We start from the raw sequence: 117,301 nt of genomic DNA, 5'->3' as shown, positions 1-117,301 counted from the left end.
CACTAACTAATGAAGATGAAAAAATCAAGTACTAGCAGCTTTAGGGTAATTTAAAACAGCTTTAAACTTAACTTTTCTACTGCAGAAAACTCTAAAGGACTACATGTTCCAATTTCACCAAAATGGCTGTTATTCATATGAGGAAAAGCTCCAAGGAAAACCTACATATGGAAGAAAATCCTTAATTGTGTTGCCCTTTTAAAAGTCATGACTACAAACTGTAGTTTATATTTTCAGTGTTGAACATGAAATTGAACACAGACTACAGTAGATATTTCAAAATGACACCAACTCCAGAAAATCAAAGTCAGGTAAGTTTCTTCCACTGCTGTTAATTTCAAAACTTGTCATAAATTTCTAATTTAAGCTCCGTAGGTATGTGGAAAGATAACTAAAAAGCAGTCACAAATAGCAATAAGCCAAGGCTTGTGAAGATCTCACTTTTCAAACTAGTTTTGACCTGTGTGTAAAATAAACACAAAATGTTTGTTACTGTCAGAGAGATTTATATCCAGGTATATTATCCATCGCTTATCAGTAATAGAGACATCCAAGAATTTGTGATAATCCATGACCTTAAAACAGAACCAATGACAACCCTGGCTGTCAGCTGAGAGCCCCACATTCCCACCTGCCCTCGTGATCTGAAAAGGGCCAGCGGGCCTGAAAGCTGGCCCATTTTATCATTTACTGATGGACCACAGTAACTAGATCAATCTTCCAAGGCACGCTAAGACCAATCCTATCTGATCTGGGCTTTATATCAGGAATGCTGCACCCCAGCTTCCGCAGAATAGTTAGACTAGGATTTTTCAGAAAGAAATGGAAATGAAACAGCTGATTACAGAGAGGGAAAAAAAAATAGTGTTGGTCCAGGGCCAGCCCATACAGGCTCTGTAACTGCTAATTAACATCTTGGCTGCGGTCCAGACTGTTGTGTGTAGTTACTGCAGCGTGAACCACAGCTCACATGGTTCACAAAGGCAGGAGCAGCTTTTTGCCATGGTTGGAGATTCCTGGCAGCCTTCACGGTTTGTAGCAAACAGGCTGGGACTCAGCAATTCTGTCCGACTGCTGTCATATGAAAAAGTTCAAAGGTCTAATGGGCCAAGGAGACGGGATTACAGAACACTTTTAAAAAGAAAAATTGCACGCAACTGATCATCTTCAGACTTCAAAAGAGATCCTGTTACTTGTACTGGTGAATTCTCAGAGAGAGTCACATTTTACAAAAGTTTTCCCTTCTCTTTCCAATTTTTCTAGCTAAGTAGTGGGAGAGGGCTAAAGTTTAATGAGAATTGATTGGTACTAATCTACCAGAAAAATGCACTTTGCCATATTCACTAAGAACTCTCCACATGTCCTAAGATGTCATATTTACGTATCAATGCCCTCTCCTTTCCTGGAAATCCTGGGAAAACCTATTTTTCATTGCATTTGGAAGGACTCTGCAGCTCTGTACTGTGACTTCTGCATTTTATGTGAGTTTGTGCACACATACAACGGTCTCATCATACATTTATCCACATAATAAGATAGCATTATGATACTATCTTGCAGTAGATAAAGTAAATTAAGGAAACTGTTAGGAAGTACTCGCCTAATGTAAATCTGAAAAGCTCTGCTGAAGTGAGTAGAGCCGTGGTTGTACATTCCAGCTTAAGATCTCTCTCTACAGCTCTGGGACAACAGGCATTTGGACAACTAGCCTACCACTAGTATTAAAACCAAAGTGGACTGAATCCCCCCACACCCCATAGGTTTCCCAATTTCCTTTGTCTGGCAGGGCAGTATCTGCCCTGCCTTTGCATGGTATCGTTGCTGTGAGTCATCGCCAGCTTCCTGCTCTCTCAGATGCCTCAGCCACCACTTCAACATTTAATCACAATGTGATGTGGAAATACGTGCAGGGTATCTGGGGCACGTAACAGGGTCTATCAGCCCAGATTGCAAGCAAAGCCGTTTCGAATATTACAAAACTCATAATGATCACCAAGTGAAAAAGCAGCCATTTGCAGCAAAATCTGTCTGGTTACTACAAATGCAGGCATCTTGTCTGCAACTATATAGGAACATATGGTGAACGAGTGCTTACACCATTAGAGGGTGCCGGAGTCCGCACGATACCGATCTTCATTGCAGGCCAGCCAGTTCTGTAGCTGCTCGTTCTCCAAAGGGACAGACAGCGCTCTGATACGGGACTCTGTGGTGGTGACTACAGAAAGATAAGTCATAAGAAAGTTTTCAAGGAAAAATCATAAGCTGCTTGTGTCACATTTAGAGCCTTGCTCAAATATTGTTTGAAATATTTTCCCCTCAACTCTTCTCTTCAGATAACCCAGAGAGATCAGAAATCTTAAACACATTTGTGCTACAGGTTTAGGTAAAAAGTCACATGAAGTGCTATAAATGCGACGTTCCCTATTTTCGAATTCTTCATTTTGCACCTTAAATAGCCTCCTTTTAATAGGACAGTTAATACATACCATTCCTTATCTTTTAAGGGCAAAATACCAAAACAGATTTAATTCCAGATACTTACAACAAACCTGTCTTCCCCATCCTCCTTCCTCCCCTGAAATTATCAAGTGAACCCTAAACTTTTATCACAGACATTTACTATTTGACACCGCAATGACTAAATCTCTGCATTTTTCCAGTATATGGAGTCCTTGCCCTGTGTGGCACCCTCAGAAGAAGGAAAGGGAGGCTGGGGACAAACCCTGGGTACGGACCTGTTGTACAGCAGCTCCAGCAATGCCAAGAGCACGGTGTGCTGCTGCTGCTGCTTTGGTGCTACGCAAACCTTGGACTTCAAAATGGGCGTGCACGTAATAGTTGCAGCACAGGTAATTTCACAAGGAGAATACAAATAAAAGAAAAGCTTCCTTTCTGGTGGCTTAAATCAGTTAAGTGTCGGTGCAGTTCTCAAAACCAAACCAGAAGCATTTCCCAAGCCAAATGGCTTCACCAGTCCTCAGCCATGATGCACGCTGAGCAAGCTCCTGACATTTCTTCATGGCTTCTTACAACGTGTTGGCCCAGACGATCCAGCCAGGAGCCCTACAAATCAGAGCCCAGTTCTGTTCCAGGATGTGCAGACAGAAATGGGAACAATGTCATTGAACCTCCAACACAAGTACAGTCCTTTTGATCCTTGATTCTTACGTTGACCCAGTTCATACATGAGTACTGTAGCAGGATACCAGTTTCTGGCTTCTTAAATAGCTGTATTTTATGGTGTTTGTTTTATTTTTTCATTTATATCTTTTTCAGTCAATCCTGGTATCTATTTTCCCTCTCACTGATGAGCTTTGAAACCAGATAAACACACTTGTAGCCAGTTAATTATTTCCTTAACTTTTAAAAGAAAATATTGTGAAGTTTTGGGTCTTCTGAAAGCAGTGAAGCTTTGGCAAAACATTATTATTATTATTATTATTTTTTAACTTAAATCAACACCATCTTTCAAGAATGAGATACAGGCAATGTGTAAACTCACCAGGTTTTGCAAATTGATTGTTTTGCAGATCTTTGGCCAGACACGATTTCAGACCTGCACAGCAGTGCTGACTGTAGGCAGGCAGCATACGCCATGCGTAATGTTTTAATTTCCTGGTAGCAGCAATTCTTACAGGCACAATAGCAGGTTTGTTTGTTTTTTCTTCTTCATCAGGTCTTTTATTAACATTCTGTTAGATCTCTTGACTGCACCTGGCCTGTTGGTGACTGAGCATAATGGCATCTTTGCCCTGGGCTCTTGGAGACAGTGCATATGGATAGGAAAGGCAACAGATAATATGGATGCAAATTTCAAATTACTACTTTTGTCCCTGGGGCAGTTAAAAAGGACAACTCTCAAGTAAATAAGGAGAATAGCACAACTGTGTTTTTAGTTCATACTGAAGGTATAGACTTGAGTACAGTATTCATGGGCCTTGCAGTATTTTCCTTTGCAAAATACAGAATACAAATTTATTTTGGTCTGGGGTAACTACTTTCCTGATGAAAGCTTAGTCTGGGGGAAGATCATCAAGAGCACCATGTTTACCAGTCAAGGCTTAAAGAAGAGCCAGTCACTTGCACAGGATCGAGATGCCAGAAATCCAGCAATGTGGATTTCAAGTCTGATGACCTGATGAGCGCACATTAATGATCACTGGCACAGAACACACTGTTTTGGACTAATCACTGCAAGGAACTGTCTATAATGAATTGAAAGGGAGGCATTTTTAACACTCAAGTCAATGTTCTCTAGTCTACAGAACTAGTTACATGAAAAAGCAATTATCTTTTTCTATTTATGTTATTTTGTCTTACTGCACTTTTTTTTTTCCTCTTCCTCCCTCTCCCCTTTTCATGGTTTCATACTGATAAAACACCTAGATATACCACAGAACTGATCTGGTGTGACCCCAGCAGCACACTGGTATTCAACCTATGAAAGTAAAGCACAACATGAACCTCTGAGCTCGAAAGATTTATCAGGTTTTACTATTCCTGAGATAGAGCTCTCTTGAGCAGTAACGTACATACTTGCCTAGCTAGCTGCCTCACATCTTCCACTGCATTCAACTACATGATAAATGCCAGTGCTGTAGAAACCTCTCAAACATACTGCTACCTCCTCCACAAACTGCCGAGAGAGGCTTTGTAAGAAAAATGAGCTTCATTTTTAGGTATTTTTTAAAAATCAGTACCATAATTACTGACTTGATGTGTTTTCTTACTCTTTTCTCCATTAATGCATACCCATCTCCTGGAGGAGGCTCCAGCCTCATTTGCATCTGATGTTTCTTCCCAGCTTCAGAACGTGTGTCAGTCTGGCAACCAGTTTGAAGACAGAATTAATTAAATTAGATTAGTAGAATGAATTCCATAATACCCCGGGAAGTCTGATATTTGTAATCAGCTATGTAGCTATTGCTAGGATACCGGAATTGCTTTTTTTTTTTTTTTTTTTTTTTGGAAAAAGGTCTACTAAAAAGCTTGCCTTTCTAAAACTACAATTCCAAGGTATACAGAAGTTTAGTTGGTTCTAGAAGCAATTTTGTGGTGCTTTCATTTAAGTAATATATTAACTATATTAACTCCTGATTCAGAAAATGCATGAAAAAATCCATAAGCATCTACTAATACACCTATCAGATAATTCCTAAAACAAAACATAACATAGCTTATGAATGTTCAATTCCACGAGCTTTTTCCTCATCTACAAGCAGCATATGCATAGAAAGCATTGCAGACACACAGAAGACAAAAACCATCCATTAAGTACCTTAGGATTAGTCTGCATGCCAGGCAGCAACAGATCATCCTCTACAATACAACAAATATACAACATGGAACTACAAAGGACTCAGTGATGAAGTTTGTGCCACCTTAACTAGATTGACTGGAAAGGGTCAAATTTCTGATTCCACCCTCAAGTTCTTTTCTCAGTTTCCTACCTGTAGCCCCATAGAAAATACTGAAGAGTTCTAACTCCCTCTGCGGAGCTCAACTGCAATTACTTCTCGAAGTCTTTTTCCTCCTTAATTGTCATTTATCCAAGTTATAATTACTTAATCCTTTAATCTCTTTCCAAAGTCAATCAATCATGAGCTCTTCCCTACTGTTTCACTTTTCACAACGCTCAGCCACCTCAGCAGTAACAGACATACTCCAGCAACGACTGCGATGCGTGCAGGGCATCATTTTCTGGCAGTAGCCACCCAGAGGCACCTCTTCCCAAATGTCCTTAGCATACTCTAGTTCACTGCACTGCTCTTCGGCTCTTTCTCTACACAGTATTCTACCAGACAATTAATTTTATTTATGTTATGAAGATAATGTCCATTTTCTTTATTATGTTGCCTTCAATTCCAGTGTACATCTCCTTCACTTTGATTATCTGGATAAAGACTTGGTGGTGGAGAAGCTATGGGTATAGAGACGTCTATAGCTGATGAAATATCGTCGAAGCAATCAGAAGGAAAGACCACGTTATCTACATTGTTTTATTCCTGTTTTTTCAACTGGCAAAGTGCTGGTGAAAGTCTGCTTGCACTGCAGCTCATTTTCAAACTCAGGTCTTAATTCCTAGCAGAGACTATTTCTCTCCTCTACACTGGCATACAACCCAAAGTTACAAAGTCTTGTTAGACATTGGAACAGGCTGCCCAGGGAAGTGGTGGAGTCACCATCCCTGGAAGTCTTTAAAAGACGTTTAGATGTAGAGCTTAGGGATATGGTTTAGTGGGGACTGTTAGCGTTAGGTCAGAGGTTGGACTCGATGATCTTGAGGTCTCTTCCAACCTAGAAATTCTGTGATTCTGTGAAAGTAGCTTCAGCCCAAAGTTACAGCAACTTCTGTTCACTGGGACACAACTGAGTCCTGCTGCAGCTTTACGAAAGCAATAAAGCTGTATCAGGGTCAAATGACCTCTTCACCCTATCATTAATCTCCAAATCTATTCCATCTAAAAACAGGACATGAGAAAATACCTACAATTACCACCTTCTGTCTTCAGCGTACAAAAAACAAGTGTAGCAGTTAAGCCTGCTGTTGACCGTCCAAATCATTTTTCTCTTGCCTTATGCAAGCTCTGCCTAGTCTCAATTCTGACTGCTACGGATGTAATGGATGTTGTGAATTATGGCTGATGACCCTGAGAAAAATGCAATTTATTGTCAATTGTCCATTATAATCTGTGGGAAAAACAAAATAATTTTCTTGAAATGCTGTGTGAAAAACAAGTTTTGGCCCAAATTTTTCGGAACATAACATAACCACTAGATTCACTCTTCTCTTGTAATGCCGATGAGCCCCAGGAGTGCTTATAAATATTGGCAGACTGAAGTAGGCAGTATTTTGCCAGTTTTTTCCTGTTGAATTATAGTTAGTGTTTTTAACATAGTGATACATAACAACGCCCTTAATGCTATTCCTTGGAACTTCGTCCTGAAATTGTGTTTCAACTCCCTTCAATCCTAGGACACGAAGATCAGCTAGCACTGTTGCTGCCAAATAGTTAATGAACTTGCTGATAGACCCTGAGAAGGGGGGTCTGCATTTCAAACAGCTGCACTTCAACTGCAGCAGCAGGAAGAAAACTCATTTTTGCACTTCCAAGTCTTAATCACTTTTGTTCCATGTATATCAATGAGATTGACTTAAAAGTAGCATTCAAGGTGTCCTGTTTCTGAAATTCTTACCAAAACAGTTTCTGTGTCTCTATCCGGCTCTATTCAGACTGAGATGAATGTGCAAGAAGACAGCTGAAACACACTGTAGACAAATCCTCCTGAGACTTCACAGGAGGCTAAGAGCCTGTTGCTTTTCTTTCAATAATTAGCTCATACTCAGTTGATTATTATGTTGAGATCTAAAATTTCATTTCATCTCAATTGGTATTTGCCTCTATCTGGACACTCTCTAGATTAATGCTGTCACATTATTTCAACAAAAGTCTTGCGAATGAAGAAATGAAATGCAAGCAGGGACACAGAGCTCATTCGTCATCATGGCTATGTTAATCAGAAACTCTGCAGTCTTCCCAGTAATGCAGTTTGGGTTATATTTGTCAAATCTGTTCCTGTAGTATCTATGGAAAGTTTGCTTCTTTACAGTTTCTGCTAGGAAACCAACAGATTTAGGAATGCTTCTAGAGAACCAAATACAGAGTCAGTGGCTACGCTGCACCAGGGATGACATATATATCACCAGTGCATTGAGCATAAGTTTGTGAGATGCTAAATGCTGTGGAAATGGCACAATACCATAACAGACTGAAGCATCAAACCTGGCTGGATCCGTAGCACGTTGAATCACGAGTTGTATGTTTTAAAGTATCAGACTTCTCAGGGTTGCTGTTTTGCTCGGGACAACAGCCCACACATGGAATATTATCCTGTTTTTCAACCTTCTAGTTTGGTTGAAGTTATTTCTCCTAACAAAACCTTTTCATCCCAAATTGAAACCATGGCTAGCGCGGCCTTCTGAACCACTAATGAGATGTGGCTGTGGGAATCCTCAAGACCAGTAAGTTTGAATCTTGAAAGGTATTTGTGTTTATGTAGTGGAAATATGAGAAAGCATATTTTGACTAATGGTATCACCCTAGAGGGAAACATACTTGTTATAAATATGTTCCATTGCAATTGCTGGAAATCTAACAAGATTGCCATAAACAGGACTTACATCAATGTTTCTGCTTGACCTTTCTGGGAGAATAAAAGTACCTTCTGGGAATGCAAAACAAATGAATTTTTTGGAAACAAAATGAGTAACACAGCCCTTCCTCTTTATAAAATGGAGCCCCGCTATAGCTGCTGCTGCTTAGTAACAGTTCCTCAAAATGATTCATAAAAGCACCAGATGTAAAGGTGCACACGTGTGTTTAACTCCAGGCTCTGATGCGAAACTCAGAAACACTCATGCTGTGGGTATGAGAATTTCAGATTTTAGATGAATAGCATTTTCGAAATGAAAACCATATCCTTCTAGACATGGATAAGCTATGCAATCAACTCCCCTGACATTCTTGTTTCTGCCAGTTGATGTGCTGTTGGAACTGCAATAGCTGTTGCACAGCATTTCCTGGTGCTTCCCTAAAACAGCTAGATTATGCCTTCGATAGCTCTCTTCTACATTTTCCCCTTAGGAGAATATCTTGTCTAGGACAGAAAATCGGCTGGAAATAATGTGATGAAAACCCAGAATTTTTGGGAAATTAGTTAACCTACAAAAATACTATCAGCACCACTGAAGCTGGGTATATTTAATAGGACTAGAAGGGTACTGAGACACTTCATGCTAATAATACTTAGTCCTTCTGTCCATAATTAAATATTATAGCCTGAACCCATAGCTGCTCAAGCTGCTGAGGGAAGAAACGTGAATTCCTCAATGCAACATCCTCTTCATAAAGGATCTTTAAAAGAGAATAAATAATTTAAAGCCAGTTAGAATTTCTGATGCACTTAGTGCCCAGCAAACACCAAAACTGCACCACGTTTCTCTTATATGATTCTATGATTCTTGCAGAGCCCAATAAGGCGAAGTGAGCAGTTCCCCACACGGCTTGCAAGCCCTCCTGAGCAGACCTCTGCTTGGCAAGGCAGGCTTAAACCCAGCCAGGAGCCCTGCCAGCAACAGCACAGACCCAGCGTATTTCTACGTTGGCTCTTCTCCGGTGGCCTCTGCCAACTGGCTCCTGAACCGTGGCGGAGCTCAGAGCGAACTCCTTTGCTTAACCCCCTGCCACAACCCGGCAGAGACCAAAGGCTGGCTCCCAGCCTCTCCACGAGAAGATCTCACCTTTCTCAAAAAGCCCTGGAACTAGAGAGTGTGGATTGCACAGCAGCACTCGTGCAAGTGTTAGCAAATACACGCTGTCCGGCTTTTCAGAAGACATCAGTAGATAGAGTTATTCCCACTCACCCCATCCTACACTTTTCCTCTCCTGCCTCTCTCTCCACACACCCACGTGTTAAAATTAAGTGGGTCTTAACAGATCCGTAAGTGGGATATACCCAAGTGTTTCCAATTTACCCTCAGTGAACTTGAATGAAAAACATTTGAAAATGAAATTCTGGGTGAAATCTTACAGCCTTGCTACAGCATATGGAGCTAATTTCAAATAGCACTTTGATAATGTCATGATCTGTTAGAAAGTGTTCACCTTATACTGAAGATATTATAAACTCGGTTGCATCACTCAGTATATGTTCATCTTATGATCCATAAGAAAGCTATTTAGTGGATTGTGAAATACGAACTTTGGCCAGGGCTAATTTAGAAAGCTCGGTGTACTGTGGATGGTGGAGCTCGTTTTTTCTGTGAGCTCCGTATTATTCAACTGTTCACAGCTAGTAAATTCACATCTAATAAGCTGCAAAAGTTATCGGATGAAACCCAGCCTATTGTAATCCCCACATGAAGCAAATAACTGCTGAAAAATTAGTTCCAGCATGTGTAACATATTTTCGCAAACAGCATCTGATAAAGGAATTGGCTTTATTAACAACTAACTTAAAACTCACACAATGGAGAAAATGCAAAATCTGTTCTATCTCTACAGGCCACAGCATTTCTCAAATGCTTACCAGGAAAGAAGAGGGCTTAACTGGCAACAAAAGCATGTACAGACCACATCTCCCAGCGGGCACATAGCTTGGCATGGGCAACGCGGCGGTAGAACAACGGTGGAGTAGAAGGGATTTAGTAGAAGGGATTTGCAGGACATGAAACACAGGCGAAAAGGTGCTGGTGCTAATGAAAGCCTTGCTGTAGGGCTGCTGTAAGAGGCATTGACAATGCCGAGGAGGCCATATTCATAAGTTTAGCCAAACTGTTCCTTTCTCTGGATTTAGGAATAATAGGTTTACAGCTCGCTTCTCGAGACAAGGGCCAGAGATTCCTACTGCAAGTCCAACTACCTCCAGGTTCTCCCGAACCCCAACAGGCAGTACAATAACCCAGAGCTGTGCCAGCAACTGGGGCAAGTGGCAATGTAAGCACAAATATGTGCTTATCTGAGGCTTTCCCCTCTGCCTCTCTGGGGACAAAGAGGGTGGTGTGCAGCAGATTCGTGCTCCCCAGACTATCCCCAATTTGCAGGCAGCTCTTCAGAGCCTCTTGACCCCATGTACAACAAACACGGGGTGGCAGAGCCTACAGATCCTTGGATTCTCCCTAGAACAGGGAGCTTTCAGACACTGTAAACTGGGATATCAGAAGCACTGCCTTGAATCTGAAACAACTCTCAGAAGTCAACTTCTTTGCTACAGACTAAAATTAGGTCCACTGCTGAATTTTAGAAACCTGTTTGCCGTGTAATACTCGAGACAACACCTGAAGTCCTGAGTGTGACAGCAACGCTACTGTGGTTTCCCTTCAGCAAGTTTCCAACAAATTAATGAGCAAACAGTAACAACTGGGAGGTTCCAATATGATGCACCAGAAAGGATGCTCAGGCACAGATCTAATAGAAACCAGCCTATTCAGAACAGGAAGCTCAAGCAGTTTTTTGGGCCTGAAGTGTTACAGAAATACCTGCTGCTGGCAGTGATTGCTCCAAGCACTGAGGAGCCCACTGACCAGTTGCACTGAAAGGCTCTGGGTGCATGAGAGCTAACATCAGAACAAGAACTAAACTGTAACCACAAATCTCATTCTCTAAGGGCTGAGTCCTGGGAACCTCACTCACTTTTTGCTCTTGAATTCACAAACGCCCACTGCCATTAGAGACAGCTGAAATAAGAATTAAGAAAGGTCTTTCAGGATTTAGCCTAAGAAAATCAGCGTTATGCCTTGTACTAGGGACAACCTCACACACCAGAGGTGGTGGTAGAGATTTTGGTCAGCTGGGACAGAATTTCTTCTTTCCCCTTCCCACTAAGGGACTAATAGTCAGTCCCCTAGCGGGCAGCAACGCTTCTCCCTAACAGCCCCAGAGGTTCTCAGGTACTAAGGGGGGGGATCAGCCCCTTTCCTCTGCCTCATTTCTCCAGCAGCAATTCCTCAGCCTCTGAAGTCTGTCATCTTCTGTTGCCAAAGAGAAAGGAATGACAAAAGCATTCAAAGAAAAACAGAGAAATCCCAAGCCTCGTGTGTGACATAAAGAAAACAATTCACATGATCTTTATTTTTGTAACCCTCGTCCTCCTCTCACCCCCATGCCTGTTGTTATCACTCAGCATGTTATTGTTATTACTTTAAATTTGTTTTTAAAAGTGCCTACCCAGTGCTGGAGGTGCTTGAATACACATTGAAAATATACAAAACATATGGCTAACTTAGACCGTATGTTCCCTGGGGAAGGGCTCGTATCCTCTGTAGTACACTCAGCACACTTATGGCATGAACAAATTATAAACAATAATAATAAAGAATAACTTGTGCCTATTTATCTGTTTGGTCTATGAAACTGATCTGTCAGTGACCCTGAAAACTCTCGGTGACACACACTGCGGTTGAGTTAAAACCAAGCTGCTCTTTCCAGCTTTTTTTTTTCCGAATAGCTTGAGTCAAAATCCCAGGGTAGGTGACACAGAGCGACCCTCCTGCTTTTGATGTGAATGGGAAAGGATTTGTCTTTTTGTATCAAAGCTAGCTGGGAAGAGGAGGTGGGTGGCCATGAAAGGGAAAAGCCATGAAATTGCCTCCATTGGTTTATAAGAAACAGCCATTCGATAGGATTTTGGGAGGGGGAAACCTTCTGAAAAATGTGCTCGTGTGATTCCTCTAGAGGCCAGCACATCTGAGCCAAGCACTCGTATCAAGCGAGGGGGGGCAGGAGAAGTTCTTCACTTAATTGAGAACACACTTGTTTGCAGAGTTCAATGTCGGGAACTCCAACATTGTTTTTAAAAGACAGAGTATTGTGTAGGTGTCGGAATTCAGAAGAGGCAAAACAAAAGCGGATGGAAAAAGGCAGCTGTGATGATTTAACTCTCCGAACACCTTCAGCCGTTTCCCTTCCTGTGCCCCACCAACCGGACCTTGCTCTTCTCTCTTGGCTGCTGCTACGGGGAGCAATCCTGTCTTCCCTGACCCTCTCCGGCGTGTTTTCCCTCTGGCCGCCCCATCCTGCCCACACCCGGCTTACCGCACCTCACCGCCTCCTGCCTGCCGCTGCCAAGCCGAAGCCCAGCTCCCCACACGCCGTACCCGTTCCTTCTTGCACCAGCCCTGGCTCGAGGGAGAAGGCAGGGACTGGTGCCACCAGAAGGACTCGTGGCAGAGCTGACGGTCTGCAAAGGAGGGGAAGTTTCTGGTGGGTGACATGCAGGTCAATGGTTGGATGCTGCCTCAGCAGGCAGGAGCCAGCCTTTCCCAAACAGCCATTTCTGGCATCACAAGACCCTTATCGTTTATATGGTTCTCATGAGCTTAATTGGGTGCTTTGGTGCTTCACCCGGCCAAACCCAAGTGGGATCTTGCTGCACAGAGCCTACAGCCTCCATCCCTCATGTTCTGTCTGAGGGAACCTCTAAACACAGCAGTCCAATGACATGTCTACGTCTGCTGAGTACTTCTGCCAACTCCAACTGAACACAACACCACAAGCTACATCACTAAAAAAAAAAAAAAAGTCATTTAAAATCCTGATTGTTTTTCATTATGATGGCAGAGTTTCTATATATTAGTGGGAGTCCTGTCGAAACACAGGCAAACCAGAGAAAGAGGCTGAAGATAGTGAGGAACTTCAGATGCTTCACAATCCAATTACTCCTGGTCCGATGCACTGACAGTTCTGTATTCCTGCTTTTGAGGCAGACAAATGAAGAGAAGGTAGCGTTACATAGAACAGGTCAACCTTACCTAAATATCACTTATCTGCTAGATGATGCAGTCCCTTTAAATTCAATGAAGAGTTTGAACAGAGCAAAAATATTGTCAGACTTTTTCCTCAAAGGCTAAAATATTTCTAGGCCAAATCAATAAACTAATTGACCTCTGTTAAGGTAAGGAACTAGGATTCATATTTTAGGTAGAAATAACTGGTAGTCACTGAAAGCCACTTACAATGCTTGAGACTAGGTATGGTTGAAGCAACTGAACTTGTGCAGCAACCACCACCTAGTTCTGATAAAAAATGTTCTCTATCTTATTTATTTGTCTGAAATATGTAATGAGCCTGTTTGGCAGTTACTTTCTCTTTACAGAAAGAAAGCAATCGTTCATCACAGCTGAGCTGACAGCAGAACAGTGACACGACACTTCTGACTTAAAGATAATAGAGAGACAAGCAGGTACCAATATGCAAAAGGAGTGAGAAAACCCTAGAAGGCAGAATGCCAGATTCAGGCTGATGTAAATGTATCCTTCTGCATGACTCCTTTTATCTCAGCCTTTACATCTTGGCTGCCTTTACAACAATAAATGCAGCTCCGCCTTCCCGTCATCATCATATAGTTAAATCGATGTACCAGCTTGATTGTATCAGGGGAGTTCTGCCAGAAGAGGAAAACTGGGAAGAGATGTTCTGAATGTGAAAATAATTAGCACAGTTTTATATAATAAATTAAATGACTATAGCTCTTGAAAGTCACAGTTAAAAGGTGACCTAGCAAAAATTCTAAGCACTCAGAGGGAGTAAAATTTTACTTGCAAGAACACTGAAGGGCAAGAAAGTTTATATCACTCTGTTTTAATCACACTGCTTAAAACACAACAGGTAACTGGCGCTGTATCATAAACAAATGCTTCTGGCATAAACACATCTTATTGTACGGTGCATGTGCTTCTCGCCAGTTCAAGGCAGGCAGAATATATTGCCACTGAATATCTATTTAATTCAATTATTGTAACCATATTAAAGTGTCTCTTACATTTACAAGAAGTATTTTATCTTCAGTACTGATGCACAGGAAAGAAGGGGAGATACTGTGTTACCCCAGAAAGGTGCGTTACAACTTGCTTTCAGATATCATCATAGTGATACTTAGAAATAAAAAGACATATCACAAGTTTCTGACATGAATATTAATCACTACAGAAATCCCAATAGCACGGATAAAGGGTTCAATTATTTAGTTAAATGCAGTTTCTGGTATTATCTTGTGGTTGGCTTGGTTTGGAATCAAATTCACGTTTCAAACTAAAAAACCCTTAAGTGCAAAGGTTGACATGTTTACCCATCTCTTTCAGCCAGTAATTTACGTTTTCTCAGTATAAGGGCCAGAGTGGAAACAAGTTCTCTGATTTTTTCAGACTTCATTTAAAAGCAGGAAACATCGTGCAATATTTGTAGGCAGCTCAGTAATATTTAGCAGAACTGCCAGCTTCCACCATTGCATTAAAATCCTGGAAAAAAATTAGGAAGAAATTGCACTTATGCATCATATGATTGCGTGTGCTCAGGTATAACAATCAGGTATGGGCATAGCTCACACTAACATTTATTAAGAGACTGTCAGTGTAACCAGACTATGGAGAGAGAGGTTCAAATAAAAACTTAATCCAAACTTGTGGTATTTCAGTTTTGAATTTTTCATTCCCTTAGGGGTGAGGCTGAAGGATATGGAATCTGGATCTAGTTCCTAATTTTGTGGCTTGGTCTCTTTTCCAGTTCCCGCAGAAACATGTTCATCAAGATCTCCTGACATTTCTCTGCATTTTTTTTTTTATTTCTTTCAATGATAATTTGAAGCAAGCCCTGCCCTTTTCCACATAACCTTGTGCTTTTTACATGACTGCAGCATGTAAACACTAAAAAATGCAAGCATAGCAACTCTGTGAAATACATAGAAACAGATTCGAACAGACCAGCCTTTTCCACATTTTTATAGGAGCTGCACAGACCTGGGAACACAGATGCAAAGCAAAGCAGAGTTGCACATAAACCAGAGCCCCGGATAAACAGACTGGCTGTGACTGCGTGGACTGACATAGATGAAGGAATACGAAATTTTGGTCCTGGCCTGCCACTGAATCATTTCACTGCAGTGGGTGTGTTGTAATGCCATGTATTATCATTACAAATGCTTGCCTTGGGAACACAGGTAAAAGCTTCAAAGCAATGGGTAGTTTGACTGACTTAAAAGATTAAACAGTGCTTTAAAAATTGTCCAAATAAATGGAAAATAGGGACTAAAAAATAGGCTCACGTCCAAAAGATGAAATCAAAGCCCTGATACCTTTTATGATTGTCTCATTGTAGCTAATAAAATTTCCATAATTATCTGAGGACACTGAAGCCTTTTATCTGCGATGAGTGACAGAGCATTGTGTGTCTTGAGTTACCAAGATAAATACAATACATGCCTGTGACAGCATCTCAAGAAACAAAAATAAACAGTGATCCAATTACAGATGAATACTAGCATAATCCCAAAATTGCTATTTCCCCTTCCTTGCTCTGCACCTTCCCAACCTCCAAATGACCACTGGGCAGCTTGCTTTCTCCTGTGTGCTTCAATAGATGGCTATTTTAGCTTCAGCAGAAAGCGGGCCCCAAAATACTTTTTTTTTTTTTTTTTTTTGGTTTAATCACTGAAAGTAGCCTCATCATTTAATCAAAAGCCTCTGCTTTAATCAGTGATCTCCTTCCACTCTAGGCTTACAAGGAACAGAAAGCATTCTTCTGTAACAAGCCTCTTTGCTCCTGAAAAATGAGGGATTGTGTAGACATTGAAGGCTGAAACTCTCCCAATTTGCCCCAAGGGATGCCAAGTGCAGCTCAGAGAAGTACAAAGGGAACCTGTTCTCATTGCTTTTCAACTGTGGCCCTACTTAAATTGCCATGGGGGTTTCACATTTCATTCTCCTAAGGTTACTGTCTCAGGCTTCTCTGTAGAAAACATTAAGGACGTAGACCCTGCTTTAAACTGACTTCCCTGGGAATAAGATTGGGCCCGTAATCTCACAGTAACTAACGACTCACATGTTTGGTATTGTCTGTATTTCATGCATGAATCAACTGGCTAGATATTCAGAAAGAACTCCTAATTTAATCTGTTCATATATACACACAAACACACGCACGGCACACACAGGGAATGGAAAGAAGGTAAGATAAAATAAAAGCAGTGCTTTGTACTTCACAGAGACTTCACAACTGAAAAATTCACATTCTTTTTAGACATTTGATTAAAAATCTCTCTCCAATCTTAGTGGCACAAGCCAGTAATAGATATTATGCAGGAGGATCATTTGATCTACTGTTGAAATGCTGCCACCGCAGAGTGGAACACAGCATCTGTTTTACACATTATAATGGTTTGGGACATGAAATGAAAGTTCTTATAGCCACCTGAAGCTGTAAAGGAAAATGTAGGTAAAAGGAATTTTAATTAGCTGAATCACTGCAGCAAGAGCCCTGGGAATGCCAATGAATAAAGCAGGTAAGGGCCTATTGCTAATGTTTTGACTCTTCTGACAAGCCCCTAAATCATTTTATATTGCCTCTAAAAGATGTTCTCACTTACCTCAGCTTAAATCAAGACTAAGTCCACTAAAGTTGCAGAATTATGCCAGATTTAAACAGGGGCAACGACAGCAGCACTGCATCTGGCAAGTGCAGCACATATTACAGCTATCAGCTGCATCCCAACTGCAGTTAAGGCACCCCGGCGCCGCACTGCACTCTCCTACAGCCGGTGCAGCACGAAATATAAAACAGAAAGACAATTCCAGCCCAGGGAGCAACATCAATTTCAGGGTAGGTTTGCACAGACAGGTGCAGGCAGAGGAGAGCTCCCCAGGCCTGTGTGGCTCTGTGGGCAGGCAGCCATGCTGCCTGGGCTGCAGCCAGCCCCGAGGCTGGGCAGAGCTCACATCTGCATCGCCCAGCCCGAGGGTTTTGTGGGTGCCCATGTTTGCTGACAGTGGTTAAGAACTGAAGCACAAGGGTACTGTTTATCAACTTACATTAATTGCAGCTCTGAAGGATGATGGCCTGAATGAATTATGAGGCCTTTTCTGTTTTCTTTGCAGAAGCCTATTTGAGTCTGTGAAAGAGAAAGAAAAAAAAGAGTACTGATTTTCAAGTGTGGGTAAAGTGCACATACTCTCGTCTCCCCTCCTCACCTCCTCCTCTTTCAGACCCACTCCTTCTCCCCCTGAACATCCAGATCCCCTAACAGATCCCGAAACTCCAGCTGGAAATGGCTGCTGCTTACAGCATGCAAGAAGATGAAGAAAAACTTATACCACAGCCCGCTCTGTCACAGTGAGAAGACAATAAATTGTGCATGGGGTGATCTGAGAAGTGTAATATGGTTTCCAACAAATTCAGCTAGATCCCCGGGTTCTCACTGGCACTAGCAATGTGCAATAGCCAAATAAACAGAATATTGCCGACACGTCCTCTCACCCAGCAGATGTGCAGTTCTTGCTCTTAGTGCTGGTGAAGATACAATATAATACATGTGCAGAAGATGACTACAATTTAATTTACACCAGTTGTACTAGAGAAACATAAGCCATCACACAGAGCTGAAATCATGCGGATGGTGCCATCTGTATGTAATTGTTAGGGTTACGTTTTCCATTACATTTTCTTCTGGAGGAAGGCGAGGATATACAACTGGGTAGCAATCATAACAATCAGGCCTTACAAAATATCAGTCAGAAATCACACTTTCGTTTGCTAAAGGGGTGATTTGCATTTCATTCTGACACATACAAATGGTCTATTTCTAAACAATGTCACAGAAAATTATATGAAATTAAATTTTTATTCCAAATATTGTAAAGCAATAGGCCAAACAGATGGACAGGTATGGCATTACTTCATCTGTGGCATGCTAAGCTTGGCTAAGGGCCTACACAGCACAAATGTTTCAGCAGTCCTTAGGGGTTAACAGGCATTACATCCAGTGAGGCCCAGAAATTAAAAGATCTGGCAATTGTTGCTTTTTCTTTTAACCCTGGAAGAGGCTGCTAGAACTGGGAAAGCAGCTAAGATTAATCAGCTTGCCATTTTTAAAGGAAAACTTGAGCAGATTTAATTGAGACAACTGTAAAACAAACCAGAATACGTTAAGCCTGAAGTTATTTAATTTGTTGCATTCGTTTTCTTGGAAAGTGAGTATGTAACAAAACCCCAAGTAATCCTCATAGATCTAAGAATATTTTGGGGTATATGGAAAAAAGATAACAAACAGAGTAACATAATTTGGGGAATGCTTAAAATTAAGCAATCCCACTGGTTACTCACATGCTTAAAATTAAGTGTGTGTGCAAAGCCTGGCAGACAGTCCCACAGACTCAGATAAATACGCAAAGCTTCAGACAGGCGGATCCTTCTCTGCCAAGCCTTATCCTGCATCTTTCTAATGGAATCACTAATAGTTTACAACTAGGAGCTGAGGGTATACCGTCTTCCTCTGCCCACCCTGTGTGTGCCCTTGGTCAGCTCCCTCCCTGCGACACACCTGGCTGCAGGGCTGAGCCCTGAGCCCCAGCAGGGATAAGAGGGGATGGGGAAGCCTGGCACTAAGCAGGCTGTTTGAGTGGAGATCACAGGATGCTACCTTGAGGCACCAATTCCCTTGGGTCTTGCAAGGACTAACCAGGGACAGAGTATTTTCCTTTCAGAGCCCACGATGGCATCAGCTGCTGCAGGGAGTCCTACACAGGGCACTGTAGCTGGAGAGAGAGAAACATCTTTGATTCGAAACACACTTTTGCTGTGTATATTTATCTAACAGTTCTGAGTTATGCCAACAGAGCCAATTATTTGACATTCCCTTCCAAAGTTTGCCCAGGTTTTGTGAGGACAACTTTTTTTTTTTTTTTTTTTTTTTAATCCTGTGAAACCTCAGATTTGCATATACTATTTGCATTCCTAGCCAGAAAAGAAGAAAGGGGATAACCGGCCAACTGCACGAAGCATGCACTGCAAAATGGTCTGTGCCATTTCACATCGACACTTGGACAGTCCAGAACAGGGATTAATTTCTTTGAAACTTTGACCCTTAGCAATCCCCTATGGATCTGGAAGTACAAACACTGTGGGAAAGAGAAGTTCTGCAAAGCACTTGCTAGTCCAAAATGACAACATACCTGTCGGAATAAGGCCCTCCTCTGACATCTTTCAAGATGAGCACTGCAGCCAATATGCACTTTTACCAAGAAATAGCTAGAAAAACCTACGTTAAACAGTTTTACCAGCATTCACCCATCCATCATTCTGTGGAACAAAACCTCTGGCAAAACTGCTGCAGCCCAAGACTTTGATGGATAGGGACTGGATGCCCTTCCAGGGAAATCAAAGAACTTCAGCTTAATTGTTTTAACTGTTAAAAGCGGCGGTTTTAACAATGATGCTTGTGAGATGCTACAGAAAAAATAGATTTTGTTATAGTTAAGTTACAAGGTTTTAAAAACCCTTCTAGGCCTGTACATATACATTAAATAAAATTCAGGTCCACAGAATGCGAGGGTTAAGCTTCTGTCCCCTTCATATTAAAGTGTTAAATGTTTCCAGAGAGGCTGGAACTATGACTGGGCAGTGCATACTTAAAGCTAACTGGCAAAGAAGTGTTGCTTTAGGCTTAGAAGCGCTGTCTTTTCACTTCTGGGGCCTGGGTCTGTTCCAGCTTAATCCAACTACAAATTGTTGTCTTGAAAAGCCTGCAGCTTCTTTTCAATGCTTCCCACCCCTCTGCCTTGTAGAGTATAATTACCCAGCAATTAACATTCTTGTTTACCAGTGGTGATTTCTGAGTTGTGTCAGTACGTGTGTGTTTATGTAAGAGACAGAGCCTTTATTAAAAGCTACATGAACTGACCCAAAGCTCTTGGGAAGGATAAGACAAATTGGTGAAGAAAACTGAAAGATCTTAATGATCCAAAGGGGAGTTGAGTATTAAGACAAAACACAAAAATAAAATATCTAATTTGTTTTTGCTTCGTTTCTTTGAAAGACCTACCACAGAGTTGTTTCCCCTACCTGATGTAAATCATTGCTTCTGCAACATCCAGTCATTCAAAGGCTGTTGTGTTAGAATAGCTGCAGGATGATAAAGTACTCTGGAGATAAGTTTACAGAAAGAGAAATTAGACCTATCCTGCCAGAATAGTGACTCAGCCTAATGTGCTAGTTTATGGGCTGCCCTGGCCTTGAAAATCACGGTTCAAGGCTTGGCAGCGAGGTCCAGGTGAACATCGTGTCCTTCACGTGGAGCATCGAGTTTCTGGAGCTTTGGCTGCCTGGCACACATGCTCAGAGAGAGGTGCTACTGCACGCTCAATTACACGGTCTCACTGCCTGAAGCAGCAAACCCCATCTGCTGAGTTTCCGTGCAGCGAGGGGCATTCATTCAGTAGCAGAAAAGGCCCTTCAGAAATAAACGCAGACTTTAACGAGATGCAAGGTTTTCCAGGAGTGTTATGCTCCAGTCTGCAAGAGGACCTGAGAAAGCACAGGGCCACTGCCGGATGGGATGCAGTGCAGGATGAGGCCGTCTCTAACACATACCAAGCTTAAAAGAAGCGGGCTATCTGCATGAGTCTCTGCTCCAGAGACAACCAGGATAACGTGATGAGGGTGCTGGGATGAATCCCAGAGGAACTGACCGGTGGCTGCTTGGCATTCTGAGCCCGCTGAGGAAGTCTGGCCGTAACCTCTCGTTGGGAACCAGCGAAACATTTGCACATGCTGGTGAAAGGCCAGATGCTGTGGCACACAAAGCAGTTCTGTTGATGCTGGTGGCACGCTTGCAAACCTGTGTTCCCACTGTGAGCACTGGTTCATCTATTTTCTGTCGTCTAAGACACTCAGATGTGCCCTCTGCTCATAGTTCAGCATCAGCTGCATGCTGGTATGGCCACTTCTCTGTCAGGAGGAGAAACAGATAGTGACAGAAGCAAATTCTCAAATGAACGAGTAGAAGGTGAAGTAGGAACATGTACTCTTTTCTGCTTTTCCACTTTATATCTGCCATTTATTGAAACTCCTCATATCACACTGCTTGTCTTTCAAATAACGAACTGAAAGGTTAATGAAACCATTTTAAGAACATGGTGATAATTTGACTTCTGTAAGAGTTTCTAACTTCATTTCTCTTTTTCCTTTCTGTAGAATCTCAGTGACTGAGAGCCCAGTGCTCAATGATGACTGAAGAAAGAGGGATTGAATTCAGTAACGTATGAGTGAAGACAGCACACGTAGTACCTGGAATTAGTGTCAGCTCCACATAGCCCAGGTCCAGGTACCTGAGAAAGCATTCTGCAGCTCTCCCGTGGAGCTACATTACCCTCACTGCATTTTCAATAAGTAGTATAACATTAAGCATGTGTAGCAGTCTGAAAGAAATGCTGAGCTCTGACAACATCCCACTCTTGCAAGAAGAAAGTACCACTGATATGAATGGAGTTAAAAGAGCAATGATGGAAGAACTTTTGCAGCTTGCTAGCCAGTTCAAAGGAGCTGTTTGATGCTTGTTTGCTGGCTTTGGCCGAATAAAAGCAACCTGGTATCAACCTGCATTCTTCCCACTAGCAGTTCCTCCCCTTTCTACAGTTGACTTTGCAAGCGTTGTTGCAAATGGAACATGTAAGGGTATTTATCAGAAGGACATTTCCTTTGTTTTACTCCTGCTGGATGTAGGGGCACACAGAAATTCATTCATATCTTCCAGTGCCTGGCATCCAGTAGCTATTTTGACTCTTTCCTCTAAAAAGATAGGCAACGTGCCTGTAAAATGTACTCAATGTAACCTCGCTGTAATAAACAGTGTGTCACCACCAGCTACCAGCAGCTGCAGAGCACCGCAGTGACACTGCAGTGCTAGAAGGACATGAAAGTTAGTTTAGTTGCTTTATTTAAAAATCAATGCCAGCGGCAAAGCTACATTTAACAGCTACCTGTTCTTGCAGGTGGTCAGAGACTGCCCCAGACAGAGGTAACACAAGGACTGTTTCACCTCCCCACCAGGCCCTGCTGCCTTTGGGATCTGATGCCTTCAGCATCTCCCAAAAAGCTTTTCATGTTTTCCCTTAACTTCTTTCTTCCTGGAGGCCTAGGAACCCCTCTACTTCTGCCCCTACCTCTTCTGGAAAAGGAAATAATCAACTGGACTTCAATGAACTGAAGAAGCAATTTCAGTAGAAAGTCAAAGAGAAACTTGTAATTGCTCTGAGGTCTTCATTCATGCTGTTTTTCCTGTTTTCCTTCTTTTTCTCCTTGTCCACCAGTAAGGACTATTTAAACTCACCTGAGCAAAGCTCTGTAAACCCTGGCGAGGCAGCAGTGGGACGGTAACTGCCCAACCCAGGCTCCTTCAGCTGGAGTCACAGCTCAAACCAGCAGGTGCTGAACCTCCCTCTGACGACAATTAATGCCAACACGGAGCTGGTGACCTGTTTTACAATCATAGAGGACATTATCTGTAACAGCACTTATTAAATTTTCAGTATTCAAGGAAGAAAACCAATTCTGATCATTTTAATGTGTGACAAAAAAAAAAAAAAAAAGGCAAAATGAGAGAAAGAAAAAGTAATCTGTTAAAGCCTGCTTCAACACCCTTTGCTCATATTGGATATGGCTCATTTGCAGGAACACTTCAAATGCTTAAACAGTCAGACTGTAAAGCCTTTTACAAAGTTTAAATCTTTCCAAATTTTTTTTTGTGATTTTGCTACAAGTTTAGAATTAAGCTGTGCTTTATGCTGACATCGAAGAGTTACTACAGATTTACAAGTCCACAAGAATTCCTTCATCCCTTATTAATTTTACTTGTCTTAAAGCACTACCAAAGCTGAGTTCTGGGTAATAACATGTTTATCTAGAGCTTAGTTTGGGATTTGAGGCATAAGATTATTTGTTTTCAGGCATGGAGGCATAAAGAAGGCTCTGAAGACAATACGTTGCTCCACTCAGTCAGGTCATAAGCTAAGGTAATGGACTTACTAATTTTGTGCTGCGGTTTACAGTGTAGAGGAATTTAGCTGTAAGGCATTCACTGAAATAACAACAACAAAAGACAAAAGACTTGCATTTTTACATATCTGAATGCAAGTCTGCATGTAGGAAAACATTACCAAGCCAGGGAGTAGCAAACAAAAAATTTAAAACAGAAGAAGAAAAAAGCTCTAGATCTGTAGCAATATTTGGCAAGCAGAATTTGGCACTTTGGGATCAACATGCTTTTCTAGTTAAGAGTGCAAACTATACTATTTGTACCAGAGAAGGATGAATCTTCTGGATGCAGCTGGAGGGAGTAAGAATCTCTTGAGCAGCCATATGGGTTTTCAAGTCAGTGTTGAAAAAGCTTTTATCCTGTAAACTTTTCTCCCCTCTCTCCCACCCCTGCCCCTAGTTAACAAATCTTCCCTGCTCTTCATTTAATCTTAACAGAAGGAAAAACACTGGTGTCCAGTAGAGCTAACACCTTGCCCAGTGGCTGTCACCAAGGTCACTTAGCCAGCTGCAGGGTGGCAGTACATTTAAGATGCACCTGTTCCAAAAGCACAGGTTGCTATTACCTACATGAATGCAGAAACAGTACTGGTAGCAGAGCATCTTCCTCATGCAAAACCCATAAGCTCCTGCCTTCCGAAAGGTGGACAGGATCAGGATCGGATACATCCACAAAAACATTCCATGTTCCAATTCTTAAGTATCCCAAAATTGTGGTTTGGGGTTTTTGAGCTCAAGAGCGTTAAAGGTTGTAAAGAGCTCTTGCAGCTGGGGGTGGAAGATGGAACATGGGGAAATTACTGTGGTTTCGGGGCGTGGGGTGCAGGTGAATCCAACTACAAAGCAGGAAATTCAGCTGTGACTTAGTCATTATGAAACTATCGCAAATACAGATGAGGGTACGCATAAGTTTTGTGGTGAAAGCACGAAACACCCCCAGAAACAAACTGGGGAGCCAGTCCAATCATATAAAGGAAAAAACTAACAAGAATTTAATAAAATAACAATCTCAGCAGTGAAACGTCTGAGGTGTTTCATAGCTGAACGTAATGCTAAAACCACCCTTCCACAGCCTCAAGAAAAACTGTGCACTACAGCAATGATGAGAACTTGATGCAGTGTATTTTCCAAAGCACAAAGAGCCAAGAATAATATAACATCACCAAGCAGACTTCAAAGCCCAGTTCCTCCACTCACTCTTTGCTCCTGTGCATCCCGCCGATGCCAAAGCACACACGGATCGGAGGGCTCTGCTCAGCAGCTGCTCACAATGTTTGACAGATTTCCCAAACTCTTACAGCACTCGTAAAAGAAGTTTCCAATAGAGGCAGCATTTTGACCGTAGCGTTTACAAGAACCAAAGATAAAAACAAAAAAGAGATTTGTTTATTGATTGACTGACTGAATTTGCACTTGGTTCCTGGAAAAATGCATCACTGTAATAGTGCAGAGTATTATCCTGGGGGATTGCAAATACTTATAGAACTACATGGGAAGACTTCTTGCTCTAGAAAGGAGTAAAGTCATCTTGGAAACCATCTATAGATAATGACACCAGGGGCTTGTTCATTCTGTCCCTGTGTTCCCTAACAAAAAAATTATGGGGGGGGGGGGAGGCATGGAAGACAGAGCCTGGCTATAGTTTTGGTTGTTGGTGGTTGTTTTGCCTGTTTTCATAGGGGTTTATAACTTGGCCATAATCTTGTGAGCTTTTGGTTGCATGCAGAAAGGATTGATGCCAGAAAGCACATTTGCTAAACAGAAGTTTACAGGAAAAAAAAATAAAAATTAAAACCACTGATTAAAAAAAGTTAAGTGTTAGAAATAATAGAAGCCACATGAGGGGAAGAACTGGGTACTTGAAGGTACCCTGATGTTCTCCTCTCCACAGCTTTCACGTCAGTTCTGCCATGGGCTTATTTTATTCATCAGCTTCCCTTGGCTGTAAAACAGAGAAAGTGATACTAATGCTATGAAACTCTTCTGTATTTAATAGGTTAGTGTTTTTAAAATAGCTTTAAATGTATAAGCCATATATATATATATATATATGCTCTGCTGAGGTGGTTTCATTTTTAAACACCATTAGTTTAATGTGTGAAAATTTATATTGACATTTTAGAAAAAAAACACCACTGAAGGTATCAAACTTTGGAAAAATGACTAAAATCTTAGAGCATGAACCAATGTTACTAGGAACAAGCATCTGGCCTTTGTTATATCTCTAAAATCCTTTTTAAATCCTTTTTTTTTTTTTGGTGGGGGGCGTGGAACAAACGGTGCTATCAAGCACAAGACAACATTTCTGCTGGTAGATACTGTTCTTCAATTTTACTTTCAACTCTGCCTTCCAAAGTGCAATCTGGAGATGATGCATGCTCTGCAAGGGTGGTCCCTAAGCTTTCCTGTCAAATCACATTAGATAGTCCAACATTAAAACCAGTTCATGTTGCCAAAATGCATATAGATCCATCAGCACGCTTGGACAAACAGCAGTCCATGGCCTGACAGGTACTCAAGCCCTAAAATACTTTCCATTCACATCAAGAGGACAAGAGAACAAGATCAGATCCAAATGAGATGCTTTTGCACATGCCTTGAAAACCACCGACCATGCTTTCCTACAACTTGGTCCACAAGAATACAGTACTTGGATGTCCTCAACTCGCTGACCGTGTTCTTTCCATAATAGATGTAATCTCTTCCGCTTAACCTCCAAATCTCAGAATGGCCACAACCTTGCTTTGGGTCTAGCAAATAACTCCAGCAGACCCCAGGGCTTTTCTAACCCTCGCCCTTTATGATCTTCCCTTTTCTCCCAGCAGTTTGGAGTTGATAACTTTTGGCTTGCTGTCAAACACCCCATGGATGTTAAAATTCTCTGTATTTCAAAAATTAACCTCTTCCACAGCACATTTTTCATCACTTTCCTTCACTGACTACTCGGTAGTTCTTTGTGTTTAGCTAAATAAAGATTTTACTTCCAATAGAAAATCCAGTAAGATTCAAGCCGTGGTGTACTCAGGAAACAACTTGCCTTAAAATTAGTTATCTACATGCACCCACTTTGAATTTTACATGCTTCACGCAGTGCTTTATAGCACAATAGTCTAACAATTAACTGCACCGCAGACTGCAACGGCTTGCGTAGAACAATGAGGATCTTTTAAAAACATGTTTTTAAAGTAGCTTTTCAGCTTCAAATTTAGGTTTTGCAATAAAAGACTTTTACAAAACATTATACCATTGGAAATGCTTTAAAGAAATAAATTGAATTTAGAAAGTTCATAGTTATTTTTGTGAAGGGAAATGTGGTAGAGAGTTTGGATTCGAGATCGCACGACATCATAAGTCTTGGAATACTTGGAATTCTTAAAAGACAGCAGAATTTCCAGAGGACTAAAAGAAAGCTGATGGTATGCCAGTTCTCTAAAAAGGATAAGTTGGACAGCCTGGCCAAATACAGCCTGGTCAGCTTCACTTCCCAGACAAGGAAGTATAGCGATAGTAACAAGCACAGGGCTTCAACCTGTTCAACTCAATTAAAGAACATTTATACTTAATCCAAATCAACATGGGCTTACAGAAGATGACTCTGGCCAAACTTAAAAAATATATGTTTACTGTGAAACCAGAGAGATACAAAGTCAACACCACACATATTAGGATTAAAATTAGCTAAATGACAACTCTTTGCAAATAAACAGATGGTCAGGAATACACTTTCTTGCTGATAACCACAAAGAGATCTTGGCACCGTGTTAAAATATCGTATTGGTGACTAGGAAGAAACAAAAACAATATTCACCAAGGATTGATGTAAAAAACATTATGAGAGCAGAAAATGGAAAGAGCTTGGTCACTGATAAAGAGCGATCTGGATCACTTGGTAGCCTGGCCAACAATATCAACTTCAGCCAAACTACAGCCAAAGGTAATGTAATATATTTTGTCTACAGCCATGCTTCAGGGGCTTTCATCTGCTACATCGTGGCTCCAAATCCTGTGCAGGGCTCAGTGGATAAACAGTGCAACGAGAACTCTGAAATGCAGTGGAATGGCTAAAACCAGAACACATCCAATATAGAAAATGTGGTGACATCAACCTATTTTATGACACCTGTGCAGGTGCCTCCAGCACCACCACACGGTTGGCACCTACACGTTCTGACTTATGCTTTCTGACTTTGGTTCAGGACTATTAAAGATGCTCTGGGGACAGGTGTTTAGGAAGTTAAACCAGTGTAGCTCCTAAGTGGAGGATTCAGAGCTAACTTTGTAAATACCTAAATGAAGAGCTCGAAGAGCAGAAGCATTTCAGTCTGAGACAAGGACACTTGCAACTCCACTGGGTAGAAAGTCCACAAATAGGGACCAGGAGTTAAGCAGCGAATTCAGACACTCTGGTAACCAACTGTTGGAATAACTGAAGACACACTATGTTTAATCAGTGGAACTGTAAGATTGGGAATCTTCTAGTTCAATTCGAAGAATTAATTTCTGTGGTCCGTGGTCATTCTGCACGAGCACAGTAGCCTACTTTTGACTACAGTCTTTATGATCTATAGGTCACTGGGACATAGCACCTTCTCTAGACTAACACATGGGAGAAATGCACAATCTGGCCACTACAGAGAAGCAGGGTACACAAAACATAAGCATCAAGGTTAGCATGGTTATATTTTATGTATTAATATGTAGCCAGGGTTGTGCCTCACTGCGTCTGCGCAGCACACTTCTGTACCATTCGGGCATCTCAGACAGGAGGATCCAAGGGAGCTCAGTCAGAGTTGTTTTTGTTGTTAACATTTGAGCAAAATATAATCTGGCATTAGCTTCAAGATGAAAACAAAACAAAACAAAACAAAAAAACACAAAAAACTTGATTTAAATATTCATATTCTAATAATACAAAAGGTTTTATTACTAACACATGCAAAGAAAATATTTTAATGTGAGGTTTATATGAATATCACATGCTTTTATAAACAGTGATATAAGTTCATATTTGTATTCATTCTTGTCTGTTGAATAAATCTTCTGTGATCTTTCTGGGATGCAGACTATTCAAAATACTTTTTTAAAAAGTTCCTTGTTACCTAACAGCTTTGAGTAGGTCTGAGGGCACATGATGCAGAACATGGACTTTATAAATTTTTATGAAGGATCAAAAGAAGAGAGAGGAAATCAGCCAGCATCAGACAAGCATACATGTAATAACAAATAACAAGGATACAACTTCTGTGACCAACACTAACTCAAGAGCTTGGATGTTGGACTTCTAGTCTGAGTGCCCAGTAGAGATGGAGTGAGGACCCTACGTTGGAATTTCCTGGCTGTCGTCAATTCTGTCACAACCATAACGTGTTTCAACATGTTTTCAGCTTTTAAAATTTTCCCTTCTCTTTAATATAGTCTAAACTAGACACAAGTGGAAAAAATGTAACATTTCCACTCAACACTGATGCCTTTGACATCTGCTTCCAAGTGTTATTCATCACCACACAGTGTAACAATCTGCAAGTAAGTACAACATACCTTTTGGAAAAAGTGAGTCTCTGTGATTGCTTCTCATAACAAAGCCTGCCCTTTCCCCCAGTAATTAAAGCTTTATGGATGCTTATAAAAGAAAAACACAACAGCCCACCTAACAAGCAGTAGCATTTGCATTGTTTCTTCTGAGGGTCAAACAGCCCACACATCATGGATGGCCAAAGGGACGTCCCCATACATCCAACATAATCATACTCCTTTTTTCCACGTGTAGTTTCCAAAACATATATATATATATATATATATATATATATATATATATGCCTAGATAAAAACATACATACATATATATGTATATTTTTATCTAGTCTTAGCCCACCATGGCATAGTTTTATGCTTATGACAAATTTTGAGTAAAGACCAAGGACAGCACTGGTTTAAGGGGCAGTTGATTGGATCCCTGAAGATATTGTTTATTCCACTGTTTTGTTCCACAAAATATTGTTAAGTCAACTGGGGTCCTCCAGGGTAAAAGATAGATAGTGCTAAGACCTACTACTCCACTGAGCTGGCAACTCAGGGAGCTATTTAATACTAAATATTATATTAGAATGTTTTAAACTTGTTTTATAAAGTACAACTCCAAAGCATATAAGGCAAGTAAACATTAAGCTCATTAAGTAACATTTTGTAATTTTTTACGGGATATTAAGCACTGGGGATGTAAGCTAGGTGCATTTTATTATTATTATTAAGAGTGTGTTATTTTGCCCAAAACACGAAACATGCTTGTTTTCCATCTGATTTCAGAAAATCTCAACTGCTCCTCCAGAGTTTTGACGTAGACAACATCTGAACTGCTTTGTCCTAAAACTCATCAACAACCAGACCTGGGTGGCAAGTACTTGGTGGTGGGGAGATGCGTATGAATCATGCCTGTTTTTTCCTTACTCCTAAGAGCCAGCAAGGCTCCCCAGTTGCAAATAAAACATTCTCCTTTGCCACCAGAATGTTACCTTCTTCCTGGGTCACATCTTTTCCAGCTCAGCTCATGGGTGGTTTCTTGTGTCATGCATGGAAGCATCACCCCTAGGTTGCAGTGACTCAATTATTTTGTGAAAATATTGTATGGAGCACATATTTTAGGACCACCATCATTTTCTTCTCCACCCATCCCTTATTTTCTGTGATCGTTCAACCCCACCTATCTTATTTTGCTTATTTGTGTCTTTCTTCCTTACTCTTCAGCTTTTGCCATCTTATTGATTTCCTATTTGCCTTTTTTTTTTCTTCTCCTTTCTCTTTCTGGCTTTGTTCCTCTTTTCTACAGCTGTGCTAACCATGAGAAGAATGTTTGCATCACTGAGCAGCAAGAGGAGAGGACGAGATGGATTGGTCTTATGTGTTCCAGTCCAGCAAAGCTGGGGAATGATGATGAAGAAATGTAATGGAAATAGTCAATAAGGAACAGGTACAAGGGGTTGAAATCACAGAATGGTTTAGGTAGGAAGGGACTTAAAAAAAATCATCTAGTTCCAATCCCCCTGCCATGGACAGGGACACCTCCCACTATGCCAGGTTGCTCGAAGTCCAACCCAATGTGGCCTTAAACACTTCAAAGGAAGGGACATCCATAACTAAGTGGTTGTGACCCCTTGTACATTAAGAAAACGCACTCTAAATGAAAGAAAGTTACATACCACTAGCTGGAATTCTTTTAAGAGGTGTGATCTCGGTGTACGTGCATGCTTTTGCTGCAAATACACGCAATTACTCAAGGCTGGATGAGTTTTCACTCTATCATTACTTGTAGGGTATGCTTTTATTGCCAAGGTCATGTTCAGTTGCAATGCCATCTCTTGATGCCATTTCAGCACCCTGCTTTCTGCAATCCTAGAGCTACAAATTCTCAAAAGGATATTGAAGAGTAGGAGGAAGGAAAGAAGCTCATATAAACACAGAAATATCTTAAAGATCCTCTTCGTGTTCTGCCTAGGAGCAACTGTCCATCTGTACATTTACGTGGTTAGCTCCAAATGACAGTGCCCTAACAAAGACCTATCTGGAAACAGACCCGCGGAATCCTTCAAGCTTCACATCACTGAAGGGGAGTGACTGACCACAACAGGATGTCCGCGTCTACTGACTGTGGCTTTGTGAAGTCCCTTCTCTTGGTTTTCTCACCTGTAGAACATAGCTAACGGTAGCTAACTTCCTTGCAGGACTTCTGGGCAACACAGATCCTATACAAAGTCTGAAGAATATTCAACTAATGTAACAATGCAGGTGGCTCTTAACAGTGCCACTGGCACTAGTGGTTACCTGTGTCAATCCAGAAAATTGTTAATATAATTTATTAGAAATTTAAAAAAAATAATCGAGAACAACAAATATCAAGTGCGTGCTTTGAACCTGTGATACCTAGCACTATCTTTTCATCCAAAGAAACCTGGGTTAAACTTGGTCACAAATGAAATGATCCAGAAAGATGATCTGGAACAGACACCCAAAAGCTGGTGTCCAGAATCTGAAACTTTAACTAATGGAAGGAACAATGAGAAGGCCATTAATGCTCCTGCCTTATACAATGCAATTAAGCAGAATGGAAAGTTATCCAAAAGCATGCTATAAGTCTAGAAGATAATACCCTTTTTCTTCCAACTATTTTTTACTTCTAAGCATTTTTTATTCCAAAGGCAGACTTGAAAAAAAGTACTTGATTTTGACTCTTTTTATCTACCCGTTCACTTTTAGGTAAGGCCACATTAGATATATGAGTGGACCTGTTCTTATCAGCTCCAGCTTCTCTCTGTGATGAGTAGCAGTAATAATTCAGAGTTTTTATGTTTTATCTAGATAAATTTTAAACATTTACAATTTAGGCAGCTGGAACTGGCTACCGCAGGTGCTGCAGTAGGAAGGAAGCACATATAGCTAACTATTCTTCTTTTTGAAATCTCTTATAATATTTTCCATACGAAGTGAATTGTTTAATGCAGGCAATTAAAAGATGATTCATATAAGAGACTTGACTCTGCACAGTTATTTTCTCCTTTCAAGATCGTATTTGTTTGCATCTTAGTTCCAAGCATCATAACGGGGTAAATGACAGGAAAATTGCACTAAGGTTACGGCAGTGATGTTTGTCATTGATTTTTTACTTTTTGCAGAGAATTTGATTCAGCTCATTACATGAAGCCTCTGGCTTCACGTGGTTGACACCGAAACCAGAAAACTGTGACTAAATGTGGATCTCATCTGTCATATATAGCACACTGGAAAAAGAATGAAGTTCTGGGTAAGGATTTTTACTTTACTTTTTGAATACAGAGCATCAGAAACAAGTGATGGCAATTACCACTAGTAATTAAGTAGATCTCAACTTGCTGATTTGTACAGCAGTAAAATGAATTTGGACAATTTCTGTGACTAGTCATAAGTCAAAAACCGAAGTCTGTGAACAGCTAGCTGCTATGATTTCTCATTGGTCTTGTATAGGACACTCATGCATTGTGCTGCCAAGATCTTAATATAGATCCTAGCCAAGGTCTACAGAAATCCAAAAAGTTATGCTCCATGTCACTCTTTTGAAAGAATCTGGGCTCTGACCTGGGGTGCAAATTAACTTCAGCATACTCTTACAAAGTGTTGACACAGAGACATTACTTAATTCTTGTACAGCAAGGGTGACTTGTATGGATCATTTAGGACTGTCAAAACAGACTGTTCTGTGACTAAGGACTTGCTCTAGATGAGCTCAGCTTGCAGTATCAAATTCATGTGGAAGAAACCACGAGCCTATTGCTCATACCTTTGGGGAACAGGTCAATTTAAAATCTTTTAACACAAAAATACCGTTCTTTTCAGGAAAAAAAAAATCATTGAAATATTACAAAAAATAAAAAGAAAAAGAAGGAAAAGAAAAGAGAGGGCGTTGTAACAGCAATTTTACTTGCAGTCTCTAGTAAGCACACTGGCCAAACAAAAGAACAATCTAGCTATGCCAGTGCTCATTTCAGTGATTTATTCTCCTTTGCATCAGTTCTGAGATTAAGCATACCCAGTCTTCACCCAGGAATAATGACCCCCCCCCCCCCACCGGTAAATCCAGGTATACTCCTGGATTGTCCTAATGCCATTGCAAAAGCTACCAACAACACCGTGACTAAATTCAGAACAAGATGTAGGGAATTAAGAGCAAATATTAGAGACAGCACTGAACTTTTTACACTTGTTAAGGAGCAGAAAAAGGATCTTTGTTTACAGTTTGCCTAAGAGAGAAAACAGCTGTAAAGAAATGGCTGAAGATGTATAAATGTCTTACAGAAGGCACTACTGCCCGTGCTCCCTGTCGCTGTTCAGTGCTCAGCAGCAGAAACCACATGGAGGGAGCTGTTCTCTGCTCCCATAGCAAGCACGCGATGCTCCCACTAATGGGTTCCAGGCAAAAATACATGAGTAAGGGCTCATGTAGAAGTATGGATAGAATATTTTTGCGTGAAGAGCTTACCAGATTTAAGCACAAGAAAGAAGGTGCTTGGCAAAGTGACGGCACAGAGAACTGACAGGGAATTGGCATGTTTTCTTAACTGAGTATCAGCAAAAATGTCTCACCTTTCTGGTGAAAAGGAGAAAAGATGCAGTCTCTAACAGTGTTGTGCGTGTAAGCAGCCCCTTTTGCATTTTATCACCCTCTCAGTGGGATCCAGTGGTAACAGCCATGTGGGAACAAATCCATAAGTCCCATTACAACCTCCCTTAAGCTGGTCTCCGTCCTGCCAGTCCTCAAAGCTGGAGCACACTACAAAATTAATGCCTGGAACAAAGCACAAATGATATGGCAGGCCACATACAAAACACACTTGAAATATCAAGTCACTGTCATGACTCTCTGATAAAAAAAAAAAAAAAAAAAGTAATTGCATTGATATTTACAGTGGCATTTTATTTCTAGCACAGTTATTCCTTTAAAGGAAATTCCTTTTTTTCAAAGCGTAAAACTCAGCTATAAACAAACTACATACTTAAATTGCAGTTGAGGAATCACATGCTATCTATTAATAACAATAGTTAGTTTATTTTTGCTATGAGAAAAATAATTCTTACTTTTTTTTTTTTTTTTTTTTTTTGCGTTGTTTTCTCCCCACCTTTTCTTTGGGCTATTTTTGTTTCCTAAAGAAAAAGCACTAAATCACTTGCAACCTGCTTTTACCTCCATAAACATGCCTAAAAACCACATCAAACCCAACAGCATTTTCCTTCAGAAAAGAACAGCAACCCACTTAAGCTGCACATTCTACTTGCACTGAAAATAATCTGTGTGTGATAGAAAAAAGACTAATTACAAAAACATTAATTCACAGCTTCCATGTATTCATAGCAAACTCTACTGCTGGGACAGAGGCACATGGTGGTAGGAAACACCACCACCACAAGTTCATAGCTACCTCACTTTGGATACATCTCACAGACCAGATCATGAGTACTTTCTGCGTCAATGCAAGGTAACAGAGATCAATGAGAAATTGAGAATTCTGAGCTTTTAAGGGTTACTTTATTATTATTATTATTATTATTATTATCACAAATTCTTAGCACAATCTCTCTTACCTTCTCTCCACCTTTTCAAGTGCTCTGTCAGTTCTTCCTACAGGTTGCAGTCAAATCAAGAACTGCAGTTTGAGCTTCTATCATCCAGGCCCACACAAGTCCCACACATGTTGCGTGTTGCTTCCAAAAGCCACATTCACCTGCTCTTTGCTCTGGTCGCTAACTCCTCACTGCTGTTCCCCTCCCTTCCCTTGCATCTTCTCCTATTGTACCTGCCTCTGATCTGGGTCTCAGAGCAAATTAGCTCATCCCTGATATGCCAATACTGATTGCAACACCTGCAACATTCAGAAGTAACATTAAGCCAGACAGCTGGTTGGAAGTCATCCTCAGCCTCCAGCAGGCCAGAAGAGCTGCTCAGCTACTCATTCTCCAGCCTGCATCCTCTTTTCACTCTTGAATATAACATCAAAAAGGACCAAACCTGAACTTTAGGTTGTCCCCAAAGGCCCCAAAACACATAGGTCTCCATAGGCCACGACCAAAGCAAGTGCCCATATTTCATGCAGCTAATGGTAATTCTGCTACCGTCTTACTTGTGGTTCCCAAATGGAACTCCACGAACCACATGTGCATCACCAAAAGACTTTTCATGACACATAGTTCATGAACTATGACACCAAGAACTGAGCTGCTTTGCTTTTGAAAAGATGTGAAATTAAGAACAGGAGAAATACTGTCTAGTTTGACCATCTGAACTATTTCCAAGAACAGTTTTCTTTTTGTTTTAAATGGAAGACAAAGATAAAAAGAAAAAAAAAAGTTTTGAAATGCAACTGCATTCACTGTTCCTTTGCCTAGCTACATAGTATGAGCATTACTTTATTTCTGACCCCTTCCCCTGGAGTGGACACAGCAACATCCTGAGATGGAAAACGTGAAAGCCAAGCACGTCCTTTCAGCTGTACCTATCCGCTGCTGCTAGATACCAAAAATCCTCTGTTGAGAGAGAGAGGTGAAGCAGAGGTTCTGTTTGGCATGGCACTAAAGGGATAAACAAAAGGCAAAACATCCCAAAGTGCAGCTGAACAGCTCTTTTAAACTCATGGTGTAGCCATTTAATCAGAAAACAGCTGGGATGGAAAATCTGATATTTCTTGGCAGTCTGTGTAACATTTTCTTCTCACTGGTGAAAAGTATGATCCCAAGGGTTTACAATTAGGCAACAATTAATCAGGCATACAAGCACCTCAGCAAATGACACAAAGCTTCAACATGTCTGAACATTCCTTCCCTTCTTTCTGCTTTATCCAAAATACACTGTGAAAATCAAACTCCAAAGCTCCCGCCTGAGAGCCTGCCAGGTGAGGTGAGGAAGTTCATAGCACTGGTCAACAACAACATTGAAACGTGAGCAATTCTGCTCTGCAGCTAAACCAGAAGGGGAAGATCCATGCACATGCTATGGCTTAGCAAGGTTTTGCAGCTTGAAGGAAGATATTAAATGAAAATGTACAATGAGAGGTGGTCCAGTAACTGACTCCAGAGTCAGCTGAGGATTCTTACTTCAAGCTTCAGTTTGGTGTCCCACAAAGTGGGAGTTACCTGTACAGCCTGGAGCTGGACCTGTCCAGAGATCAGAAGGGCCCAGAGCTGGATTTATAGTTATAGTACACTGCATTGCGCTTGTGTCACGAGATGAAGTTCAAAAGCCAAACGGCAGCAGTGGCTTTTCTATAGCTGTCTGTTCCATGTCATTTTCAGTGCTTTCTCAGCACTCAAAAGACCACCATGATGTTAATTGTTGACATATCCTCCACTCCAGCAGCCCAAATTAGAGGAATATTTTCTTTTAAGATGGCATCAGTGAAAAAATATACCTATCAAATGAGCCCCGTCGTACAGAAGCAGACGTATAGACCGCAACTGCCATTGAAGACAATAGCAAAAGATGAAAAAATGAAACACTGTCATTCAACTTAAAGGATAAACTTTGCTTGGGATGACAAAATATTCAAAATAAAACCCTCTTCCCTTTGTTGGCATAGTATCTTCATTCCACTTGGAGCTGTATCAGTTTGAACTTTTTTTTTTTGTAACTTTGTCTTTTCTACTTTTTCTTAAAATATATATATATTTATATGATAGATCCACAAGAGAGAAAATGAGAGTGCAGACAGGATTAAAACCTCCATAGCTGTACTGTACAGTTTATTTCCATTACCTTGAACTTCCATTAATCTGCAGTAGAAATGACCAGGCACAGGTGGAAATGGGCAGGGTGACAGCCAGGGAGGTGGCCTTGTGTTAGGCTGCTTTCAAGTACAAAGCTGAAGAGAGGGCTTTGAAGATTTTTATTCCCCTTCTTTATTTAGCAGTTGCTGTTTCTAACCATTAAATCGCTTTTGCCTCTTCTCAGAAGTTTTGGTGATCTCTCCTAGTGACGGGCAGTTGGCCTGTGAATTGTCTATGATTTTGGTTCTTTCTTTTAGGTGATGAGGACATGTAGCCTGAAATTAATTAGTTTCCCTCTTGAGTCCTTAGGAGATCTGAAATCACAGAAAGACAGATAATGCTTTGGATTTCAGGCTTTGCAAGGAAATTCTGTGTTGGCATTTACAGCCCAAGAGAAGCAGCTGGGAAACAGAACAGTGACAGAGACTGCTTGCTCTGGTGATTGGTATTTTCCAGCTCCAATGGAGCCTGAAAACAGCCTCTTAAATTAGCCGGCACCCAGATAATATGTTTTCAAATTTCTCTACCTTGCTGGCAATTTATCATTAAAATATTTACAGCTACAGACCATCATCTACAACATTCATCTCTCTTAATGATCAACTGAGATGCTGGTGTGCTCTCACTCCTTCACTGACAGCGATAACAAGAGAACGTGGTCAGCAATGCTGTCCCCATTACGTGCTAAAGCCAGGGCAAAGATAGGAGGAAGACATCCTTTTAAGAGCTGTGACGACAAAAAGAAACATTTAATGAAGAAACTTTTGGATCATGCTCACATAATAAGTACCCTTTAACAGTGCAGTGAAAAACACTGTTGGAGGCAAAGGTACCCACTGTAAAGTTCTGCACCTACAGAAGGAAAAGATTTAGGAAAAATCTTTCTTAGGTAAGGTTTCTTATAACGCCTTGATAACCCCCTTCCCAATGCTAATAAACCCTTACCCACACCATCGCACTAGTACTGCCTTTAGCCAGAAGGTGCATGTTTAACATACAAAAGGTTTCCACGGACTGTACTGGAAACAACCAATACAGAATTTTTAAAGAAAACGCCTTCACCTCTATCTAAGGCAGGATAAGAAGAGCTTTGCTAAAACTAAAACTGTGTGTCAAGAGATGCAGAACTTCTAGTTCCACCTGGTCAAACCCCAGCTGCTTAGCATTGCCGAAATGTTAAGGCAGCACATAAAGTTCCTTTGCAGTTACCGTGAGTGAGTGTGAACTGGCAATAACCACATCCCCAAACAAGTCAATGACTAATTTGCCTGGTGTCAGAATGGTGTTTTTCTCCCAAGCATTTCATTCCAACACTCACAAACTGCTATGGTGCCACTGAAACAGAGCCACTTCTGTGGCAGACAGTGGCAACTGAAAACACATCATACAACGTTTGAGGGAAACAACTTTTTGGCAGAGATAACGTTGTGAAAGCCCCACTTCTGTGAGAATCGCTCTGGGAACTTTCAACTGCGCTTCAAGTACATGCAAGTATTTTCAATTAATGTACTTTTGACTACATACAGCAGAGGCAAGACCTCAAAATTATATTTTAAGTTTTCTTCTTACCTGCTCATCCCAACAACCCAGTCTTTCCTTAGAATTAACCAGATAATACTGGGTTTGTACTTCATCTTCTCTGACTCATTGTTAAGACCAGCTTTGTTACACAAAGGTGAGAAAAAAAGTATTTGCTAAACTCATGTTTAACTGGGGAGAGTATTTGACCCAGAGAGAGGTGGAAAAACCAATGCTGCTCCTGGTTCATTGATGTGAATATACACAGCAGGAGCACTGAAACAGTTGTGAACAGTAATTTACCTCCCGTCATTTTGGTCCAAGCTCTGACATAAGTGAATAGAAAATGCACACTCAAGTGTATACATAAATGAAATATAATCTTGCCAGTTGAAAATTAATCAAACTACATAGTTATTCTATATTTTGAATCTGGAAAGAGAAGCAAACAGTAAATTGGCTGAAAAATCTATCTTCAAAGGAAAGGAGGAGGGAGGGTCAGGATAACAAAATTAAGTATTTTGACTTTTTATTGTTGAAGATATTTATGCTTTGAGCTTGCCATAAAAAGGATTAGGTCATTTAAGAATACAGCAAAATTTATTGCAAGTTTATCGTGAAACAATTTGAGGTGACCAAGAATTCTTCAATTCTGTCACCACAATGAATAGTCCGTCATTCCACCCACTGCACTCAGGGGAGGCAAATCTGGTTATCAAGGAGCACATCTGGGGCTAATACCTAACAAGGAATCCTCTCTAGCTAGAAAAGAACTGCCGACAAAGCCTTCTAGAAAATATGGAAAAGGGGAATTAATATTCACCCAGGAAAAAAAAAAAATCTTAAGGTCTTTATAATGCACATTCTGTTGGAACGAGTAACATTGAATAATTACCTCTACTCAGTCACAAAAAAAGCAAAACAAATATCAAATGGACTTCAGGAAACAAGAGCTGTTTTCCACACGATGTGCAGCCTGAGCACAATACCAACACACTTCTTTGTAGAGCTGCTTAACACTTTGCTGAAGGGCTGTGGCTTCTCTCTCTGAGCTATTGTCTCTTCCTGCTCAAACATGTGAGCTCTATGGTGATTAGGTCTGGACAGGATAGCAAATTATTTTTGAACGTGTTACTTTGGGGAATCTGGTATCTGTTGATGATATCAAATATAAGCAACATTTAAAGCCATTACAATGTCCCTGTTGGAACTGCAGTGTTATCCAGTTTCACCAACTTGCCAAGAAATGCTATTAAAAATTGGCAGAAGCAGTGCAGAAGCACTACAGTGCCATGCCTTGTGCTCGTGACAGTTCTAAAACACAATGGGCCTCCTCCTGACCTTGTTTATGCTGATGGAAATCCAGCAACATCAGTGGAACTCCTCTTGGTTGGCACCCATCTAAACAAGTCAAAACAGGCTTTACTTCAGACCAAAAAATATGCTTCAAGCTACTGTACCACCACCTGGGATGGGATCACCCTTTCTGTTTTGTTGATTACTTGAAAGAATTGCTGGGACTGGAAAGCTCAAGTCCTCTAATATAAACTGGGGTGCTACCAGAAGTCTTGTATCGTATTTCATGAAATCAAATGTATTTCTAAGTTTGATAAGGCACAGGCTCAGGCTGAAGCAGACACTCAGAGACCTGACAACGATAGGAAGAACTTTCCAATGCGGTTCCTGACAATCAAGCTGCCGTCAAGGATTTTACCAAGAGCCTGCATATAAGCTAATGGCAACATTAAACAGCTATGGAGCAGATATTTGACTCTAAAAACCCAAAGAGAAAAAAATAAAAAAATAAAAATATATCTAAACATATTTTCTAATCAGTTCAAGATTTAAATACAGATATACTAGACTAGGAATTATAAGTTGTGAGCCAAAAGGTGCGTTTTTATAGCCATTATCAAGAAGTACTCAACATAAATCAAGATATGGCTACTCATTTGTGGGAAATAATTCCTGAGAAGAAAGACATAAGACTTACAAAGTCGTAAGTTGACATAATAAACCCACAAAATTAAAAGAACACAGATGATAACAAGGGATAGGCAGATTCAGCTCAAAAGACTGAAAATGTAACTATAAACCACCTGGCATATTGCACCTGGCATATTGTAGATGCAGTCAGAAGTGGTAAGAAAAAAAAAAAAAGGCTGAATTTGTAAGAGATAAAAATCTCAGCATTAAAAATAAAATAAATGCAAAAACACACTTGAAAGTTGTTAATTTGAATGCAAAAACATATTCCGGACTGTATAATATCCACCTGGTGGTTTGCTTGTATGATGGGAGTTTAGTGAAAAAATAATTAATTCATGGCAAAAATATCTGCACATTTTACTGGTTTCCGATTTTATATAACAGTACTATTATACTAGGTAGATTTCATTAACATTGAAAAAGTTGGAAATCTACAAGTAATAAAATTTGTTTCTGGTGGTGAATTTCCCTGCTGTCCCTCCCAGGAGTGAAATGTTTCTAGTTATTTGTCAAATGGTAAATAACATTTCCTATAAATGTATACATATATTTACATACAAATGTTAGACATCACTTTGCCAAGTATTACATAAATAATTTTACAGCATCTTATAAATAGTTTTATTCCTTCATGACGAAGAATTTGATGCGAGAACAAATTGAGGCAAAATGCTCAGAAAAGGTGAAAGAGACTTTTTAAATGTTGGATAATGGTATGGCCTCAAAGACAAGTGATTTTAAGCCTGGTAAATACAACGTTAGCCTATATTTTGTTTCTCTTTTTCACTTTTGCTGGTGGGATTATCAGGCCTTCAGGAACCCCCAGCACCAATTTCCTGCTTTTTGCATCTATTTACTTCAGTGATTTCAGCGGAAAAACTCTGAGGATTCTCCTCCGTTTGTTCTGAGCCAGCTGGGCATAAGACCATGTGCATCAACAGAATTAACATCAATATCTCTGTTTGACGTTATAGTTTGTAAACTATGTGTGAAGGCTATGGTGCTCAGGCTTATTCCTGTATTTTTATCCATTATTCCCATAATTTTGAAGCAGAAATCACAAATCTTCAACAGAAGACAGAAGACATGAAGGGCATGTCATTCTAAAGTTTTTCTAAGCTAGTCGTACCTATGAGGGATCCGCAATATCTGAGCAGCATAATCCATGTGCTGAAACATCAGTTCCAAGGCCTTTTGGTAAGCAAGCATGTTTTTCTGGAATATTCCCTTTGAAATGTTTTCTTTAAGTTTGTTAAAACAAGTGAGGCCTGCCCACCCTCTTATGTCTTGTTTGATTGGTTTCTTTCCAAGTATGACATGATCCCAGTCCATATGGTTTAAATTAGGGTGAGGTGCTTTGCAATGCTGTGACAAAAAAGAATAAGTCATAACAAAGCCAACCAACTGCACTAACATGTTTAGCAAGACCACAGTTATGATTGCTTAACTCTACAGACCGGAGCCACGTGAAACACAGCCACAGACCTGACATGGCAATGGCCATTCGAAGCTTCTCCTGCAACATCTCATTGCCATCCAAGATATTCCTCTGCCACCTTCTGATGCTATCATTTGCCCCCCCCCCCCCCCCCCCAGTCATGTAAATGTCGATTTATACTCAGGTTTGCTCAACACGTTTGTAGCTGCCCTTAGTCAATGAAACACAAATGCTCTGGCAAAAGCCAAAGCTGTTTAGACACTTTTGCCTTGGAATTACCCTTCATGCTACCTCAGCTTTCACATCTCAAGGTCTGAAATCATTAAGTTACTGATATCATTTAAAGATGACTCTGGGTTCACATAAGCTGAAATTATGAAGAAGTACAACTTTGGCAACCATGTCCAATAAAGCAGCACAAAAATTGGTGGGTTCACTGAATTGGGTATTACCTCAAGACATTAGTGATAGCAACTGGAGGATAACAGGAAAACTTGGTGCTAGCAGAACAAAAGGAACAATCCCCCCTCAAAAACCCTAAGCTGAATTCTCACGTAAGCCTATGACAAACTTGCATCGACAGGGAATACAAACGTTCTTCAAAAGAATACAACTTCTCTGAGCATCACTTTGCAGAAAAGCAGGAATTTTGGAGCAATATCTGTGCCGTCATCATATCAATAGGAACTGAGACTGGCAGTAAATGGTCCTCAGATTGCCTTGGGAGTCTGTTATAACTGGATATAGGCTACCAGCAGTTTTGCCCCATGAGCAGGAAGGTAACTTCTGTCAGGGTCTGCCTGGGCTCCAGCCCTGCATCTGACAAGCTGTCAACCAACTTCCCGGGAGTAAGGTACCTAATCAACTGAGGCCAGAGCAAAGCAGAACTACAGACTGGTCAGCAGGCTCCACTGGTTGTTTACTCCTCTACAAAATAAACCTACCAGCCGTCATCCACTCCTCGGCCTACCACATGAAGGTGCAGGCCCTGTAGGCCCTTCTGTAGGACCCTCTTCCAAGCCTGTCTCCTGCCTTGCTTGCTTTCTGCTCGAACTTCCTGATCATTTGCATTCCAGATTCTCTTCATCTGTTCTTCTGTCTGCTCTATGGGTTTCCTGGTTCCCTGATCTCCAGGCAACCTGTCACAACGCTCCTGGGAAATCTCGTTCGGTACAAACATCAGTATCTTTGGTTCCTAGTGATTGATTTACTTCCTTACAGCATTTGCCTCCCAGTCTTCCCCCAGACATCCCACCTTCCACAGTTTGTCTTTAGGGAATACTACCAGGGACTTCCATGAAATGGTGCTGCAACAGCAATGGCTTTTACAGTAGTCTGAATGAACACAACAGAGTTACTGAAAACACCATCACTAGACAGCTCAGAGACTTGTCAATAGGTTTAACCACATCACAGCCCCAGAGGCTGTTTTAACACTGCCAGCAGAACTATGTGTGACTTTTCTACAAGGCCATATACAAGCACTGGAATGGATCTTTACAGCTTGGCACTGCTGCTGCCCTCTGAGGAAGAACAGTATGATGAGGTGGGAGAACAGCACCGCAGCCTCTTTTTGGTCTAATGGATAAAAAACGCAGGCAAACTATTTTTAGATGAAAGCATTCTGCTTGAATTAAACTCAGAACCAACTTTAAACAGCAAGAATAAGTTTGGGATGGGAGAAATGCAAAAATACTCTTAGGAGGAAAATATGTTTACAATTCCCTAAAACGAGTCTGAAAGACGCGCTTCCTTGCAAACTTACATGGAGCTTAGAAATGAACCAACAACCGCCCTGCACAATCCAAGCACTCTTTGAAGCTGCCTGCACTCCCACAGGAGTCTGAAGAATGCTTCGAATGAGTGCAGCGATGGCCTGAAGCAGCATCCGTGCTAACGAGGATAGCAGCCTTGCACTGGCAAACTGGCCTAAATCAGTGCAAAGAGACAGTGACAGCAAGTGGCTTTTCAAGAAAGGTCATTTGGAAAAACCCATCCTCCATTTACATCCTTTTAATTACCCTCTGTCAGCTACAATCCTTTCTTTCTACACATACTTTACTCAGGCTTTACTCAGGATAAAGGTCTTAAAACCTGAAGCTGAGCAGAGCAGGGAGGGCTGGAAGGGTGCCAGGCTGTGATTTCTCCCAAGGATCCTATTCCAAATCCATTGATTGTGCCAGAGATGACCCCTCCTGCCGTGGTTGCTGTGTGTCAATGCCTCAAACAGTTTCAAATGGACTTAACCTAGAGATAAAACTTCTGTTTAAAGAAAAAAAAAAAGCACACGTTACACTCTGCAGAGACAAAGGCTGAACAACTGCACGAGGTGGCTTTAAAGTACTTAATCAGTGCTATCACCATAGCGTTTGTCTGTAGATATTTTGTTTAAATAATGCTAGAGAAATATAATGTTGCAACTATCTCATCCTATGTGAGGTTTTTCTCATGAAAAATACATTTTCAGACTTGTTTACGGGAGGAAAAAAAACATCAACAGTTGCAGCTGGAACATACCAGGTTCATCTTCATGCTATCCAAAGTTACTCCTACACAAGTACCAACGCTAGGTCACTCAATAGCCCAGTTTGATCCAGATCAGGTGTGGGCACACAATTTAGTTTTTCTAAAATTAACCAGAACCCCCAAAATGGAGTTTATGCCAGCTTTATGTGGCCTCCTGCCAGCTACAAGGCAACAGAGAGTGCCTGGCCTAGCATAAAAGCACACCAGTACCGCAGAGAAAACCTGAACCAGAACAAAGTCAATCAGTACTAATTTAACCTACTTAGACACTCTGAAGACATTTAGATGAATTAACACATGGAGAAAACTTGCTTCTGATCAGGTACTAGGAATGTGAAAACCAGGCTTACTGTGTTTTTAAACTCCGGGCCAACTGCAATGTGGAAAGGCCAAGCCGACAAACATCTATTTTGGTGTTTGGCACTAGCTGGGAACAAAACACACAGCAGGAATGGGAAGGCAGTCTAGCAGAGACAGCAATTAACAGAGAGCTGTAATGAAGCAGCCTCCTGTCACAAAGCACCGTTTCTTTTAACCACATGATTCCTAGAAGGAGGACAACCTAGTAAGGCCGAGGGGATTGTGCTATGTACGGAGGGCAGTTATGCTTATTTTACACACCAAGAGTGTAAAATCCGGTGCAAGTTCAGGAGTGGTGGCGACACCATCAGTTTCCTGAGAGATAAAGCTGATACATCAATCTCCCACTGAGGACAGGTTGCTGCAATTAAGGCAGTTTTTTTTTTTTTACTCCCCTTGCCACGGACCTTCCATCCACAACCTCATTTCCAAAGGAACTGGAGCTTCTTATGCTGAAGCAATGAACGTGCATGGGAGAAGTGAGAAAAAATATCCTCACTTTTCAAGCAAAAGGATTTTTTTGACAGCTGGAAATCAATGAGGAAGGCACTGGGGGAGCGTAATGAGAAGTAGAGCTTTGCCCGTGTCCCTTCCCAAAACTGCTGCCTTTTGGCGCCCGCACACAGTATCTGCCAGGTCACCCATGTGTACTCCCAAGATAGATATACTCCCGTACCAGAATTTAACAGTGACAGCATCTCCATAGGCAGGCATCTGGTTTCTCTGTCACCCTTTGGTCACTCCAGTGTCACTTAGAACCATTTTGGAGCTCTAGCTGCTTACGTGCTGGTGCTTTCACTTAAGCATCTGGCTGGTGCATCACAGTGAGGAGTTAAGTTTGCAGAAGGCAGCCTCGTGCAGCGAGATGGACACAAGTAGGTTATAGGCAGAAATAACATAAAGAGCTCAACTCTGGCTGGAAAGCTCATGAAAATAGCCTGCATTTTCTTCTAGTGAGTTTCGAATTAAAGTTTTGCTTTCTTTTTTCTTCTCTTAAATCTGTTTTCAATAACTATGGAGCTAAAAAATATGAAGATAATTATAGCTGTCTGTGCAAAACAGAAATGTCAGACCTCACATTTCCCAACTGACCTTTCATCAGATGAAAACTCCCACAGCGACCTTCTCCAATCACAAAGTTAGGAATTAGGAAAATTTGCAAAGCAGCATTCTGTCCAACAACCTTGTGCATGTGGCAGACGCACAGGTGAGCGTTAGCATGATTTACAAAGGAGGAATAGCAGAAAAGTAATAAAAACTGAGTCCAACTTTAAAAGTTGTTCTGTTAGAAGGCCTGCTCTGAACAACCAGAGAACGGCCTTGCTGAGGTACTGGTTGTGAAATCTGGTATGCTGGTCCTCTGGCTGCAGGAAAAGGAATGCCAGAAGCTGCCAAGAAAGTCTGAAAGAACAGTGAAAATTGTGTATCTTTAAAACATGGCTTGATTGGCTCCTTCCATTCATTCTGGAGTGCCGCACCAAAAGTCATCTGCAAGGAGAACATCCCCAGGAAGGAGCAAGGAAAAAGGCTCTTCATAATAACACTGTGATAGGAGAATTGGCTTAGGTCAATAAAAAGTGAGGGAAAGCCACGCAAAACCTCAGCCTAGCTGGAAGCAGCTTAGTACTGGATATCATAAAAAGCATCTTAAAAATAAATTATTTTTCTCCCCAATGTACTCTGCTGGCTAGATGTAAAAATATCACATATTTTGTGTGCAGAGGGAACAGAGCGCAGTGGAATGTACATATATATGTCCAAATGGCTCAGGGGGAAGAGATTTGGGAACTCCCAAGTCCTTATTTCATACCTGATTACAACTCCTCCTGCAGCCACAGATCTATCAATCCTCTTCACAGTGTGTAGAGGTTTCTCCTCGTAAACTGATCCCAGCAGGAATCAGACCCAGCTTGAGTTCCCTCTCCCTACAGCACATTGAGCCACCCAAACCAGTTTTGGTAGTTGTCACGGGTGTCAGGCTGTCCTGCCATGCTCCCACGCACACTCGCGCATCTGGCAATGAACCAAGGCAGCTGACTGCAGAGCCGACTGCTCTCTACAGTCTTTGAAAAGCTGCTGGAAATACCTGAGCAGCACGCACATGGGCACATCCCAGAGGATGCTCGGCACTCTGCACAGCCCTCAGTTTTTGTATTGCTCACATCACGCTACAGGCTGAGAAGGAAGACCAGGGAGGAGTTCATAGGAAATGTAGAACCAGCTTCAGTCCTACCAGCATCACAATATCTGTTATGCATTGAGCCTTTACGAGAGGGCTGTGGCAATTACTAAGTCTTTTCCTTGTTGTAACAGATTCTCAGCTGCTATAAACTGACATAACTTCATTGATTTAAAGGCAGCTGTAACGATTTACAGCTGAACACTGGGCCCACTTTTATAAAGGACAATGCTTCCTGACTTCCCCTAAGAATTATTTTCAGATACAGGATGCCTTTCTTTATTTACTAGATAAGGAATCAAGATCTGCTAGGTGCCATGTAATTACAGTCTGAAGGACCACAGGCTTCTCCCAACAACCCTACTTTGTGCTGAAGCCCGATTTGTCCTACACTCACCGTTCAGCTGAAACGCAGCCATTCACAGGCTAGATCAGACACCCTTGAAATTGTCAATAAACATGCACGGTTTCAATCTTTTCATATGTGGTTACATGTTTTTGCTCCTAAATCGTAAACTAAAAATAGCACACATTACCAGGATATGTATTGTTCCACCTGCAGATACTTCTCTCAAGAGAACGAGCATCTCTTCTATGGAAATGTTTGGTTTTAATTTCTTCTTTGGTCATGAGAAACATTGTCGATGAATTTGCCTTGGGAATTTAAAAGACAAGATGTATTCTTACAAAACGAGCCAGATCTAAATGGAAATGGAGCAGGCTAGGTAAAGTAAGAACAAATAAAATAAGAAAGTGAATTAATCTCTATAAAGGCAAGAATACAATTGAAGACAAGTGTTTTTTCTTTGTTTTAGATTTTGCACATGCTTTTCCAGTCATCACGTTTCTAAGGGTAGCGAATCCCATTTTAATTATTATTTCTTTTTTATAAATAAATAATTTTTATAAATAAATTATTATTATTTAATTATTATTTCTCTTTAATTGTATTTTCGCAACTTGTACAACCAAGTAGGAAGATAAACTCTTTAGTAAGGTGCATATCAGGTTTCAGAGAAGAAATATTTTAATATCAACTCACCATCACCAGTTTTACACACTGGTTCACACAACTACACTTTGTAACATTTCCCAGCCCGCTTTCAGGTAAATCACAAGCCTAGGAAAACTCTGAAACCAGCAAGCAAAATCCAGACTACAAGTGAAACAACTACAGCTGCCCCAAGACTGCACTTTGCAACCATGTCTTTCTAACTGATTTTGATTAATAGCATTCCTAAAGGCAATCCACTGAAATCAAATGGGGCAGTTGCTGGGATCTGTTGCCTGAAAATAACAAAACCAAAATGGAGCATTTACTTCTCCACTCACTAATCAAACCTTCCCGTCAAAATTTCTTATAGAGTAATTTAATTTTCAATGAAAAAAATCATTTTTCAAACCTGGCTTTCAACAAAGTGTTGGGTTCTGGAAACATTTTGCTGCGAAAGGAGAAGTTCTGCCAAAGCGTTCTGGCTGACAGCTGAGGTTAAGGGAAAACGGGCTGCTTAGTTTTTTGCACGACTTGGACAAAATTTTTAAATTCCTACCATTTTCTAACGATTGTGGTGAAAACTTTTACAGTTTTTCAGCAAACATATTCTGATAAAAATATCTCCTAGATTGTACGGGTATTCCTTGGGGAAATAAATGACTGCAGGAACCAGCTGATGCCCTCCATGAGGTTTAGTACTGCATAAAGGTGTGATGGCTGGTTCTAAACCTGTAACATTTTTTTCCCCTGTGTTATATTTTTATCCAGAAGTCTCAAAGCACAGATAAATGTTCTCACCCAAGTGATGTTTCTCCATCCTTGTCACTAGAAAGCTAAACACGGCCAGGGCTTGCTTTACTCTGACAAACCCTGGCTAGCACCATGTCAGTGCCACAACCCAGGCTCTGTAGTACATTCTAGCTCCTACCCAAGTTCAGAAACATCCATTCCACTTGAATCCAGGCACACAACACTGTTCAACATCTCAATACCTATTTAATCCACTTACCCCAAGTCCCACTGCATCCAGGGACCGTATGTTGTTTCTAACCCGTGCGCGATGGCTTGCTCTAGAAGGGATAAACCATGTGCTACATGCAGGACTGCAGAGCCAGAAATAAGCAAAAAATCTGTAATAGCAGGAGAAAAATCATTTAATTAAAATATGACATGACTAGCGCTCCTGCCTGCTTGTACACTGCTGTTTGCATTAGACAAGGTAGAGACCCACTGTGGAGTACGCAGAATAAAGGGTGTTAGAGGATGGAGATAAAAACAGTTAAGGGCCTTAACCTCTGAAGAGGGTTCCTAAAGCTCCAGCATTCTTGCCAGAAGTACAACTCTTAATAATCCCATGGCTGTGATTTATTATCAATGTATGTGCACATTCTGAAAAATTCCCAGGGGGTCTGTAAATTGCATATGTAACTATAGATTAATGCTCATAATCCCTGGTAAAAGCTCTGCAATAACACTTCTATAACCCACAGAAATTCTCCCACTAATATTCCTAATCCTTTCCCATTGGACTTTATGATACTTCTGTGATTTTCAGGCAGTCCAGCAGTGACTAAACAATATTTATGATTTAACTCTGCTGGTTTTGATTTCCAGCCTAGAGGGGTTTTTAATTTTAAGTTACACCCACGTACGTAAATAGTGCCTCCTAAATATCCAGGAAATGACAAAAAAAAAAAAAAAAAAAAAAAAAAAAGAAGATAAGAAAGAAGAAGATGCCTGTGTGTCCTTTATTGCCTTTCCTACCATTGCATACCCACTTGGAAATCCACATTTACTGTCAGATTCTTGAAAACAGACCAGGGAACATTAGTGACCTTCCCCTGCTACTGCTCTAGCATCACACCTGCAACTGCGTACATCCAAAGAGTATTTGGGGGCAGGACGAATGGAAGGAAGGGTCTTCTATTTTTTTTCTCCCTTTTCATTACATCATATTTAGTCTCATTCTCCTTAGACTGAAAAGCTGCCAGTTTTCAAGTGTCCCTCATTAACTTTTAAAACCTAAGCTCTGCTGAAGAGGAGTTATTACTTTTTTCCTGGCACTGACTGAAATTGCAATACCCATATAAGAGCACTAAATCCTAATAGCTACTCAAGGCAAACTAAGAAATAAAGGCTTAACATGAGATGTAAAATTAAATATTGTACACAACAGGTTGTCACGTGCAGGAATTTGAACTGTAGGTGATTTAATATACTACACTTCTGGAAAGATAACTGACTGAGCTGCCTTAAAGGAAACCCACCTTTAAAAAAAAAATCAAAGCATAGGAGAAGATAGTAAATAAAGAGAATATAGTAAATAACATTTCTGTACTGTTTTATGGAGAGGATTTCCTTATACAGAGATGAAATTCTGTTTGTCCTTAGTCAACCTGAGCACTGATATCACCTTGTCCAGCCAACATCATATATTGCAATCTGCACCAAAATTGTTCGCTTTATACTCCAGGGAACAGTCCTAAACCTTATGCTGTGTAAGTGCCTTTGCTTCTGGCCATATCTCTATGTGCTTTAAAAATAGGAAGCAGCAGAAAAGGTTCAGGAGTCAGAGGCTGTCTTATAGGACTGCTGTACATGGACTTCTTATGCTCAAAAGCTTTATAACTGGTTAAAGCCCAAACATCTTGCAGGAAAACACTGGTGCAACGAAACCAGGGGAGGATTGAGTTTCATTCTGAACCAAGTTTAGAATGAAGCCTGGCTGAACTTAGTTTACAGTATTGGTGGCTGGCATACACAGGGCTGAACCTATCTGTAAGGTCAACCCTAAATAGCAGGGTAAACATAAACAGAATGCCTCTGCTAGATGCTGCTCCTCCACACACCTCTCAAGTGCCCTGCACCTCATCAGCTTGACATCTGTACTCTCACACTCAGTCAGGGTTCTGGGCTTTGATTAACACCTGCTTTGGCATCAAAGGGAAAGATGCCAAATCAAATGTATTTAAGACTCATTTTGGCATAATGCATGATAAAAATAATCTAAATATTTTCACCAGAAAGCTACCTGTTTGCTCTGCCTTTCAGAGGAGAACTACAGCAACACGAACTCAGACTTTTTATAAACACACGCACTTACATGTACATGTATAGATAGATATAGCAGCAGGGTTAGAAGGACATAAATCCCTATATGATGTATTGTTACCTTGTTTTGAAAGCATTTATATGCAATAATTTATTTTTTTTCTCCAAGAATCACATGACTTACAGAATTTCCACTCCAGTTTACTGTTTTCTCACAGCTCTGCTGAGCAAGAGAACAAATAAAAGCCAGTTTCTATTATGCAGCTATTCATACAGTAGCTCAATAATGCCAGAGAGACTGCCTTCTGGGAAACTGCAACACGTGCTTGGTTATACCAGGGTAACTCAGCTGATTTAAAGGGGATTATTTGGGATTTATACCATTGTGATGGGGCAGGGTATTAAAATTTGAACCTCCACTTTAGTCTCAGCAAAACAGGATGGAGGGGAGAGCTAAGGCAGGGTGTTAGGTCAGTGTAATGGAACTTCCATTATGGCTCTGTACCATATACTTAGTGTACTGTTTGCCTCCTGAATTAAAGAGATCTCACCACCACCACTAGCAGAACACGGTTTTCAGTTGGTGGAGGTAGGAAGCTCAAGTGAAGAACAGGTGATCTTGCTCTGGCTCACCAGCATGAGATATACTGACTCGGGGAACAGTTGTGATTTCTTAATAAAACTAAATTTAATGAGAATGTGCGAGATTATTTAGATTCTATGAATATAATTTTTGTTTTATAACATGAAAGATATTATTTCTATTAAATCTCATGTTACAATAAACATTCCTTAGCACTGTTTACAGGACAAACAGTAACAATGACATAGCCAAATAATGTTTGCAATGACTTATCTTCATGCAACTGTACTCAGCTCTCATACACAACGCTGTGCATCACCGCCCAAGCTTCAGATTTTACTTTGCCCTAAACCCGTTCAGACAGCAGAAAGTAGTCAAGGTTTACAAATGCATATCCTTTATTCTTTTATCTCTGCACTAAATCGATTGTTTTTAAAAAGCAGAGAGAGAAAACAAAAGTAACATATACAAAGTGCCTTGGAAATGAGGAAGTTATTTATTGTGCAGAGGCATAGCTTTGACAGACCTGTGAACGTGCTATTAGTGAGCTAATTGCAAAAGATGGAAACATTTTCCTCCTTATGCTCAAGCTGTTTAACTCACACTTTAGGAGAATGAGAATGGCAGTATTTATTATTTACTAGACTATTGTATGACCAAAGCATAATGAGAAGATGCTTCCCCTCCTCAACTCCCAACAATCATGGTTTGAATTCTACCTAAGCTTTGCTACCAGAAAGGAACAAGAGTCCAGAGATGCTGGTCTTGAGTGCCAGCCAAACACTCCTGAACCCATGTTCAATGAATTGCCCCATCTGAACTCAAGTTTCATGAGACTTGGTTGAAGAACCAGTGGGCTAGTTCTACTTCCCTTCCTAATGGAACACAGCAAGCAAGCAGCATACATCCTTGGAAGCAGCAGTATCTTGCAATTAAAGGTCTGGCCTGTAAGGCAGTTACTCACCTTCTGCCCAGCCACGTGCCTGAGGCTTGCAAAGGATCTATTGAAGAACAAGCTATTAGACATCCATTTTTTTAAAAAAATTACCAAATTTATTATGCTACTGAATAAAACCACTGAAATACCTCAGTACATATAGGACATCAAGACTTCCCAGATGTACCGATCCTGATCAAAAATGAACTCTAGCACCTGATCTTGACTTCAAGAAAAAAGTTCTCTCTTTTCCTTTCTCCTCCCCCTTCAATTTGTTCTCCTTCCTTCCTTTTAGTAAGTGTGGGACTGCCAAAATTCCTGTAGCGAGGTCCTAGATCAGTATTGTACAACCAGTTCCCTGGGAATGATGGCCTACAGCAGATGAAAGAAGAATGTCTTGTAGATGCTCACAGCCACTTTCACAGTGCTTTCATTTCCAAGATATGCACCTGTAACAGAAGCCTTCTCGCTTAATCAGGTGGACCCAAATACACTCTTCTCAGCACCTCGCAGCATGAACAGATGTGTACTTGACTTCAGGAGAACGCCAGGGATGTTTAAGAAAAGTAAGGCCGAATGACTCTCAACACCTCTTACATTTTACATTTCTTCCTGTAACGTCTGCTATAAAAGCGTAGGAAGACTTGGGAGCGTGCAGACAGAGACTTGGAATTGCAGAAAAACACATAATGCTCTTGGAGAATTACCTTGGTTTTGTTCTACGGCACAGCCAGTAGCAGCACAGATGAAACAGCCGAGCTTTGCACACCACAACCAGGCAGCTGCCCTTTAAACACTGCAAGGCACAAATAGATCTCAAGCAGTTACGTAAGATACTGCCGTGTGCTTACATTTGCACACACGTGTGCATGGATACACACTATTAAGAGATTTTATTTCTGGGAAGTTGCTTGAGAAGTTGAGTGCCTAAGCGGGTGTGCTTGCAGACTGCGAACCACAAGACTGTCAGGCTTGGAAGGAATCTCAGTTGGGCCAACCCAGTCCATCGTCCTCCTTCTTAGCAGGAATGATTTCACTATCCCTAAACAATCCTCCAAAGATGTGTGTCAGACTTAGCTTTGAATATGCCGGCTGATAGGACTGGTCACCTCCCTTGGCATCTCACTGCGTTGACTAACCCTTCCTAGACTTAGGCAGTTTTTCCTAAGTTTTCTCTGTTCTGGCCTCATTGCTCAATCAAAATAATTGGTCCCTGTCCTCTTTATAACAGTACTTGAATATATTTGCAGCCACTTATGTTTCCCAACAGTTTTCCTTTGGTCTAGACTGAACGTGACCCTTGAATTTTCCACAGAGATCTGACTGGTTGATGATCTCCCCTGGGGCTCTCGCTGGGCCTGGCCGCGGCCGGTAACGCAGCTGGTAGGAGGGCTCACCGCGCTCTGCAGCAAGCTATCGACATAATTCTGTCACTCACAGAAACAGGTTGAAACATTCCTCTCTGTCGCCACATTATGGTGAAATTTCGGTTTCTCCAGACCCACAATCATAACTTATTTATTGCTGTTTTGCCTTTCGAAGCAGGCTGTTCTTAAGAGGAAAGAGAATTTGGCGCTGCTCTAATGCGTGGGCTAGGACTCTGTCCACTGCTGCTACGTGCAAGAAGCTGGTCCTGTGTCGGCAGTCAAAAAGGAGGTTCATTAACAGAAAAACTTCAGGGAAATATACATAATAAACAACCCAATCTATACAGTTTATCACAGAAAAAAAAAATAAAATTATTTCAACACAGTATACGCAGTATTCCAAGAATTATCTCCATAAGAAAAAGATAAGAAGGCTTTCACTTAGCAAAGACATCAAGATCCAAACTCTGGAAGTCAGCTGTATTCAAACTGGAAACAAGATAGAAATTTTGAACACTGAAAACAGGTTGCTGAGGAACATCTCCAAGTCTCCACCACTCTGGGTTCTTCAGTTGACACCAAAATCTTTCTGGAAAAAAAAAAAAAAAAAAAAAAAAAAAAAAGCCAATTCACCCACACATGGAATTCTAAGGACTGCGTTATGCACAAAAGATTGCAATATTATTGTAATATTCCTTGCTGGGAATTAAGTCCCTATTAAACAATTAGCAATTTTCCTGATGGGAAATCAGCTACAGAATATTTGAAGACAGACTAGACTGCCGAGCTGTGAATTAGTTTCAAATGAAACTGCGAGTCCATAAAACATTATGAAAGGTACTGCAACCTTGTCTCCTCTGTCAAAACTGCAGTTCTAGGAGGGAGAAAGAAAATGGAAGAGATGAAAAGTAGACTTGTCTAGGTAAAATTTGTTCAGCCTGAAGAAAACGAAAAGGCTTTGGCATACTTAGGAGCTTTCCCCAGGTCTTTCTTTTTCCTTTTTTTCTCCCCTAGGTTTGCTTTACTCCCTGAAGAGGGCCTAGTGGAATGTCTCCTATTCCCATTTCTATAACAGCACAGAAATTACGCACTAATTACAACTCTTATCTGGTTAAGCACAACATGAGCTCCCACTTCCCTTCTGTTTTGTTCTACTTTGTCTCCTCCTTCCCTACTCCATCACCAGCATTTCAGACCTGCTCTTCATTTCTGCCCCATCCAGCCTGTTCTGTTCCTCTCTAAATGCCTACCCTTCAGCTTTATGGCCACCAGTTGGCAATCACACATTTCTGTTATTAGAAAGGTTTCCCCAGCTCTTGAACGAACACTTCAGGCAATTGAATTCCTTCCTTAACCTTATTAATGTCAAGTTCTATAGTCGCTGTGGCAACCAGAAGGTAAATTAGATCAGTTTTGGGGGATCTAAATTTGGATTATAGGCTGTAGTCTGTAAGACCTGTTAGAAATGGGAGTAATAAATAAATAAATAAATAAGTCCCCATAGCTGTAGTAACTTACAAAACATAATAGGGGAAAAATTGGCCTTTGCTGTTTGAAAACAGATCAAAGTATGAAAAGGGTGTCACACCGCAAAAGGTTAAGGCCTATTAAAACATTATAATTTTGCAGTCTCTAATATTATTAGTATTTTCCACTTGATGCTGCCAGACAATAAGTAACAGTGGACAGCAAACATCCTGCCTTTACAGCCTTAGTATGTGTAGGAAATATCCTCCACCTTTAGAAGAAAAAAAAATCCCTAAATGTAAGGCTGGGATCCCACATGGGATGGAGCGGCGAGGCTGCCATTTTGTAGCTGCAGTAATAAAACAAGCATTGCCATACTCAACCAGGTGCTGCTCAGAAGTGTTCCTTCCCCTAGACAGCCAGCCAGGCAGGCAGGCACTATAAACTATGCCTCATTTCATCTTGTCGAGCCTAATTCTGGTGGCGTTGTCAGTCACGGAACAGTGGGATGGATTTCAGAATTAAATAATAATCAATAGTGTGACGTCTGGCAGATGGGATTTTTTTTTTTCTCACCTCTTGAAAAGATTTCCCATTTACCCTTGTCTTTAACTGAAAGCTGGCTTCAAGCTCCCTTCTAGCTCATGCACTGCTCCTTTGACTAGTAAATAATTTTGATGAATGTTCTTCCTAAAGTTCAACCAGAGAGCAGAGGCATGACAGATATCCTGCCAGCCAGGATATCTGAGTAACACGCACTGCAGCAGTTCTCTAATGAGCTTGCTAACCAGAGAAAGTGACAGCTTGACATTTTCAGAGGTTATTCCCTAGTGCTATGGAAAGTAACTTCATCAGCCCGGGTGCTCAGAACTGTAGGAGAGTCAAGGCACAAGGTCTGGAGTCGTGATGATGGCAAAGGCTTTGATGGAGCTAACAGCCAGCACCATCTAAGGAGGACCCGCCTTGTGTTCCTACACCACCTCCAGCCACGCTTGCCGTGACCAGTATTTGTCTTTGACCAGAAAAGGCCCCAGCCTGAAGGCTCCACTGTACCTATGACCTCCGTGCATTAGGTGAGGCTCCTGCAGAAGCTAAGCATTTGGTACTCCATCAAAGCACTTTTCCAGGGGCTCTCAGGACTAAGTTGCAGCTTAGGTAAAGAATTGAAGATATTTATGTTACTGACAGCTAGTAAAAAAAAAAAAAAAAAAAAAAAAAAACAAAAAACAGAGCAGCAGTCCCCCGAAAAATAGGATATGTAAAGAAATCTATGAATCTTTGCACCTTTACAAACGTTTAACATTTATCTTATTCTTTCACAGTTTAGGATACATTTTCTTTCACAAATACTTCAAATCTGTAACACCCTCAGACAATGGAAATATTTATTATGGGAAAACTGAGATGCAGTTGTTCAAATAATATCAAGGAGTAACAAGAATAAAAGGAGTCATAAACCTATGCTGTGAATAGGTTTGTCATGAACCTAGCCTAACCACTAGGCAATGTTGTGTCCGTATTAGATGGATACTGCTGCAGCTCTCAACAGGGAGGGGATGATCCTTGGCTAAAAAAAGACAGCAGAGGGTGTGATGCTCAGGAACTCCAGTGTCCTTTGCCCAGCACAACAATATAGTTAAGAAAAAAAATATTAAAAAAATGGAAAAACAAGGCAAGAAAAGATGAACTTGGCTGAATGCGTAATAGGTATATTGAGTAACTGATAGTTAAGTCATGTCCTTGTTTGTTCTTTTAAACATACTTCTGGTGAGCAATCATGCACCTGCTACAAATTACAAGCAAATAAGTCTCCATTTATGTGTCTCCAGTAAACATACACACACCAAAAAGAAAAACCCCTACAAAACAACAACAGAAAAGCCATCCATAACCAACAGCATTTTTCCAGAGCTGGACTACAAAGTTTCCAAAGCAGACAAGCAGCAGATTTCTTAAAGATTTAGATCATCAAAAAAGAGTCCCAAAGAGTTAGGCCGTTCAAGATTATGAATTTCATTCTCCATCCATCAGGTTGTAGCTCTTTGCTAGATGCAATTTGAATATTAAAAAAATAATAATAAAATAAAAATAAATAAATAAATAAAAAGATTGATTTGTATGCTTGAAGCCTGTTCTTTTTAATTTTAAAAAGAGTTTTGATTCTATCCAGTGTAGAATCTTATCCAGAATAGCTTTCAAAATTGCAAAGAATAAGATCAGAGCTTTAAGAATATAAAATGGGGTTTTATCCAACGTATGACTAGATGTTTCCAGCTAGTATACCGTGTTAAAGAGAAGAAAACGAGCCATTAAAAATGAAGTATTTTTATAGGACAGCTTCACAAACATGTTACCTCTGCTGACCTTTAGATAAAGGTGAAAAGGTAAATGAAAGAATTTGGAAATTATTAGCCTGAAAAAGGAGCAATGACCCTCTCAGGGTTATTCCTGAATTTCCCTAGCATAGCTTGTAATTCCTGGGAGATCATTTGCACAGTGCAGAGACCTTACTTAGTCAGAGTAAAAATATTTTTCTGCCTTTGTAGTGGCTCTCCTAATACATAAAACGTGGAGTTTCCTTTTGTTCCACCTCCACCCCTAGCTAGGGTGGGTGCCAGCGCAGGCTTTCATTCATGGGACTACAGATTTTCCAGCTATATACCGTACCGGAAAGAATAATAGCTGGGATAAACTTCTCCCTAACATATTCTCTCCAATTTTAAAGGTTTGATCACTAAACCATCACTTACCCCACTCCACCAGACTATGCAAATTCATTTTAACCATTTACATCATAGCTCAATTTGGCCTATGGTTTCCTCTCCCCTGTTTTAAAACCTGACAGCACTGACAATGCAGACCTAAACGAGGAGCGCAGAAGAAATCCAGAGCCTTGGGTTCTTTCCCAGCTCCTTCATTAACTTGCAGTCCAGCTTGGGCAAACAATTGGATTTCTTTAGGTCATTTTACTGCTCCACACTGACTTAAAAGTAAATTATGTCTCTAGGATGGATGCAAGCCTCAGACATTTTCTCGAGAAAACCCTTTAGAAATTGGAATAGCTCATGCTAACTGCAAAGAAACACAGAACTGCAGCTGAATGGGGAAACTTCAAGGGAGGACCTTGGGTAGAAGTCAGAATACAAGTTTTGATCAGAAATTCCTCACGATTTCAGCCCCTTATTCTTCCAGTTACTGGTTATCCTAAATTCAGGTTGTCATTTTTTCCTTTTTCCAAACCCACACAGGTGAACTCCAAGAGACAAGTTTGGTGTATGACTACAACAGGCAGCATCCTCCTGAGTTTGCAGCTCTCTTGCTCACAATCAAGCTATTTTTTACTCCCTGGAGCATATGCCACATTTAATTCAAGGTTACAGGACTCTGCAGATGGGAAATTAAATGAATTAAAAGCTTATGTGGTATCAAAAATGAAATTTGTAGCACTCAACATGCTCATAGGAAATTAGTAATCTGGGTTGAGAATTTTAATATTTTAACAGATAGTTCATGATAATATATATTATTTAAGTTTTTATAAGGGGTATCTTAAGAAAGGTATGATAGTTTTCATTTTTCTGATGTCTCTTTGCTTACTATTTCTTGTTTCTGAGGTAAGACTACTTTCTGAGTGTTGCACTTTTTTTTAATAAGGTGCTATTATTATGCCTTTTTACAAATGAACAAATAGCCTCTGTACACAGCAAATAGTGTCTGTATGAAGCCTAGGATTGATTTGTATTTCTCCATGAAAACAAAATGGAGTAATTTCTGACCACGTCTGTAATTCATTAAAATAAGCAATGTAATGCTTCTTTTGTTGACAAGCTTTTCCCCCATTAAAAAAGGCACTTGTTTCTAATGTTCTGAAGGAAGATAAACCAGTTGGATGAGAGTGTGAGTGTGGGGGGGGGGATGGACACATTTTTCACTGGTTATCCTTACTCCTAGGTAAGTGTTATAACTGCTGGATAGAGCAGTCATGTACTCTTACTCCTCCTGAGTCAGTGAATCTTGAATTCTCCATGGCCTCTGGCTCATGACCTGCTTTCCCCACATACCAAGGAGAAAGGGAACTTCACAGACAGTTTTGGGAGCTCACCTCAAATCCCCAGTCACGGCTGCTCTGTTTCCAGGCAGTGTCACTGCTTCAACACACTCCACTTCCATATTCCCCTGACTTCCCAGTGTCTGGAAAGAGACTGGATTTTTGCTCTCTATCCACGACTTTGCACGATCTGTTTCTATGACAGAGGATGTAAATACCTGGGGGAGGTGGAAGGGGGGGATGGTTAAGAAGAGATAGGCAGAGTGTCCCAGAGCAGAGAGAGGGAAGCAGGGCAGGACACTCACCCATTCAACAGTGGCCTCTTGACAGACTTTCACAGCTTCTTTGAAAAAGTTGCCAGAATTGGACTTCTGGCTGCTACAAATCAGATACCAGCCAGCTATCACCCTAAGCTCCTTGAGGGCTCAGCCAACTTTTGCATTCACTTTTTTTAGTCCCTGTGTCCAGTATTTTTTGTGCAGCCCTAGAAACTTAAATTTCCTTTTAATTAAAACCTATCAAGTAGCAGTATAGCTATAGGAAACATAGTATGTATAGATATATATATATATATAGATATATATAGAGAGAGATTGTGTTTTTCAGAAAGAAACATTAGTGGAATCTGGATTTAGCATAACCTTCTGAAAGAATAGGGGGCCTGTCCTCCCATTTATTATCATCACAGCCTTGGTACAGCAGAGCTGTTCCTTGGTTTCCAACACGCAGCGGCAGTGCCAGTAACCCAGCAAAGTCACAGGCTCCTGTCAGCCTTTTAAAAAGCATTCCTGCTGATGCTGTTCTTTTCACCAGTAGCTACATGAAGCTGAGATCGCGATTCAAAGCCAGTGCTTCGCCAGCCACACTAAGTGAAAGCCCAGGAATCCTGACTAAAGCAGCAAGCAGCACCGTCTAGAAGCTAGACATGCTAATAATAAGGCTACACAATGACATACAAACCAACTTCACAGAGCTCAGGTTATTTATTTGCTCTCCCCCTGCCCAATATATACATAAACTACTGGCATTAACTACAGTTTGCTAGACTACATGTCAGGGGTTACTGAGAAAAATTGTCATTGACAGTAAAAGGCTCGAAGAGCACGAGGGTGCAAACTGTTTTCAATCTGAGCTTCGTTAAAAAGGCCAGCGGTATCTCAAGGAGCAGGCTGACCCCATTATCAGGCCTGCAGGGAGTTAAGACAGCAGCCAGCAGCAGAGCCAGCCAAAATGCCTGAGCAGAGGCCAGCCAAGAAGGCAGCCAGGCGAATCCAAAGCTGCTGGAAAAATACATTCTGGAGCATGGTGTCTGGGACCCCGAGCGGCTACGCACACCCTGCGTTAGTGGACATGGGTGTTGGCCTGCACATAGCAGCACAGGGGAGAGGGTGAACGGGGAAAGCAAGTCAGGTCAGGGTTACATAAGGGGCCTACTGACTTTGTGATGACTTATCTGGAATAACAGGTGTTTACCAGAACAAGATCTCCTGTTTTACAGTAAGAGTTTGACCAGGAGAGGGTATGTAGAAAGGGATTTTACACTATAACGTTAAAGAACTATAGAGGACCATGACAGGCAGCACAAGAAGTGAGATATTCCTGCCTACTGAAGTCTTCACAAACTTTAGAAAGCATATTTTTTTTCCGTCATCATCGACCATAATTGCATTTTGGTGCCAACAGACAGAAGGACCTAGGATAAACAAGGCCCTTACCACCAAAAAACTGGGCCTTTACCACCAAAAACAGTAGAAAGCAAGAAGATATATCAGGACCACTAACTGTTGTCCAGTCACTTCCATATCTTTACTGCAATAATAAAGCAAGTTATTAATGAATTGCAAAATATGGTGTTGAAGGCAGGACAAAAGGTAATCCAGAGACACGGAATCTCTGGAACCCTAAGAAAGAAAACCCCTGTGCTTACAACAGCTAGAAATGATGATATCCATCTTGGGAACCTGAAAAGTAGATGTGAATATCTGATACAGCTCCATGTTTTGCTCCCAAGCTAAGGCCATCCCCACTTTTAAGAGCATAGCCTACAGTCTTGTCCCATCTGAAGCTCCAGGCACAACACTCACCCAAAAATTCAGAGTGAATTTTGGACCCAGCTCCCCTCAGTAGGGGACAGAAGACCATTAAGGAACAAAACACTGGTCCCACAAGCAGAATCAACAAAGAACTGAGTTATGAGCCTAAAGTAGAAGAGGAGAAGAAACAGCAATTGAAAATATTTTTATAGGATTGCCAGCAGTTGCAGTGCTTCAGGATGGAGTGAATTAAGTATAGATCTGTCATTCACACTCTTTTAAAAGTTTGCCACAGACACTTATGCAAGATTAAGGCCTTCATTATAAATGAAGATTAACAATAATTAATCTAACAGCAGCACAGAGAGCAATCTGGTGTTCCTCAGACTAAGAATTATGATTAAACAGCCACGACCCTACCAAAAATGGAAAATGGGACTCAAGAAATATTAGAGATTCTGGTTTCCTTTGAAAACACTCGTTGAAAACAAACAAACAAAAACCCACAACACATTTTACTCAGTTGCACAGTTTGTCCTGAAAACACTACCATCCCTGTTTGTTCTCCCATGATAAAAAACCCACAATTTTCAATCCTTACAGCGTTTTATTCTCCTCAGTAGAAGTCTGTAAATCTCATTAAGCCAGGGTCTCTTAGTGCTTCTCAGTACCAATAAGAGTACATTTAAAAAAAATCTTGCCAGTGAAGTTTGTTTCTCTTAGGAGTCCCAGGTAACTGTAAATCAAATACATAAGATACAATATATTTTTTGTGCAAAAGAAGAAATAGAACAGAAAACTTCCCTGATGTCAGAAATGCTCTTTTTAATCATTAGCACTTTGGCAAGAAAACATATGTGCACAAACACGCAAGTTTAACATGTCTCTGGAAGTCTGATCTCTTGTACTTCAGACCAAATAAAAAACAAAGAGCACGCCAAATTCTGACCAGAATCTGCAGCAAAGCTAAGTTGGTCTTTAGTGTTGAAAGACTATAGCTGTTTAAGACACAATTTACAAGGAGTGAAATAAACTTTGGGTAAACATAGGCAACTACACTTTGGCACAGAAGGGACTAACATCATTTAGAAACCTTACTACTGTTTTCTGCTCACACAAGACCAAGGACGCAGTAACAGCATCCGGGAGGCGCTAATGCTTCTGACAGGAGAATGACAGATCTGCCAGAGGAGATTAACAGCTGCCCTAAATGAGCAGGAAGGAAGACAAAGGAAGACTGTTAGCAAATTGTAGCAAAAGTCACCCAGCCCCTCTATCACTGGAGACTGAATCTTGCTCCTTTACCTGTGGGATAAAGCATTTGGAACAGAACAGGAACAGGAGGATATCTGGCACCTGGCAAAGTACCACGCAAGGGTGGTGGACTTAAAAACCTGCAAGAATATCTGGGAATGTTGCAATCCTGTCAGGGCACACATGACTAGTATTTTTGACTGAGGCAGGATGTTAGATCAGCCTCCATTTCATTATTTTTAAGTTCTTTATGTGTGATAACACTCGGAAGCAGACAAATCTCCAGGAAGATACAGAACGAACTGGAGCAATGAAGGCATCATTACAAATTTCCTTCTGCTGAAGTGATAAAAATTGGGCAGAAGAGAGCACAGACACTCAGATGTAATGACTTCTTACCCTTTTCTGAAAGACTGCCATTATTTCATGCACTAAAGCCCTGCGAGTCACTTCACAACAGCTCTCCAGGCACGTGCAGGAGGTTCAACAGCACCTGCTGAGGACTTCCAGTAAGAGAACATAATTGTCTGGCATTAAACACACGTGCTTCCCATAGCACCTATGCTATGCAGTCCACTTCAACTTATTTGAGACCCAAAGCAGAGTGCTGCTTTCTCACTTCATTAAACATTAATCACGATGAAAAATCAAATCAGAAAATGCTTTAAAATATACGGCACATTCCTTCAAATGGAAAACGTGGTTAATCTTTGCAATACACACATTGATAAAATGCGTATATTTCAACTAAGAACACAGCAAAGAGGACAGAGACTAAGTTCATACCTTCCTCATGAAATGCCAAGACTCACAGATGATTAGTGCGTGTCACTAGCTTTCTTATTTGGAGGTTGCTAGTAACAACAGACAGCTAAATCGAGACCTGGATGTGTGTTTTTCTAACTTTAAAAACAAACAAAAAACATTAAAATGTAGTTTGACTGTGTTTTACTGCAAGGAATGAAACATGAGAAGTTTCCAAGCAGCATGCTGAATCAATCAGACATCAAAAAGGCATTTATCAGCATAACTTTACAGGCTGATAACAACTCAAGAGCCCCTGTGCAACAAATTGTAGGTTGAAGAGGATCAACTTGTATTTGTTGCTAACATTTTGAATGGTGAATAAATGTCAGGTATTTACTTTTATGAAAACATAATCCATGTACTTAACCATAAACTGAGCGCTTTAATTGCTTCCATTTCTCTTGCTATGGCTGACCAAAAACGTAACAGCAACATTACCCTTCATCAGTATCTTCCATTTTGGCCAAAGGAAACAGAAGTTTTTCATGGAAGACATAAGTAACGCATTTTCCAACCAGATGTATGTTTCATTAAAGGTGGTCTTCAACACGGCCTGGAATGGGCAGGCACAGATCTATTTAAAAGGACTCAAGCAGACACATCAAGCTAGGCTAAACACAGGTTTTAGTAAAAAGGGACCAGTCAGTAACTCAATCAGGGCCACAGCAAAGTGACAATATGTTTCTTAGACAATGGCATTCTAAAGAACTCGAAGCCTCTCTGGATACACTGGATTTCAGTCTCAAATCATTTAGAGGTGCAAGACATGAGTCAATACAAAACACTGAAAGCAGGTAAAAAGAGTCACTTATTACAGATGACTGTTTCAGCTAGCTTCTCATTAACTCTAATTGTTTCATATCTACTCAAAGCAATCAATCACTGTTCTCCTATCAGAAAAGGAAACACTGTCCACATTTTCCCCAGAGAATCAAAAGCTGTCATAAGCAGTATGAGCAGTATGTTATGAGCAGTAGCAGGACACCAACCGTTCTATCCTTCTCTTGAGGGATTTTTCAATATTTCCATGTACACCTAATTACCATGTGTCAAGACCAAAAAAAAAATTATCTTGAAGACTCTCCAGGACTCCACTGTCTTGCAAGGAAGTTGCAATTTTATGTTGAACAATTAGGACATCTTTGGATGGGATACTCATCTGTCTCATCTGCACGTAGACTGCACATCCGTCCAGCTGTACAAAGCAATCATGGAAAACTAAAGATACGCCCGAACACGTACACGAGCAGTGAATGGGCCCTGAAGGATTTGATGAATGAAAAATACTCATATTGTGAACTTACATTTGATTTCCACTGTTTGGAGAATAAGGCTGACCTTTTGGTTACCATGCAACCTAGGAAAATGGGAACTGAGAAGGAGTGTGTCACCCTAAAGAAGGGCTTGAGTCAGCTCTTGCTCAGCATCTTATGGACTGTCTGCTGTCTGGATACGTGTCCAGATTTAAGCCTGGTCCCCTGCCAAGGAAACAAAATCAAGTCTGAACTGTTTCTTCCTGAAAATAGGATTAAGGAACTTTAAAAGAAAGGAAACATTGTATCGTCTTGATACACCACTACAAAACCCAGCTAAACCACAGGAAATTATACTTGGACTAACAGAGGTAAATGCACTGTAAGTACGAAGGGAGCACAGGGAATCGGGCTCTCCCAGCAGTTTATCCAAGGGACAAATAACCATTCCCATCAAAACTCAATACCCAGAACCCGATATGAAATGAGAGATGGCAACTGAACTTTATAAGCCCACCAATGCGACAAGCTGAGGCAGCTCATCATTCACAAAAGCCACTTACTTCTCATGTGACAAAAGAATTGAGACAGAAACGCATGGCCCAGAATGCCCCAAACTCTTGCATGTTGCGCACTCACCCTCTTCTTATGAAGAGAAAACTAGGTACCGGGTGGGTTTTTTTCCTCTTCCTTAAATAAAAACAAACTAAATTGAAGTTCAACAAGGCCAAGTGCTGGGTCCTGCACCTGGGGCGCAATAACCCCAAGCAGAGCTACAGGCTGGGAGATGAGTGGTTGGAGAGCTGCCTGGCAGAGAAGGACCTGGGAGTGATGGTGGACAGTCGGCTGAATATGAGCCAGCAGTGTGCTCAGGTGGCCAAGAAGGCCAACGGCATCCTGGCTTGTATCAGGAACAGTGTGGCCAGCAGGGCTAAGGAGGTGATCGTCCTCCTGTACTCAGCTCTGGTGAGGCCGCACCTCGAGTACTGTGTTCAGTTTTGGGCCCCTCGCTACAAGAAGGACATCGAGGTGCTTGAGCAGGTCCAGAGACGGGCGACGAAGCTGGTGAGGGGCCTGGAGAACAAGTCCTACGAGGAGCGGCTGAGGGAGCTGGGCTTGTTCAGCCTGGAGAAAAGGAGGCTCAGGGGCGGCCTTATCGCTCTCTACAGATACCTTAAAGGAGGCTGTAGCGAGGTGGGGGTTGGCCTGTTCTCCCACGTGCCTGGTGACAGGATGAGGGGGAATGGGCTTAAGTTGTGCCAGGGGAGTTTTAGGCTAGATGTTAGGAAGAACTTCTTTACTGAAAGGGTTGTTAGATACTGGAACGGGCTGCCCAGGGAGGTGGTGGAGTCACCATCCCTGGAAGTCTTCAAAAGACGTTTAGATGTAGAGCTTAGGGATATGGTTTAGTGGGGACTGTTAGTGTTAGGTTAGAGGTTGGACTCGATGATCTTGAGGTCTCTTCCAACCTAGAAATTCTGTGACTGTGAAGGATATTGTGGCCTTTTTTTTTTTTTTTCCTGAACTAGTTTCCAAAGCCCCAGTATCAGGTTTGCAAAACAGTACAAGGTAAAAATAAAGGCACCTATGGGGAAGGGAAAGAAGAAAGAAGAAAGTTCTACTGAAATAAATATTTAAATAACACAGAGCAACCACTGACAAATGATCTATACTGTAAGCTTTGCATATAAAGCTATACCCATCATATTTATTGTGGAAAACCTGAACTCAGAGGCTGTAGTCTGAAATCAGTGCTGCATTCATGTGAATAAAACCTACAAAACACTTGTTTTTGTTACCTAACCTCGCAAATCCATGTTTATTGATATCCTTATATGACACAACTGTTATTTCTGTAATGCTCAGTCTGACAGACATCCCAGAATAGAGCATGAAATAATCAAACTTGCAAGAGTTTCCAGTAGATCTCTAAGACGAAGAGTAATTCGTCAGAATCATAACAGAACTGTTGCCTTCCAGTCTAATTTCTTTCAAACAATATATGAAATGTCTGAGAAGGGAAATTGTGCCAAGGAGCAAGTGTGACAGGTGTTTTTCTTTCCCCAACACTTACTATACTCCTGCTTCCCTCCTGCTCACTTCCCTGAAGACATTCCTGCATTTTTGTTCCCCCCATCCTAGAAAAAGGTTAGGCATTTTTCCTTGTTACAAAAACCTGTAGGGAAAAAAAAAAAAAAAAAAGTGAGAAAGGATGTGAAACCTGAATGTTGTGTAATTAAAAATAATCATTCTGCTGTTCTCAAGCAGAAAAGGTAGCTTGACAGATGAAAGAGATTGCTGCTACTCCTGAAAATAGCTTTCTGGTCAAGCATCCTAATAAAGTTGGAAGCACCTGGCTTTGTTCTCACTTCTATCTTAGTCTTTCCTTCTGGTCTGACTAAATCTTCCTGATTCGTTGATACTTTGGGCTATCCCTATGGTATGGAAATATCTCCAAACCAGTAATGAATTCATCTTCCTCACAGATGATGGGCAATGATGCCAGGGAACTTTAGGACAACCCTACCCGAACTAGGCCCAGCTTGAGCCTCTGATTCACAGTGAAAAAAAGATCAATTATTTCCTTTTTTTTTTTTTTTTTTAAATCTCACACCCATGTTCTTTTCCAGTTCATGCTTCCATCCACCCCATCCCTGCCCTAACTTCTGTCCAGTAACCACCACCCACTTCCCTGCTGTATCTTAACTCTTTTCTATTGTGAGCCACCGAAGGACGATGCCCCAGGAAGCACAGAGTGGCTAGCCAGTTGCTCTGCCTTCTCTGTGCCACCCAGGCTGGAGAGAAAGAAGAGATTGTGCCATCTTCCATCCTTACAGGGGAGCATGTTGACAGCACATAAAAAATGGCAGCATGACTTCCAACCAGGGAGCTTCACAGCTCTCACTGTCCTGTACAGGATGGACACAGAAAGTTGTGTGGCAGTGACCGAGAAAAGCATTTGGGTGCTCTTACCCAGAACTGTCCAGCTCCAGAGCCTTCAGATAAAAATCCAGCTCTTGCTGACTTGTTCTCTGAAGTAATACAACCCTGTTCCTTTAGAAAGGAGCAGCAGGAAATGTAACTAGTCCGTGGATAGGTCTATGACTTGGTTTCTCTGTTAGCATTGCAGTTTTGCACCAACATGTTCAGAGCTTGCCCATCTTTATTTTCCCTTTCCTTTGAGCTGTACAAACTTTTAGCAAAATGCTATTACTTTAAGCTGGATGCTTTGACTGAGCTCTCAGTTACTACTGATATATATTATTAACTTATTATGTGTGTTTTCTGTATTTTCATGAAGTCATGTTTAGAGATATATATATATATACACACACACATATATAAATATATTCATTACTACCTAAAGACTTCCTTTGGGAAGTAGAGTGACCTTTATCTTTCCATAGTCATGTCTGTTTTTTAGATTATCAGCCAGGTTAATGGAAAATTGTCTTGAGAAAAGATTCAGCTATATCACCCCCTGTTTCCAACAGCTGTATCCAGGTGATTTAGCTGTAGTACACAGCTCTGTATCACAACAGCCCAGTGGTCCCAATCCAGCGCTTGTCCCCATAAGAGAGGAGCATCCTGCTTGGGTGGAATTCTTTCTGAATGATAAGTAAATGAGCAATGGTGGGGCAACAGTGTTTGTATTTATATGTAATTACACAGCCATGCAATACAATGCAATTTGTGTGTAAACATCACACATCATTAACAACATCACTGCTTTGCCTTTTCAAAGACACTTCTGATTAACTGCTCAGCTTTTAGTTTCTTCTGGCACAACTAGTACATTTAATTCTAATTTTTGCATTAGTATATGTATATATATATGATATGGAAAATAATTAGTGTTAGATTAATGGTTAATCATTAAAAGTTAATTGAAAATGGATTTTAAGGTGTTTTCAAAGTATTCCAACTCCCTTGGAATTCCTTTCCCCCCCTTTTTTTTTTTTTTTAATGTGGTGAAAACCATCTGTACCAAATCAGAACCCAATCCAAAAAAACAAAACAGCTGCAATGCCAAGGAAGCCCATTCTCCTTAACTAGGAAGGCATCACTCAGTATTGAAAATTGTATTATAATACATTTTTCAGAGCAGAAGAGCTCTTCAGAACAGGAGAGCAGAATCTTAGCCAGAAGCCTCTAAATAGTACAAACATTTGTGCACTTTTACAAGGCAGGTAAAGACCTAAATTATGTTGCTAATTAATTTTATATTTCCTTTGGCTGCCCAAAGAAACCTGGAGCTGTTCAGCATTCATTGAATGATGTTTTTTTGCCAAGTATTCAGGTATGCTATTAACAGAACAAGCCAAAAGAACTGAGGTCATGCTTTCTATAACATCTACAGGAAAAAAAAAAAAAAAAAAAGAAAAGAAAAAAAGTGAAATTCAAAGCAAGCACATGCAAAGCAAGTACATACATACACAAGACAGAGAGGGAAAAAGGAGTGCCAAAGCACCTGAGACCTTTAAAAACATGTAAAAAGTTTAAACTAACATTAGTCCAGCACTAGGACAACAAAGACAAAACTACGGTTCACTGACAAGTACCAACCTCTTCCAAAAAGAAAAATATTTAAAATCAATTGAGGACACAATGCTAACCAGATCATCTTGCAAAAGATGTAAGATGTGGTTTGTGTTATGCACACATTATCCAAACAGGTCACACAAAACTAATTGATTTTTCTAACTAAGCATGGGACAATATGCCAAACTTTCCTATGCACCCAAACTATGCAGTTGTGATACCCTGGAGAGAAACAGACATGCAAGTGAGTAGAGGCAGGACACTAAATAGAATATTTTTTACCTTCAAAGCTGCTTCACTCTCTGTTTTCACCTGCACAGTTGTTGTCTTTTTAATTTTTCTTAAAAAGATCTTGTCATGCAAAAGAACACCTGTGTTCACATAAATGCTAAAGATACTTAAATCCTGATTACCATACACAAGTATTCATTTCCCTCTGCACTGACCAGCAGCCACATTTCTTACCTGGTTCTCAGAACACAAATGAAAGCCAGCACTGTTTGCCTTTCAGCCAGGAAAAAAATAAAAAAAATAAAAAAAAAATGATTGATATTAAATGGGTATCATTTATTAATCATAATATGAGTTATCACATACCAAACTACTTTTTCTCCCCTACAAAGAGGCTTAAATCATTAATTCCCTAATTTGCTTTTTCTTTTTTCTTATAAATGAGAAGATATTGCAGCACTATAGAGCTAACACATGCACTTCAATGCAGTTTTTGGAGAGCAGTGAAGGGTGTATACATACTGCTGTTACGTAAACCGATTACAGAAATTTAGGCAGGTGCCCTGACATCTGCTAGCTTTTTTCCTATATATTTTGTTTCAGCCTCTGAACTAGAAGTTTCCTATCCTGAATAATGTCAGAAGGCTTCAATTATAGTTAAAATAGCAACAATAATAATATTTTAGGCTATTTATTCTTTGACTTTAATAGGTTCCTGCTCATGCCACCTGATTTTAATTTATATTTTCCACCCACACTTGAATTCATAGAACATCACTCAAATTTGTCATCAGGATGTCCCAAATCCATTGGCTTCTTACTTTGTCTAAGGGATGTTTAAGACCCAAACATGTCACAGATGCACAGTAAAGTTTTTATCTGTTAACTTCTGACAACACACCTGATGGAAAGACTTTGCCGGGCTGCTTTGTTAATGTTCCTTAACTGCAGCAAGTGCTGTTTAGAAGAAGTGGAACCAGATTTTGTTATTTAGCCAAGAACCATTATGTTTGAGGTTATTCAGAACAACAGATCTTTTACAGCTTCAGCTTTCCCATCAGAAACCTGATCAAGAAACACGGTCAAGTTTTCCTCTAGTCACAGAAGACTTGCTCATTATTTTCACCTCTGTTTCATACGATTCCACGTTATCTAAAAGAGCCAAGCCTTTCCAATACATACAGCTATCTATGAATCGACTGTGTACATCAATTTCTTATAAATTCATACCCTTAACTAAAGAGATTCCCAATTTTTCCATCCTAAATCACTCCCGAGATTATTCTTACAGAGTCAATGCTCTCTCCCTATCCCATCACTGGTCATAATAATTTTGACATCATCTTATTACCACACTATATAGAGCATCCTTGTTAGAACTGTGGTAGAACTGCCCCAAGAACCTGCGTCAGACAGGCATCTACATAGAAAGAAGTGCTCAAATGGAGTTTTAACTTTGTTCAGCAGTCACTGAAATCCTTCCACATGCCCACATACAGGTAGCAGATTTATTTATGGGTCAGTAGCCAGCTCAGCTTAGGGTGCTCTAAAGTAGATTAAGATAAAAAAAGCTACCTCAATGCTTAATTATTTTATAAAGGGTCAAAACCTTCGGTTTCATTATCAAGTCAGAATTTAACAGTTTATCCCAATCACTGTGGCAACGCACTTTCATAACACTGCTACTCCCTTCAAAGGGAAGGGAAGCAGAAGATCCCAAACACCCTGTTCCAACCTGCCATTTAATATTTTAACTTCGAAGTTGTTGGCCTCTAATGTAAACAATTCAAGAACTCACATCTTATGTCAAACATTTTGAGTCATTATTTTTAAATTCAGCTGATCCATGTATCACTGAAACTGTCTTAAACTAGTATAATTCCATGCAGCTCAAAGAATTTACCTCTAATTTAGATAACAGAGGTTCGGCTATCTTCATCTCCAATTTTTATGAGCTAAAAATCTCAGTTGCTGGTGACTGGATGCAGGAATAACGTTTCACATCTCTGTTACACCCTGCGTACGCTGCCTCGCCTGAAGCCGTAAGGGTAGAAGTTCCAGACTTCAGATGAGAGGGCCAACGTTAACAAGATGCGATCCAACTACACATGTTCGGAGACATGAATAACCATCCGAGACAAATGGCCTTGAAGTTACATGCTTACGGGAAAAACTGAGGTTGTATATTAAAACACACAAACCCCTGCTTTATGGTCCCTGAAGAAATGGATATAAATGTGCAAGTGCACAGAACATTTGCATCGTTCTCCTGCCCACGATCTGTTACACTGCAACACAAGTCTGGGCTTGAGGCAACTCTGTTCTTATGCCAAAATTGTATGGAATGCACAAAAAGGTCAAGGCTAGGAATTTATATGTTTCACAGTTATTTTGGAATTACGGGAAAGAACTTGGCTACTCCTGGCATTGCACAGGTGTAGTTAACAGAGAGCATTCTCTGGGTCAGACTTTTTCAATCAAAATTCCACTTTATCAGGAGCAGAGACCCTGTCCATGTGCTTATTAGAACTGAAAAGATAGCTCAATTTGAGTAGAGAAACTACGGGATCAATTTGTAAGCTTTTTTTTTTTTTTTTTTGGTACTGTTTCCATCAGTAAAGTCTAAACCTGATGTTAGAGGACTATTTTTCAAAAGATAATTAATGATAAAATATTTATTCTGTGTATGTGGAAAAAACTATAGCTTTGTAAGAATACTGCTGTAAGTTTTCACTTGTTTACGTTCTTTGGTGGAACAAAAACAGTGAATCAATCATCACAGCAAGTGTCATTTGAGTAAAATGTTTTAGAAGTTAAATGGAAGAGCTGACTCACTGACTGTTCTATCCATAAGCAAACCTGAACTCCTAAACTTTTGAAGTGTATCTTGTTATTATTATTGCAAACTGTGCCCTGAACTGTAGTGGTGTATCTGGAAACAATTAAAGTTATCTGTGTGTTTGCATAAAAATTCATAAACCTATTGATGTGTGCTACACGTCCTAACCCTGGAAGTGCCCAAGGCCAGGCTGGATGGGGCTTTGGGCAGCCTGGGCTGGTGGGAGGTGTCCCTGCCCATGGCAGGGGGGTTGGAACCAGATGGGCTTTAAGGTCGCTTCCAACCCAAACCGTTCTGCGGTTCTAGAAATTATCAAGTGAATGCTGAGCCTCTTGTTGGTAGGTACTAAGTGTGAGAGAAATGGGCTCAGCACAGCTGCTGACACTTATTTAAACAGATGAGACCAAGCAGCGGTCTGAAAATACTGAGGCTGCCAGACCAACAGAAGTCAGCTGAAAGCAAGGTTGCTCTAGTGAAGGGGCTGAATCTTACCTGAAATTTCAATGAGCAGGAAGAGCTATGGACTTGGTTGTTAATGAGGTGTTGTGGGTAGAAAGACAACACAAAACTTGGCCAAAGCACGTTAGTACATACACCAGTGCTAACGTACCCTATGGGGTCCACATAGCAAAGACTCGTGCATCATAACAAAAGCTATTCATTAAATACAAAACTAGACAAAAAGGAAGCAAGAAGAGAAGAAGGAGAGAAGGCACAGCAAGAAGTGAAGGGGACGACAGATGGAATGGAGGAAATGTGGCGAACAGTCAAGAGGAAAAAGAAAAAGAACAGTACGAAACAACCTGGGCAAATCTCACAGACGAGCATTAGGCTGATTCTGAACAATTTCATCAGCTACGCAGGGCTGCTTTTTTTTTTTTTTTGTGCTCTCAACACTTTATCTGTGAAAAACACTACTTCAAGTTCTTACTGTTTCCTGGGAATTAAACACACTAATTGAATGCTATAGCAATCAAATTAAGGAAGAGTTTTCCCTTTCGAAAAAAAAAATAAATGTTTAAAAAAAATCTTTCAGCATCCTTCAGCTCATGAAAAGAGAGTCCCAACAACAGCTTTCCAAAGCAACACATTCAGCTTTGTTTGTGGGCAAAGAAGTCTTTCCACATCACAGTGTGCTACTCAAGTAGTCATCTGTCAATGCATGGAAAGTTAAGAGTGTCTGGATAGCACAGCGGTGGGTAATGCAATACAGATGATTTCACCTTTAGGTCTCCAGTTCAAAAAAACTCAGCCCAAAAAGTGTCATCACCTGATAGTTTTTACTGCTTCTATTTACAGTACAAAATTTCCCAGACAGCCAAACTGAGATCAAGAGTTTCTCCCTATTCCCTCCCTCCTTGTGTCAGGCATTGTGTCGATAGTAAGGAACAGACTTTCTCTACAGATCCTATACTGTAAACAGTCTAAAGATAGGAAGGAAAAAAGGCACAGGAGACTGAAATGCATTATTGAAATCCAGTGAGTCAGATATAAAAACAACTCCGACTCCCAAGCTGATGACATTCTTACTTGTGCTTTGTTCAGATAAATTTGTGTTAGGATAGCTTAATTTTTCATTTTATTTTTTCCCCCAGAAGGTAACATACACACACGCAGCAAGATCTGAGCTCCAGGGCACACCAACCATACTAAACAAGAGCACATTTTCCTCTTAGCCCGTGGGGAATGGGGCCAACACCTCCCCAGAGTGCTGGGCTCATTGGATGTAGGCTACAGAGATTACCTGTGTACGGGGAGCACATCCAGAACTCCCAGACATCCAGCAACCCACAGAGAGCTACCACCCTGAGGGTCTGGGAAACGTAAGCAAAAGTTTAAACAATAAAACTCATTTTTACTTGACGAAAAAGCATCCATGTCCAAGATGCAACAATCTGAGAAAGTCTTTCTTAATGCTGATTGAAAGGAGCAGGAATTCATCCTCCCACTCTGCTCCTCCAGCAACAGAACCCCCATGGTTATAATTATCCATAACGCAGTAAAGGAGCCCTAGTACAAATTCTCTTCTACCTCTGAAGGTGGCCTTCCAGGCCAAGCTGCCATGGCAGGTGGGAGTCCTGCTGAAGCTTAGGCCATAGATCCACCATCCATCCATTTTCCATGGATGCCAACCTCATTCAACCTAGACAAATTCTTTTCTCAGCAAAACAATAATAAATGTTTTATAAGAAAATTAAAGCTTCAAAAGTGAGGGAGCCCATGCAGAACAAAGCACCAACCCCTGAGCTCTGCGATGTTGCTACCTCTCCACTTATACACCCACATCCTACCTCCATATAATCAGCTGCCCTATCTCACCACCGTTCTGCAATAATAAACAGATATTCTCTCACTGCAAGTCTATTTCCACTGTAAATCATTTCAGTTCTGACATCTTCACTGGGGACTAAATAACATGTGACCTTATCTAACTTAAATGTGGTCTTAATTTTAACAAGAAAAAAGTGGTTTATGAAATTCAGGAGCTTAAGGTAACTGGGGGGATATAGGTCTGCCTCAGGGGGTAGCATATGGATTTAATTTCCCCTACGTATTGCACCAAATTCTGAGAACTTCAGTAATGTTTCACTGTAGGGTGGCACAAAATCATAACTCAAAAACTTGCCTAGAAGAATCAGGGGTCTGAACGATGCACCGGGCAAGAGAAACTCATAACATTTGAACAACTGCAAAACCTTACACAGATTTGATTTCTTTCCAAACTAGTTTGTGCAACTTGAAGAACCTCTAAAAAAAACACCCTCTTGTTTGAAAATAATAATATGCTCCTATTATGAAATATAAAGCCCCATTCTGCTTTCAGTTACACTGTTGCAGTGAGTAATGAAGTTCAAGGAGTTACACTGCTATGACAGTAAGTCTAAAATTTGATCCTTTATGAGATCTTTGAGATAAGTTGTCAAGAAACTTTCTGATAATGTAATTGCTTCAGCTGAAGGGAACACCCCCATGACCAAGACCTTTCTATTTTTCTCGACATAGCTTTCTTTCTTCTATTGTTTTTCTTTCAAACATCTTCATACCAGCTAACAGAGACTGTTGCACACTCATACCTGCAAAAGTTGACTTGAATTAGCGTTAGCATATACGGTAAGGACAACCTGGACACTGACACCATTCCCCCCCACATTTCACAGGTATATTTATCAGAAAGACTATTCCATTACTTTTACTTGTGCTATCAAAAATCACATCTATTGTGTTGTCTCATTTTAGGCTAATTTTCAAATTAAAAGTTGTCTAAAAAGCACTTATTTTTGTTTCTTACCACCTTACCTATTGATTTTATTGCATGTTCCCTAACTCCTGTATTGTGAACAAACAGCAGATAACCACCTCTTGCTTGCCTTTGTCTGAGCTGTGCAACAATTTATATCCTGCACTGCTTCCAACCATCCTTCCCAGTCTGGACAGCCCAGGGCTACTCCAACTCTCCCCTTTTCTGCATCTCCAGTCATCACTGCTAGTCTTTTAAAAGCTTCCCTAATTCTAGTATGTCCTGAGTCAGAGAAAACTCGGATTTGTTGGAGATATGAGCATCCCTGGGATTTCTTTTATGTAATAGACCATGTTACTTTCTAATTCTACATTGTTTCTGTTCCTTTCAGCATAATTCCTGACAATTTCTGTTTCTGATGACTGTACTCCTAAGCACTAAACCACTGTGTTTGTAGACTTACCAATCATGCCTGGTTGGCACAAAGGAATTAAGAATATACCCTTCTGTGTGTGTGTATAGGCAATTTCCCCAATTTGCACTGAATTCTATCAACGGTGATGAAAATAAAAGGTCAATTTAACTTAGTGGGTACTTTGAATAAGATGTGACTAGTTCTGTTTGACTGAAATGCTTTATGATATGCATCACTCTGGGATTTAGAAGAATGACCCCAACTTGTGTCTTTAGTGTGACATTCACAGTCAGCCTGTACCTGTTGTGGGCAGGATATAGCCAGACCCCTACAGTTCATTATTACTGATATCTGTTTATAAGCATTCAATTTGTCATCTGTTTTTCCACGACGTAAACATCGCTCTCATTATTTCTAAGTGGATGCAATAAAGATCACAAAATATTTTTTTAAATCACAAAACATATTCACTAACAACTGTAAAATGAGATGCCTCAGTAAAAAGGTGCTTTAAAATAATAAGTGGTTATTACTCTACTCACAAAATCTGTAAGTGTACTGTCTGGAAATGGAACTTTGTATAAAATGGCACTTGAGGTGAGTTTTGTGTGCTTTTAAAGTTTACAACATGCAAACAATAAAAGCAGTATTGCAATGAAGGGTGGCAGCACCCATTTCTGGGTAGAAACAAGGCAGAATTTGCATTCCTTCTTCCTGCTAAGAAAGACAGAAGGTCGTGTGTCATTTTACAGCCAGTTTCATCAGCTGCCACAGAAACAACTCCGACTGCTTCCATCACGAAGCTGAACCATCTCCAAGAACACAGTTTTATATTGGTAGGAAAAATGCTGAGACCTGGAGCACCTCACCTCCCACAAAAATCCTATGCCATGGCAAAGCCAAGACATGAGCATTTTCCCTACTGAAAGCAGACATCTTTGCTTCGATTCACAATAGTAAAAATCTCAGCTTGAAACAATACCAAGCAGAGTAACACAAAGGCTCACAGAAGGAAGAACTTCTTATATGTCATCTCTCCCCTGTGCTCACCAAAATAAATAAATAAAAAAGGAACAAGTGCAGGAAAGGCATCCTGCTAGACTGCTAAAAAGCTCGGAGCCAACAGTCAACCCATTAGGTAGCCTCATTATCCACTGCCTAGTGCCAAAGGCAAAACAGGTGCAGGGATACTAAAGCAAAAGGAAAGCACAGGCTGTTAACAGAAATCTGAAATTTTAACAGCATTAAAATATTTCCAAATGTTCAGAGAAACAGTGGAGCAGACATTTCCTAATGGAAAAGTAGCAGATAAATGGGAATTGCTGGGAAGATTCAACATGTTGAAGACAGTAGATTTTCCCCGGTTTTGGTTCAAAATCTTAACACTTGGAGTTGAGGGGCTCAAGTTTCATTTTTTTCCCCATGACAGTGAGGAGCATAAAGAACAGCGCGATCTTTGTGTCACATGAGTAAGTTTATCATTTCAGTGGAAGGGAACACAACTGCCTTTTTCATAGGCTCTATAAATAGGTTTGCTCAACAGGAGAGGCCATATCACAATTGCCACTGCTCTCCCTCCATCCGCTAGGTGACTATTTCCAGTCCAGATCACACAATATAACTACTAAGCAGTAGCAAACCTGGTCAAGTCAGTGAAATTGCCCAGCTGCAGAGTCAATGTGAGAATCAAACCTTCTTCATGAGCAACTAACACAATCAGACCCTGGAGCTGGCATCTGGTGTACTGACCTATCTAGGAGAAAAAAATAAAGACTAACAGAGTTCCCGATGTCTTGCTTTCACAGCACTTGGATTCTCTGATACATTTTCTCAGATATTTCATGCCAGCATTTAGTTGAACTTAGTTTCTTGCATTCCCCCAGTTCCCACACTCAGATTACACAACACCCTTCTATTTACGGTAAGGTAGAGGCACACCTTAACACTGCTCTTAGTGAGCAGTGCTCCTTATGAGACTGAAAGCCTCAGATTTTTATTCTTTATTACATTTGTGTCAACTTTTACAGCTGTTTTTAAAATTTATTCTTAATTATTCAACAGTATTACTACTGTCATTTAGTTTTATTAAGTTTAGATGACTTATAAGCGCTTTATTTTCAGAGGGGAAAAATGTTAAAAGAAAATCTTTTTCATTGAAGCCGGGTTTGCAGACTGGACTTCTACTGGAGGGAGTGCACATATGTGAACAAGAAACCAAATCTCATTAGAATTAGTTACTAGCACTTAAAAACCTTTTCATGTTCAAGATGTAATAATGCTGCCTAATTAGACTGTAATAGTCATGATAAATTGGTTGGCACGCATATACATACAGAAAGTGATGGACAGACAGGGAAAAATGTATAGCCTTAAAGGGTCAAACTAAAAGCCTGTCTATCCCAGCATCTAGTCTGCAGTAACTGATAGACTAGGGAGAGGGAAAAATAAAAAAGGGAATGGGACAAGACAGAATGTGTGTGAATGATTAACAGTGAACCACAGAAGTTCGCAGTGTAACAGCTGATACTTATACCCAGGACACCGAGTCTCAGTCTTTCCAGTGCTCTCTTTCCAATAGATCACAAGCTCCTGAATCACTTCATGAATACACCACGGGTTGTGCAGTCCGGGTCATCCCTGCACTCTGAGCAACCACCGCACACTCAGTGAATGCAAAGCAGCATTGATATTTCAGCATCCCCCTTGGTTATAACAGGGTGAAAGATAGCTAATCGTGCAGACTCACAGATTAAAACTAGAAGCTCTAGGGCCAGAAACTGTTAACCACACAAATGCTCCCTTGCTTGTGCACATATGCCCTTTTCCAATATGGCCAGAGCTCTCCAACAGTTCACAGAAAATTGTTTAATTCATCCGGCAGGACTCCAGCTGATTTAATTTGCTTGGTTCACCTGTCTCTTTTTCCCAAATGGACTCACACTGCACTTCCTATAATCCAGAATCCAGAAGTCTAAGATGTTACTCGTTAGCTTTCTTCAGGACTATGGTTTAGTGGTTTAAACGGAAAACTCGGAACAATGAAGCCTCATTCCTGACCTCAGCCATGTCACCGTTCCCCATCGTTAGGCTTCTTGGGATTGTTTGCCAAAATAATTTAGAAATGCATTTTGCACATTCTTTCCTTGCCTGTGAAAAATGAGAAGAATATTTTGGAAGATTCATTACCTATTTATATATACTTAAATTCACCAGTGGAAAAAAAAAAAAAAAAGTGCTAGCACAAAGTGAGTACCTTTTGGTTACTTACTAATCAGCTCTGCTGGGGGTACTTACACAGCCTTTTGAGAGAAATTTTTTCCTTGGAAGGAAATAATCTTTGAACTTCTGATTCCTGATTGCAGAGCTCCTCATGGAACTATTTCTAGCAGGTATGTCTGCTATTACAGGCAGGCAACACAATTTACCATTTAACAAGAGCTAAGTTTCCTATGCTTTTTCCACCCTTCCGCTACCAATCTGCTCTGGCACAAACCCAGGTGTCATTATTTCCATGTAGCCATGCAGATGGCTTTACTGAAAAATCTTCCCAGAAGTTTTTGTTGAAACATCGCTTTGAAGACTGCCTCTGCACAACTCAGAATTGCCACATGCATTTCTTCTTCCAGCTCTTATCACATTTTCCAGCCTTTAAGAACTACCACCTACCTACTCATGAACATTTGAACATCCTCCTAAAACTCTTTGCATCTGATAGGGTCAATGTCGGATCCACAATGGTGCTAAGTATGGATTCTCAAGAAGTACCTCAAGGAAATCATACATTTCCCATGACGTTAGCTTTTATTTCAGTGTGTTTCCGAACAGCTCCTTCAGAAGCTGCAGGATTATGAAATAAAAACAAAAATGAGACCAAAAACCAGCACCACTTTTGAGTGAGGAAAGAATAATAATGTCTACCTATCAAGCTTCCTTATATAGATTTTATATAATAAATCAACTCCCTACTACACAAAGGATGGAGACATCGCAGTGGATGAAACCAGACACGTCAAGGACATCGTTATAGACAGTCCAGGCAAGTTGTCCTGTACTGACAGTGATGTGACAGTTTCCAGTGCTCTTGATACAGTAGCAACTTGCGTGCTAGTAAGATTGGCTAAACCCCCAACTATTCATAGCCTAGAGTTGCTTACAAGGAAATTCTATCAAAACAAAGTGCAATGGAAATCACAAATGATGAACAAACTCACTAACTGCTGGCAGTGGATCTTTCCTTCATACACACACTTCTGTAATATTTCTCTTGCCTGACTATTGTGCTAAATAAAGAAGGTTCAAACTCCATCTGATCTTTTCCTTTAAAGATCAACACTTTTCCAACACAAAGAGTATAAACTATATACTAGCTGAAATGCTGAGATGGCCATGCTGTCTCATGTGAGAGCATGATGCCAAGATCTCAGTTATTAGAGATGGGGTGTTTCATTAGACTGCACTGATTTTTATTTCTATTACGCCTCTGTAGGATATTCAACATTTTTCCCTCCTCTGATAAAAGATACAGACTGATAACTCAGTCTGTACGGTTTTCACTCATGTATTTCAACACACAGATAATTATCACCAATTTAATAATGAAAATCCTGACTTAAAGATCTCCTTCATTTCATTCCCGCAGTAGAACATGGAAGAAAACTTGAGTTTGAATGCTCAGTTCAACATATTCTCCTACAAATTAACATCCCATTATAAAATAATTAAGATTGGCTCAGACTACAAAATGTCCTTAAGGAAAATTCAGGAATTGTGTCCCCCAGGATGAGACTCTCACACTTGCTCAAGACAAGGCTTAACACCACCAGTTCTGTGAACAACGGAACCAAACAATCATCACCTCCTTTAGTCCTATTCCCCCCACCACAGGCATCTCTGCATTTATTCCCTGTAAGAGAAGCCCTTGCTTCAGAAGCCCCTTTCCCTCCTTCCCCTCCAAAGTCTCCCATGCTCCCCAGCCCGCACCCAGACTGCTTTCCTAGCCGGCTGGCTACGAGGCAGTGGGTGAGATATTTACACTCTCTTCCACAACCCCTCTTTTCCACAAAGCAAACAGACCTCATTCCCTTGAGGGAATGGATGGTATCATGCTGTCTAGAGGCAGGGATGAAGCTGTACAAGATAACTCTTTTTGGATACATCACCGAGCTGTTGCACACAGGAGGAGTCCTTGATGGAGTACGGTGAGAAGAAAGAGGACTGAATTTCATCACAGGCTACTCAGATCACAGAATCACAGAATTTCTAGGTTGGAAGAGACCTCAAGATCATCGAGTCCAACCTCTGACCTAACACTAACAGTCCCCACTAAACCATATCCCTGAGCTCTACATCTAAACGTCTTTTGAAGACTTCCAGGGATGGTGACTCCACCACTTCCCTGGGCAGCCTGTTCCAATGCCTCACAACCCTTTCAGTAAAGAAGCTCTTCCTAACATCTAACCTAAAACTCCCCTGGCGCAACTTTAGCCCGTTCCCCCTCATCCTGTCACCAGGCACGTGGGAGAACAGGCCAACCCCCACCTCGCTACAGCCTCCTTTAAGGTATCTGTAGAGAGCGATAAGGTCGCCGCTGAGCCTCCTCTTCTCCAGGCTGAACAAGCCCAGCTCCCTCAGCCGCTCCTCGTAGGACTTGCTCTCCAGGCCCCTCACCAGCTTCGTCGCCCTTCTTTGGACCCGCTCAAGCACCTCCATGTCCTTCTTGTAGCGAGGGGCCCAAAACTGAACACAGTACTCGAGGTGCGGCCTCACCAGAGCCGAGTACAGGGGGACGATCACCTCCCTAGCCCTGCTGGTCACGCTGTTTCTGATACAAGCCAGGATGCCGTTTAGGCATTTAAGAAGTTATCTAACAACTCCAGCTTAATTAACTAAATTGCTGATAGACAGCTGGAATGGCATCAGTAGGGCTCTCAAGAACAGCTGAGTTGAAAGTGCTGGAAGGAAACCAGGTCTAGCTTGGCTCCACCTACCTGGGACAGGTGGACAAAATGCTTCAAGAACTCATCCATCCTTATTTTCTGAGGTTCAATTTACATAAAGAGAAAAGGATCCCCAAAAAGGCTGGGTATAAAAATTGCATCAAAAATAGCATGCATTTTTTTGTGACAACCAAAGACAAAATGAACTAAGCCCTGTCACCCTGTCATCTCTGGTAGAATAGGAGGTAAAGCATACAGAAACAGTTACAGGAGCACAGAGCTCGCCACAGGGATTCTCTGGGGTTCAACATTTTTAGCTCTGATCCCACATTAAAATGCGTTTTAAAAAAGACAAATCAGTACAGATCAAAACAATAAATTATGAGTAGGTTTTGAAAAATCAGCCTAGTTTCTCTTTTGTATTTTTTTTATTCAGAACCATGTACCTTATTTATTAATGACTCTGTCATTAGATATTCAGGCAAGGGTTTTCTTTTGTTACTTTCCTGGTTCAATGGTTTTTCTCCTCACTTGGGTAAACTATTAAACACATCAGTTTCCCTTTAAGAGTTGGATGGCCCTGCCAGCTTAGCCAACATGAAGCATTTCCAAAGAAGTTTCTTGCTCATCGCAGCGAGGAACAAAATATTTTAAAACCCCAAACTTCAAAATCCCAGATGGTCTTGAAGTCCTATTTAAATAAACTGCATGAATTTACAGTCAAATCTGCCCAAGAAACCCTTATAAGAGGGACTGAGAACTATAAATGTTCTCAGTTTATTAAAAAATGATTTGACACCAGCACAGACTATTTCGCATTTTTTCCTCACGTTGCAGAGCTAGACACACTTCTCAAAATATTTGCTTTCAGGAAAGTGACAGCAGCTCCTCAGGAAGGGGTATGTAAGAGCCAGGTATTTGATTTTTTGTTATATTTCATGTTATATTGTCTGTTGAATGAAATGCTTTAAAAACATTACCGTAATATAGAATTTCAGACTCTTAATCATTTTGACAGTTTTCTGTAACTCTTCAGAGCAACCTTTGAGTAAAAGCCCCTTGCAACCCACAGCCCTGAAATCGGTGCAGAACTGGGGGAAGGGGAGAGAAGGGCTACAAAGGTCTCCCTTCTAGAGCACATGCATTCATTAGAAGAGAAAAATGCCTGGAAATTTGGCACAAAGAAGAGTGTTTAAATGAAGTCTGCCTGAGGGGATAGCCCTGACTTGCACTCTTACCAACTGGATGGATATCATGTGACTGTTAACAAGTATTACGTACCATGTAAAAAAATCCCTGTGAGAAACCACAACACCATGCAACGCTACATACAGCTTCAGAGACAATACTTTCTAAAGGGGAAACGTTTCTCTTGTTGCAGTCTTTACACAAAAACATCCAGTCAAAAATGACAATAAGCCCCAACCAAGCCGCACTGCATGCTGCGCTTTTAGGGTGTTTGTTAAAGGTGAATTTGGATCCAAACTAAATTCACAGTCAGGGTTTCAGGTTATTGTGAACACAGATTATTTTGTCCCTTAACCTCAATTTTTCTAGCATGTCTTCATCCCAATGCATACGCCAACTTCTAGACCTATATACAAGTTGTCTCCATCTTACATCTCAGCCCTCTGGAAGGACCGTTTAATCATTGAAATGCCAGAGTCCATCTGCCAATTTATGTGCTCCCATTTGGAAATCAATTCCACAGTTAAAACACAGCAACGGGCTCAACGTGCACTGGGTTTTCCAAACCACAATTATTTAAAAATCCTTCAGAACCGAAACAAAGAAGCCTTCCTTCACATTACAGAAAATTCTTGTATTGGCTCGAAGCCTTCGATATTCATTGTCCCCCATGGCACATGAGTAACTAATTTCAAATATCCATAAATAAAATACACAAGCTTTCATATAAGGATATATTATGGTTTAAACACAGGAACATACATGTAGATGTCAAATAGAAGTGTTTTATAACTTTTTGCTCTGCATAATTCTCTTTTTGGAGAAGGTTCGAATGAAAAACACCTCACATGTCACTTTTCAGAACATTACAGTTAGGAAAACAAAGTCGAACATACATTATTGTAAGTGTGTACATTGCAATACCGCCAATCCCACATTCTGATGGGGACAACTCCCTAACGAACTACTGACAAGTTAACTATCCACTTTTGTCCATTTTTCTTCTAACTTATGATAGAAACGAACGCTCTGTAGGAGCTGCTTCCCCAGGAAAACAGTTCAGATTCAGCATCTGGAGGCTGATGAAGTATTGCTTTTGCCCATTTTCACAGCTGCAGCTGACTGCAAGAGAAGGTCGAGTGATTAACCTGAGGTCACCGAATGAGTCAGTGCAACAGGATTACAATCATTAACGCTCCCGCCTGCCAGTCCCAGCCCTCATCCTCCTACCGCCACAGAGCCAGCCTCTACCAGCCTCAGCACACGGGGTGATGGACTGGTTAAAGCCAGCCAAGCCAGAGAAAGGGTGATTTTTGCTGTGCACAGTAACGCCAATCCACTCGGTCCTCATGTGTAAATACTCTTCAAGGCCAGCACGGCTCTGCCAACACGTCTCGCTTCTGACCTGCCGAACGCCAGTACTGATGCCGTGGGCCCCCGTTGAACAGAGACTGCCTGCTGAGCCAGATGGAGAGGTGGCTGTGGAACTAGACAATTAATTGGAAAATTCAACACCAATGTGCACCTGCATCCAGCAGTTCACTGACACCACAGAGAGCAAAAAGCAGCTCTGACCAGAGCAGTGCGGATATAAGCCATATAGCTCATAGCTGGGCTGGATACACGAATGTTAAACAGCATGCAAACTCACAGTATTTTGAGATCAATTCAAATGGGTAGTACTTAAACCATAAACAAGAACAATCACCAGAAATTAGCACCAGCGCTGGGGTATATGCAAGCCAAAACAGAAGTATGGTATATTCATATCTCACGTAGTAATACCTGACCCCAAATTCACATGCTATAGTATAGGTAAAACAACAACCAAGGTGTTACACAAAGGTTGCAATCTCAATCAAGATAGTCAGAATTTTAATCAGGGCTTGCTGTAATCTTATTTTCTTAAATAAAGGTTCAAGTCATAAACATAGCTGTGACCGCAGTGTCCTTCCCCCACGCCAAGACGAGGGACACGGCGCACTGCTCCCCAGGCAGGGCTGTTGGTAAACATGACCGGCAGGCTGAGGTTTGCCTGGCCAGATCTACGCGGGACCACATGCAAGGCTCCCAGCACTTGGAATCTGAAGTCAGATGAAAAATGTTCTCCTCTTAACCCAGTTCTGTACATGCAAGAGGTCTGGACAGTCCTGGAACTGTCATCTTGCATTAGATTTGTGAGCACTTTTCTGAAACAAGACTCTGAAGCATCTGTGGCTCACCTACTGATGTTTTGTAATGTCATGAATCAATCACATCTGATACACTGGACTTCCTCCATGAAAACTAGGATCGGTTTCACTGCATTGATTCACTGCCAAGATACTTCAACTGGTATCATGGGGTAGTGGCGTTTGTCAAGCAACAGCACTGTGCAGGATACAGTTTTAACACTAAACTTACTCTGTTCCTCAGTCGATGGCATGGGATCATGTGCAGAGATTAAAGAACTGAAAACAGATGGGAAAGATATCTAGCTCTTGAAAGGATAGCTCATCTATCCTATACCAATGCTTAATTAATTTCCTTCTGAGCTTTCCTAATGACATTTTGCAGGAACAGCTCAGAACAAAATATACCTGCACAGATGTGAACACAGGAATTCTGTTTTCTTCTCAATTATAAAAGAACACATTTTGAAAGTTATTAGGTACATACCAGAGCTATAGAGCTTCCTTGGGTTTGATGACGGGGTGAAGGAAGAGAGAGAAAAACTGAAAACAACGTGCATGGCATCAGCAGGTAACTTCTGAAGTTATGAAGCTAGCTTAGTGTGAATGGGGAGACGGGATTTAGCAACAAGGGAAACAAAAGCAACTCTCTTAAGCTTTCTACACACAGACTGACCCTCTATTTTTTTCTGTCAAGCAACTGGACACGCTAAGGACTTCCTATGCTTTTAAGTATCGCCACTCAGAAACTTGGACTGGAATAAGCAGCAAAGCAGCAGGCAGGCACATGCCAACGTAGCCAGCAGATTCACCTGTAGTTATGTCAAGAGCAGAGGCTGCTGCTTCTTCTCCCATCATTCTCATGTGCACTGTCTCTCCAAGGTGGTACTTCCCCCAAAGTGGCATCAATTTCATTTTTGTGTCTGCTTCAAGGAATAGTAATTCCAGAAATTTTAGATCTTGACTGAATGAACGAACCCACACTAAGCATTCACAAAACATACTATTAGTACAGCACCTGTTATCCTGAGATATTAAGATAAAATATCCAATAAACAAAAAAAAATGCCTTTAATTTGAAGACTGTTCATTCAACTTGATCATGAAACTAATAGAACAATAAAAATGAAGCTAGTGCAGTGCACAGGTCCTTGTTTACAAGTCACCTGTCCCCATTTTAGTCCTGTGTCTGGTCTTTTTAAGTCAAACAAACCTGTCTCCAACCGGCAAGTATTGAGTTCATCACTTCCCAAATGTTAAAGGCCTCAGGAACGCAGCAGTCACTGGAGTTCTTACAACTCTGACCTTGCACAGAGTGCTTTATCACATCTACAACCTACGTGCTCTCCTCTCAGCTACCCTATAAGAGAGGGTTCTATACTAGGAAGGTCCAAAATCATCTGCTGAGGTACACTGAAACACAAGCACACATTCACAGCAACAGATTTTTAGAGAAGAAAAAAAAAAAAAAAACAAAGGGTTTTCACCAGCTTGTACACAAGGCAGACATTTGACCAGCTGCCATGCTGCAAGCCGTACCCAACCCACTGCCATGTGCGACGCCCCAATCCCAGTCAACCCAGTCTCCCTTTTGAGGGAGGACTGGGGCCGAGTCCTATTTGCTCATTATGGAGAGCACCTAGGGTGGGAGCAAACACCTTGCAGCTCTGCGTGTAACTAATTTGGACATATGGAAGGAGGCAGGGACGCCTGTGTTCTTTTTGGCCTAGGAAATACCATCCGCAGCTGTGAAATTCACACAAGCGCCGAGTGGGTAAAGAAAACAGATGGCAAACAGAAGCAAATGGTTAAAATGTTCCCTCCACTGCAACACATGTGAAATCCCTTACTCCAATGGGCTGCAATAAACCTACAAGTGTCAGTGCACATATAACGTGTTGAAGAATTTTTCTTCAGAAGGAAATAAATCTCATTTTTATCTAAGCTGGCAGTAAACAGGGTCAAATATTTTACTGTTTCTGCAGCAACTTTCCCTATTGTTTTTAATCATTATTTTTAATAAGGCCAGCAAAGTCAGCATTGCGTAGCTCCTGATCAAAAGGATGTGAACGAAGGTGAAGAGGGTCCATGAAGTTCCCCAGCTGTCAAATGAGGGAAGTAAATGTTTATCATGAAGTGCAAACTCTGGTGCCAGATAGAGGAACTCAGCTTCACCAACACTGGATTTATTGTACGTGGCTTAGTCAAGTGATTTATATGGATTACGCCACATTTTCCTTTTTTGTAGCTTGCCTTGATAATCAAAAAATCTTTTTGTAATTTACATTAATAGCTCTGTGACACTGTGGAAAATATTAAAAAAGACCTTCATATTTTTGGCACCTCCTACTGCAGAGGACTGCACACAATCAGCGCTCTTTTGAACTGTTCCAAAGGGCTTGGCAAGAATTTGAGGTACACCCAAAGTGTCATGAAAGACCCTGCACTGAATCCTCAGAAAAGCTGGTCAGCGAATGTCCAGGTCAAGAGTTTTCTTAGGCCCAAGTCCGCAGCGCTCCTCTGCCAGCAAATAGAAGCATTACGCACACAAGTCGCTTCCATTATCTCAAGGCAGTGTTTTTTTAAATAACAACACGTGTTATAGAAGCATTGTTTCCACAGTCAGTAGATCCCAGCTTGGGGAATCGTTTCAGGCCACGGAAGGATGCCCCCACAGAAGACACCCAGAGGAACCCAGCGAAGAACAAGGTTTTTCCAGCACCTGCTTTTGCCTCAACAGCACAAGCAAATCAAAACACAGCAGAGAAAAGTACGATGTAGGAATCCAAGAATGGAAATCAGAGAAGTCTGAGGTTTTGATCATAACTACTGTTCTGACCTTGCAAAGAACTTCTTTGATTTTTCTAATTTACATTTTTTTTTATCAGTAAAAAGGCTCCTACTTCAGTGTAGTGTTGAGTGAGTGACTGAAAGGAAACAATTAAAATTTTGTAAATATAAAGAAGCTGAGGCTCCAAAATAAGCTGAACACATCAGAAAAATCTGGAATGTTTTCCAGATCAGTGACCACTGAGATGTAACTATCTTGCTTTTCCTTCCACCTCTGTTATGCCTCCTTTGTGAGCTTTGGGAAAGTCTGAATCAAAACTGGATCTGTGCCAGACTTGGGCACTAAGCACAGATGCCAGAAGATTGCTGTCTGTACATGCTGTGCATTTGGAACCATTTAACAAATGGTAAAAATGCATCTTGCAGCCTATTTATTATTAGTACAATAGAGTGTAAATATAACAACTGAAGTAAAACACACTCAGCTAAATGCTGGTCCACTGTAGAGTCAGTCATCTCCCATGTAGCAAGAGGGCTTTTGGAGAGTTGGTTCTGCTTCCCAAAGATGAGGAGCTGAGAACAGCCACTAGGAAACTTCTTTCTGGTTTTCAAGCTGTCGGTCCCCACATCAGCAAAAGGACGATGAGTGCTGCAGAGCAGATCTTTGCTATCAGTAAGGTATCAGGACTACGGGCTACGTGAAGCCAACGCTGAAACTTTCCATTTTAAGAACATAAAGACAATTTAAGCTTTCATTGCTAAACTACAGCCAAACCTTCTTCCAGAGATATGCAAGACCTATAGCAGCTTCTCCCAGGGCCAAAAATCAGTTATTAACTCTAGTAGAAAGCTAAGGACACCTAAAATTTTCCCATGCGTGTATTTCTTTTAACATGTAATGAAGCACTGTAGAAAAACTCCTTGGGAACACTTTGAGACCAGCTGGATACTTGGATAACAGCATTTGAACAGATTGGAGTGAGAGAAGCAAAACTGACTTTTACAGCCTGACCCAGATATGAGAAATCTCCAACAATACCAATCTTTAGTATCTTAGAGAGGAATCTCTTTCCCATGTACTGAATATTAAGCTGATATAATCAGGCAGGAGAATAAACCACCATGTTTGAAATAAACCACAGGCATCAGCTCCCCTCATGAAGTGTGACAGCGATCGGATCTGTTAACTACGTGCATCAGATAAAAGATGTGATGCATGAGCATCAACGAAACAGGCACTGAATTTTCGCTGGTTCTTGCTTCCAGGAGTTAGCTAAAGTCAAATTACAATTGAAGAGGATTTACTGTCAAGATACCAGTTACTGTTAACATCTGGATCCTTCCTGCTTCAGAATCCAACCAAGCATCAGATAATTTCATATTTAATCATGTTAATTCCAGCCTCAACAGGGACAAAAAGCAAACATAGTCCACATGCTGAACAAGAAGAAGGAAAGGCAGACGTTTATCTGTTAAATAAAATACCAATGATTAATAAATCACATGTTTATATCTCTTTGGAGGAATACTTCTAATACAAAGCGAAGCCAGCCAGAGCATTCCATGCCAAATCAAATACTCATATGAAAAGAAAAGACAATTTCTGCCAGCTTCTATGTCCAAAAAAGCTTTAAAAATTGGAAAAATGAAAGCATTTGCCCTCTTTCCATGAAAATCCAGAGTGCTGGGCACCACGAAACATAATGTTCCCACTGATCTCCAGTAACAGATGAATAATAACAATTTCAGAGTTATGAGAAGTAATTTGATGCATTCCACTGTGAGAAAAAAAAATTAGCGAGTCCCTTTGATATTGTACAGACTTTCCTTCAAGATAACTGCATTGTATAAGAAATTTAATTTCTTGTTCCTTATTGTCAAGCTGAAGACAAGGTGTTTTTCTCCCCACTTACAGAGTGTTCAGAAAGGTTGTCAGAAACACAATAAATAGAAGACAGAAGCATCTTTAATTTTTTTTTTTTTTTAATTGGGTATCATTTTCCCTTGTTTGATGGGAAGCTTATCAAGCTAATTGGTTTATAAAGGCAGATTTCAGAAAGTAGTCAGTTTGAGTTCAAAGCTTCAAGCTTTGACAAGCTTCAGACAAAGTTACTAGTAGCTGAGCAAGAACTACAAGCTGAATACTAGTAGAGATAGTAATCTTCCCCCCTCTTCAAAAACAAATACAAGAACTTTGGGAAGTCCATCCATTTAAAGTCAATTTCAATTTTTCCATCCCTGGAAGTCTTTAAAAGACGTTTAGATGTAGAGCTTAGGGATATGGTTTAGTGGGGATTGTTCAGAGGTTGGACTCGATGATCTTGAGGTCTCTTCCAACCTAGAAATTCTGTGATTCAATTTAAACAATGGAAACCGAGCAGCCAACAACAATAGAAGCAAACAAGAACAAGCAAGAAGTGAAAATAAAGTGCATCCTAAATGATGTGCAGTAATTTTGGTTCTGTCTCCACTTCTCGCTGACCTTACTAACTGCAAAACCATTTAGTTTTTAACATAAAATGACAATTTGACATTAAAAATTTGACAGAGTATATGACAAGTTTAGTGGTTTTTCAGTGACAGAGTCAGACCCAGCTTCAGTTGTCAGTGAAGTACAGGAGTCTGGAATATATATATATATATGTGTATATATATTTCGGTTCTTTGTAGTATCTCCACCTCCAGGGACACAATCTATTTTTCTTTTAAATCATCTGTTATTTCTTTCATATCATATTAATAATCCTGTACACTGTAATATAGGCTTGCAATTTTATAGACCAGGCTTATCTGAGGCGATGGAGTGTATTTTTAGGAAAAAAATACCATCAATTATCCTAAAGAGAGAAAAAACACAAATCAGCTTGGGTTGGAAGGAATCTTAATGTCATCCAGTCCCAACCCCTTGCCCTGGGCAGGGACCCCACCAACTAGCTCAGGTTGTCCAGAGCCCCATCCAGCCTGGCCTTGAACACTTCCAGGCACCTGCAGCTCCTCTGGGCAGCCTGTGCCAGTGCCTCACCACCTTCACAGTGAAGAATTTCCTCATAACATCTAATCTAAATTTCCCCGCTTTTTAGTTTAAAGCCATTCCCCTTTGTCCTATCATTATCTGAGTAAAAATTCACTCTCCATCTTTCTTCTAGGCCCCTTTCAAGTAAGTAAAGGAAAAACTAAAAGATTATCACAGGAGGATATTCAATTCTACCTACTACTAGAAAAAATGTGATCTGAATTTCCAAGAGTTCTCAGATCCATTGTTTTACATCAAAACAGAGTCAGCTGCAAGTCCCCTTCCCACTGCACGCAGACATATCACCACCCCCCACCCCCAAGCTGTGTTAAGATGGCTGGGCTGTTGAAGAAACCGTAGCCGAAAGTTTTGAGCCCCTCTGTTGTCCCTCCAGGACAGCCCAACAAGCCTTGCAACACAAGCAAGCAGAGCCTAGCAGCTCCGTCACCCTGCCTTCACACAACCCAGTGACAACCCATTCATTTTTACGCAACGTGGAGCAGCTCCGACCACTGACAAGTGTGCTTCTGCTCCAGAATATCCATGGGATATTCACTTTGCAGGTAACATTGAGCCCCATTGTCACTTTTCCCAACTTCCATGTATAAAAGGGGAGGAGGGAATAGATGTTTTTCCATTTTTACTTACAAGAAAGACACAAGGGTTAACAAAGCAGCTGGTGCATAGTCAGCTCTAGGAGGTCTCTCCTCATGGCTGTGGGTCAACAAATCTCAGAGCAGTTACTAGCTTCCAAGACAGCTTGTGCAAAAAGAGAATTGGGGTTCTCAACTTGCCAGAAGTTCTTCCAGCATGCTTAGAAGCATGAATTTAGGCTCCTGTTAAAACATTGGTGCCCCAGAATTTTACACAGCACTTTGGTTTCACAGCACGCAACCTATGGCTAGGTGGTGGAGGACTTCACTGTAAGACTGTTAATGTTAAAAGCTTACAGATGTTTGAGGGAAGACCAGACAAGTTAATATAAGAGAAACTGAGGGGGTTTTAAAGTGCATAGATACCATCTGCCTGAAGCTGTTCTTGAAGGGCAGATTCTTGGGAACTTTGGGGGAAAGTATCCCTAAAATTATATTGCAATATTTTTCTCTATCCAGCAAAAAGGAATTGCCTAAACAAGATCTTGTGCTACAGGACCTCAAGCCTAAACTCGAGTAATTAATTCCTGGGTCAGCAGCAAGACAAACAAGTAACGTAGAGACTCCAGTGTCAGCCTGTGCCATTTCCACCCCACAAGCAGGCATGGCAGCCTGGAAGATGCTTTCCAAACAGGCATCCTGGCCCTGCAGCTGGCTGGTTGGACCAATTCACTTGATCAGCCAGCAAGAGTCAGGCTGGACAGTTATCTGCTGGCGATTATGGAAAGACCAAGGAATGTCTAAGTTGTTTTCCCAACTTTATCCCAACAACTACATGCTCTATAGGATAAGCCAGTTCATTTCTTTGTGTCTAACTTTCCCCACTAGGGTAAGCTTTCACCTTCATTTTAAAGCAATTGCATATTAAAGGTTGAAAAAAGTTGCAAATCATAGCACCTGATCTTTTTTCTGTAGTTACGAAAGGAGAAGGATGGATGTCTTTTCTCCCTGTGTTATTCTAGACTCTTCTTTAAACAGCTCTACAAACTTAAAGCCATCTGGTAGCAGCTGTGTGTTGACTGCACACCTGTGCTTGAGCTGAAGTGGGGAAAAGTTCAATAAGGATTATACTGTAGGTGCCAGAACGTCTCATTCCTTCCAGAAATATTGCAAAGATTTAATACTCCCTCCTGCTTCCCCTCAACTGGTTTGTGCTTTATTCAGAGCACACAGATTAGAAAGACAAAGCATTTTCTGGAGAGTACAAAGCCCCTTCTGCTAGGCGCATAGCAGAAGTTTCCATGAATCTCTGTTGATCCTGGACCTGCGCTTGCAAAACTATATTGATTCAGGACAAAAATAGGCCTTTGGCTGGGCACTGTGGCTTTCCATAGATATCTACTCATCAACAAGCCAAAGTAAACTGTACTAGCAGTGAAAAAACACCATTCTGAACAACTAGACAATGCCGACCTTGCTAACACTTGCAGCTGCAGGGACCATACAGTCAAGTGCAATTAGGGAGTATTCTCGGGACGGTGTCTCCAATTATTTCCTTATCTAACCCTCCTTTTAAATTCAAGAAAACAAGAAATCTGTGTACATGGCTTTAAAAGAAATGGAAATTCACAAAAGAACCTCTCAATGTGTAGAGCAGGACGAGCTAAATCAATAATGATTTTTATTTTGTATATAGCATGGTAGTGCTACACTGCTGCCGATTCACTCACCTTGGTCATTCTTGCAAGGACATGTGTTCCCTGAAGTTCTCTCTAGAGCTCAGCAGTCAAAGAATGGGGTCTCCCCCATATTTTATTCTTAATAGACCAGGGCTGCTTGCCAGAAGCTAGCTCTGGCTTTCTGCCAGTGATTTTAGCTTAAATCCTTCCCCAGCTCTCATCTTATTCCCTCCTCTTCTTTATCAATGCAATGCCCTGCAGTTCCTGCTCCAACTCAGTGCTCAGTGAACACCCTTGCATGGTTCTAAGAATGCTATGTTGTTAAAGGCGTTATCGTCTGAATTAAAAATAAACCTCAACCATCTGCAGGTCATTATTATGACCCTGTGGCATTCTTTGCCCCATCCATCTTTTCACCTCTGTTATCATTAGTAAGATTTTGAAATAAGGAGCATGCTCTCAAATAGGAAAATTTAGAAGCTGAGCAAAACCCCCGTCATTTTCTCAAGGAGTAGGACTACAAACATAAAGCCTTGCGACTTTTCAAGTTAGGCAACTATTTTCCCTGCTACAGTATTCTTGTAGTTAATAACTGTGTAGATTTGGTGAGTGTTCAACAGCTGGCATGAAGTGCTGTGGGATTTTTCAGCATTAAACAATCTGTGTGAGATACAATTTCCTTCTAGACCCCTCGTCTCTCTATTAATCCATCCAAATGAAGCAATGCAATATCTCATCTAAGTTTAGCTGCTCTCAAAATCCTTTTCTGAGATATTAGTCACACTTAAATGCCCTCTCCTTAAAATCCATGGACGCTTCCGTTCTAGTGGGTAGTGATAATGCATCACCTGCAGGAGCAAAGCAAAAGATATGCCCCAAATAGCTTCTTCATGACAACATTGTTATCCAGAGCCAGGGGGGAAGCAATTGTTTTTCTTCCGGAAAAAAAATATATAACCAGGAGCAAGTTTCAATCCATATGTTAACTTTCAACAGAGAGCATCTGTGTAATCCAGAGTTCACAATTTCATCTCACATGAAAATCTTTCAGCACAGCAACTGAGTTCAGGAAGAGAAAAAAGAAGAACTCAGGTATCTCTCATCATGAAGTTTAGATAAAGCAGGAGTGTTGGGTTTGGGCACAGATGAAGGTAAGAAAGAAAAGTAAGCTTTTCTACGAAAGACAGAAAGAATGCATCATATGAACTTCCAAGAAAATCAGACAGGGTTTCCATTCCCTACAAACAGGAGTATTCATCAATCCCATCTTGAAATGAATGCTGCATTAGAAATACTTAGACTTTTATACAGGAGAGCAGGCCCAGTGTTCTAGGCCCTCTACATCAGAAGACTGGTTAAAATCCCAAACCAGACATGCAAGCTATCTTCAACCAGACAGTTTTACTTGCAAAGTCTCTGAGCTTTTGGGTGTCTGAGGCAGACTGATTTTTCAGTTTCAGCAAGGTCACCCCAATGAAGACTTGGTTTCCATTCTCCACTGAGAACTGCCGCCGGAGGACAAATGAAAAAAGACATCCTGCCAAACATAACAGGGTCAGCATGAAAGTACTTGGGTGTGCTGAGCTGGGATGGTACTCAACCTAACTGCCTGCTAGAATTAAGGTTTTGTCAGAGGTGGCTACTATGAAGTAAAAGAGCTTTGACACACCATTAATCTAGCTCTAATGACGTTTTGTCCCCCTACTCCCAAATAATCACACATCTAACAAAGCAGATGACTTCTAACGCATTACGTAGCCCTGTCACAGAGGGCTGCTTCATATCATCTCTGGCCTGACCTGAACTGAAAATGGGGGCTTCAGCAGCAGGCATTCACAATGCACATGGCATTCAGTTGGTGCGTCTCTTTCACGGTACTCTCATTCCCCCTAATAATGTGATAATAGTCTGATGATACAGCTCAAAGACTACATTTAGTAAACTTGTATTGATAAGTCCTTCTTCAAGTGCCAAGGTCTGCCATACTGACAAAAAAAAAAAAAACAAAACAAACAAAAAAAAAACAAACAACTTATTTGTAGACTTGCACTCCACTCCATGAGACCCACACTATTATTTCTTAGTGATGCAGTAAGTGCCGTACGCAATGGGTGTAGTGTCGAAGATAATTCCATTGTTTTATGGTTAAAAATCAAAATCTTTAGCTCTTTTGGTGCAAGTTACTGGCCAAATTGGTTCAGCAGTTGCCCAAAGCTCTCAGTACTTCAATAAGGAGTGTTTCCTTCATTGTCTTCTTATGATGACGGGAATGTCTCAGTCACCTTAGGTTAGCCTTGGTTTTCATAACTTTCAACAAAAGAACTGCTATCTAAAAAAAAAAACCACATCCTCAAGCGATTCAAACAGATGAGGAACTCAGGCTGGTAATTGGGGATGGGGTGGTAAATCATTCCTCACCACAGATTGTAGGTAACATTCAATTTGAAGTATGTAATTCCTTTTATAGGAGGATCCTAAAGCAAAACTACTCCACGTGCATTATTTCATTCTGTGCTAATTACTTTTGATGATCTGTTATGATATCTGAGCATGAAGTCCCATTCCACACCTGATAAGTGCAGCACTAGTTTCAGCGCAATACCTGGATCAGGGTAGCATTTCAGGACTTTCTCTAGTTGTGCCCCTGCTGTGCTAGCTCTAGAACAAAAGACAGATCTGTGCCAAATAAATTATCACCCAAGTACTTTAATTCCTACTTTGTATTTGTGAAAAAAAACTCATTTGCTTGTAATCACTCAGTAAGTTAATGCAAAGTGAGGCTCAAGTACATAGCCAAGCTACAGTCCTTTATTCACTAGTGCTTATATGACACTGAGATCCTGTAATAGGAAATTTCTGAAAAGGACAGAAGATTAAAGTAAAAACTTGAAGACTGACAAAATGCAAGAGTTGCCATTTGCTTCTACACAGATCTACTTGGGAAACAGTCCCAGAGCCAGTACTTTAATGGCTTACATACTGTATTTTTTCAAAAGCCATTAGGGACCCGAGAAATCCCACAGTGGTTATTTGGCATGACTGGAGAACTTCTATGCCAGAAAAACATTCTGCTTGCCAGGATGAGGTAGGGGAGGCTCCTCTTTAATTGGGCTGGTGACCAGTTCTCTCAAGGAAGGGCTCTTCATTATTCAGAGTCCTTTCCTTGGGGATAAAGAAGGGGAGAAAATTTTGTATGTGAGCAGCCCAGTTAAAAAGCAAACACAGGAACATGTAATATTATACCAGAGTGAAATTTTCAGTCTAGGTTTCATAGACCCCTTATCGAATAGATGTGAGGAAAGCAGTTTTGAATGGTATTTTTTAAAAACAGAGCTTTCAAGAAAAATAAATTAAAAAAAAATAAATGAAGAGATATCAAAAGTACTTACAGATTTTTCTTCCATTTTAATTTCATGTCAAAAGGAATAAAGTTGACTTAGCTGTAAAGAAACAGCCATGCCTATATTTATTAAGTTTACAAGATTCTGCTTTAGATATACAGCTTCACCCCCAGTTGCAACATCACCTACAATAGCATTAACTAACAAAGTTCTGAGTTCATTGAAATCAGTATTATCATACTGAAATCACATGCTGATAAAAGATCAGGTAACCACAAAGTTGTTGGTTCTAACTCCAGCTACTTATATCATACTACTAAATCATATTTAGCCACTTTGCCCCCAAAAGAAATTAAAATTAGTCAGCATATACTAACTTAAGTGCTATTTCACATCAAAACAGACTCAAGAGATTCCTCTAGTTTGGATTAGCTCCCAAACTCCTAAATGCTCATTTTAATTGAAGCATGATGGTTTTATTCTTTTACCCAAGCTGCTTTTATATCAGTTTGCGTATCACAGTCTCTTTCAGTTACCATTATAAGGTAAAGAATCAGATCCTTCATAATGACTTCTCTCATATATATATATATATATATATATATATATATATATATATATAGCGCATTGTCATTGCAACTGAAGTCCGGGTTTTCACAGTACGTTCTACCAAATCATGTAAAATTTATGGGGAAAAAGATTTCAGTTTTCTTTTCCATGCCATTGCTCAGCACTTCGAGTCTGCTGAAGGCAGCTCATTCACCATCAACTGATTACCTTCAGAACTTGCAGTAAGCTTTTCCAAGTAAGCCCTCGGAGATCAGGCATAAGGGAGAGTGGCAGAAACACAGAAGTTGCAGTAAATCAGTTAATTAATGAAGCACTAGATGGCACTCTAACATTCAGCTCTTTGAGGTGTGTTGGGTTTTGTTTTTTCTTTTTTTTTCCCCTAAGTCCTTTTCTCACCCAGGTTTGAAAACAATACAGGTACCTGAATTGATTCAGGTCATGAATGAAGATTTTTAATTCTTTATGTGGGAATCTGCCTTACGAAATATCATCTATTATTGTAATGCCAGATTACAACTAAAAAAATCATTCTGTTTTACAAAAGCAAATATTTCTTCTAAAGAAAAAAAAAAGTCTTAGAAATATGAAACAATTCCATTACTGCAGTCAGTTTAAAAGCAGACTTTAGTCTAAAGCAAAACATTAAGTTGAGATGTTTTTTCTTCTTACCAATAAACGGTCAAGAAAAAGTTGAAATTAACTTCTGAAAATCAACCTTAATGCTTCCAAAAATGCTGGACAAGTCAACAGAGCTGATGGTATGCTAAAGATTAGCCCTCCTGAGACAACAAGGTCCTTGTTTTGCCAAACAAGCCTAAGCACACCTATTTCCACTGCTATTAGGATGCATGGAAGCACTGTTATCTCTAGACAGCACATAGATAAGAAAACTGAGGCTTGGAGCAATTAAATGATAGGGTCAAAACTGCAGAGGAAATATCTGTCAGAGCAAGGAAATGAAGCCATTCCAGGTCAGTGACTTACCCAGGATGCAGCCTTTCCCTCTTGCTTCCAGCAAGTCTTGGGACTTGCTTAGAGCACACATCAAGCACCTGGGAGCAGCCAAATTCCATCCAGGACTCACACGGAGCTTCAAAGGAGTTGAATAAGGTAGCTGGCCTGTGGGCGGATCACGGCCCTGATTTCAGAACAATCTCATACAACCAATATTCTCCTTGACTGAGGCATAACAGGATGTGCTATCTTGCCTGTAAATTATTGCCAAGAAACTTTATTAAGTAGTGAAAGAGCAATATCAAGAAGGGAACAGAATTTTAGGTGCATTCTAGATCACTGAAAGAGCAAAAGACCATGCAGACAAATAACGCAGTAGGCTATTTTATAGTGGTACTATGGAAAAACAAGACTAATAAATAAAGAATGGTGTAGGAAGCATAGAAACTGGAGGGAAAAAATTACACAAGCAAAAAAAAAACCAAAAACATACATAAAGCAGTAAAATGCATGAAAATCTAGGCCTTGCTGAAATTTAAATTAGACAATTGAAACTGATTATACAAAAAACACTGAAGTTACACCAAGGTACATGAGGTCAGAATTGGACCTAAAGAACCTAATCTCTCACCATATCAACAAGTTAGCAGGTGGTCAAGAAAGTCCAGCTGGAGAACAGGCTCAAATTTTCAGTGAGCTAATGCACTAATCTTTTACTTCGGCAGACCTGGATTCAAAACTTAAGATCATGAACTAAAATTAGTCTGCTGCTTTCATTCTAGTCCCCATTTGTGCGAAGCACAAAACCACCATAAAAAGTGTCATGACTGGCACTCTCTCTAAGACAGGCCCAGTTCTGGAATAGCAGGAAATGTTGTTAAGCTAGGACTGAAGCACACTGGCACAGCTGTGCGTGGAATTTTATACTCTGCCCACTCTGTGCTTGCCAAAGCCAAATGTTTTTTCTCCTTGACTTTTGCAAGTGCCACATTCATGCTAAAAAAAAAAAAAAAAAAGTTAAGAGAGAGGAGGGAAAAGAAATACAGAATGAATCATTAAAGTCACTGGAACCAACACTGCTCCAATGCCTACCCTGTGTATCTGCAAAGGCAGGGATATCACATTGGATATAAACCTGTACAGAGGTTTTTTTGTTTGTTTTGTTTTACACGTTTACAACAGAATCCCGTTTTGTGGGTTGCGTTTTTCTGTTTTGTTTTTGACATAGCATGCAGCTTCTCTTTTTGTCCCATAATAGTGGTGCTCATCAGGAAACCTGGTCTAACTTTTGAACTAGACTACGTCAAAGCACTGCAAAACCAGGAGATTTTCCCACTCAAAGTCAACTAAACTGGGATAGGCCTCAGCGGCCAGCCAAACCTGGAAATGTGCTTGATTTTTTTGCATAAGATACTCAGAGTTACCCATGACAGTTCACTGGACAAACTCCAGCTACATAAAACAAGGATAATGAGCCATGTGTCAATAAGGAAAAATCACATCCAGTGAAAAACTGCATAACATTGTGTATTATTACAGGCTGCCCTATCCAATAGTTAGAAACTAAAAGAAAAGCTCCTGAACTATGCCTTATCCCTCTAAAACCATTTAATATTGAGACAGGGGTTTTGCAAGCAAAATTTCTCCCATGTATCATGAAGTTTTCAGCCAAAATTGGCAGTGAAAAGTAAGGTCTTTGGTAACAAACAAGAGACAGTAAAAATGAGCAGTTTGGGGCGGTTACAACATCTTTATGACAGCAATAAAAGCACACACAGGAATGAGTTAAAAGAAAATAACAAGGAATCAACTGGTCTAGGAGCTTAATGAATTGTTCTGTTTGACATCCACCAGCCATAAATAACACAACTCCCCTGCACCACAGAACTGAATAAGACTAGCTGACTGGAATTAAATAAAGCAGGACAGTAACTTTTGCCAGCAAAAATACAAAAGCCAGATAACAGTAGCAGCAGTAGTTGCTGTTAATCCCAGGAAACCGTTTTTCTCCTTTTGGCAAAGCAGCCATTCTCCCCAAGAGCAATTCTCATTCTGAGGCCAAGGTGGTGCTCAAATATAGTAAGTAACAAGCACCTTGCTCAGAAGCTACCTGCTTCAGCTCTGCCTCTTCAAGTGCATTCGAACAGGAAGGAATAAGTCTCCCAGAAGGACAGCTTTGCCTTTCATGCAATAGAGTTCATACACATAACTACTGGCACAAGAGTGGGCAGTCAAAACTATCAGATTAAGTGTTAAATTTTTGGATTTGTAGATCAGTTTACCTTATCTGCAAATGACATATTCCAAGAAGACTATGGTCCTCATATGAACTGTATTTTGAAAGAAACTTGTACATAGGAGAGTATCTGTTGATTTTTAGGCGAACAGCACCACTTCTCCAACTGGGCATTGAGTTCTCCCTCGCAGTTTCTTGGTCTTTGTACCACTAGAGTTTGCTTTGGTTTCAAGGATCCCAGAAAAGGTGTTCAACAAACACCAGCAGACACCTACTGGAGGCATTTCCCTCGGAGCAGCACATTAATAAACTGAGTAGTCCTTATTAATGGGGTGGACTTCACTGGCTGTTGTACTGTCTCATAGGCTCCATGCCTCCAGAAAGCTACCTCTCAGGTACAGGAGAGCCTAAGATAGATGCCTAGGGCTGTAAAACAGAAGGAAACCAGTTCTATTTCTGTAGCTAGGAAAAAAAAAAAAAAAAAAAAAAAAAAAAAGCAATGAATAAGTAATAAATAGAACCTGAAACTGGCCGTAGAACTGAGATGTTTAAGCCATGTATTTGTAATACATTCACTCTACACCTATTTCATTTTCTTCCTGAAGTTATACTCTCAGAAAATCTGTAAATAAGAATATGCTTTTTGTCCATAGTCAGGCAGTATTTTTTTTTTTATTTTTTTATTTTTTAAATGGTTCTACCTAAATGAGAACAGATAACACTGTTTCTCAGAGCTGTTTCCAAGTGGAAAGTCTGCCAGGACATCATTTTAATTGTGTGAAAGTGACACAAAACAACAAGGAGGCAGAGTTAAAGGATAAGTATGTTTTGAACAAAATTTCATATTATAGCTTGACCACTTAAAATTAAAATGTCCGTTTCCACTTATTTTGAATTCACTTGAAAGTTAAAATTACAATGATAATAAATGGACAACCCCACTCCGGAAAGTTGTTTTTATTTTCAGTACACACTTGCTAATGATCTCATATTGATGCAGTAAATTAATATATAAAAGTGACACAAAGCCTCTAAGAGCAGAAGCAGAGGAGTTCTGCTGATAACCTAATCAGACAACATCATAAAAACCCCACATGCCTCTCTAGAAAAAGCCCGGTGCAAACAACACTGTCACAAAGTGAAAAATCCAAGATTTGGATTCAAAAAAAATATTTTTAGTTTCTGTGGCGAAGAAACCCTTCACAGTAGCAGCTCCCTCCTCAGTCACCTCAGCGCATAACAGTTGTAGCTGAGCAGCTTTTGGCTAATTCACACCATTCTACCTCAAATGCTTACACAGGTGTGAGCTGCCGAACCTGGCTCCTTTGCAGCCAGCTGTGAGGGGGGGAACCTCTCGGACCACAGACCAAAAGCAAAGTAGGGAAGAAAGGAAAAAATCAATTGACTTCTGCTACCAAGTAAAAACTTTACAGCTGTTTTAAAAAGGTACTGAGCTACCAATTTGCTTTTCTATCACACCAGTTATTAGGCACACTCCTGGCTTTAATAACCGTTTTCTGCTCCAACCATTTGTGCAATACAAAGAACAACACAGGGCAAGCAAAACTTGTTTAATTAGAAATGCTGTTTGCTAAGCATTCAGAGGAGCTCACAAAATTGTTTCACCATAATACTACTTAATCTAATGAAAATTTCCTTAAAATAGGGTTTGTTTCCCTTACATGATATGAATGTATTGTTCCTGCTAATTACAACTGATTCACACAATAAAGTGGCTACCATAAAATTAAGACGCGGATATGTGAACAAGTTAGTGCAGGGTAAACTGGGTTATGAACCTTCAGGGTACATCACCTGCGCTGTGGTAATGCCGTGTAAATGTTTTTGCCCCATGGTAAATTAGAAGTAGCTGATCCTTATTCAAAGAGCTGTTGAAAGAATTTCTGCTCCTTTGCCAGCTAGTCCTCTGGTTTTGAACAGATGTGGTCAGAAACTATATGAGACCAAATCCTGGCAGGAACTACAAATCAAGATACTCCCATTAGCAAGAAGTGAATACCAGCCCTGCTTACAACACTGTAAACCCTATCATGGACTGCAGTGAAAACACAACTTTGCCTTCTGGGTTTCTTCTGAGAAACCTTGTGTTGAAAATGCTTGGAGTGAGCTAACCATTCATCTAGCACTTGCAATGCAAGACTTTGCAGAAAAGCCCAGTCCAACAGAGTGCTTTAACTCATGCTTTCTTTACAAACATCTTGGCATACGGAGAGCGTTATCCTGGCGGCTCATGACAACCTATGGTCTGTATGGCCTGTGCTGTTATAACAGCCAAAAACACGTTTGTAGTTAGAAAGGAAAAGGGAACAACAGGTTGAGCATATACACAGATACATCAATAAAGTTTCCAGGACTGTATAGGGAATTTAGACATAGAATATAAACAACTACAGTGAATAAGAGTTGTCTGAAATTTCCTAGATTACCCTAAAAATGTTGTTCTTCACCATCCATGACATTTTGGATAACAGTAGCAGTACCTACTGCAATGAAAGATTACATTTGTAAACTCAGTATTATGTCTTATGTGACTAAACACAGAGCCTCTGGAACAAGTCTTCTGATAACTCAAGCAGAGTATTATTACCTCCTATTGATCCAAGAACTGAGCTGAAACTTGGAAATTTCTGACTTTTTTTTTTTTTTCAGTTTGAATGGAAAGTATTTGAACTTCCACAGCCATGACTTCAGGTTTCAAAATAAGTTTCAGATATTCCCTTCATCTTTTCTCAGAAGTGGAGTTTAAGTGCTATCATGCCCTGTGTCCTTTGAAGCGCAACAAATTATCAGCTGGAAAAAAATATCAGCACCACAAAAACAATAAATACATAAAAATCATCTGATTCCCAGCTCTTTCATCTGAGTGACATTAGTCAAGTTTTTAATGCCCAAATTTGTAAGTCAGTCATGTCTGGCATTTCTATGAAGACATTAGCCATAATAAAACACCAGGTGATTCAATCATCCCTTTTCACAGCTACCCAAATTTATTTTATTTTTTTTTTCGATTTCAGAAATCTATTTTGAAAGCAGTTCTCAAGTTTTGGATGGGCATACATTTCCATGCAGTGCCTCCATCTGAAACCAATTAGATAACTCTGTTTTGGAACTTCCCTTTAGTTGCATTAGATACTCCAGCCTAATAACCCTCGCTGAACTCGCTCCACATAGCCCAAAGATCTCATTACACAGAGTATAACCCTCATTATTGCTGCTCAACTGGCCACATAAGTGAAGGTGTTGGTATTGGTATCACAGAACTTTGCTTTTTCAGCTACACTGCTGCCTGCTGATCGAGCTGGAAGAGGGCTGTATTTGTGACAATTTGTTCTACCTTCATGGTATATTTTAAGGAGTCCTCATGGTCCATTTTTTTCTGAAAGGTTATCATTTAACTGAATCGTCCCCCTCTATTTTTTTTTTTCCCATCACTGCCAGTCTTCCTTGTTTTCATAAGGAATGTATTATTCGTGTCTTTATATGTGACCAAAGCTGCATTAGGATCAGGTATTAAAGTCAAAGCCATAAAAAAAAAGATTTCTAGGTTCCATCATGACCATCTCTTGTCTTCTCCAAAGAACAGCTGAAATTTGTGGCAAATTCTAATGTCTCCAAGCGGCATCTCTGGTCTCCCTGTGCTAATCTTGCTCTGCAAATCCAAGCACCTACACTTGAGCACCTGTTCCCTACAGACATAGGTGATAAAAATGGAAGTTCTCAAGCTGCAAGACACAGGATCAGACCCAAGCAAACGGTCCCCCACTTCGCTTCCTGGTACTTAGTCATGCTGAAATTGATGACTGACCCCCAAACCCATGACCATCTTAGTGGCACAAGCCTTTCATAGATTCTGCAGCATTGCTTGACTTGGCAGCCACTCAGCTGAGGTACAATGTAGAATAGTATCAAGTGTGCTAAGTCTGTTTTGCACTACTTTCAACTTTTTAAAAAACAAAACAAAAAAAAAAAGTAATGCATAGATTTGCAAAGGGGAAAAGTCAATAAATGTCCCACTCTTATACTTTCACATAATTCAGATGACTATACATAAACTAGTAAAAAAGTTCGTTTACTTACTTAACACTTGGACATAGTTATCTCTGCTTCTCTGCTGAGAAATCTCAGAGCCTTCCTCGTCTCCTGTGTTCCCCTGAACTTCTTCCTAACAGGAGGAACCAAAGATCCATCCCAACGTTTCACACTGCTGCATTAAAGTTGGGATTTGTCTACCCACACACTATTACAAAGGCACTTCTTGGCACTTTCTAGGAAAACTTTACACATTTATTTTTATGAAACCTCTAGGCTTAGCCACACTACTTTTGGGACATCTTTGAGCTCCTGAAGCATCTCCTGATTTTCACTTCTTCCTTCAGACCTGAATGGCAGACTTCATGGTCTTAGACATTTGGATGAATCAAGACGGTAGAGCCAAGTACTTTCACTGCACCCCTCCCCATTTGCAAAGATCATATCAAGTTGTACACTCCTCTGTGCTACAGGGATCAAAATGGTAGTTTTCTGTTCATCAGCTCCAGCCTCTTTCTAGGTAGCATTCCTTCCTTCTCTGCTTTCCCTTACTACCAGAGCTCTTACGCCTCTTACGTCTATTGTCTCCCTTCTGCAACTACTCCCATCCTTTCTGCCTTACTTTCAGTCTCAGAAGCCTTCAGACAATGACATCCCACTACCCATGTTTACATTCCACATGCATTTGCTTTGCAGGTCTGTGTTTGGAGGGGAGGTTTCTAAAGCTCTGCTTCTCCCATTTAGTTTCATAAGGAAGATCTGCTCTGAAAGCCGCCCCCGTACATTTTAGGGTCTGTTTGTGACAGCCTTCAAGCATGTTCTCATTCAGTTGCTGTGGCTCAGCCAACTGACAGTGAGCTGGTAAGCTCCAGTAACTGAGTTATATTCTTGATCCTAGAGCATGACAGCCTTTGCATGCTGTCTTCTGGAAGAAAGTGGTCTCGGTTAGCACCAACTCAAGGGCTGGCTTTTGTCTCTGGAGCATTAGTCTGCTGGAACCAAGCCAAGCAGAGGACTGGGTTTGAAACTAACGACCGGGCTTCAGTCCCAAAGCACTTACTCAAATTGATTAAGCCATGGCAGCCCCATTAAAACAGTAAGACAAAACATGTTAACTCATCCGTCCTTCACACACGTTTAACCAAAAGCGTTTTAGACCTTGGATTTCCAACACCCTACATCCATGGAAACTGTTGGATTAATTTGTCATATGACAGGCAATAACTGAACAAATTTACTTGGCTTAATACTTGTCGAAGAACTATGCCTTTCTTGAAATTAATTGTCAGGTCCCTCAGGAGGAAAAAGAATACAGTACTCCTCCCTCTACTGCTTAGATCGAACATTGTGTCCCCAGACCTGGCCAATGCCATCCCAGCAGTGCATCAGCTTTCTGCATCGGACTCAGCCTCACTCAGTGGGATAATTAATAATGGAGAACAGAAATAAAAGAAATGTTATTCATTTTTTAAGTGACCGAGAAAGTGGGCATCTCTTTAGCTGTCAGCTCAATTATTTCTGTTAGGAATTAATTTGTTGGTTTTTCCACAACTACAGCTTTCCAAAGCCCACACAAGAACAAATTATATGGGGTGGGGAAAAAATAAAGTTTTGGTTTGCTTTTCAACTTACAGTAGGGTTCAATAACTGGGAAACAATTGTAGCAGAACTACTGCAAAATGACAGCCACTGACATTTTATTCTATAGAACATTTAGATACTGCGAATATTTTCCAGCTGAAATCTGTCCAGGTTTTCTTCTATCCAGTGCTCCATGTTTATCCCTGGAACATTAACGATGAAAATCTAGACAGCGTTACATTGTGTGAACTATTAGATGCACACTGATGATACTTGGTTTTATAGTGCCTTTGGCTTAGTCAGTTCATAGAATTTAAATGATCTGTATTCTGGCTAGCATCTGCTGTCAAATGAGTAAACACTAAATCAAACTTAAGACTTCATTACAGAGTTGAAAGTCTGTTTTCCTACAGACCTGGTATACCACATGATGCAATCAGACACATTATTATCTGTCAAGCATCCAAAAATGGGCTAAATGACTCATAAAAGCAATAAATAAGATATGGTCTCTGCCCCTGAAATACCTCACAATGTAATATTATAAAAAGACCCTTGAAATGAAGAAGATCTGGGGAACCAAGTTAGTCCTATAACAGGAGGGGAGAACATGGGTTACACAACACGACAAAGCAGAGACACACCGCTGCAAGGGAAAATGAGAGTAAGTTACATTGCCACAGCTGCACTAGGGTAATAGACCCTGTGCGTGTTTCCTTCCCATGGTATATGTGAGTTACCTTATCATGTAATCCTGCTCAGACATCTCCATGCTATTCCCATTTCCTTGGGCAGTGGATTCCAGTTCTTCCACTAGAGTAAGGGGTGTTTGCTTTCCTGCTTTTTGTACAATAACCTACTACATCCATGAGGTTATCTTAGGACACTCCTGAGTTTAACTGGGTTTTGTTAGAGAACAATCACTGGGCTCTTCCAGCAAATTGGTGCTAGCACCTCTTCTGACTACCAGTTGCTCACATACATGTATAAGTAACTCAATGCAGTTGAACTTGGAAAGCTTTTATTTTTTTTTTTTTTTGCTTTTAAAATTAAAAATCCTACCTCTGTGCTGCAATAACCCAAAAATCATAACAGCAGAGCATACTCAGCAGGCATCCTTATGATTTAAAGTAGAGCCTAATAAAATTATGCCTCATGGAGAAAGACGAAGAATTTTACTCTACCCCACGATGCCTGGCTTGCACGGCAGACAGCAGCTGCTACTTCAATAATTTGCAGAAGGCAGAGTGTATTTCAAGAAGGCATTTAAACATCTAAACACAGCTGTACACATACATGACCATACACATACAAAAAAGAAATAAATGAAATAATTACAGAAGCCTCCATTATATTTACTGCTGTAGCTTACGCTTTGCAATTAGGTACTAAGCCTTTTATATTTCAAATATACATGGATTTATTATTATTTTTTGATTTGGAAAGTCTAGTCATAATGTAAACAATACAATGGGATTCTGTTAATTCAGGCTTGCTAAGATTAATTACATCTAAAAGTGTATGTATTTGGACAACGCCAAATGAGACCCAAACTTCTCCTTGATTTATAGTAGCCAAGGAATACCATAATGACACTGGACACTCACCCACCTGGCAGTGACTTTTCTCTTCAGAAATTAGACCTTCACCAACTGACAAAGATTTCAAATATGAAATGGTTAATAGTACCAATAAAGAGTATTGATAACTACTTTGAAACAGAATTAGCTAAAGATTTGCATTGTATTTTATGAGTCCTGAAACTTTCATTATTGCCAAATTTTATTTTATTGTGTAAGAACCATTCTTTGTCCAGGGCTCATGAGGGAATCTGATAAACAACCATTCGGATGGTTTTATCTCTGTTCAAATCTTGCCATTGATATCCTCCACTATAATCCACTTGAAGTCTTTTGTCAAGACAAAAAATCAATATCCCTATATGCTTTTTACCATTACAGAAGCTGCATGCTCCATAAACACTAACTAATCTCTGTAACCACTCTCCTCATTTATTTTTCTCCTCATATATTTTTCAGATTACCTGCAGATTACCAACATTATTTTTCAGATTACCTAAACATAGCTTCCACCTTTTGACTCTAGTTGCACCTGAACACCTTTATTCACACCCATACAGAAGATATGACAGCCTCAAGCCATATACCCAGAAAGCCCCCACAGCACAAATTCTGACAGCCCAAGGCCTCGCCTAACAACACCGACCTGATGGTAGGTGTCAGCACACAATCTTTTTCTCCAGGACAGCATTGATCTATGCTACCAAGAGATGACCATCTTCCCGCAGCCCATCAGCCCTATCCATCAACACCAATTGGGGCAAGGAGTGATGTAAGAATCCTACAGAAAAACGCTCTTTAATACCTGCAGTCTCCTCAAAGTAGATCCACTGTGGGCACTTAAGCAAGCACCAGGCACAGAAAGAAACAGCGGACTACATGTAGATGTACCTGCCTCCACAAAGTACACGCACATATACAGGCAATGAAAAAAACAAAACACTTTTGTTTAGCACTTTAAATCTTCTAAGAGGTCTAGATTTCAACTTTATGATTAAGAAAAAAAATCCTCCACCACCTGGCATCATGCTAACACTGATGCATCTCATGCTGAGGTGATTCCTTGTCTGCTACAGCTGTTAGATGTACCATACAGACCTCTGCTATGAGCTAAAAGTAATGTCTGGTAACAGTACAAAGCAATCCCTGAAACACACCAAAAAGGGCTAACATGCACTTCCCCAACAACTTGGCAGGGATTTGCTGGTAGCAGAGGAGCAGCAAGTCAGGGAATCCCCAGTTTCATTCTGGGCTCTGAAATGCTGCTAATTGTTACTAGGTCCCAGAAAACCTTCATATTTACCCTTTCCTTTGATATAGATAAATCTCTTCTTTCCTGTATCCTCAAAACTATTTCAGTTTCTTTTCTCTCTAGTTCCCTGTACCAGGCTCATCAATATGACAAAAGACGATAGTCCGGATAATTCATTATCCATCCCCAGGCTTCCTCATCACTTCCATCAGTATCTTGCCCAATTGGTATTGACTGCTTCCCCAAAACCTGATGATGTATGAGATCCATAGCCTTGTCCTTTCCATCCTAATTCTCTTCAGGTTCCAAACCCAGCTTCCTTATCCACTTAATGCCAAACTTTGTAATAGGCAGCTGAGCCAGGTCTGCCTATTGTGAAATTGCTATTCTTCCATGATTCCACATGCACAGAGTTGGTACAATTTCCCTACAAACAAGTCTTTCAAAATATTGTTTCCAGTATTAGGGCCAATTTATCTTAAAAACGGAGAACATTATATAATGTAACTTGTAAAGCTAGAAGTGCTCACTGAACGTAGCAAAATGCATATATTTGATCTAACAGAGATAAGACATCACAAACCTTTAAAAGATCTCATGGATTTCCATTCTAGACATTATTCAAACAGATTTTTCTTAGTGAGTGTACCAAATTCTCTGCAACACTAAGTCCCAAAGCAGTACTCCCGTGCTAGTACACAAGAAATAAGAAGACGAAAGACCTTGGGGGTCTCAAGTAATAAAACATTGTTTTAATAAACATCTAGAAACAACAATTCAACTCAGATTATTGCAGTGGTATTTCTCACCAGAAATAAAATGCAATGGGAAAAGAATGGACATGAAACATATTTAGTATATTTATTTCCAGATGCAGCAATCATAATGCCAGTCTAATTTATGCCAAGTGACATGTTATTCCATTAGCAGTCCACAGGATTTCTACAGCTTAACAGATTGCCAGCTTTGGATCAGGCCCTGAGAATTCTCTGCTACTAGTTGTATTCTGTATGTTTTTGTTTTCAAGTACCTGTACTACACAACTAGGCTCAGTGGTCCAAATAACCAGGACAGAACAGATGTTACATAAAAGTAGTTATATAAAACCTAACAAATACAAATACTCCCTTACATTAGCACACAAGTAAGCTACATTTAGTGGTTCTTAGACTGGACAATCCTTAAGCCCTCCAAAGAGTGCTTAATTCATGCTCCCTCTTGGATAATTTCAACAGAGCCTAATCCTTTTACTACTTAATGCTTTAAATACAGGAAAAGCTTTTTGCAATTTACTGAAGGTTTGCACTCAAGGTAACGTAGTTTAGAGCTAAGACCTATTCTCACTCATGAAGAAACAAATGTATACCGAACTGTAGCCACTCTGATAATCCTACTGACTGAGTATTAGCAAGTGTCTAGGGAGGAACAGCAAGAAATTGTTGCCTCACAAGAAATTGGCAGTATGGGGGAAAAATAAGGTACTCTCTGCCTTCCCAAATGCAATGCTACTTTTAGTGTTCTTATCTGCCAGAATCCATTCCAGAAGGCAACAAGTACTGAACACTAGCAATGAGCACATCTTCAGCCAAGAGATAAACCCACACAATGAATAGTGTACAAAAGATTTCAAACACACATGCACGCACATGTATGTATTATATGTGAAAAAAGCCTCTGGGTCCCATATTTGGAAGTGTGCATGGTTTATTACCATCAAACGAGGTGTAAAAAAGCACAGATCTTGGCTGGCTGAAGTTGAGAGCAACACTAAGTGCCCATAGACTCTGCCTGCCTTGAGAAATCAGTTCCTGCTGTAAAATAACAGACTTTAGCACATTCTGTAGAATGACGTCACCCAAAGTGGCCTGCCAAAAATGTTACTTTTACATTTCTTCAACAAGAAGATTTCCTTTCACCACGTTTTTTTTTTTTTTTTAATTTTCCAAAGTGAGTCAGTCGTTCAAAAAGACAAAAGTTCTAAGTATTTCCAGTCCTATTGATTAGCAGCTTTTAACATAAGCAAGCAACTGTGCCTTTTAAAAACATTGCATGTGTATGTATCTTTTTCCTGGCCTTTTTAGCAGATTTATACTTGCAACCGTGCTGAACTAACATAATAAAAGTTGATGTAATTACCGTACTGAAATGATTATTTTGTTTTGATTCATCACTATCCCAGCAAATAACACTCTGCTTGATGTGAACAGCGAGAGTATGGCTACCTGTTTAGAAAGCTGCAGGTAATCCACTGGAAATTGCAGAGCAAACTGTAAGGTAAGACAGTCACACTTTCAAGGAAATTGTTTAAAGCTTACTGGGTGACAATAACATGTAATTAATCCCACTCTTTTAAATAGAAAACCAAAAAAGAAAATACTACAATACATTGTAGAAGTTATGTCTCTTTAACTGAAATATTCCAGATAAGCTCTTCGCTTTTTCATTTCTCATGAGGGTTTTCAATCTTACCTTTGCAGAAGTCACAGCTGAAGGATGTAGATTTTCCTTCAGCCCTCATTATTCTCAGGTTTAACTACGTTCTCCATCAGTACATTTGTAAAGTCAACATTGGGTTCTTCACCATGAAAATTCCCTCTTCTTTACTACATCTGAACCTAGGTAAGAGAGAATTCAATATTAGCTAATGCTCTAAAAACTGGCCCACCTTCTTTTTGGAAAAGATAACAGGGTGTTCAAGCTAGGAGTGCAACTTAGACTTGTATATGCAACTAAATCCTATCTCTTTAACATTCTTTTTAAGAATGTATATTAAGAAACCTAAACTTACACTGAATTACAAAAAGTTCATACATGAAAATTAATGTAAACCTTGAGGAACTTCCACAGGTAATTCTGGTTAGGAGTAAATGAAGGAGAACTAGGTTTCAGGAGTCCAGTTTCATGATTTGCAGCTACTTGTATGTCACCCAAATACGATGAGTAACAATGCTTTCTATTGCCTGTCTGTGGATGTGTGATAAAAGACTAGTACCATAGCCCTCCATGAAACTAGCATTCTGTTTTCTTGCAACAAGAAAAACTATACAAATTCACATCAAATTCAACGTGAATTTGATCCTACTATGGCTCTGTGAAGTGAATGGAGTCTTAAGCAGGCATTGAATGAATTGTTATCTGTTCTACTGTCTGTTATTAGCTCACCAATTGCAAGCAACAGAGGATCAATTTAGATTTACTATGTTCACATAACAGAAGGTATTTCAAGAATACAGAAGTAACCTACATGGGCCAACTGCAAGAGTGGGAGATTTTACTCAGTTCTGCACACAATGCAACATTTAGTAGAATTACAGTTACTTTTGAGGTGAAAACAACATTATTGTGTTTATGGTGGCTTTACTTGCAGGCTGTAGTCCTCTTTCTTGAAAGGGCATCACAGCAAGGTGAAGTTAAAGACAAACTTTATAAAACATCACTTTGTGGTCTGAACTGCAGGGGAAAAAAAAAAAAAAAAAGAAAGAGGAACTTTTCCCTTCAATAGTTGTCAAGGCTGCTATAAGAACTTCAGTGCTAAATGCTCAGGTTACACATAATCCTCCAGCTGCGAGGTGACAATTAGCACCAAAATCTCTAGAAAAGCTTTCAGCTCTCAACAGGTGCCTCACCATTGTGGTCACGTTTAAATCAAAATCTGGCAGAGCAAGCAGCCCACCTCCTACCACCCCCCACCCCCAAAACAACTCTTATTACATCCCCTATCAGGGCAGCTCCACTCTCCTTTTCTCCCAAAAGGCGGACCATGACTTTCACTCTTTTGTCTGAGTGCTTTTTTCTATTATCTTTCTTCATCTATCTGACTGGGAGATCTGAAGGAAGGAAGCGGAATTTATTTGTTGCGTATTATGAGACGACTTCTCTCCTGACTGGAAAAAAACAGGAGCAAATCCCCTGAGAAACATGTAATTACACAGATGTAAAACTGACAGAAGTGAGAAAGCCTTTTCCTTTCTCTAGGCAATTTTAGAAATGACAGTCCAGCAAAACCTCAGAAGCATATCAGGCTATAACAATAATAGAGAACCCGTATCTGTGTGAATTTCTCCATAACATTGTGCATTGTAAGCTTCCTATCCTATCCAAAAAAAAAAAAAACATAAATAACCTTTAGAGTAATATATTTTTTTTTTTGTCATTTAGAACATATTCACAAAGCAGGAACTGCAAAGTGCTTCTTATTATTCTGACTTATAATAGTCAGTAAGTACAAACACTTAGCAAAATCCCCCCAAAATTTTCCTTTTTTTCTAGTTTAGAGACACTCTTTACCCAGAAGGAATACTAACTAGGAAGAATTCCCTTCTTACTAGCCAGTCAAGGTTTTCTGATCCAGTAACAATTTTTGGCAAAATATGCAATGTAAAACCCTGCAATATTCCGGGAGGCTGAATTAATCATTTATAATGAAGAAAAAGAAAATGGTTATGAGAGATATCAAATGAGGTAGTAAAATATGATGGCACTTAAAAGAATAATAATAAAAAAATGACCTTCGATCTGATTTGTTTCCATGTAGAAACAAGATTGATAATAAAAAACAGATATTCCTTTGGTGCAATTCAGTTTATAAAGTCAAGTTTCCACAACACAATGAGAAAACAGCAAGTAGATTAATCATGCACAATTTCCAGTCCTGCTTTCTGCTCTGCTTCTCGTGGAACCCTTTTGCTATTCCCTTTCTGGACCATGCTCATGACTGCTCCTCCCAGTTTTTTGCTGCTTTCTGGTTTCTTTCCACCTCCTGCAGACAGATCCCAGCAGTCCACACCCTTCCCCTGGCAATCAGTCTCTGGGGAACTCAGCTCCCAAATGCTGTGGCCAGTTAGCTATAATTTATACCCATGAAAAAAACGTATGCTGCAGGATGCATCTGATTGAATGCTTGGCCACCTTGCTGGTGTAGTTAGGCAACAAGTCTTCTGGGAGTTCTTCACCTGACCAATACTTCCAGTTTTGCTGCTGAAGTGCTCTTCCATTTTTTCTGTGGTTTTCTAATCCCCCTCCTACTTCCCCTTCAGTTTAACTTCACGGTTCTTAACACTGCTGTCAAACTCAGTGCTCGATTCTGGATCCCACCCTAACCCACCTACCAAGCAATACAGGGAGCTGGATCATTTGGGTTTTGAAGTCTGGAGTTAGCAGCAGGCAATCTGAAACTTCAGCATGGCAGCCCACCCTCCTGGAGATGCTAGAGACATACCAGGATTGTTTCCTGAAGTATCTGTGTTCAGGAGAGGCTCAGACGGCATTAATCTACCCGACTAATTAGTCTAACGGTGTGACAGTTACTCAGAGAGAAGGGCAGCCTAAACACTGCAATTGTACTTGAGAAGTCTTTAAGAACAATTCTTATTATTTTTTGATCCATCCAATTAATTATTAATTCTTAGTTGTGCGTTTATTCCCCATCCCTCATCCCCCACACCCTTGGATGTGGGGCCTCTGCTGGACCAGAAGTGATAAATGTGACGGGAGGGAGGGCGGCTTCAAACACGGTGCCTTCCACATGCAGCTAGGGCTGTAGTCAGACTGCCCAGCACAGCAGCCTCAGGGTGATAATGTGGAAACAGCTCCCAGTTACGCTGCAGTTTCCTGCCATTTTTGTTTAGGATGGCTCTGAGAAATAATCATCTACTGTACTGAAACTGACAGCAAAAATACCAGCAATTTTTAAAGTAGGTACATTGTGCAAAGAGCGTTCTCCACGGTGAAGAGACACAGAGGCCTGCTTGGAATGGGGGACAGTTTTGGTAAAGCAGATTTTGAGATGAAATGCCAAGACAAATGAGACAAATCAGTCTGAGAATATTAAAACAGAAGACAACAACAGAGAAGAAAGTGCCACAGATTATTTCACTGGAGGGAGTAAACTTCTGTATTTATTGTATATTCATATAACCACAGCAACTCTTGTGTTCCCAGCTCTGTTTAATACAATTTCCAAGACACGGTTCTACTAAATTACAAAGTGACATTTTTCTAATCAAAATGAAAATTCAAAGTCTCAAATTTTCATAATTGAAATGGACTCAAACAAAAAAAAAAAAGGCATAAATATTTAAATGTAAACAGAACATCCTTTTGAATTGCCTTAGCTCAACTAGTATTACTTTCTAGAAGAGTCATTTTGCAAACAGCAAGAATGATCATGGGCTTTATTCATTTTTTTCTCTCCACGCTATTTTAAATCTAGTAAAATATCTCAAACTCATCTCATTCTGTAATGTCCTTACGTTTTCATAACAAAGCAAACATAGTGAAAATAAAAAACCTTCACCCAAATATTTCCAACTCACTTTTGGAGAGATTTAGCAAAGAACTGGACAAGGATGCAGGAAAACACAAGCAGAACACCCTGCCCACCTACTTCGTTAAACAGTTAATCAGTAGGACAGCACACACAAAGCCAAAAAGACAGGATCTGGACCCCTAGCCACCCCAGATTTTCATGCCAATTAAAGAGATCAGTGGACAACCTGTCAGTCATTATACGTTGGATGAGAAAATCATCAACTTATTTTTAGGAATTCATCCAAACTCTGACCAAAACACCAATTGTAACAAATACCCTATACGGGGAGATGAATGATGCCTCTGTGCTAAATTATTCTCTTATCAACAGTTCAGGATTCACCCTGAATACAAACCAAGATTTAACTGTCCTAGTGTTTAAGTGATTGTAATAAAACAACTGTGCCTGATATAAAGAGCTTACAATGTAAACAAGATTGAAATAAGCAAGGAAACACTGATAAGTTATTGATCAGTATAAAAGCTAAGTAATACAAGGAAATCAGAAGCCTATTGTTGTCAATTTTTGTGCAAGTTAAAAAAGAAAAAACAGAAAATCAGATTTATTTTGGGGTGCTTTTGATGAGCCTCTCCAAAACGTGAAGGAAGTAAAGGAGAGAACGTAGAAGTACTTCATCTGAAAATACACTGAACATATGACAGTCATTTCTCAGAGGGAAAATAATAAGGAAAATACATTAAAAATAAAGACATTAGAAAGAAGAAGGAAGAAAACCTAAAACCTGGGAAGAACCTATTTAGGGAATGTACAGGATAAAAGAAGAAAAAGGAAGCTTAAGGACTGAACTGGAGGAGGTACAAGGATGGCTGGACTGCAGATAGGCAATTCTGGTGCTTCATCTGTTTTGCTAAGGAGAGAGCAGAACTGATGGATGCAGCCCAGTGTGGGATAATCCTGAAGTCAGAGAACATATGCTTTGAGTTTAATCCAACTGCCGAGTTCTGGCAAACATGCTGCATTTATCAAGGCAAATACATCATCTTTAATTTTTTAGCAGCTGTGCTACCCCTTAATTTCTTTTACCCTGAAGTGCACACTTGTACCCCCTTTGCTAACCTCTAAAAAGCAGATTACTTAGCCTAGACTTCCCAGCTGATGCCAAATAACAGAGCCTGCCTACTGGAATTTTCTTTGGAGATGTACTGTTATTTTCCACTTGTTCTGCCTGTTTTCTTCTTAATCAAATGCACATTGAAGTGTCTTCCCAGGAAGGTTGAACCACACCAGCAGGAACCAAGACTCTCTGGTTTAGCTAGGAAACCTCTCCCTAGGAATCCCAGATTATCCCAGATTCAGAAAACCTCCCCTCTTCCACCATACAAGCTTCTCCTCCCCAATCCACCAGCTCTACTTCCTCAACATCTCCGTGCACTTCAGCATTAATTCCAGTCTTTGCATCAGAGCTGACTACCACCAGCTACGTTAAAAACCCACCATTAATTGCATTTTTCCTTTCGTCTGAGGATTTTACTCACACACCTTAAGCTCCTACTCAAGAGCTCTCTCCAGCAAGGCCAAGCCACCAGGACTCTTTAGAGAGTTCAGCAGGAGGCAATATCTACACCTCTCCCCCAAGCCCAATCAAGCCTTCACACCAATTAAGCTTATTGACACCAGATTTTATACATTCCTTCTCAATGACGGCAAACGCTTTCTTAAAGCAAACAAACCTCTTAACGTGGGAGTGCAGTGAGAGGGCCTGAAAGGTGAAAAGGAGACGGCACTCAGCTCTTGCCCAGGTGCCCAATCTTAAACCCAAAAGCCACATGAGGAAAATGGATGTTGCAAGAACACAGGCAGGGGCAGAAGCATTAATTAACACCTATTATTTTCTTTCCCTGGCAGCTGAGGGACAGGTGGAGCTGCATGGAGGTGAAGGGTGCAGAAGGAGTGGGAACCCCCATGAGCTGGCACTGGGGAAGAGGGGTTTAGGGCACAAGAGGGGTATTTGCCTGGGATGGCAAATGCAGAATGGGCTAACACAGCTCCTCTCACTGCCCCTTTGTCCAGGGCCACTCTGGCTGCTGTTCCCAAGCCCTACCTGATGCTGTAGGGTGGACTGGGGGGAATATCCCCCTATCTTGCTTTAAAAAGGGAGCCTAGGCTCCTCCCCAGCCACATACAGCAGCATAAATGAGTTGAGAGGCAATGCAGTCTCCTGGACCATGTGTGGGGTTACAGAGAGAACATTCAGCTTTCTGTGCCTTGTTTTCCCATTTCACAGGTACCACTAGCAATACCTCCTTGTGGCAAAGGGCTTCAGTAGGCACTAACTGGCTTGTAGTTTTCTATATTTCTGATTAAGGAGGCATTTCCCAAGGTCAGCCTCTTG

At 40.5% G+C, this 117,301-nt stretch overlaps 1 long non-coding RNA gene across 4 annotated transcripts; it reads right to left on the bottom strand.

The window, feature by feature from the left end:
* Positions 1 to 12,676: 12,676 nt before the first annotated feature.
* On the bottom strand, positions 12,677 to 116,558 carry LOC137863637 (uncharacterized). 4 transcript variants are annotated; one of them, XR_011101010.1, is made up of 7 exons: positions 116,449 to 116,558; positions 111,108 to 111,253; positions 97,970 to 98,193; positions 48,649 to 48,769; positions 22,654 to 22,798; positions 17,360 to 17,439; positions 12,677 to 13,252 (listed from the first exon to the last, which is right to left on the bottom strand). It is a non-coding gene; the product is annotated as an uncharacterized lncRNA (long non-coding RNA). The 4 variants fall into 4 exon arrangements; XR_011101011.1 differs by having other exon boundaries at positions 12,677 to 13,249; XR_011101009.1 differs by lacking the exon at positions 12,677 to 13,252 and adding an exon at positions 14,113 to 14,794.
* Between the last annotated feature and the right edge of the window lie 743 nt (positions 116,559 to 117,301).

The sequence above is a fragment of the Anas acuta genome, chromosome 13 (assembly GCF_963932015.1).
Source record: "Anas acuta chromosome 13, bAnaAcu1.1, whole genome shotgun sequence".
NCBI classification, from domain to species: domain Eukaryota; kingdom Metazoa; phylum Chordata; class Aves; order Anseriformes; family Anatidae; genus Anas; species Anas acuta.
This window is presented reverse-complemented; position numbering and strand designations above follow the sequence as displayed.